The sequence below is a fragment of the Spermophilus citellus genome, assembly GCF_964194105.1.
Source record: "Spermophilus citellus genome assembly, chromosome: 1".
Lineage (NCBI taxonomy): Eukaryota > Metazoa > Chordata > Mammalia > Rodentia > Sciuridae > Spermophilus > Spermophilus citellus.
This window is the reverse complement of record NC_138182.1, coordinates 159,563,582-159,707,760: the sequence shown is the minus strand read 5'-3', so window position 1 is coordinate 159,707,760 and position 144,179 is coordinate 159,563,582. Positions and strand designations below refer to the sequence as shown.

Genomic DNA, 144,179 nt, shown 5'->3' with positions numbered 1-144,179 from the left:
AAAATTCAATTGTATTTTATGTAGTAGCGAAAAATGTTGCAAAATTAAAACTGATTATATTAAAATAATATAAAAGAAACCTAAAATATATACAAATATATTTAATAATAGATGTGCAAAAACTTTTCTGAAAACCATGAAACACTTCATTGAGAAATAAAGACCTAGATAATATGTTATGATGTGTTAATGGACTGATCAATTCAATCTTATTGATTTTTCTCAAATAGATCTTCAGTGCAATCCCAATAGCAGGCTCTTTTAAAAATAGAAATAATAGCTTATCCTAAAATGTACATGAAATGCAAAGAACCTAGAATAGCCAAAACAGTCTTGGAAAAAAATTTTTTTAAAGCTTAAGGGCTTGTATTACTTGACTTTAAGACTTAGTAAAAAGTTATAACTGAAATGGAGAAAATTAAATTCCATGGGCACAAAGTTTAATGTTGGTAAAAAGAGAGACAATAGAGCAATGGAACTGAACAGAAAGCCCCGGGATAGAATTACATTTACATGGTTGGTTCATTTTCCATAAAAGTACCAAATCAAGCCAAAGGGGAAAGAGAAGTCCTTTCATCAAATTGTGCTAGAACCACAGAATATCCATATAGGAGGACATGAAGACTGACTCTCCTGCCTCACTTTGCACACAAGATTTGATTTGTGATGAATCATAGATACAAATGTAAAAGTTATAAGTGTAGAGCAGGAAGAAAAGATTAACATTAAACAGAGACATGAGATGGGAGGGAAAGGGAGAGAAAAGAGAAATTGCATGGAAATGAAGGGAGACCCTCATTGCTATACAAAATTACATATAAGAGGTTGTGAGCGGAATGGGAAAATAAACAAGGAGAGAAATGAATTACAGTAGATGGAGTAGAGAGAGAAGATGGGAGGGGAGGGGAGGGGGGATAGTAGGGGATAGGAAAGGTAGCAGAATACAACAGTTACTAATAGGGCATTATGTAAAATTGTGGATGTGTAACCGACGTGATTCTGCAATCTGCATTTGGGGTAAAATTGGGGGTTCATAACCCACTTCAATCTAATGTATGAAATATGATATGTCAAGAGCTTTGTAATGTTGTGAACAACCAATAAAAAAAATAAATAATAAATAAAAAAAATTTTTAAAAAAGAGCAAGTTTGAAAAAAAAAGTTATAAGTGTAAATATATTGAAAAAACATAGAAAAATATTATTATGACCTGGCACTAGGCAAAGATTTCTTAAACAAGAAGGATATAGCAAGAAATCAAATAATTGATAAAATAAAATTTATCAAAATTAAAAATTTATGGTCAAAAAAAGACACTTAAAGAAGCAGGCAAGAAGAAATATTTGCAAGATACAAAACTAAGAAAGAACTAGTACACAGAATGCATAAAAAAATCCTACAACTACATAATAATTTGTCAGTTTTTTGTTTTATTTCAATTTAAACAGTAGAAATAGATTGTTAGTCCACAGATTTATTGAAGTACAAATTACAGTCAATAAGTTCCCTCTCATATCTCTTGATTGATTGATGATAGAGACAGAGACAGAGATAGAGAGATAGCTAAAGAATACACCCAAATACAAAAGACAAAGTTTAAATATATCTAAAATGAACAAATAAAAAATAACACGTGCATTTTGGGAAACAAGAACCCAAAAACTTTTAACACAAAGGGCTGACAAAATAAACAAAGCCTAAAAGAGAGCTGAAGTAAAAATACTAATATTGGACCAAGTAGATTTTGAGAGACATTGTCAAAAATAAAAAAGGAAAATTTTATAACTATATAGATCAATTCACCAGGATAATGTCACAGTCTTAATATTTATATGGTTAATAATGTATATATACACATATATCTCCAACATTTACAAAGCCAAAATTTACATAACTAAAAGAGAACTAGACAAGTTTATAGTCATAGTGGATTATAAATAGCATTCTTTTTTTTCCTCAAAATATATTCATTTTATTTTATTTTTTTAAAGAGAGAGAGAGAATTTTTAATATTTATTTTTTAGTTCTCGGCGGACATAACATCTTTGTTTGTATGTGGTGATGAGGATTGAACCCGGGCCACACGCATGCCAGGCGAGCGCGCTACCGCTTGAGCCACATCCCCAGCCCTATTTTTTGTATTTTTAACATTTATTTATTTATTCATGTATTTGAGACTGGGAAATGGATCCAGAGTCCCTTTACTACTGAGCTACATTCCCAGTCTTTTTTATTTTTATTTTTATTTTTTTCAACATTCTTAATACCTGATAGAATAATTAGATTAAGAAATCAGTAAGGCACTGAAAATCTGAAAAATACAATTGATAAACTCATCCTAATTGACATATATAATATACTGGGCCCAAGGATGATAGAATTCATATTATTTTCAAGTGCCTAACAAATTTTAAGCAAAAAAGGCCATAAGTTGAATCATAAAGAATTTTAACAAATTTAAAGTGTTTGCAATCATTTACACTATATTCTCTGAGTACAACAGAATTAGCTAGAAGTAAACAACAAAACTCCCAAGTACCTAACAATCAAACACATACTTCAAAAATTATGAGTTACAAATGAAACTACAACTGAAATGACAAAACATTATGAACTGAACAATAAGAAAAATGTCATGTGCCAAAATTTATATAACTAAGCCAGAGGAAAATTTATAGCTCTAAATGCTTATTAGAAAACAGGAAAAGTTTCAAACTGGTCATTGAAAAGCTTCCATTTTAATAAATTCTAAAAAGAACAGTAAGTTAAATCTGATGAAAGTTGAAAAAAGGAAAGAAAAACGATCAAATAGATAACAAAATAAAAAAGGGAAAATTATAAAAGCCCAAAATAGGGCCCATGAAAAACTGATAAACCCTAGAAATACCAATTGAGAAGAGAAAAACCCCAAAATATCAATATCGTGAATGAGAAAGGACATGTCACACGAATGCTGTGTCAAAGGACAAAGATATTTTGAACAACTTTGTATTGACAAATTTAACAATTTAGAAAAAATGGATAAATTATTGAAAAACATATGATTTATTCAACACTGACAGAAGACCAGAGATAATCAAGTCTGTCAAAGAATTTACTGTATCACTAAGAATCTTCCTGCAAAGAAAATGCAAAACCAACTGTCATCACAAGAAATACATTTAAAAAACATGGGAAAAAAATTAGCCATCTAATCTCTGACAGTGCACAGAACAGAGGAAAGACTTTCCAACTCTTCTTATGAGGTCAACATATAATCTTCATTGAATATCACACAGAAACATTATAAGAAAAACACAGACCAGTCTTTTTCATGAATACCCAAACAAAATACAATAAATTAAATCTACCAGATCATAATAAAGTGGAGTTTATTGCTTTTGGGTAACTCAATTTGTTTATAGTAGTAGGGATTGTATCCAGAGACACTTTACCACCAAGCTACATCCCCAGCCCTTTTTATTTTTTATTTTGAGACAGGTCTTACTAAGTTGCTTAGGGCCTCATACAATTGCTGAGGCTGGTTTTGAACTTGTGATCCTTCTGCCTCAGCCTCCCAAGTTGCTGGAATTACAGCCACAACATCTGGCACCTGGCTTTACAATAGTGGTTTAACATTAATAAATTAATCAATGAAATTTGCTACATTAAAGAGAAAATATGTGACCATCTCAATTCAATACATGCAGAAAAACCAATAAAATTCAACAGATAGTCTTCTGACTTTACTTTAATTATATATGTCATTTATTTATTTTTGTGGTGCTGGGGATCCAACACAGGGCTGTGTTTATGCTAGGCAAATGCTCTGCCATTGAGCCACACCCCAGCCCACATCACCTACTCTTGATTAAAAGGAAAAAAAAAAAAAACCCTGCACATTAAGAATAGAATAGACCTTCTTTAATAAGGAGTATTTGTAAAACACAGTGAACATCATAGTTAATAGTGAAATATTGAAAGTTTTCTTAAATGAGATTAAGAACAAGATAAAGATGTCCACTATCATCATTTAACACTGTATGGAAGATTTTAGCCAGAACAAGTAAGTCAATTAAAATTAAATATTTCTAAGCAAAATTAAAATGCACAAAGAGAAATGGGATGGGGGAAAGCTATAAAATGTCATGAGACATCCATGGGCGCTATGTATGAGCTATGCATGTCTCGTAACCATATAAGGGGGCATCTCTGGCATCACATGCTGGTTGGGCTGCGCAATGCAAGTGCGCCTCTCTCTGTGTGTGTGTGATCCCACACAGCACCTGAGATAGGTTTGACTTGCCAAGGTGTCAATCGATCTGCTACCACAAGACATCACTAAGCCAGACTCCACCTTTGAAACCTTATCCCCTGCCTTATTTGGTGAAGAACATTCTATTGAAACTCCTTTATTGGTCCCCCTATAAAAATAAAGAGATTCCGGATGCATGCTCTCTTGCCTTCCTTAAGCTGACCCTTAAGGTCACAAAGCCATCGTATTCTCCGATATGAAAATTACTTCTGTGTCCTGTGCTTCCTTACCATTTTCATAGTTTAATGTTGCAGCCAGCTCTTTTGAACCTAGTTCATCTCAACGGCGCGGGTTGCAGGCAAAAATAGAAATTTCATAGATCATAAAACTCAGTGTCCGAAAGATGTCCATCTATTTGGGAGATGAATAGATCTAATTCTAGCCAAGAGTAGCCAAGGCAATCATGAAGAAGACAATCAAAATGGAAAAACTTTCACTACCAAATATCAGGACCTATACATTATTAAGAACATGTATTACTAGCAAAAGAATAGAAAAATAAAACTATGGAATACAGTGATACTATGGAAAGAATTGTGTTCCTCCAAAATTCATATGTTGAAACTCTAAACTTCAGTGTGGTAGAATTTGAAGATGGAGCCTTTAGGAGGTAATTAGGTTTAGATGAGGTTATGAAGGAATGGCCCTCACCAGAGATCAGTGCCCTTATAAGAAGTGATGGCACAGCGCTTGTCCTCTCTCTCCATGTGAGGCTGCAGTGGGAAAGTGGCTGTCTATAAACTAGAAAGAGTCCTGCCCAGAGATCTGATTGGCTAATACCTTGACCTTGAGCTTCTGAGGGTCCAGGAGTGTGGAAAAAAAAAAATCCCTGTTGTAGTATTTTGTTATGACAGGCCAAGCAAACCAGGACAAGTAGAGTCTAGAAACAAACCCACAGGCACTTGACTGGGGCTAAGGTAACAGTGCAATAGGAAAAGAATAGTTTTTTAATTAACTGGTGCCAGAACAGTTAAGAAAAATTATTTCTTACTTAATGTTGTATCATATTTTTGTATTTCAGATGTGTTACAGATTTAAATGTAAAAAATAAATTTCTTTTATTACTTTGTTCAAAATTGGTTTCCTTTTTTAATTGAGGTCTAACTTACATACAAAACTGCACAAATCTTAGAAGATTGATGACATTTTCTACATATCCAGAAGGGTCCTTCATGATCCCTTCCAGTTACTCCAAAGTAATCAATGTTCTGGCTGTCAAACCACGTAAATTTGTCTGTTTTTTTCATTGCAGTCTAGAGACTCTCTGGCCCCTTGACCCTGAAAGACCATGAGAGATTCACTTCAGCTCTTTAAAGGTACTGAACTTAATTTGTTATTCTCCCACTTCATTCAGCTGCAAAATCTGGCAAACATCTTAAAACTTTTTGAGACTGGATGGGTTTTTTTGAGACAGAATGTCCTCCTTTAACAGTCCTGAGTATTTTGTTTTTCCTTTTAAAAACCCTCTGCCTAACACACAACCTCAGAAGTTAGCAAGCATTCCATGGGAAATCCAGACACAAAAGTCTCCAATCTATCCAAGGAGTCCTGTGCAGCCACCAGAACCCTTGCTGGATTCTTATTCCCCAGTAGAGTCCCTCTGCATGTGTTAGGTTCAAAGTTCAATCTGAGTTCCAATCAACAAAAACCTCTAGGAAAGAAAACTGCTAGTAATCATCAGCTCACACTCTCTACAACTGAAGTTTATATAGTACTTGTTGCTTAGAGAACTCTTTGATGTTGTTAGGTTGAGTATTGGGTTGCAACTCAGCAGCTTGGGAGGCTGAGGCAGGAGGATTTAAAATTCAAAGCCAGCCTCAGCAACTTAGCAAGACCCTAAGCGACTCAGTGAGACCCTATCTCTAAATTAAATACAAGAAAATGGCTGGGGATGTGGCTCAGTGGTTAAGCACCCCTGGTTTAATCCCCAGTACAAAAAAAAAAGAGTAAAAATAGTATTGGGTTGCCATAACCTTCTTACCCTATCCAAAGATTGATGACTGATCAAGCTTTTAGGAGAAAGAAAGCAAAGAACCTTAGGGTAGGCAAAATTTTAAAAAAATAGGACAAAGAACATGCTAATCATAGAGGAATTAGATGAATAAATTGGGTACATAAAATTAGGAATTTCCATTTACCAACAGACACAATCAACCGATAAAAGAAATAAAAATAAATTTTAATAAATTAAATAAATGGGTGACAAACTGTGTTAATCAGTTTTCTGTTACTATAACAAATACCTTCCACAATCAACATACAAAGACAGAAGGTTTATTTTGGCTCACTGTTTTATAGACATCAGTCCAGGGTGATTTGGCCCCATTGCTTTTAGGCCTGTGGTGAGGCAGTCTATCATGGTGGGAAGCACAAATCAGAGCAAATCCATTTACTTCATGGATGGGATGAGAAGGAGTAAGATTATCCCCTTCAAAGGCATACCCCCAATACCCAGGGGACCTCCTACTAGGCCCCACCTCTGAAAGTCTCTACCACCTCCCAATAGCACCACCTGGGAACTAAGCCTTCAGTGTGAGTGCCTTTGGGGGACAGTCCAGTTTCAAACTAGAGTACACACCTTGCTCATAGACTGAAACACTCAACATTGTAAAGATGTCCATTTCCCCCAAGCTGATTTATATGTTTAAAGCAAAAATTCCAGGAAAGAGTTTTGCACATTTTTGCACAAGTTTATTCTGACATTTATATGGAAAGTCATAGGACTAAAAATAGCTAACACAATCTTTACAAGAACCAAGCAGGAGAAACTACTCTGCTGATATTAAGGCTTAATATATAGCTCCAGCAATCAAGACGCTGATATTGGCAGAAAGATAGACACATGAATAAATAAAATGGGGTATAAAATGCAGAAATAGATTCACATCAATATGCCTGATTTCTAACAAAGGTGCCAAACCAATACAATGGAAGAAGGAGAGCCTTTTCAATAAATGGCACTCAGGTCACTGGATATACATTGGGAGAGAGAGAAAAGAAAAAGAAGAAGAAAAATTTTGAGCTAAACCTCACATTTCATAAAAAAAATCAACTTAATGGATCACAGATTTATAGGTATAACATTAAAATTAAAAACTTGTTTAAAAGTTTTTAATCTCTAGGCTATAAGACTAGGAAAAGAGCTCTTGCTGTATTCAAAAGCACAATCCATAAAAGGAAAAATTGATAAATCACACTTCTTCCATATGAACGAGATAAAAAGAGAAGCTACATACTCAGAGAAAATATTGGCAAACAACAAATCTGACAAAAACAACAACAACCTGGTATTTAGAATATGGAAAAAGTCCTCAGAATTCACCAATAAAAAACAATTTGATTAGAAAATGGACAAAACACATGAAAAGATATTTCACTGGAGAGGATACACAGATGGCAATATGCACATGACAGCTATTTAACATTATTGGCCATTAGGACAATGGTAATTAAAACCAGTGACATATTGCTACACCTGTCAAAATGACTAAAATGAAAAATAGGGACAACACTAAGTAATGATGAGGATGCAGAGAAACGATTGCTGTTGTATTGCTGGTTGGAACATAAAAAAGTATGGCCACTCCAGAAAACAGTTTGGCAGTTTCTTATAAAACGAAATATGTTGCTACCATACCACCCAGCACTTGCAGTCTTGGTCACTAATCCCAGAGAAATAAAAACGTGCACACAAAAACTTGGAGGAGAATGCTCATAGCAGCTTCATAATACACAAAAACTAGAATAACCTCAGATGTCCTTTACCAGGTGAATAGTTGTGCAACCCATAGTCCATACATACCTTGAAGTACTACTCCACAATTAAAAGGAACAAACTATCGATGTTGACATTGATTGGATGAGTCTTTATGTAATTATGCCAAGTGAAAAAAGCCAGTCCCAAGATGTTACATTCTGTATGTTTCTGTTTATGTGACACTTTAAATGTCAAAATTTTAGAAACAGAGGATAGATTAGGGATTTCCAGGGATTAGGGATGTGTTGAAAGGTGGGAGGAAAGTGGCTGTAGTTGCAAAGGGACATGAGACATTCTTTTTTTTTTTAATTTTTTTATTGATTATTTAAAGCATTACATAGCTCATGATATATCATCTTTCATACATTTGACTCAAATTGTGTTTTGAACTCCCATTTTCACCCTAAATACAGATTGCAGAATCACATCTGTTACATATTCACATTTTTACATAATGTCATATTAGTGACTGTTGTATTCTGCTACCTTTCCTATTCCCTACTATCCCCCCTCCCCTCCCCTCCCCTCCCATCTTCCCTCTCTACCTCCCCTGCTGTTGTTCAATTCTCTCCCTTTTTTTCCCTCCCCCTTGCCCCTCATGACCTCTTATAATTTTATGTATCATTGAAGGTCTCCTACCATTTCCGTATGCTTTCCCTTCTCTCTCCGTTTCTCTCCCCCAATTCGTCTTTGTTTACTGTAGTCTTTTCCTCATGCTCTTCCTTCCTGTTCTGTTCTTAGTTGCTCTCTTTATATCAAAGCAGACATTTGGCATTTGTTTTTTAGGGCTTGGCTAGCTTCGCTTAGCATAATCTGCTCTAATGCCATCCATTTCCCTGTAAATTCTATGATTTTGTCATTTCTTAGTGCTGCATAATACTCCATTGTGTATAGATGCCACACTTTTTTATCCATTCATCCATTGAAGGGCATCTAGGTTGGTTCCACAGTCTAGCTATTGTGAATTGTGCCGCTATAATCATTGATGGAGCCGTATCCCTGTAGTGCACTCTTTTAAGGTCCTCCGGGAATAGTCCGAGAAGTGTGATAGCTGGGTCAAATGGTGGATCCATTCCCAGCTTTCCCAGGAATCTCCATACTGCTTTCCAAATTGGCCTCACCGTTTTGCAGCCCCACCAGCAGTGTACAAGTGTACCCTTTTCCCCACATCCCTGCCAACACTTATTGTTGTTTGACTTCATAATGGCTGCCATTCTTACTGGAGTGAGATGGTATCTTACGGTGGTTTTGATTTGCATTTCTCTGGTTGCTAGAGATGGTGAGCATGTTTTCATGTACTTGTTGATTGATTGTATGTCCTCCTCTGAGAAGTGTCTGTTCAGGTCCTTGGCCCATTTGTTGATTGGGTTATTTGTTATCTTATTGTTTAATTTTTTGAGTTCCTTGTATACTCTGGATATTAGGGCTCTATCTGAAGTATGAGGAGTAAAAATTTGTTCCCAGGATGTAGGCTCCCTATTTACCTCTCTTATTGTTTCTCTTGCTGAGAAAAAACTTTTTAGTTTAAGTAAGTCCCATTTGTTGATTCTTGTTATTAACTCTTGTGCTATGGGTGTCCTATTAAGGAATTTGGAGCCCGACCCCACAATATGTAGATCATAGCCAACTTTTTCTTCTATCAGACGCAGAATCTCTGATTTGATATCAAGCTCCTTGATCCATTTTGAGTTAACTTTTGTGCATGGCGAGAGAAAGGGATTCAATTTCATTTTGTTGCATATGGATTTCCAGTTTTCCCAGCACCATTTGTTGAAGATGCTATCCTTCCTCCATTGCATGCTTTTAGCCCCTTTATCAAATATAAGATAGTTGTAACTTTGTGGATTAGTCTCTGTGTCCTCTATTCTGTACCATTGGTCCACCTGCCTGTTTTGGTACCATACCATGCTGTTTTTGTTACTATTGCTCTGTAGAATAGTTTGAAATCTGGTATCGCTATGCTGCCCGATTCACACTTCCTGCTTAGAGTTGCTTTTGCTATTCTGGGTCTTTTGTTTTTCCATATGAATTTCATGATTGCTTTATCTATTTCTACAAGAAATGCCATTGGGATTTTGATTGGCATTGCATTAAACCTATAGAGAACTTTTGGTAATATCGCCATTTTGATGATGTTAGTTCTGCCTATCCATGAACAGGGTACATTTTTCCATCTTCTGAGATCTTCTTCTATCTCTCTCTTTAGGGTTCTGTAGTTTTCATTGTATAAATCTTTCACCTCTTTTGTTAGGTTGATTCCCAAGTATCTTATTTTCTTTGAGGATATTGTGAATGGAGTGGTTTTCCTTATTTCCATTTCAGAGGTTTTGTTGCTGATATACAGGAATGCCTTTGATTTATGTGTGTTGATTTTATAACCTGCCACTTTGCTGAATTCATTTATTAACTCTAGCAGCTTCTTTGTAGACTCTTTTGGGTCTGTTAAGTACATTATCATGTCATCCGCAAATAGCGATAATTTAATTTCTTCATTTCCTATTTTTATGCCTTTAATTTCTTTTGTCTGTCTAATTGCTCTGGCTAGTAATTCGAGAACTAAATTGAATAGAAGTGGTGATAGAGGGCATCCCTGTCTTGTTCCAGATTTTAGAGGGAATGCCTTCAGTTTTTCTCCGTTTAGGATGATGCTAGCCTGAGGTTCAGCATATATAGCTTTTACAATGTTGAGGTAAGTTCCTGTTATCCCTAGTTTTTCTAGTGTTTTGAACATAAAGGGATACTGTACTTTGTCAAATGCTTTTTCTGCATCCATCGAGATGATCATATGGTTCTTGTCTTTAAGTCTATTGATGTGGTGAATAGCATTTATTGATTTCCATATATTGAACCAGCCTTGCATCCCAGGAATGAATCCTACTTGATCATGGTGCACAAGTTTTCTGATATGTTTTTGTATTCGATTCACCAGAATTTTATTGAGAATTTTTGCATCCAAGTTCATTAGAGATATTGGTCTGTAGTTTTCTTTCTTTGAAGTATCTTTTTCTGGTTTTGGGATCAAAGTGATGTTGGCCTCATAGAATGAATTTGGAAGAGCTCCTTCTTTTTCTATTTCTTGAAATAGCTTGAAAAGTATTGGTATTAATTCTTCTTTGAAGGTTTTGTAGAACTCCGCTGTATACCCATCCGGTCCAGGGCTTTTCTTGGTTGGTAGTCTATTGATGGCTTCTTCTATTTTTTCCTTTGTTATTGGTCTGTTTAAATTGTGTGTGTCTTCCTGTCTCAATCTGGGCAAATCATATGCTTTAAGAAATTTATCGATATCTTCACTATCTTCTATTTTATTGGAATATAGGGTTTCAAAATACTTTCTAATTATCTTCTCTATTTCTGTAGTGTCTGTTGTGATATTGCCTTTTTCATCCCGTATGTTAGTAATTTGAGTTCTCTCTCTTCTTCTTTTCGTTAGCATGGCTAAGGGCTTGTCTATCTTATTTATTTTTTCAAAGAACCAACTTTTAGTTTTATCAATTTTTTCAATGGTTTCTTTTGTTTCAATTTCGTTGATTTCTGCTCTAATTTTAATTATTTCTTGTCTTCTACTACATTTGCTGTTGTTTTGCTCTTCCTTTTCTAGGTTTTTAAGGTGTTGTGTGAGTTCATTTGTTTGTTGGTTTTTCCTTTTTTTGAGGTAAGAACTCCAAGAAATGAATTTCCCTCTTAAAACTGCTTTCATTGTGTCCCATAGATTCCGGTATGTTGTGTCTGTATTATCATTTGACTCTAAGAATTTTTTCATCTCCTCCTTTATGTCTTCTATAACCCATTGATCATTCAATAACATATTGTTCATTTTCCATGTGATGTAGGATTTTTCCTTCCTTCTTTTATCATTGATTTCCAATTTCATTCCATTATGATCAGATATGGTGCATGGTATTATCTCCACGCCTTTATATTTACTAAGAGTTGCCTTATGGCATAATATATGGTCTATCTTTGAGTAGGATCCATGTGCTGCTGAGAAGAACATGTATCCACTTGATGATGGTTGATATATTCTATATATGTCGGTTAAGTCTAGGTTATTGTTTGTGCTGTTGAGTTCTATAGTTTCTTTATTCAGTTTTTGTCTAGAGGCTCTGTCTAATGGTGAGATCGGTGTGTTGAAGTCACCCATAATTATTGTGTTGTGGTCTATTTGACTCTTGAACTTGAGGAGAGTTTGTTTTATGAACGTTGCAGCTCCATTGTTTGGTGCATACAAATTGATGATTGTTATGTCTTGGTGGATGGTTCCTTTTAACAGTATATAGTGTCCTTCTTTATCCTTCTTGATTAACTTAGGTTTGAAGTTGATTTTATTCGATATGAGTATGGCCACTCCTGCTTGCTTCTGAGGGCCATGTGAGTGGTATGATTTTTCCCAACCTTTTACCTTCAGCCTGTGTATGTCTTTTCCTATCATATGAGTCTCCTGAAGGCAGCATATTGTTGGATTTGTTTTTTTGATCCAGGTTACTAGCCTATGTCTCTTGATTGGTGAGTTTAGGCCATTAACATTTAAGGTTACAATTGAGATATGATTTGTACTTCCAGTCATGCTTCTTTATTTATTTATTTTAGTTTGGCTAGTTTTACTTTTTGGTTACTTTCCTCCCCCTTTACTGAGATACCTCCTGCTGTTAGTTTTGGGCACTATTTTTCAATTCCTCTTCTTGTAGTGTTTTGCTCAAAATGCTTTGCAGAGCTGGTTTTCTTGCTGCAAATTCTTTTAGCTTTTGTTTATCGTGAAAGATTTTAATTTCATTGTCAAATTTGAAGCTCAATTTTGCTGGATACAGTATTCTTGGTTGGAATCCATTATTTTTCAGCGTTTGAAATACATTGTTCCAGGATCTTCTCGCTTTCAAAGTCTATGATGAGAAATCGGTCGTTAACCTAATTGGTTTACCCCTGAATGTAATCTGCCTCTTTTCTCTCGTAGCTTTTAATATTCTCTCCTTGTTCTGTATGTTGGCTATCTTCATAATTATATGTCTTGGAGTTGGTCTATTATGGTTTTGAATGTTTGGGGTCCTGTAGGCTTCCAGGATTTGGCAATCCATTCCATCTTTCATCTCTGGGAAGTTTTCTAGAATTATTTCATTTAATATGCTGTCCATTCCTTTGGTTTGAATCTCTTTGCCTTCTTCTATCCCTATGACTCTCAAATTTGGTTTTTTTTATGACATCCCATATCTCTTGAATAGATTGCTCGTGGGATTTAAGCATCTTTTCTGTGTTGACTATATTCTTTTCAAGTTGATAAACCTTGTCTTCATTATCTGATGTTCTGACTTCTACTTGATCAAGTCTATTTGTAATATTCTCGTTTGAGTTTTTAATTTGGTTTATAGTTTCCTGCAATTCTAGGATTATTGTTTGATTTTTTTTTAAGATCTCTATCTCCTGGTAGAGCTCGTTCTTTGCCATTTGAATTTGTTTGTTTAATTCATTTTCAAAATATACTTTTATTTCTTGGACTTGCTGTCTCATGTCTTCTCTAATATTCCTTTCCATTCGAGTTAGGTATGCCTTGAGTTCTTTCCCTATCCCTGTTTCTGATGTTTCTATGTCCTCCTGTAGAATTGAGTTGTCTTGCATTGTTTGTAATCCTTTTTTCCCTTGTTTTCTCATGTTCTGGTGTGTCCACGTTACTTTCCAGCTCTATTTGATTGTCGTGTTTCTGCTCTCTTCTATAGATTTGTTTTGTTTCTGTATTACTCTGATGTCTCTCCTTTGTGTTGTTAAACTATGCCTGCTAACGTGGATTCCACTGGGAAGGAATTCCGACGTCCGAGCTCCAGTGACAACACTACTCTGCTATGATGGGCCTCCGTCTCCTTGCCGGGGTGTCCTATGGGGGGGTGTGACTGGACTGTCTCTGTTTGGTTTCAGCTCCCGGTCGCGGCAGGCGGGCGGTCTCCAGCCGCCCAGTATCACAGGCCGCGGGCAGGTGATCAGTCGCCAGCGGGCGGGCGTTCTCCTATCGCCCAGTTACGCAGGCAGTGGGTGAACTGTCGCTGGTGGGCCTGCAGTTTACAGCCGCCCAGTCACGAGGGCCTTGCCTCTAGTCCCCTGGTTTCTCCTGCTAGACCAGATTTCCCCTGAGTGGTGGTTCTTGGCAGTTCAAACTGTACTCTGGGCCTGCCATTTGTTGGGTGTGGAGGGTGGCTATTGGGAACCCCGGCACTCTATTGTTTTGTTTCCCTTGTGGGGGATAGAACTGTACCGCTTCCTTCTCCATCTTAAATCCTGAACTCAGCCCGGGGGTCAGTGCGGGCTTGGCTGGCGGGATTCTACCGTGTTGTCGCAGCCACTTATCTCCCTGCTTACTAGTTAATCCCTTCTCTGCGGCGCCACGCCTTCTGTAGCCGCAGGGCAGGCCGCGCGAATCAGACAGCCTGGATCTCCTGGGTCACACAGTTGGCTTTTGGGATCCCCGGCACTCTATGGTTTTGATTTTTTCTGCTTGCCCCTCCCCCAGCGCTGGCTAGACAGGTTTTGTTTTGGTTGCTGATGGGAGGGGGTGTTGAAGGTCAGGTGCCTCTAGTTTCCCCTTAGTCTTTATGCAGGCTCACTCTGAAACTCCCTCTCCAGGAAAGTCTAGGAGAGATTTTATGCGAAATCCCCCTATGTGTGGGGGCTGAGCTGCGTGACACACACCTGTTTTGTTATTGCAATCTGTCGGAGAGTGGTGGTGGATACTTCAGCTCTCCAAGATGGTGGCCGCTGATTGCCTTAGTGGAGTGTCCCTTGTGGGGGATGGGACTGTACCGCTTCCTTCCCCGTCTGAAATCCCGAACTCAGCCCAGGGGTCAGTGCGGGCTTGGCTGGCGGGATTCCACCGTGTTGTCGCAGCCACTTATCTCCCTGCTTACTAGTTAATCCCTTCTCTGGGGCACCACACCTTCTGTCCATGAGACATTCTTGCATTGATGGACCTGTTAGGTACCTCGACTATAGCGGTAGAAACAGGAACCCACACAGGTGACATCATTGGTATAAATTAACATACAAATAAACAGAATTAAATAGGGAAATCAGAATAACTGTTTTATACTGATATTGTACTATATTAATAGTCCCTATATAACATCAATGATACAATATTGACACATAAATATATAGGAATATATATATGGGAATCTAACCCAGGGGTGCTCTTCTACTGAGCTACATCCCCAGGCCTTTTTATATTTTTTTATTTTAGAGACAGGGTCTTGCCAAGTTACTGAGTGTCTCATTAAATTGCTGAGGCTGGCCTCAAACTTGTGATCCTCTAGTCTCAGTCTCCTGACTAGCTGGGATTACAGATGTCTGCTATCACAGCTGGCTTGACATTGATTATTATGTTATTATGCCATAGCTTTACAAAATGTTACCATTATAGGGAAATGGGGAAAGTTACAAGGGATATTTCTTCACTCATTCTTATAATTGCATATAAATCTATGATCATCTAAATAAAATTTTCAAATAAAAAATCAGACACATACACACACAAAGAAACAGAAGAGGCAAAGGCCAGTCAAAGGGTGGGAGAAGATACCAGCAATATCTACAAAAAAAAAAAACTGTATCTAGAATACATAACTTTTTCAAAACAATAAGCAGAAGAAAAACCACCCAACCAAAAATACAGCAACAGTCTTGAAAAAGAATTCATAAAAGAGAATGTTCAAATGGTCAAAAAATATGTGAAAAGGTACTCAACCTCAATTTTATTGCTTCAAGAAGATAGAAATTAAAGCCACAATATGACAGTCTATATGCTCCCCACCACAATGGCTAAGATGGAAAAGAGGCAGTATCAAATTTTGTGGATGATGCAAACTGTACTGCCAGTGGGAGCAGGAAATGGCAAGACCACTTTGCAACATTGGCAGAAACTCTTAAAGCTAAACAAGTACTGTTCTATGTATGCTGTGTGCTGTCCAGTTAGGTTCTGCAGCACACTGTGCAACCTCAGAGGTATATAACAATAAACTTTTTTTTTCCTGCAAATGTATGGGTCATCTGGCCTTTCTTCTGGTCTTGACTGGGTATACACGCCCTCTTCCTGCCTTAGTCAACTAAGACTCAGCCAAGCAATGTTACTTATCTTGTTTGGATGCTCAGATTTCTAGGGCCTCTGCTGAGATTGCACCTCATGGAATCCCATCCTCCAACAGGCCAGCCTAGGTTTTGTGTCAGGCTAGTGAGGCATGTTTTTATGGTAATAACAAAGAAATTGGAGCAAGAGAGAGTCTACCACGTGGCCTGCGCAGTGGTTTCATTAATGAGGTTCTAGGCATTAAGTTAGTTAGAAGAGATCAAAATAAAACACACAAACCAGTACCTTATTTTACATTGCTAGGTCCGAGATGGCTCGCCTCCCTGGTTCCCGCCTCCAGCCGCCCAGCAGGGCAGCTAGGATTACTCTGGGCTAGCAGGAGAGAGAGAGAGCAAACATGCCGGGGAGTAGCCTTTTATTTGGGGGAGAAGAGATTCAGGGGAGAATTCCATCCAATGAAGGTTGAGGGGGGGCTGCACTCCAAGGTCAGGGTCAGTGATTGGGTCTCCGGGGTCAGTGGTCAGGCACACCCCCACACGGATGGGCTCTCTCATCAGGAAAGGGTCGGGATAGCACCTACACAGCCAGAGCGCCTCAGGCCCTTAACGGGAGTCACCCAATCACATGTCAGAATGGCTCCCCACATATTCCCCCTTTCTTTTCTTAACAATGAGGCGGCGGTTCACTCTCTGGAGTCCCTGGATTCTTGATTGGAAGACTCGCCATCCTATAGTTACAATACAAAAGAGAATTAACAGCAAAGAGAATAATCCAATAATGTACCAAGCGGAGTGTTTAAGAATATTTCCAGGGTTGAATCCATTTAATTCCTTCAATATTTGGTTAGCCAAGGAAGAAGGATCTGAAAAATCAGCTCTATTATTTTGAATGTCTTGGATATGGTGATGAAGTTCTAGAATATCCAAGCTATTATTACTATTTTGCCAAATACCTAATAAATGGTTTTTAACCTTCTCCCAATCCCAGAGAGAAGCATTGTACTTGGCAGCTGTAACACATACATACTTATAATTAGCATGGCATTTAAGCCTTTCCTTAAATTTTAAGGCTGAAAGTTCATTACCAATGTTTATAACAGTCGCCTCTAAGGCGTTTAACTTAGTCTCAATCCTTTCATCAATATTTACTTGATTACGCAGAGCCTTGGAAGTATTTTGAGCTAAATTATTAAGAAATTTTGCATGTTGAATATTCTGAGACAATGTCAGAGATGCAGAGACAGTTGAGGCAATAAGTGAGACCAGTGCTAAAACTCCAACAATTATGACTCCAATAGCACGTTTAGGTCTTGTTAGCTGGGCATGAATTTGCTGCAAGACTTGTAAACCAGCATCAGCATACCATGGCTCTGAAATATTAGCAGGTAATAAAACAAAAGAGGGCTGATGAAGTATCAGCACTCCTTTTCCTCCATTATACCTAGAAATACAATTGGTTAGGTTGCACTTATTACAAGTAACAATATATCTGTCATCTATCCATTTAACTTTTACATTTCCAATAATTAAAATATAAGGAGATTGGACACAGGCTCTTAAGCCATAGCAAGATCCCTCTTTACAGTTCTTGCCGACAAATTTTGGTAAAGGTTTATCTGAAAAATGTAAATACTCTGAGGCAGCAATTAAACGCCAAATATCTTTTTGAATACCTCCTTCACTATAAGTCAAAATATTACTAACAAATCCTGCAGGTGTCATAGCAGAATTTTTTCGTAATTGTCTATTATCAATTTTTGGAGACCAGTCTAAAATATACCCACTAGCTTTAGACACCTTATGTTGTACAGGAAAGGTATTTACACAATCCATCCATTTAGGAAAGGTGCCAATTTCAATTGTAGAACTATTTGGACAGTGGGGTATTGGTGGAGGTTTTGCAGAAATGACTGGCTTGTTATGGGAAAGTCCCATCTTAATTACTGATCTAGTATTAGGTTTTAAGTCCCCATAAATAGAATTATTTGTCAGTCTAGGTTTACCGATCGCTGTCTTTTCTTCAAATGATACTTTCAGACAGCCAGCATGTTTATCATGTGTCCAACATAAAGGTAATTGGGCACTGTAGCCAGAATAATTAAATCTAGTCACATGATTGGGAGTAATATGAGTATCTGTAAATCCTCCCATCATGAATGAGTCATTAGTAAATACTGGAATAGATTCTCCAGTCCACACAGCTGGGTGTACCAGGGGTGGATCTGGGAAATATGTCCAATAAGTGTCTACTTGATTCCCTTTTACCTGACAGCCCAGTAGGGCAATTACTGTTGCTACCATCAAGACTGGGGTCCTGTTCTTTCCTAGGCGTCGAAGTATTTGGGAAGCCTGGGTTGTCAATTTCTTCACATCTTTCCACGAAATTAGCTTCTCGGCTGGTTCAATCTGGTCTTTCTTCATCTTTTTCCCATATCTCCTCCTTCTGGGTTGTGGCTCCTCCGGGTCGATCCTCAGTTGCTTGAGTCTGGGTTCTATCTCCTCCATGTCTGATAGCACGTTCAGGCACCCAAATAGGACGGAAAGCACCTTCTGGAAAAATACAGGCATGCCTTCGGCCCCATGTTATTACCGGGTCCGGCCCCTTCCACTGACCAGTCTGTAAATCTTTCCATAGAACTCTGCCTAAAGGGCCTGTTACTGAGGGAGACATTTGCCTCTCAGCAGCAGTGTGACCTTCTGTGTCACAGTTTAAAAAATTTAAAACAAACAAGGCATGATTAAGACTATTTTGGGGAGTCACTATCTTATTCCCCCTTTTCAATTTTTGTAATTGAAGCTTAATAGATAAATGAGCTCGTTCTACAATGGCTTGACCTTGGGGGTTATAAGGAATTCCTGTTTTATGATTAATTTGAAACTCTTGGCAAAATTGTTGAAAAGAAGAGCTTACATAAGCTGGAGCATTATCTGTTTTAATCTGCATAGGGCACCCTAAAACGGAAAAAGCTGCTAAGCAATGAGAAATTACATGTTGAGTATTTTCCTTAGTACGTGCTGTGGCAAAAATAAATCTAGAATAAGTGTCCACTATGACATGCACATAACATTGCTTACCAAATTGAGGAATATGAGTTACATCCATTTGCCATATCTGATTTGGTTTTAATCCACGGGGATTTACCCCTGATGGCAGAGATGGAGTGTGAATAACACATTTAGGGCATTGGCTTACAATCTGACGAGCTTGTTCTCTGGTAATATTAAATTTTTTACGTAAGCTAGAAGCATTTTGATGATGCAAGGAATGGGAAGCTAGTGCACAGTCATACGAAGACATCTGTTGACAAAAAGCTACTAATTTATCAATTTTATCATTACCTGCAACTAGGGGTCCGGGAAGGTTAGTATGGGCACGGATGTGTCCAATGAAACATGGGAACTTTCGCATTAGCACTGTCTTTTGTAAATTATGAAATAATTCAAATAACTCCTGTGATGAAGTAAACCCAATAACTGAGGTTTCAATATTTTTGGCAACTCCGACTGCATATAAGCTGTCAGAATAAATATTAATAGGCTCATTTGAAAAATAATCTAAGGCACATATCAGAGCTTGGAGCTCTGCTCTTTGGGCAGAAGTATAAGAAGTTTGTATTACCTCTGTGTGAACACGGCTGAAGAAACCTGCCTTACCAGAGTTGGAACCATCCGTGAACACCGATAAAGCTTCCTCTATTGGATGAGAATGTACAATCTTTGGAAAAATAAGTGACGTTAATGATGCAAATTGTACAATCTTATCACGAGGATAATGGCTATCTATCTGGCCAGGGAAATCTGCAAAAGCTATCTGCCATGAGCTAGGAGTTTGAAAAAGCCAATTAGTCTGTTGAACAGAAAATGGAATTATTATGATATCAGGCTCAGATCCAATTAATTGTAAAATCCTAGTTCTACCCTTAATTACTAATTGAGCTATAGAATCATGAAAAGGAATTAATGTTTTTTGAGGGGAGTGAGATAAATAAATCCATTCAATAACTCCTAATCTTTGCCATATGGCTCCTGTTGGGGTATGCTCGGTTGGAAATATTAATAAATACATTATTTCTTTAGGATCTATTCTAGTAAGCTGTGCATTTTTAATTGCAATTTCCACTTTCTTTAAGGCTGCCTTGGCCTCTAAAGTTAGTTGACGTGGAGAGGTTGGAGAAGGATTTCCTTGTAATATCTGAAATAAAGGACTTAACTCAGAAGTAGTTAACTTTAAGGATGGTCTTAGCCAGTTAATATCTCCTAATAGTTTTTGAAAATCATTAAGGGTACGTAACTCCTTAACTCTTATCTGAAGATTTTGAGGACGGATTGTACTCCCTTGAATTATCTGACCTAGATATTGAAAAGGAGATACCTTTTGAATTTTTTGAGGAGCTATACATAAACCCATTGCTGTAAGCGAAGTCTCTGAGTAAAAATTTCTGAAAGTACTTCTGGATTAGCATGAGCCAATAATATATCATCCATAAAATGAATAATATATGCATTAGGGAAGCTATTTCTTATGGGATCTATCGCTTGATCAACATATTTTTGGCACAGTGTAGGACTATTACGCATTCCCTGGGGAAGCACCCTCCAGCAGTATCTTTTAACAGGTTCCTTAAAATTAATTGCTGGGACAGTGAAAGCAAATCTTTCACAATCTTCAGGATGTAACCTTATAGAGAAAAAAACAGTCTTTTAAATCTATTACCATCAAGCTATAATCTAAAGGAATGGCTGTGGGGGAGGGAAGTCCTGGCTGTAATGATCCCATAGGCTGAATTGTCTGATTTATTGCCCTTAAATCCTGTAGCAATCTCCAATTTCCTGACTTTTTCTTAATAACAAAAATAGGTGTATTCCAAGGGCTAAGTGTTGGTTCAATATGACCAGCCTGAAGTTGTTCCTCAACTAATCTATGAATTATTTTAAGCTTTTCCCCTGAGATGGGCCACTGAGAAATCCATATAGGCTCTTCTGTGAGCCACGTGATTTTTTCAGCTGTCTTAGGGATCGGGGAAGTACTCAGGGCCCCTAGTAAAAATTTTGGTTTGGAGTATTTACTAATCTTTGTCGTGGAGACTGGCTTGTAAACAGATATTCTTCCTGAAAGGTCTCCTTATCATCTCCAGGAAAATACCTCTGATTAACTTCCTCAACTTATCTTATAGAATTTGGAGTAACTAATAACAGTCCCATTTTGGCTAAAATATCTCTCTTAAAAGCCTTGAAAATCATTAGGGGTTTGTACGGAAACTGTGGTTCCGCTCTGGTAAAATTAAAGATGGTGGCCCCCATGGTCGGCACGGAAACTGTTTGTTTTGCTCCGGTAAATCTAAAGATGGCAGCCCCCATGGCCGGCGCGATGACGTCACACTGTGCAACCTCCCTTGGAATTCCCGGGCTCCCGCTAGGAGGGAATGCCGGCGGCGGTGAGAAAGCGGGCTGATCCGCGCCATTTGAATTCTCCGCATGGGGCTGCGAGTCTAAGTTCACATTTCTAACTTTGGTCCCTAGTGCTTTTGTTCTTAAACGGCTCAAGGGAAAGGAAATTAACTTAGCCTCAGGCCGATTTTCCATTTGAATAGACTTAACAGCTCTTTGAATGGCTTTTAAAAGGTCTTCAGGGGGCTGCGAACTCTGGCCCATATTTTTAAAAAGACAAACTTTTTTCTTTTCTAATTTCTTCCAAGTAAGTAAATTTGGAGACTCTTGGTCACAAAACCAAGGACAATATTCACCTACAATCTTTAAGAATTGTAATAACTGAGTTTTCTTTATCTGTTTTCCTTTCTGATTAATTATACTGTCTAAAATAGTTAGATACATTTCCTTATCCAAAGAAGTAGAATTTCCCACTTTAAGTAATTTAACGTCTCTTTCCTTCAATATCTCCCGGTACTTTTGTGACCCAAATGTCACCTCTTCCTTATCTTTATCTTTATTCCTTATCTTCCTTTATCTTTATTTCTTATTTTCCTTATTTCCTCTTTATTTCTTTTTCCTTATCTTTTTAGCGCGCGCTCCCACTCAATCTAACTAATTCAGAATGCCCCCCTCGTGGGCGCCAATTCTACCACGCGGCCTGCGCAGTGGTTTCATTAATGAGGTTCTAGGCATTAAGTTAGTTAGAAGAGATCAAAATAAAACACACAAACCAGTACCTTATTTTACATTGCTAGGTCCGAGATGGCTCGCCTCCCTGGTTCCCGCCTCCAGCCGCCCAGCAGGGCAGCTAGGATTAGTCTGGGCTAGCAGGAGAGAGAGAGAGCGAACACGCCGGGGAGTAGCCTTTTATTTGGGGGACAAGAGATTCAGGGGAGAATTCCATCCAATGAAGGTTGAGGGGGGGCTGCACTCCAAGGTCAGGGTCAGTGATTGGGTCTCCGGGGTCAGTGGTCAGGCACACCCCCACACGGATGGGCTCTCTCATCAGGAAAGGGTCGGGATAGCTCCGACACAGCCAGAGCGCCTCAGGCCCTTAACGGGAATCACCCAATCACGTGTCAGAATGGCTCCCCACAAGAGAGAGAACAGAAATGCAAATTCTCTTGAGGCCTGTACTCAGAACTGGCACGCCACACCTTCTATCATATTCTAGCAGCCAAAGCAGATCACAACTCCCAGATCCCAGCTCAGATTTCAGGAGTTGGGAATAGACTCTCCCTCTTGATGAAATGAACAGCTAAATTATGTTGCAAGGGCATTGGATAAAGTGTTGAAGAACTAAAGCCATTTTTATGATCAACCAATAATATACTGTGACCCAGAAATTTCATTCCAACCAACATGTATATCCATACATTCTCAAAAGACATGTGCAAGAATATCCATAGCAGTGATCTTTATAACAACCTCAAACTGGAAACTATCCAATGCCCACTAACAGAAAAAAACTGGGTTAATAAATTATGATTATATAGATATTTACATATAACAAAAGAATACAATGGAATAAAGTTTTGAATAAACTAGCATCATATCATATGTCATACCATGAATGAATCTCAGATATCAGGTAAGCCAAAGAGGCCAGACACAAAGGAGCATATATTGTATGGTTCCATTTAAGGAAAGATCAAAACAGTTGAAATGAATCTATGGTGTTGGAAGTCAGAATAATGTCTACTCTTAGGGACTAGAAACTGAAATGGGGTACAGAAGGGGAGCTTAAGGGATGCTGATAATGTTTTGTCTCTTGATCTCAACTGCAGTTTACACAAGCATATTCAACTTATGAACAATTCACATAGCTACTCAATTATGTCTTGTGTACTATTGGGCAAGTGTGTGATACTTCAATAAAAGGTTGAAAGTTAGATCCCTCCCAGAAGAAGAAAGTGAATCATAAAGAAATGAACAGAAATTCGTGAATTAAGAAACAATAATGAAAGATGATCAACAAAGTTGGTTCTTGTTGGTAACACAGTCAAGAAAAAAAATAGAAAATACATAAACTAAAATATCAGAAATAAGCTAGGTGTGGTGCATACCTGCAATCCCAGCAACTCTGGAGGCTGAATCAGTGGAGTCGCAAGTTCATGTCCAGCCTCAGCAACTTAATGAAACTCTGTTTCAAAATAAAAAATAAAAAAGGCTAGGGATGTAGCTCAGTGGTAGAGCACCCCTGATTTCAATCCCCAGAACTGGAAAAAAATCAGGAATATAAGAATGAGGCATATTGAAACAACTTCTATGGACATTGAAGATGAAAATCATGTAGTATTAGTAATTAAATGTCAACAACTTTGAAAAATCAGTTGAAATAATAAATTCCTAGGAAAACACTAAGCAAACTTTACACATGAGAAGAAACATGAATAGCATTTTCCTAAGAAATAGAATCTGTAATTAAAATTTTCCCACCAAGCAAAACTCTAGATGGTTCTTCTAGCAATTTCTATCAAGTTTACAAGAAATTAATAACAATCCAACACAAATTCTTTGGGGAAATTTAAAATGGGGGGGGGCGAGTAAGAGTAATCCAAATTAAAATCACAGCAAGTTATTTCAATCAACAAACTTATTCTAAAGTTAATAAAGAGTAGCAAAAGTCCCAGAATGGCCAATACAATATGGAAGGAGAAAGGAGAACCAGCTGGTACAATCCAGCTTCAAATCTTATTAGAAAGCTTTGTAATACAGTTGGTATTAGTGAAAGAATAGACAAGCAGATGAATGGAAGGGAATAGAGATGTCAGAAACAGGTCCACATAAATATAGTCAAATGCTCTTAGACAAAGGGACTAAAGCAATAAATGGAGAAAAGAAGGTATTCAGCAAATGGAGCTGGAACAACTGGATGTTCAACCCCAAATAATAATACTCTAGACACAGACCTTGTACCCCTTGTACCCTTCATAACAATTAAACCAAAATGAGACACAGACCTAAACGTAAAACAAAACTAGAAAACTCCTAAAAGATAACAAGTAGAAAATCTAGATGACCTTGGGTTTAGTGATGACTTTTTAGAAACAGTACTAGAGACACTATCCGTGGGAGAAATAATTTATAAGCCAAACTTCATTATTATGCTAAGTGAAATAAGGCAGACCCAGACAGTCAAGGGTTGCATGCTTTCTCTGATATGCTGAAGCTAGTCTAAAATAAGGAAGAAAAAAAAGAAAAAGAAAAAGAACTCAAGGGAGGGGAGTTTCCATCAAGACAGAAGAAAGATCAGAGTAGAGGAAGGGGATTGATAGGGAGGGATGAGGAAAAGAATAAGTGAAGTGAATCTGACCTGAATTTCCTATGTACAATGAACTTCACCATTATATATATCCACAAGACACTACTAAAAAATGCTGTGGGTAAATAGCAGAAAGGTCAGTAGAGTAAAGGGAAGGGAACAGGGGGAGGGAGCAAGAGAGGGAAGGGGAAGTACTGGGAAGGGGAAGTGACTGAATTAGAGCACATTATATTTCATGCTTTTATGTCAAAATGAATCCTAATGTTATGTATAACTAAAAAGAACCAATAAAAAACAAAAATAAAATCACTTTATATTTTCCTAAGAAAAAACAATTTTTTAATTAAAAATTTCTTTTCTACAAAAGACATTATCAAGAGAATAAAATGAGCCATAGACCAGGAGAAAATATTTGCAAAAGAGGTTTCTAATAAAGGATTACAATCCAAAATAAACAAAAATTCTACAACTCAGCAATAAGAAACAAACAACTGGACTTAAAACATACACACACACAAATATATATATTTATATTATATATATGTAATATATATGTTTTTAAAAATATTTATTTTTTAGTTGTAGGTGGACACAATACCTTTATTTTATTTTATGCGGTGCTGATGATCGAACCCAGTGCCTCATGCATGATAAGTGAATGCTCTACCACTGAGCCACAACCCTAGCCCCCATATATGTTTTATACACACACACACACACAACCACAAAGACCTTAACAGACACCTACTAAATAAGATATTCAGGTCACAAATAAGCATATGAAAAGATGTTTCATTGTCATGTATGCAAACGCAAACTAAAACCAAAAGACATACTACAAACCTATTAAAATAACCAAAATCCAAAACACTGACATTTGCCAGTGTCAAGAATGTGCATCAACAGGAAGTCTCATTCTTTGCTAGTAAGAATGCAAAACAGTACAGCTGCTTTAGAAGACAATTTGACAGTTTATTACAAATTAGACTTACCCTTACCATATAATCCAGCAATTCTGCTCCTTGGTATTTCCCCCAAAGAACTGAAAACTTACATCCACACAAAAACTTGCAAACAAATGTTTGCTTGTTTGTTTATTTATTTGCAGTACTGGGGATTGAACCCAAGGACACTCTACCACTGAGCTACTTCCCCAGCCCCTTTCATATTTTATTTTTTAATTAAAAATTTTTGTAGTTATAGACGGACAGAGTGCCTTTATTTTATTTGTTTTTATATGATGCTAAGGATCCAACCCAGTGCCTCACACATGCTAGGCAAGCGTTCTGCCACTGAACTACAGTCCCAGCCCTTTTCATATTTTGAGATAGGATCACACTAAATTGCCCAGGCTGGTCTTGAAACTGCAATCTCTTGCCTCAGCTTCCTTAATTGCTGTGATTACAGGAGCCCTGATTTCTTTTAGTGGGTGATAATATTTAAAACCAAGATCAGGAGCTAGTTATATGTATTGCTACAAGTGTATTTCTCTTTTTGGCCCTTTCAGCAAACAGAGTTAAGAAACTCTACTGTGTATACACTCATGTGTGTACATTTATATGTGTGTATGTATATGCTTGCATGTATATATAAACACATATCCACATACACACGTAGATGTTTATATATATACCTATTATAGAAATCATGAGTCTACACCATTACCTTTAAAATTCATCTCTAGATAGTACTTGCTGGCCTTACTCCATTCTATATTTTCAGGTCCCTTCTTCCACAGTGATAAACCTGGTTCCCAATAACAGCAATGCCCTTACTCATTTGCTGAAATCTGTAATACATCTAAAATTATTCAAAATTGATTAATCCATACTGCTACAAAAAAACCCAAATCAATAAAAATCATTTAAGATTTGTTGGTAATTCTTCTCTGACCTTCATTCCTGTTACAGGTTGAAAGTACCAAATGCTGGATTGATAAATTGCTTGGATTTTTCTTCTCTCCTCTTCAATGGATTATGATATTTATTTGAAAGACAATTAGGTTCATTGGTTTTTAGTTCACTTTTCAATTTGGGAACTTTCTCCCCACCCTGTTATAGATGCAGTTTTAGTTACTGAATATGGGAAACACGAATGTACCTCCCAATGTGAAAAGTATGCAAAAACTATACTCAGGGGTATGTCACTTTCTCTTTTATTTTTCTGATTCTCATTCCTTCCCAGGAACTATCATTTTCAATGTTTTATGGTTTGTTCCTCTTGTATTTTAGGCAGGTGTGTGTATGTTTTCTTACCTTTCTTTCTTACACAAAACATGACACACAATATAAGCTCATTTGTTCTTTGTTCTTTTCACTTATCAATATCTCTGATGTGGGATTCACTCCACATCAATTTTTAGCAAACTCTATCATCCCCACAACACATAGTATTCATTTTGTCTATGCATCATAGTTTATCCAACCAATTTCCTATTTTGTGTATTTAAGTAGTTGCCAATATTTTGAAAATATTGAAAAAATTCAATATTTTACAATTATGAATAATGAGATATTGAATAATCTCATGCATATGTATCTTCAGGATAAATTCTAGAAGCTTATTTACTTGATTTAGGGTAAATGCAAAGATAGTTTTATTAAATGTTGTCAAGTTTCTCTCCACAGAGTTGAAGACATTCATATTCTTACCAATGATGTATGAAAGACAGAGAGTGCCTGTTTCTTACCCATTTGCCAATAGGTGTAGTTTCAAGCTTTTGAACTTTCACCATTCTGGTAACTGAGAAATGGTTTCTAGGTGTGGTTTTATTTGCAGTTCTCCTATGACTGAAGTTCAACAGCTTTTCATATTTTAAGTTCCATATTATGTCTCTTCCTGTTAATTGTTCTTGTGTTTTGTGAATATTTCAATAACATTTTAAAATCTTTTCCTCTCAGTTTTCAAAAACCTTTTTTTACCAAATGTTACAGACTTCTTTGAACTGAATTCTGTCTCCCCAAAATTAATTGTTGAAACTCTAACTCCCAATGTGATTATATTTGGAAATGGGGCCTTTATGAGGAAATTAGGTTTAAATGAAATAATGAGGGTGGGGTCCTAATAGGTAGGATTAGTGTCTTTGCAAGAATAGACAGCAGAGGGCACTCTTGCTCCCCTCACTTGCACACCAGTGGAGGACAAAGCAGCAGTTTACAAACCCAGAAGAGAGTCCAGGACAGAAACTGAATCCTGTGGGACCTGATCTTGGGCTGTCCAGCTTCCAAAACTGTTGAAAAAATTAATTTCTATTGTTTCTATGCACAGGTTATGATATTTTGTTATGGTAGCCAAGGCAGAATAAGACAGGGACATAATTTTTATCTGAGGTATATTTTGCCCATATTTTTTCCAGTTTATCATTTTGACTTTTGATTTTCCTTTTCCATGTAAAAATTTTGTTTTTGTTTTTAATGTAGTCAATGGAGGAATATTATAATAATCTTTTCAGATAATTGGAAATATCGTTCTGATTCCATACCAAAGCCTGACAAGTGCCCAGTTCTTAAGGGTTAGCAGTTATGTAGAATCTAAAAACAGGTCATTAAATTTTCATACTCTGTGACATTAAATCCATTGGTATAGCCGGGAGTGGTTGGCACACATCTGTAATCCTAGTTACTTTAGTGGCAGATACAGGAGAATCATAAATTCAAGGCCAGCCTGGCCAACTTAGTGATACCTTGATTGAAAATAAAATAAAAGGGGTGGGGATATGGCTCAGTGGCAGAATACTTGCCTAGTATTGCTCAAGACTATGGGTTCAGTCCACAGTACCAAAAGAAGGGGAAAAAATCCATTGGTCTATCTTGCACTTTGAGTGATCTTTTACCTTTGCGTGATTTTGTGAAAACACATTCATCATATGGAAGTTATGTAGAACTTCCAAATGTTGACAGACTTAAATAACTCCAAAAATCATCTTAGTTAATATCATCACCTGTCTCATCAGAAATGTTTTTAGGTATTGGGAACTGGTTAAGTTCATGGTGGAAGACACAAGCTTTAACATTTTAAAATGTTTCATTAAGAGCACTCTTAATTCTTAAGTGAAGCTAAGTGTATGTATATGGAGGGGAAGGGTGGAAAAATCTTGACTGCTAATACACAGTTTGGGGACACTTCCTTGATTCTGCTAAGGTGCCAGCAGTTTACCTTCTAGTGCTTTTGTATCATCAGTACAAACACCAACACAGTGAAAAAGGCAAATACTGCTTTCATATTATTATGAAAGTGGTTTCATAATAATAAGAAAGTGCTCTGTGGACCAGTGAGTAGCACTGCTCTAAGGGTAGCCAGAGTCCTTTAACCCGAGCTCTAACCTCAGGGGGAAAAACATTTCAGTCAATCGAGGTCTTTACACATGAATAGAGGTGAGGAGCCCCTCCCCCTCCTTCCCACCTGCACTCTGCAGGCCCCTTTGTTATTTCTCCTCAAGGCTAAGTAGTCACTTGCACTTCTTTTAAAGCAGGGCATTGAACTGCTTAACAAACATAGGAGGGGGTGGAGACTGCAGAAAATCAGTGACAGTGTCAGATGTTGCCGCCAGTTGCAGATCAAAGAAAAAGAAACTCTCTCTGGAGTCTTCTGGGAAAGAATAGAGGGACTTGCTGCCAGAGAAGCCAAACATATCTGTTCTGTGGAATGGGGCAGTTTGTTAAGGGGACAGAGCCTGGTGAGAGAGAAATCCTAGAGGTTTGCCCGCAGCTTTTCTCCAGTGACCCCGCATTCTCCCTACACACAGGCACGCACACATGCTCGCACCCGCCTGTGTTCTCCTCTTGGTTTGATAAGCACTCATCGAAAGTTTAGCAACTCACTGGGGACTCCCTGCCTTCCACACACAAGGTCAAGAGAAACCAAGGAAATGGGTGACATCTCCAAGGTTTAACTCTCAAATCATGGAAGGTCTGAATACTCAGGGTTGGGCAGGAGTTGGTGGGGAAACCAGGAAAGTTTAGCCCTGCCCATGAGTCCAAATCATCCTGACATCATGGAGGGCCATTTGGTCCCCTGTATCAGAGCCTTTTAATGGCAATCTCTGATCCAGTAATCTTCCTAAGAACTTATCCTTAAGAGCCAGCCAGATGTGCACAGAATGTGTCCCTGAGGATGTCTTTATAATGGATTTGGAAACAGTCTGGGAGGAGGAAAGGAGATAGGCAGGAGGAAGAGGCAATAAGAAGTTGTTTAAATAAATGGTGATCCAGCTCTGGGGATGTTGCTTGCAAACCAGGAATGGTTTCCAAAACATGGTCTGTAGACCCCCAGAGGTCACTGAAACCCCTTCCATGGGTTTGTGAAGTCAAATTATTCTCATAAGACTACCAAGACATTATTTGACTTTTCACCATTGGTCTTTATTTGCATGAATGATGCAAAAGCAACAGAGTAAAATGCTGGTGACTTGGCACAAGTCAGCATTATCATCAGACTGTATTAATAAATAGTACTTTATTTTCAAGCACTCAGAACCAGTTTCAAAATGTTCTTGATGAAGCAATAAAATGTATTAATTTAAAAAAATCTTTGATGCTTCAGGACCCATTTTAAAATATTTTATGTGACCAAGTGGGAAACACTTCTGCAATCCAACTAGGACAGGTGACCTGAGGAAAAGCACTGGTATCACTGAATTGTGAGCTGCCTTTCACAGAACACATTTTCTTTTCTTACTCTTCTTTTTTCTATCCAAGGGATTGAATCCAGGGGCACTTTACCACTGAGCTACATCCCCAGTCCTTTTTATTTTTAAATTTGAGACAAAGTCTAGCTAAATTGATGAGGCTGGCCTCAAACTTTTGATCCTCCTGCCTCAACCTCCAGAGTTGTTGGGATTACAGGTATAACAGAACACCATTACTACCTGATACAAAGACTGACAGTAGGGCAAAACACTGCTTTTGTGAGCCCATAAGTACTTTTGCCTTCATGGACTCCATCCTCTGTCAGAAGATGGAATATTATATTTTATGACTGTATTGGTTTAAAGACAAATATATTAATTATATATAAAATATTTTCTTCAGTTAAAAAGAAGTAACCTTCATTTTCTTCTAATTTTAAAAGAAATCAAGGCTTTTCCATGGTCTCATAAAATCCTGTGGACCTCTGCATTATTCCTAAGGGAAAAGTTGGGCCTGGTTGACAAACTATGGTTGTTCAGACTTGAGGTGTGTCTGAACTTCAGGGCTTCATTCTCCACAAGGCACATTTTTAATATGTGATATTAATATTAATGTATTTGTATTTATGCTAATGCAGGTTTGTTTTTTTTAATAAAGGAGCCTGTGGAGGCAATATTGCTTGCAGCCCACAAAAGTCTTCATGAAGTCCTGGGTACCTGTAAACATTTTCTTGAAAATGAATGAGTCTCTCACTTGAAGGAAAATCTCTGTGACATTGTTGCCAATAACAAATTTAAGCTTTTGAGCAAAAATTGTAATTTTGGGAAGCTTGTGTCTGCCACCGAATTTGAAAACTTCCCAAGACTTAAAAACCTTCAGATGAGAGCAGCAACGATATTAATGAATGTGGCTTTCCAATCTTGTACAATGAACTGTGTTCGTGTTTGGAAGGCTCACAAAACTCAATAAACCTATATTTTCCAAATGACCTATGCATGACATTTCTAAATCATGCATAGTTAAATGGTCCATTCACGACATAAGAAAGATCAATGGATTTGAATGTAACCAAGTTTAAGAAATTCACTGATTGGTTTCACTCTCTAAATTGTGATTAACCTTTAAGAAACTATTCTTGAATTTTGATGTAGAACCTTGCAGAACTGAGGGTGACTGCCCAAGGAGTCTTGCCTCTGTCCTTTCCCTGGCATCACTTTCTTGGGGGAATCCTCACATACCCTTGATGCTTGTTTTCAAGCATCATCATTTCTCCAGCTTCATCTGTTCTTTTCTCTTCCCTCCTTCCACTCCAACCTCACACCCTCTGTGCCTTAATGATTTTGGACAAGCTCCTGCCTCGGGTCTTTGCGCTTGCTGTTCTAGTGCTTGGAACACTTCTTTCCGAGATAACCACATGGCTTGCACCATGAAGGGATTGCGATTCTTTCAGGGTTTTTTTTTTTTTTTTTTTTTTTTTTTTTTTTTTTTTTTTTTTTTTTTTTTGCTAGAATGTTATCTTCTCAGGAAAGCTGTCTCTTAAACTTGAAATCTGGCTCCTATTCCACACTCCCTATCACCCTCCCCTGCCTTGTTTTTCTCCACAGTATTGACGCCATATGACACGTCATCTCCTTTTTCTATTGCCTTTCTTCTTCTGCTAGACTGCAACTTCAGGAGGGCAGGATTTTTTGCCTGTTCAGTCCACTCTTTCATTTCCAGCATCCAAACTCGTGCATGGCACAAAGTATGCCCTGAGTATTTAATTGAATGCAGGAATGGTACATATCGCACACTGGTTTGCAAACTAGTAAAGCTTCAGAATGAGAGAAAGAGTTTACAACCGCTGCTATTCCAGTAAAGCCTGAGGGCTGGGTCGAGCCTTCAATTACCTCCAAAATCCCCAGAAACAGCACATTAAACTTCACAGCAACTCTTAAGATTGCTATTCTTATTTATATTTAGTTCGCAGTCAGGTAGAGAGGTGGCTTCCCTCTCCATATTTTGGAGGGAGATAAATCTAAGGAAGGCCCCTATTGAAGCACCAGGCATGGGACACTAATGCATTGAGGGGCAAAATCTAATTTAGGTATAGGTGGAAGCTCTGCGCGATCCCTCCTCTTTCTGCTACTCTACAGTTTTTTTAAAAAATGCGTGTGATAAAGATTCACTGTTTATATTAATGAATCCCAACTTGGAACCAATAGCCAAATTTGGCTGAGTTGAAGTAGCTAACTCCTTCCACCCGAGTAAGTGAGCTTGACTTTGGAGGAGCCGGGAGGCAGGTGCAGTAGTTATTTTAGGGCAGACAGACTAGGGTTTGAGGATGGCTTATATCTTAAGGCAGTAGAGGTTTGAGATCCGGGAAATTTGAATTGATTGGGGAAGAAAAAGTGATCGCTGATAACAACTGCGCCCCTCGCCCCCGTCCTGGGTTGATGGGAAGGTTACTAGGTTGAGGCGGCTTAAGACTCGGGATGGGGGCCAGGCGCTTACTCCAGATGCAAAGGTTGAAATATGCTCCGGAGAAGCGTCTCTCTGGGGGCCTGACCCTTTCCAAGTCCTTACAAGGGCTTAGCTCCTCGAGCTCATCGTCCGAACCTTGCGTGGACAGGACGCCTGGGGGCCGAGTCAGCCGCCGGGACCTGGGTGCAGCAGGGGACAGACCCGCAGATGTCCAGGGAGCCGAGCGCTGGACTGGGGTCAAGGCCGGGGCTCCGGGTGGCGCCGGGAGGGGTGGCCGGACGCGCGGGGACAGGATGGGATGTGACGAGCGGCGCGCTGTGCATTGTGGGAATCCCGGGGCCGCGGCGACTGGTTCCAGTTCACTCGGCAGCGGAGCCGGGCGGAGGGGGCGAGCGCGGGGCGCGCGGGCGGGAAGCGAGGAGGCGAGCGAGCGGGCGGGCCAGCGAGGAGTGCGGAGAGAAAAGGCGCGAGCGGCCGAGAGGGCTCAGGCCGGACACCCAGCTGCTGCCGCCGCTGCCGCCGAGCCGCCCCGTAAGTGCCGCGCGGGCCCCTCGCCACGCGCCGGGTCCCCGCCGCTCGGGTCGGGAAGCCGCGCACCTTCCAGCCGGGGTGCCTAGGAGCGGCCCGGCCTGGCGCGCAGCGGGGCGGCGCTCGGCTGGGCTTGGCTGCTGGGCTCCGTGCGGCCCACGCCAGGCCTCGCGCCGCCAGTCGCCCGCCCAGGCCCTGCCCGGGCCGCGCGGGAGTCCAGTCCCTTTGGTTTTGTTAAGAAAGGAAACCCGGAAACCAACTTCTCTTCGAAAGGCGTCCTCTCTCTGTTCCTGGGCGCTTTTGTGGGAAGGCAAACAGTTGAGGCCCCTCCCCTGGCGACCCTGTCTGGGCTCCGCGCGGGCTGGGCCCGAGGACGCAGGAGGCCTGGTGGCGCTGGCTGGCTGGTCAGCCGGGGCCCGGGGTCCCAGGAGCTGTTGTGTGAGGAGTTGTACTTGGTCTGGCGCCCGCCGGCCCGCGAGTTGCCCGCCCAGGCACAATAAGTCGGGACCGAGCCCCAGGGGGGCCTGGTGTAGCGGGCTGGCTCTGTATCTTTCCGCTTGGAGGCTGCAGCGGGGGTTGGGGGATACTCGCGGGAATGAAGCCAAGCCTGGGGCGGGGGCAGGGGGCTGTCCAGGGATGTGTTGGAGAGGGGCCACGGGAACCCCCGCTGCTCGGAATGGACCTTTTGTTTGCTTTGTGGTCGGGAGGTTTTTTGTTTTTGTTTTAAAGGTAATTCGGGGAAGGCTGTAGACTGCCCGAGTGGAGAAGACCAGCAGGGAAGAGACTCTCTGGGGGTGGGGTGGAGAGTGAGTGCGCAAGATGCTGCTGGCTTGTTGGTGGCTGTATCACCTGACAACAGGTGTGAGAGATGGTGCGCCCCACCCCCGCTCCTACAGGGACCACGGATCACTCAAATTGCTGGTCAGGAGATGACTTGAAATGCTCTTTTAGACAAGATGTTAGGGAAGATGATGCCGAATTTGAAACCAAACGACTTCTGTACAAACAGCTGAGACAGACCTTGAATTCAACAATTACAATTACCACGGAGTCCTTGTAAGATTTTAATGATCCAATAAACAGCACAGAAGACTAGAAAATTAGAAGTGCCCTCTTGCTGACTTCCCTCTTTCCTAACACCTTTGTGGTTTGAGGGTTTTTTTTTTCCGTTGTGGGGAAGTGTTTTGTTCTGGGGCTCCTGGCTCCAGGGAGTAGGAGTTTTAAACAATTTTAGGTTTGAGTGGAAGACTCAAGTGGTAAATTAGGTAGAACCCACCTGTCACCTACTGTAGACCACCTTTAGGGTCCTGGTCTGCTGCCAGATTCATTATAACTTGAAATGGAAGTCTCATGCTCCCAACTGGAATTTATAAGCCTTGTATACAGTTGACCAAAGTTGGGCAGCAGCATCTCAGTTTTGTACAAGACACTCCGATAGGGATGACTATGTTTTAAACCTTTTTTTTTTTTCCTTAAAAATAGCAAGAAAATTCTTAAGACTTAAAATTATTGACCCTTTTAATTTTACAAGGGAAATTAGAGCCCTCCTGGTCTCTGTCCCTTTGGGTCACTTTGTTGTTCTTGTTAGTGCTCATCCCTAAATGAGGCATAAGGGGGATGTAAGTGGAAATCATTTGAGGCAGGGCTTAATTTAGGATGAATTCTTGAATTTTGAGAATTGTCTAGGACACTTCATATGTGACATTCTAATACACAACTTGGTCACTGATTTGAGTTTTAACAAATGGACCAGGCAGAGGGAGTGGTGTAGCTCAGTCTGCCATTTCTTCTGGTCCTGGAGACAGTATGACTTTTATCCCCATCAGTAGGCTTTGGAGTACATGTGTTTTGGGACTTGCCTCTAATATTTTCAGAGCTAATCATGCGCCAACTCACAGATTTATTAAAATAAATAAAAGCACAGAGTGAAAACCCCTCAATGAAAAACCCAGCAAGAGTCTATATGGTGTTCATGAGAATTGCAACAACTCCAAGGGTTTGAAACGGGCTTTTCAGAGCCCCATTCCTGGAACATGGACTGGGAAGGGGTAGGAGGACACAGGGCCCATACCTGACTTAGACTCCTCCTCCCATTCTATAGGTTTAGAAGGATGCTGGGTCCTGCTTTGGTCCCAAAGAGTTCTATGACTTGTTTGAATGGGTCAGGACTACCTGACAGGTATCTTGCAGTCTTTCAACAAACCCTTTTCCTGAGAATCAGTATTGATTCAGGGAATGGGGGCACAGCCATAAACAAGAAATGCCCAGGTAGGCCCTACCCTTGAGAATTGACCTTAGGAAAAGACAGGCAAGTGGCTCTTAGGAGGTCAGTGTGAGAGGCCAGTGTAGCCCTCCGGAGGAACAGTTACCTAGCTAGGAATGAGCCTTTATCTGGCATGGAAAAGTCAAGTAGGAATTGACTGGGTAAAGAAGGGTAGATAGGGTCAGGTGGTTGAGGCTTGGGGAACCACATGAACAGATCTCAGAAGAAAATAAGAGAAGGGTGTAGGTAACTGCCAGAAGCTTAGTACAACTGAAGCCTTGAGTCAGGTGAGCGTAGTCATACAGGATCCTGATCAGAACAAGACTTTATTCCAAGTATCAGTAAGGAACCACTGAAGGGTTCTGAGCAGGAGAGGGATGTGATCAGGTGTTCTTTTATTCTTGCTGGGAATACTTCCTCTGTTCAGCAAATGCTGAGTGGCTTGCAGATGCTAAGTTTGACCAAGGTCCCACCCTCTGAAGCTCACATTTTAACTTTTTTCTTGATGGCCTTCCCCTGGAATGGTTGTCATCTTAGAGTTTGGCACAACCTTCAAAAGGGGAAGAGACAAGTTGCGTTGTGAAGCAGCAGAGTATGACTTGCCATTGAGTAGTGCCAGTCTCTTTGGTGCAGCTCAGAAAGTCACCATAGAGTAGGCTTGCAGAGATGAAATTTTAGTCCCCAACTGCTTCCTGCAAATTGCTTCCTGCTTGTGGTGAATGACACTTATGTTTGGGTTTTGCTTTTTCCCGCTACTGAAACTTGACACACATGCTAGAACAAAATGCATGATTTAGGATTTATTTTCTATCTCAGTGTTCTGTCTCTTCTGTTTGCAATTCCTCCCATTCACTGAGTAGACTTTAGGTTCTTTAATTGTCTGGCTCATTTTATGAGTTAGTGTTTAATGAATGAAGAGAGATGTTTTTTCCTGATTGGCTGGTATTACAAGAAAGATCTCTGTTGCAAGCCAATCAGAGTGCAGCTTGTGAACCCAGGACTGTGAGTGATGGTTGTATAGTATGTACACATGCCTCTGGGGACATAGCAGCAGTGCCACTGTTAATCATTTGATGTAATGGGAGTAAACAAAATAGAATACTGTAAACAGGATTGGTGTCCTCCCCTTCAGAATCAAGTGACAGAGGTGTTCTTTCATGATTGGAGTTGATGGGAAATTGACAAGTGCACGTGTATACTGGAGCATTTATCCAGCTGCAGGGAATGGATGGGATAGTTCCCCCTTGAAAACAGTGATTTCAGTATGAATGGCTCAGAATCTCCATACTGGGGGCTAGAGCTAGGACTCTCTGCTGCAGCTACCCAGGAGTTGCAATCAATATTTCACTAAAGATCAATATACATGTGTTCATTGCTTAAATAATAAGAAACTTCAATAATAAGAAACTTCACAATTGATCATTCCAGTAGTTTCCTGAGTGCCCTGATTATTTAAGGGCTTTCTCTGCTGCACTTTTAGCAGGAGTCAGTGTCTTACAGGTGTGAGGAAGGTAAGTATTTTCCTCTAGTTTTTGTGACTGAGCCTGTCTAGTGGCAAGAGGAGTGGTTGCTGAAGCCTTAGAATTGTCAGAATTGTAAGCCTCTGTCTGATTCATGTCCCAGCTCTCAAGGCATTGGAGTGTTCCCTTCTTGGAAATCCCTGAGGTGGTTCCACAAACTCCCTGACTTTTAAGAGTGGGCTCCCACAGTGATTTGACCAAGTGTGTGGTCCCAGAGAAGGTTCCCAACTGCTGTCCCACTGGCCACAACTCTGAGTCCTTGGCCTTTGGAAATGCTGCCCTCTTTGTCAAGGGAACCTCATCTACTCTGTGCTGACTAATCAACTATAGTCCCGCCTGCATTGGAATGCTTACCAGGTAGCAGGCAGGGTGGCAGGTGCTGGATGATAGTTGTGAGCAGACTGTATTGGTTCATGTCACCAAGACTTCAATGATGATACAGTATACCTGTGCTAAGGATGGGGCCATTGGCTTGAGGATTTATATATAAAATTGGATGCAGAGTAGCAATCAGGTTGGAAGGAAGGACTAGAAAGTACCTTTACAGAATACATAAAATGGAGAAGAAAGAATATACTAAAGACGAGGGGTAAGCAGAGAGAGATTATAAGGCATTTTAAGCTGGGCTTGGGAGCATCAGCAGATATGTCCACTGGGAAAACTGGGAGTGTTTAACCTAGGGAGCTCTGGTTGCTAAGCTACTCCAGAGCAAGCTGAATAGACTGAAGGATAGAGGTGAGAGTGAAGGTGATTTGTATGGAATAAATAGTAGGAGCATATAGTAGGACTTACATGGCACCTTCATGCTTCTCTCATACCCCTCCCAGTAGTAGAGGGCTTCTTGTTCTAAAGTCCATCCTGTCCATGGAATCCTTAATTTGCCCTGTTCTATGAGGGCAGACCACATTTTCCCAGGCACATCTCAGTTGTTGAGGAGCTAGTGACTAGACTAGTTTTTTATTCAAGTCTGGCTCATCTCTCCATATATCCCCTTTAACAGTTTATTTTCAGGTAAGCATTGAATTTATACAAACAAGGTTTACTTTTATTGTGATTAATTCATAGTTGGAGAAATTTCAATGTATAGTAGTTTGGTTTTTGTTAGTATGACAAAATGTCTGAGGCAGGCCAATTTATAAAGAAACGAAGTTATTTTGGCTTATGTTTTTGGAGGTGTAAGGTTAAGGGCCCACATTTAGTGATGGCCTTCTTGCTGGCAGAGTCCTGGGGTAGTGTAGAGTATCACATTGCATGAGACAGGGAGTGCACCTATGTATGTGTATCTCTTCTAATCTCTTTCCTTCTAATAAAGCCAACAGGATTCAACCATGGGGATTCTATCCTAATGATCTTACTTAATACTAGTCATTTCCCCCAAGGCTCCGCCTCGAAACACTATAGTTGGATTAGGTTATCATCCTGTCACTCCTCAGAAGTGGGGGGGGGGGCGGTAAATATCAACACATGAAGCCTTTGGCAGGACTCAAACCATGTCTAAACCATAGCACTGAGATCCCTTCAGGATCAGCCTCAAGATCTTCATGTCCGAGGCTGATAACAGCAAAAGGTCAGTCAAGCTAATGTACAGCAATGACTGGCCGCAGGCTATCCCTGTCTTGAAAACATTCATGGCCCTCAACAGGTTGACTGAGTAAAGTGACATTTTTGTCAGTTTGACTAAATAGTATAATTGTATTGTGAGCAATTTCGGTGCTCTGCCAAGAGGCTGAGTGCTTAGCAAGCCACTTTGTCTATCATGTAGGACTGTCTGTTCTTCAGATCAGACTGTTGCAGACATGGGTCAAATAGGGATCGGCAAGCTTTGACTGATCACTTAGACCCTAGCTTCAGAGTCAGATTTCAAACTGGTTTATCATGTGACACAGAGATGAACCATCATCCCTGACCTTTTTTTTTTTTTTTTTTTTCCTGAGCAAATAGAATCTATTTCCCAATCTCTCTTGGAATTAGATGTAGCCACTGGGTGTGGTGGCACATACCTATAATTCCAGCAACTCGGAGGCTAAGACAGGAGGATCCCAAGTTAAAGGCCAGTTTCAGCAACTTAGGGAAACCCTATCTCAAAAATAAAAAGGGCTTGGGATGTATCTCAGTGGTAGTGCACCCCTAGGTTCAATCTCCGCCATGTAACCAACTTCTAGTTGATGAATGATTGTCAGTAGTGGTATGCTCCACTTTCCAACGTGGTCCTTAAAAACCTCCGTGTATTATCCTCCATGGTATTTTCCTTGGATTAGGCATTGAGATGTCAGAGTCAGAAGATGGAAGGGGTTTGGACTCACAAATCATTATGTGCAGGAGATGATGCACTAAGCAATCAAGGAAATCATTTTTTGAATTGTACTAGTTAGCATTCTGTTGCTATAATGAAAAATGTGAGCTAGTAACTTTACAAAGAAAAGAAGTTTGTTTAGCTTGGAGCTATAATTAAATAAACTTCTTTGTAAAGGTCATAGTCCTGGCATCATCATGGCAGATGGCATCACAGTGGTGGGAACACATGCAAGAGGGGGAAATCATGGTGATTAAGAAGCCAGAGAGTGGTTCAGGGAAGGTGCCAGCAGTAACCTCCCACCAGGCCCACCTCTTAAAGGTCCTACCACCTTATAACATCATCACACTAGAGACCCAGCTTTTCATCACATTAATCTTTAGGAACAAACCACATCCCAAGTGTACCAGGATTTTTCATGAGTAAGTAATAAATTGTAGGGACTTATTTGTTAAAGCAACCCTGCAATACATTTACCAGTACAAATGTCCAACACCTGTTCTTTGAGAGCGGCCTTTTTTCTTCTGATACACACTGTGTTGTTTTGTTAACTACTGAGTACCTGCTCAGTGAGGTAGTATTAGACCCCTTTCAAGCATGTTCTGGCTAATTCTCCCACTAAGGCTTTGAGGTCTTCACTATCATCATCTCTACTGGATAGATGAAAAAATTGATCTAGAGAGGTTAAGTTCCATTTTCAAGGCCCCATGGCCATTAAGTGGCAGAGCCATGACTAGAATTGGGTCAGTCTGGCTTTCACCTTCTAGTTATCAATCATGCTCAAGAGTCATTTCCCTCATAGCTATTCTGTCCTCACATTGGTATTGTGTCAGAGCAGTCCCTACCTCCAGAGACCTCTGAAGAGCAGAGTGGATCTGGCCCACTCATAAGTTGATCTGGAGACTGCACAGCTGTGGGGTGATTTTTCCAGAGGGTGTTTTACAAACCACCGCATGCTGCTGCATGTCATGAGGCTACAGAGCTTAGTCAGAATTCTTTCATAGCTTGGAGAACTATAGTTAGAAGTGCAGAAAGAACACGGGAAAGGGGAAGAACAGAATCTCTGTAAGAACCTCATGGGCCCAGATAAAGTTTTGATTTTGCTAATTGGACAGAAGCCTGACTCAAGATGAGATGTGAAGGTGTTCTGCTAGCAGTGTGGCACTGGAAAAACCATGATGACCTAAGAGAGTTCAGTAGAGTTAGGGAGGCAGGCACACATGTCAGGATATATGCTATGGGAACATAAATCAGGCAGTGACCATATCTAAGAAACCCCCATGGCAGATAGGGAATATGAGCAGTTTGACAAGAGGACAAAGGGTGTTCCAGGCAGGAGGAGCATGTTCAGAGACACCCTTTATGTAGCATGACAATCTCAGGAAATCAAGGGTAGCATAGGGTGGCTGAACATGTGCAGGAGTGCCAGGAAGCAGTGTTGTAGCAGTAGTTGAAGGGTGTTATTTATGGCAGGCTTGGAACTTAGGGTGATAGGGAGCCGTCAGAGTGGGCAGAGGTGCCTCTGTTGTCTGTGGTAAAAGTCTGGTGATAGGAGAATAATGAGTGGTAAGGAAGCTGAAGGAGGGCAGGGAGGGGAATGAGAAGTGAGGAGGCTGAGGTTCTGCACATGGCTTGGACAGAGCTTGGCATTGCACTTGGTGGTGGCCATTGGCACTTGGGTACAATGGGGCACGCAGGAAAGGATGACTTATGCTTGAGTGGCATGGTATATGATAATGCCACTGATGAGGCCAAAAGACACAGAGGAATTCAAGGGGTCTAGGGGACTGATAAATGGACCCTTGATAAAGGCTGTCACAATGCAATTCTGGTGCCCAGCAGCCAGGTGTGCACTGGCCTGGAGACTAGGAATCACTAGCATGTTGGCATAGAGCCCCTTGGCTACAGTCAGAGGAGGGAAACACAAAGAGCATCACTCTTAAGAAGTAAGTATGAGCAGTACCTGCCAGATGTGGGGCTAATGGCTTCTCTCTGGAGAACACTGTCAACTTCCTGCAGAGGCAGCCCTAGACACACCCTACAGGTCTGCTAGAGCATAGATGAGTCTGCTCCAGTCGGAAAGGGACTAAGCTGCCAGTAATCATCCCTGACCACAGGCCTCCTCTACTGAAGGAGTAGAGGCCTCCAGATTAGCTTTTAGTCCAAAGATGTTTGGTTTTTGGTCTGCGAATGTGCTTTTTGTAGTAAAGGCAGATAGTACCAGGAAACCAGTGACAACTCTTCCGCACATGCATACTATTCATGCTTAAGAGGGAGCACAGGACCTGTTTGCAAGAGATGTCTTAAAACAGTGCATTACTACAAGAAATGGGATCAGTTAATTGTTTCAGAAAAACTTTGATCCTCTGGGTCTCTGTCTAGTATTATGAGTCCTTAAGAATTGTGGTGCCCTGACAAGGCACAGTACAAGTCTCTCTCATCATAGGGGCCTAAGTCACCTAACCCCTGCAGAGGGGCCTGGTGATACAGCAGCCCAGAGGGTCCAGGAGTTCTTCTGTCAGCCAGATGACTTAAGATGCTCTCAGGGTCATAGAGATGTTAGGTGTGAACCTGGTGGTCCCCAGTGTAAGGAGGAGTGTGAGTAACAAGGACTCCTAGTCCCGTGGCATCTAGACTGTTGGAACTGGTGGGGTTCACACACCATAGAGCCTGACCTGTTTCTCAGTACTGGAAAGACCTGTCCATTTGGTTCAGTGGGTTGAACATGATGTTCCATAGGACAGGCATCAAGGAGATTCCAGAACAAGCTGAGATTCCTCACATCCCCCTTTCCCAGCACCCTGAATTGGCCCTTTGAACTACTTATGATAATCATATAAATGACTAGGGTTTCTTATTGTCTCTTTCCCCACCAGCTCAGGAGGGCAGGGATCACCTCTGCCTGGCATAGTTCCTGAAGTGCACACGAGTGAACAGAAGGCTTTGAGTTAGCATGTGCTACCCCGGAGATATAGTCAAGGAAGCCCTCCACCAGCTTGCAGCCTGATGGGAGATAGGGACATGCACACCGTTGTTGTGGCCTGAAGCCCGTGGAACCTTGAGGGTAGAGTAGCCAAACCCTAGCACTCACCCAAGAACTCAGAAGTGATAGATGGAGGGCCAAGAGCAAATACAAAGGATAAAGGCAATCATGGTAAAACAGTTTCTACAAATGCAGGGGAGATGAAGAAGAAGAAGGCGGGTGTCTGGGAGAATCCCCCTGTGGCTCACTGTGTCCAAGGTTGGAATACAAGTGGTGCAAGGTGAAGCTTGACAGATGTGTCAGGCCTGCATGGTGGACAGAGGTCTTGATTTTATCTTGGGACTTGTGGCATCCCTGGCACACTTTGGAACTGGGACCAGGACATATTCTTATGTGTGTGTGGATTGCCTTGGCCATGGAGTAGAAGGTAGATTGGAATGAGTGGGGTGGCTCTTTGAAGGAGATGTCTGCTACCACTTGATTAACATAGTGATAAGCTGGATCCAGTCATGTTGGAGGGTTGAAGAGGGCATCTTGTAGACTGCGGAGGGGGGGCATTGGGTTGAGATAGCCCCCTTTCCTCAGTGTACCCAAAGTGCTCCAAGGGCCTTTTATCCCAACCTGGCTGTATACAATACTAAATTCTATACACTGCTCTTGCCTGTCTTGGATCAGGATAGTAATATAAAGATACTGCTTTCATCACAAAAGCCAGATTTCTGGCTTTACATCTTCATTCTAGTTGCAAGTAACACTCTTCTTTTTACTACAAATTTATTAGCCCCATCTCAAGTGTTATGATGATGCAACTTTTAAACAAGTATGTAGAACATAAACAAGAAATCCCATTTTCTTTTACATCATGAGGCATAAAGCAAGGCACTTAAGAGCAGTCACTGTTAGGATAACTGTTAAATGGAGGTGACCAATAAAATTGATGTGCTAAGCTGAGCCTTTCTCTTCTTGGAGATCAAACTGCTCCAGCAGAGTGTGTAAACTGGGCTTAGAGAGTTTAGCAGCTGCAGGTGGTGTATGGCCAGGCCTGTGCCTGTCAGAGGACCAGAGTGTACCTGGAAGAAGGGCTGTGATGTGATCCTGATTGGGTGTGCTCTTGCCTTCACAGTGTGCTTGCTGATCCGCTTCCAGGGCCACTGCCATGTCGAGCCGTGGTGGGAAGAAGAAGTCCACCAAGACCTCCAGGTCCGCCAAGGCAGGCGTCATCTTTCCTGTGGGGCGGATGCTGCGGTACATCAAGAAAGGCCACCCCAAGTACAGGATTGGAGTGGGGGCACCCGTGTACATGGCTGCCGTCTTGGAATACCTGACAGGTGAGTGTGCCAAGTCAACCATGGACACCTGGGCTCAGATAAGGCAGTTCTTATAAGTCTTCCAAGGACTGATAGGACTTTTTTCTGTTTCTTTTATTTTGAAGCTTTTCAAACCTACAGAAAAGTTACAAAAATAGTATGACAACCATTATCATCTAGATTTTTCAGTTGTTAATAATTTTTCCCATTTGCTTTATGTCTCCTCAAGTATGTGTGTGTGCATGCATATGCTCACAGATGCCTCTGTTACTTATTTTTGGCTGTTACATAGTCCAATTTGAAAATACTTGGTTGCCACAATAACACCCTTTATGATTTTGTTTGTTTCCCTTTCCTGATCCAGCATCCATTTCAGGATTATCCATTGCATCTGGCATTCAGGTTTGGCCAGCCTATACTAATCTTGACCAATTCTCCAGGTTTTTCCATTCTTAAAATGGAAGGTTTAAAATCTTGACATTTTTGGAGATTCCAGGCCAATTGTTTTGCAGAATGTCCTTCCATCTGGGCTGGTCTCATGATTAGAGCAGGTGTCACTCTCGAAGGAGATGAGTCCTTTCTTGTGTATCATACCTGATATGGGTTTGTGCTGTCAGTGGTGATGTTCAGCTTGCTCATCCAGCTAAGTTGCACTTCTGCACATCTCATATCACAGTTTTCACCTAGTGGCTTTAGCATTCCTTGATGATCTTCCCTGAATCTGTTATTACTGCAGTAGTATGAAACAGCGATTTTTACATTTCTTTCATTTCCGTACTTCATTAGGGTAGCATTCTTCTGTAAGTAAGAGTTTTCCCTATGCCCCTCTCTTCTTTTTATTTTTTGTGCTACCAGTGTTAGATCATCATTTAATTTAGTGGGTTATACCCCATTCATGTTACTATTCCTTTTAACGCTCTAATTATCTCAAATTTGATCAACCTGATTCTTATGACCTTTTGCTGTATCTCCATTGGTTTCTGTACATTTCCTTGCTGTCCAACACAATAAGACGTTCAGTCTCACCCTGGATTTCCTTGCCCCAGTTCTGAAATCAGCCATCTCTCCAAGGGATCCTTGGTCTTTTTTCAGATATAATCTTATTTGTGTTTTCATAAAAATTGAGGGGTGCTACCCTAGTTTTAGGAAGGTGAAAATCAGGCCTCTAAAGCATGAAAGGACTTGCCTATAATACAACATTTAAGAAGTTGAGAAGGGCCCCAGATCCTGCTGCCCTTCTGTAATGTTTTTACCACTTATTTCTCAATACATGAGCAGGTAGGTTGCACCGTGCCAAGAAGCAGCAGGCTTGATTCTTTGCAGAGTCTTCTTCTTTTTTTTTTTAATATTTATTTTTTAGTTCTCGGCGGACACAACATCTTTGTTGGTATGTGGTGCTGAGGATTGAACCCGGGCCGCATGCACGCCAGGCGAGCGTGCTACCGCTTGAGCCACATCCCCAGCCCCTTTGCAGAGTCTTCTGAAAGAGGAGATTCAGTAAGACAGTTGGCTCTCCCAAAGTGGCACAGCCAGGCAGCAAATGAGCTGGATGGCTTTCTGCTTTCCCAGGTTTCAATATGGCAAGGCCAAGGGTTTCCCTGAAGCAAATTCAGTCATGAGGAGGGTAAAGTTCTTGTGTTCACCTAGGCATGAAAAGTAATGGTTGTGCTCTGTTTACAAGGTGTTTGCACATATTCTGGGACTTTTGCCTTTCTACTTGGCAGAGACTTATAGGTGGGGAACCTGATAGCGTGAGCTAGGCATGATTCTTTTCATTACATGGATGAGGAAACAGAGGCCGAGAATTTAGGTGACACACCCAGGAAAGTTTTGTATAGCATTGACAATCAGCCAGAGTCCGAGGAGGGGTCATTCTAGTTCTTGCATAGCAGTTTATATGCTATATGACAAAGGTTGAGTCACTTAACCTTTCTGGGCCCTATTTTCCTTACAACTCAGATGGAGACAACTGTCCCTACCCCCACCACTTCCAGGCTGCTGTGAGAGCCAAAGGAGCTTTGTTTGAGCACAATGGAAAAGCTTCTGTGCTATACAAACCCAGACTCTGGCTTTTGGCTTCTGAATGTCATAATGACCTTGCCTCTTGGATGTTCTCAGACACTATCTTCAGGTTAAGTACGATATCAGTTTCATTTCTTCCTCTAGCATTCTCTGTTTTCTTGGCAGAGTGTGATGGGGAAGTACTATCATTCCATCATATCTCAGACTACTTGTGCTCCTCAGAATATCTGTATGGTTCCCTTGGCTGTGCCTAGCTGGTTCTGAATCTGACCCTGCTGCTCATGAAGTCAAGGTCAGAGGATCTTTACTCCTGGGAGGCTGGAGACCTTGTCTTTTGTCCTGCTTTTGTCCCTGGCCCAGCTATCATGGTGTGTGATAGTGATCATAAAGGATAGTGGGAATAGTCAGGGCAGCCCATCATTGTGGCTGGGAAAGTAACTCAAAGTTGTTCCTTCTCTACCATCAGCCTCATCAACTCATGCATATTGAAGAGTGATATACATATTTTGCATTGTATAAAGTCCTAGCAGGGCTATAGTTGGCTGAATCTGAGCCATTTCTTCTGCCTGCACACAACATTGATTCATTGGCATGACCACTGCCCAGTGCCTGCTCCCCACATGGAGTCTGGCCCTAGTGACTTCAGAAGAATGTTCTGAGTAGTTAGTGCTGTGCTGTTACTCCTGTGGCCATTGTGTTATCTGTGCTGATGGTATAAGAGCTTACCTTTGGGGCTGTGTCTGGTGCACACACACCGAGAGCAGTGCTGTACACCATGCTAACTGCTCTTGGATGGTGACAACCCTCAGCCCATTGGGTTGGGATGTGGGAACAAAGGGGCACTTGGGAGTTCTTGGCATCTGCCTACTCTGAACTTTGGTTTGGGTGCCTGAGTGAGAAGAAGAGGTAGACCTAGGTCTCTTTCTACACTGCTCTTTGCTCTTGTTGCACTGAAGACCTTTTATCACTCATGTCCACATTTAATGAGCACCTGCTGTCTACCAGGCTCTGTGCAAAGTCCTGCATGAGAGCACAGGAATGATCAGGGCAGAGTGGGATCTGCTTCTTCCAGTCTAGTCTGGGAGAAACCAGCCAATTCAGACAATTACATTGTCACAAGCACTATGAGGGAGGGGGTGAACATAAACAGGCCAAAGGAGGACCCAGTGATCCAGGGACCTGGAGAGGAGCTGGCCAGGGAAAGCTTCTCTGAGGGGGAGAGATCAGCTGAGTCCTGGAGAGGGATGGTCCAACCAGCCCTACAAGGGCTTGAAGAGGAGCTCTGCCATTCATTTGACACACCTCCTTTGTGTCAACCCCTTCCCAGAGTGTGAGGAAGCTACAGAAAGGGAGAGGCTGGAGGACTATCCCCTCAGCAGCTTGGGGTCTAGTCAAAGATGTGGCCCAAACTTCATGGTCTAACACAAGGCAAAAATGGGGGAAGTCCCACCATTCAGCAGGTTCTCACCAAAGGCTGTGATATGTCTGACATAGACAAGCACCTGACCCATCCCTACCCTCAGCGAACTTCCTGTCTGAGTCAGATCCAAGTAAGAAAAAGGCTGTAATGAGACAGAACCACTTATGCTTTGAGGCAGGAAAAGGGACTGAGTGGGGTTTGTAAATCCTGGAGGACCCTTGTTACCAGCAATGCCCTGCTTGTTGTCACCTGAAGACCCTATGAAAGTATTGTTTTCTCATCCATATGGCCAAGCCTCTTATAGGTGGTGCAAATAATTGCAGGCATGATGATGGGGGTGGGCCACACGGATGCCCATTTGAAGTAGCTTGGCTGGCCTCCTGACTTCATAAGTCTCTAGTGCAGAGACCGGGAGGGGTCTAGGTGCTCAGGTGTTGCTAGTAAGACTGCTGAGTTGCAGGGCCCACCTTCTGAAGCACTGAGCTGACATTTCCTTGGTGACCTGCTGGGGATACTTGGGACTCTGCCAAATTCTAGAGCTGGGAAGTTAAGAAGGTAGATCTTGGTGTCAGACTTGCCATTTCTTACTTGTGGCCTTGGGCAAGCCACTTACAGCTGTGTGCTTTGGTTTGATCATCAGTAAAATGAGGATCCCTATCATTGCCTCTGAGAGTTGTTATGAGGCTGAAGAAGGAGCTGCATGTGTGGTTCTTTTTATTGCCCGTACCTGCGTGTGCTCACAAGTTGACCATTAGCATTATGGCTAAAGTGAAGGAGAGGAGGGGATCCCCAGTAATCCTGTCTGACTACTAGGGTGCCCCCTTTAAGGGATGGTGACAGGAACTGTCACTGCCCATCAGGGCCTGTTGTCCTTCCAGCTGCTCCAAACTTACCAGGCCTTCCCAGACACTGATAGATATCTTGGCAGCTTCAGGCCTGCTCCCTGAGTTATTTCAAGTAGCCACGGGACCTTCCTTCTAAAGCCTGTTATTACCCAACACCTCAAGATGCCCTATTTTGCCAGACTCTTCTGTCTGATGCAACAGGCTCCTTCTGTCCAGAGTTCCTGGCTCATTCGTGGAAACCACTAAGGATTTTCCAGGTTATCCAGGAGCTAAGCATGGTCCTATTACACAACAGCTGAGGCCAAACCAGCCAAGGAATAGGTGATTTGGTGGCACCCCTGCAGGCCAGAGCCATGAGAACCCTGTTATAAGGACCCCTGTGAAGAGCACATTCTTCATGGAAATATTCTTCCTTATCCTTCTCAAGTATGGAGGGATATGAAGTCTAGCAACTTGAAGCTGGCTTCTGTTTCTTCTCTTGGTTGCAGAGTCCATTAATCTGCCATACTTAAAGGAAGGCAGCATTTGGAACAAACTTGAGTCTAACAACCAGACAACTCCTTCCCCAGATCTCTGTGCATCTAGCTTCAAGCCCTGCCTGACCCTTTCCAGAGCTCTTCCTGAAGATTGTGATACTGTCTCTTGGGCTCCTCAGTGTCCTGGGACTGTCTATCCTTGCTCTGTTTTGCCCCTTGACCTAGATGACCATAGAATCACCACCTTTTGGGTGCTATGAGACCTGGCAATGCATCTGAAACATTTAACCAGCATTCATAGTGAACACTAAATAAAGGACAGATAAAAACAAGTGTGATTATGCAGGAAACTGGGGCAGTCAGGGACAGCCTCTGCCCAGCCACCATCTTTGCACACATTCTACCACTGATCTACAGCCTTTTAAATTTTATTTTGAGATAGTATCATACTAAATTGCCCAGGCTCTTCTTGACCTTGAAATTCTGCCTCAATCTCCCAAGTAGCTGGGGATTATAGGTGTGTGCCGTTCGCCACAGCTCTGTGGAACTTTTAGGTTAATGGTGTTTTAAGGGAACCTGACTCTACTTAAGTCCAAGAACACCTTGCAGCCTCTCCTCTGAACCTAGCACAGTACTGGGGTGTAGGAAACATGTCAAAAAAATATGTGATATGACTTTTCCCCTCCCCCTGAATTTTCATTGATGATGGGGTGTTTAATGACATATAAGTGGCATTTTACCAAAAACTATGGTCCTATGACTGAAATCAGGGCATGACCTAGACTCATTCTCCCTCTTTGGAGATGGATAAATGAAAAACTTTGTTGAGTTCCTTCATAAAGGAACTTGTTTTAATTTGGGACCACTGAGTAAAACAACCTTCTATACTGTAAGACTTTTCAGAGTCTCTTACATCCAGGTGTCATTGTGAATCTTCAGGAAAGGAAATGTGAGATGTAGTTGTTCCCAAGTTTTTACCACTAAAGTCTTTCAAGGAATAACAATAAAAATATTTTGCATAACAGAGCATACACTGCTTGTTGGCTAAGCCCATGAGATGGCACTATTAAGAGTGAAGAATCAAAATAGAAAGTCATCTTAAAGAAGGAGCTTAGGTCTGGTTTGTTGTGCCATTGAGGTACCAGGCTGGACTAATAGCTAGCACTATCTAGGCCTTCCGTCTCTATACTGAGCCCAGCATATAGCTAGTGCTGGAACATGTAAGTGAGGAAGTCACATTGGGAAGCCATTCACTTATTATTCTGAGTTGAATCACTCATGTGCTAGCTTGGGGACCTGTGCTAGACTCTGAGACGCAAGACAAGAGTCCCTACTCTCAGGGAGCTTGCCCTGGAAGGAAAAACCTTTCAACCAGACCCCAAGAAAATGGGCCTGGTTCCTTTATAATGACATTCTTTTTGTTGTTTGTCCAGAAACCCTTCTGCATAGACTGATCACACATCTTATTCTACCAACTTAACCTCCTAGTGATTTAAGCTTGTTTGTAAAAGTCAAATCCACCTGCAGAGGACTTCTGACATTTAGCAGGATGGAAAGCACTACTTCTAGCTCCCAAGACTAGTATCACTGGAATATGCATAGACCCTCCCTAGGTGACCACTGCTTAGATCAGAGCTAAGCTCTGGTCTGTTTAAAATCTAGTATATTTTTAATTAAAGAAAATGAGACTAGAATATATGTTCTTTTCTGTCTTGCTTGGATTTAGTCTATAAAATGATGATGACATCTAAATTTACATATTCCTAATCCTCCATGTTTTAAACCTTGGTCTTTTCTCTTGTATCTCTTCTCAATGACCAGAATCTCTACACTCCTCTGACAAGTACCCAGCATCCTCTAATAGTGGATGCTACAAATGTGAAGCTACCTTAGATTCATGGCTAACTATTGTGAAGTTTCAGGGCCAGCTCCTGACCTGGAGAAGAAGCAAGGTCACTGGGGTGATGTTATGGCCACTTTATAGACTGAATGAGGTTTAGTCCTCAGGCCTGGTTGCATCCTGCAATAGAATCCCAAGGAAAAGGGGTAGTTATTAGAAATACACCTGGCCATCAGGTTTTAGCTAACAAAATGATCATCCTCATTCCATGTTGCAACTTGTTTGATTTCTGATCTCTAACTCAGATCAGATTTGCCTGTCTTGGGTATTAGTCCTGGGAACCACACCTCTTTCCCACTCCCATCTCTCAGAAGTGAGGCAGAGAGAACCCTTTCCTGTCAGCTGCACATCCTGTTACACAGGTACTCATTTCAGCCAGGTCATCACACTTGGTACTTCTGATGTGGGAAAGAATAAACTTAGAAGATTGGGGTAGGCAGGGCCTGTAGTTGACTGAAAATCAGTCTCGAGCCTCTTTACTGCTTTGTATCTGGGATACCCAAAGTGTGTCCTGGACTTACCCAAGTAAACATAGAGCAGGAGGAAGAGGACAGTCAGGTTCAGATCTTAGTGCTCTATGGCCCCACATCCCTTGCTTATTTGCATGACTGTACCTACCTTAGACTGACACTTAAGGTAAAGACCCAGCTAGTGCTTGATGGAACCTTCTGGGGTATTGATGCTGCTCTAGGGCTCATGCTACTGTGTTAATTGTGTTCTACAGAGCCTTTTATGAGCCTCATTTTCTTTAATTAAAAATATACTTATACACAGAAAATGAAGAAGAACTTTAAGGAGCCAGGAGGTTGCAACTAGAATAAAGCTGGAGACCCTGAAATTCAAACTGCAGGGTGCTGGATACCTTGTGTGTACAGACTGCATTTGAATGCATGGTTCCTTTTCTGGTTATGTGAGTAATTTGTGTTTGAAATTTAAGAAGCTAAAACTCACTCAATCCTACTACCCAGAGATAGCAGCTGGCACTGCATGCCTTTTATGTGTGTATGTATAAAAGAGATAGATGTTAGTCTAATTATTTGTTTTTATTAACATATATTATTGATGATTTTATTTGATAACCAATCACAGAGACTCATATATAATCTTATAAAGCCACTTGTGAAATGATTAAGGAGGTGCTTCCACATCAACCCTCCTTCAGTCTCCTGAGGGAAAGATGACTCCAGGGTAGACATTCAGGGAGAACTTGAAGAAGACTCAGTTCCTCACTATGTGCCTTTGGTGCTTGTCACCATGTGTGCACATCATTATGTGCCTTAAGATGTGGTATCCTGTGGCCAGCACATTAACAGACCCAAGTGGGTCAGGCCTAGAGCCTGGGAGTCACCAAGTCAGGATGTCCCCCAGTTCTTCACTGCCTTACGCAAGATGTGGATGTACAGTGTGGCTTGAGGATGTGCTTCTTCCAGGGCACATGAATCTGCTGTAGAGCTCAAAAACTGAGTTTTCATGTAGTCCTTCATTTGGTCCTTCTAAAAAGTCCATGAAATTGTCCAGGAGAATACAAATGTGACCTGGGCCTACTCCATGAAATAATGGTCTCATTTTTCTCTTCTCTCCTAGGTCTAGGTGTTTGACTACAACACTTGGATTGGAGAGAGGAAAGGTCTCAGTGCTTCTTTTTGCAGATATTTCTTCCAGTCTGTGGCTTGTGTTCTCATTCCCTTTACAGTGTTTTCACAGGGTAGAAAATTTTAATTTCAATGAAGTCCAGCCTGAAAAGTATTTCTTTCAGGAATGAGCCTTTGGTAATGATCATCACCAAACCCAACCAAGGTCATCTAAGTTTTTCTCCTATATCATTTCCAGGAGATTTACAGTCTCACACACTATATTTAGGTCTATAATTCATTTGTTAATTAATTTTCACAAGGATATAAGGCGAAATTTATATAGATTATTTTTTTCCTTTTTTTTTAACATGTGGATGTTCAGATGTCTAGCACCATTCTTGAAAAAAATCTCATTGCTTTTTTCTTTCTTTCTTTTTTTTTTTTTTTGGTACTGGGGATTAAATCTAGGGGCACTCAAAAACTGAGCCACATCCCTAGCCCATTTTTATTGTTTTATTTTGAGATAGTCTTGCTAAGTTGCTCAGGGCCTTGCTAAGTTGCTGAGGCTGACTTTGAACTTGTGATCCTCTTGCCTTAGCCTCCTGAGCCATTGGGATTACAGATGTTGCCAATGTATCCTTCCCCTCATTCATATTAACTAGAAATCTTTTATGATCAAGGAGTCTCACTGTCCTCTCATGATATCCCTTTGAAGGGCAATATGCAGTTTTCATTTGTGCCATCAGGATCGACAGAGAGGTAGACAAGTTCCATGTTAAGTGTACTGTATTTGCTTGAGCCAACAGACAAGCTCACAACACCACTAAATCTGGTTCTGGTTTTAGATAATGAAAAGGTGCAACCAAAACTAAATGTGAGTTTTTTCATCTGGGATCACTGTACTTTTGATTGAGGTATATCTCTTAGAATTTCATTTAGTAAGCATCTTTGTGGTAAATATTCTCAAGTTGTTTTTGAACATGTCTTTATCTCATCTATGAAATTTTCAGCCATTATTTATTTAACAAAATCTATTCTAATTTCTTTTTGGAACACAAATTAAGCATATATTAGTTTTTTTATCTTCCATATCTATTAATCTCGTCCATATTGTTTATTCATGTCTTTCTGGATTACTTTCTGGATAATTGTTTCTGATCTGTCTTCTAGAACTATCTTCCAGTTTCCTAATTTTCTCTTCAACTATGTCTAATTTACTGTTAATTTGGTCACTAAATTTTAATTTTCAGTAATTATACTTTAATTTCTATAATTTTATTGGATTCTCTTCTGGATTTGCTTGTCTTTATATAATCTTTTCACTTTGAGTTATCTTTTTTTAAAATAAAATTTTAAAATAAATTTCACATAGTTATTTTACATGCTGTTAAGAATATAAGTCTTTATGAGTCTATTTCTGCTATATTTTGAGTCATTCTTAGGAAAGCCTGACCCTCCTCAAGGTTATAAAAAAATGTCTTTATGCTTTTGCCTAGTATTTTTAAAGGTTTCATTTGTCATATTTTTCCTTTGAACCTTTTGGAAGTTATTCTTAAATATGGTGTGAGATACAGATCAAGTTATTTTTATCCCATATGCTTACCTAGTTATCCCAGCACAATTAATTGAATATCCCATCATTTCCCTGGTGATCTGAGATGCTACCTTTATCAGACACAGAATTACTAGATATAATTAGGGCTATTTCAGGACATCCTTTTCTGCCTTGTTGATTTTTATGCCTTATTATAAAATACTTTGTTTCTCATACATACTAGGTCTTTCATGTTTTTTCTCATACATACTAGGTCTTTTGTTGATTTTATTTTCTTTAATAAGTAATAATACCCATGGCAAATTTCACATGATAATAAAGGGTCTGCAATAGACTTGCATCTTCCTCCTAGCTCCTTCATGTGCCCATTTCTCTTCCCAGGATTTTCTTGTATATGGTATACATCTTTTGAAGAATATTCTTTTTTTTCCTTTTTTTATTTCAAAATAAATCTTGAAAATGAAATGCCAAAAAATAGGAAGGTAATGGGTGCATGTAGTATGCAGAGGTTGATGACTTATTTACATTTGGACCAATGTAAATGTTGGGAGGATCTGAGAGTCTTTGATCTCACCCTAACCCCCCTCAACCTGCTCAGTTCCCCAGTCAAACTCAAGTCTCCACTTGGGTTTGGGAGACTGCACCTGCCTGCTTTCTGGGTCTGTCCAGGGCTTTCCTCTGGATGGTAGCTTTTTAGTTCATGCCACCTGTAGGGGATCCTGCTATTCTAATACATGAAAGCAGGCCAGTGCCTTGGAGAACACCCCTGCACCTCCATCCCTCATCACTGCCTGACCATTGCAATGCTCAGCTCAGCCTTCAGCAGTCTATCTGGAGTGACCTACTTAGGAAAGACCTACCATTCCCTGAGCAAGGGCAGAGTGCCAAGCTGGGTGCTAGGGGTTGAAAGGAACATTGTTGACTTCCATGGATGTGTATTGAGTGCCTATATGTGCCAGTCGTGTCAGAGGCCATGTCAGTGACTTGAGGGTGGAGACTGTGCTCCCTGCACCCCACCCTTGCCTTTGTTTAACTCCCAGCACAAGGCCTTGCATTTTACAGCTGCAGGAAAAATAGTTATTTTATTGAAGGATGAGAAAACCAGTTAGCAGGAGGAGGAAATAATTAATAATGTAAGATGCAGGAAGCTGATGAGAGCTAAACTACTCCCTTGGATGTTTAAATGAAGAATAAGTAGGATTAACAGGCGAGCACAGTAGACCACATCTGTCTAAGGAGGGTCATGGGGCAGTGTAGCTATTGTTGGCAAACAGGAGGGCTTTAGAAGCATTGCAGGGACTTCTCTGTCTCTCTGTACCCTAAAGTCACCACATATGTCTCAGTTCTACTTTGAAAAGCAGAAGTGGCCAGAAGCTGAAAAGCAGCCCACCTGGTTAAAGATTGCAATGTTCTGGCAAGGGTGCTACCCATACCCCAGGGTGCCTCTGTACGTGGCTTCAAAAAGAACTACTTACTGAGAGAAGGAAGTGGGTCAGAATTCTGCATCTATCTTCTCTCCCAAAGTCTCCCTGCTAAAATATCAGCAACTGATGGAACACATTTACAGTCCTCTTGTTTTCTTTCCCTGACTAGAGGGCTGTATGTCTAGTCAACCCAGAATAAAATAGCATGAAAGCAAAAAGCCACTCCTCAGAGCTATAAATAAGTTGTAACAAGAAGGTAAACCCAAAGGGTATTAATCACAGTCTGCCTCCTTCTGTCTGTCCGTCTGTCTCTTCCTGTCACCCCTTCCAGTTCTGTTTGCCAGAAGATGACATAAATCCTCCTTGGATTTGTCTGGCTTCCTGGTTCAGCCTACTGTTCTGACCCCTGCCCCACTCCTTTCTTCCTTCTTGTCCCACCCCAGCCCCCTTTCAGGCAAGTGTATCTTTTGTTTTATGGCTGGCAAGCATGGGTTCCCTGGTATCCAGAGCTGCTTTCTTTATAGGTGGTGCCTCACAATGATGTGTCCTCTGTGTTAGCATTGTGTTATGACCAAAATACCCAACAAGAACAACTTAGAGGACAAAAAGTTAATTGTAACTCATGGTTTTAGAGATTCAGTCCATAGTTAGCTCTGGGCTGGAGGTGAGACCATCATGGTGGAAGGGCATGATGAGGGAAAGCTGCTCAGCTCATGGCAGAGGCACTAGGGACAAAATATAATTCCCAGAGCCATGCCCCTAGTGACCTGCCTCCTCCTGCCATGCCCCACCTGTCTAGTTACTACCCATTAATCCATTTGATGGATTAATCCATTGATTAAGTTACAGCTCTCATAATCTGATCATTTCACCTCTGAACATTGCTATATTGTCTCACACATGAGCTTTTGGGGGATACCTCATATCCAAACCACAACATCCTCTCGTGGGTGTGCATGATACCATTCCCATTTATCTACAGAGGATTTCTCTGGGTCTTTAAAAATGTTGGTTCTCTTCATTTCAGGCCCACAGAGGTGGGGAAACGGTTTGGAAAGCTAGGGCTCTGGAAATGGCTAATTATTGACTTTTCTTGCTATCAATATCCTGACTAGTGCTCTTTATAGGAATTGATAGCTGAGGCAGTCTTTGGTTAACATTTATCTATCGCCTCTTTCAATCTTGATATTGACTGCTAAGAGTCAATATCTGCTGCTCATTCAGAAAACGAAGGCATTTACCTGGAGCAGCATCATTTTTCTTGTCCCCTTACCCCATCCCTCAGCAGTATCTATTCCAGAGGCAGAGACGGTGGCTTGTAATTGTTTTGGGGGTGAAGAGAAAGTGCTTTTGAGTTCTAGGTGATGACAGCAGTTTAAGTTCTAACATCTGCCATATGCCGAGCACATAACCACGTGCCAGACACTGCTTTATGTTGAGCAGCTCACTGAATCCTCAAACCACCATTTTGCTTATGAGGAAACAGGCTCAGAGAATTTAAGGAACTTCTCTAAACTCACTCACCACAGTGCCCCATCTCCAGAAGAACAGTTTCTACAGGCTGTCTGTGTGTTAACTGCCAAGGGACTAAGGACCACTTAGTCCACTATGCAGTTCATCTTAAAGCAGCCAGTGGATACCTCATGAGGACTAGTGTGTGCCTAGTCCCCCAGGCATGGCTCCTGTCCTCTATGAAGCTGCACCCTAAGGGAATAGACTTGGAGGCAGTCATAGGCAGCTTTCAGAGCATATGGTATGTGCCTTCAAAGGCTGGAAACATTCCTGTGGCCTGATGTGGGCAGGGAAGACAGGGTCTTGTGAGATGGGGCAGGGATAAGGAAAATGAGAACATGCAGGAGGAAATGGGTATGAGCAAGGATGGGGGTTCCTTGGAGTTTTGTGTGCTGGGCTACAGAGAAGGGACAGTGTGGAAAGTGACAGAGGTTCTGGCAGTAAGTAACAGCTACAGAACAAGTAAGGTACCAAGGGAAAGCACTAGCCTGACCAGGGCAACACAAGGAGCCCCACTAGGCCTCAGAGAGGACTCTGCCCAAGCAGGTATGCAGAGGTTGTACTGCTCTGGTGCTGGGGAGGGACTGGAGGGCAAGAAGCTTTTTGGTCAGTGTCCCTTCACTAGAGAAGGGGATGTGTGGAGTCCTGGTGACAGAGCTTAGGCAAGTGCTTAAACAGTGCTGGCCCTTAGCCTCTGGAATCTACAGGTAGGCAGGACAGAGAGCGATCTTGTAAAGATGTACCCCAGAACTGTAATTGCTCTTGGAGTTCTTATTTCTAGGACACACTCATTGCTCTAGAAACCACTATGAAAAGCAACCTGAAAAAATTTCCTGCACTCAGAACCCTTTTTGTGAGAAGCCAGATAAGCAGTCTGGACCTGAATGTTCAAGGCCTGTGACATCCTAGTAGCAAAGGCCAGTTGGGGCAGCACAGAGTAGAGCTGCCTGCTGCTTCCCATTTACTCTGTTTTTCAGTTTTAATTTGGAAATGAAAATGCAGATGATAAACCCTAATAGTTCAAAAAAGCATAGAGCACAGTTCTCCCTCTGGCCTAGTCCCTGCTTCCATTCCCTGTTGCCATGATGCCTGGGTGAGAGCATAGACCCCTACCTCAAATGACAGTCTATGGAATGTACCTCCCGGTCCACTCCTTGTTTTCCCCTCTTAAAAGTCCATCTGGGAAATAGTACCATGACAAGGTTCTTAAATGAATTTCCTCTTTACATTATACTCTTCCAATCATTTCATTTCAGCACCATCTCTGATTGTTCACCCCATCCTGAGATGAATTAAGAACAAATGGCTGTGGTTTTTCATATTAAAACAAACATACACATTAACCATTTCCTTGTACGTTAATTTAGAGTCCTTGAAAGCAAGTGTTTGGTGGTGCAGAAGGCCCTACCCAGCTGCCAGCCAGGCCAGGGGTTAGAACAGGTTTGGGGGCCCTTCTCAGGCAGCTCCCTCCACCCGCTTCCTGCCTCAGGCCTGAACTTCTGCTGCCTCAGCAGAAGGCTCTGGTCCTTTTTCTCCTATTGGGGTCAGACAAAAGACCCAGACCCTATCCCAAGGCAGAGACTGCCTGTGGGGCCGCTCTGGGTGCTGTGTTCCATCAAGGCAGGTCTGGCAGCACTGAGGTTAATCAAGTTCAAGTGCATTTTTCAAACATATGTAAACTGTTAAGTGTAACAGCAAAGAATAAACTATCGGGGGAGGAAACACCAGGTTTTTTGTTGCTTTTCTCCTCTTTTGCCTCTTACATCCCTCCATCCAGTTATTTAGGTAGAGGAAATAGGGCTAAGGGGGAAGTATTGTTTTCTTTCCCTAGTAATCAAGTCTGCTGCACTTTTTATTTTGTAATAGTGTAGTTGTAGCCTCAGTAAAAATAGTTTGTATTTATCAAGTTTTCAATTCAATGGTAACTCATTAAACCTCACAAGCCTGAGAGGTAACCTCAAGCCCTGCTTTATAGAATGGGAAACAGAGCCTTGTCTCACAGCAAAGTGCAGGAGCTGGGTCATCAACCCAGTGCTGACAGCTAACCGCAGCTCTAAGCAGTGTGCATGCTTGCTGCCTCCACTGCAGACAGGCAAGCCTGCCTGATGGGGAGCTCTTCAGGCATTGGGCTGGGTTGATGGATTAGAGCAAGGTAATATTTGCCAGCAATCACAATATGCCCATCTTGTTAATGTGTATGATATAAAATGACTTTTTTCTTTATTGTTAAACATGGAAGACAGCATCCTCTAGAACTTACTTTAGAAATTCCCAAGTTAAGCTGTATTTCTGGCTTATTGGAAAACTGTGGGATGGTGGGAGACTGGACCAGATGCTGCCTCTGAGATCCTTGACTCTTAGACTTGACAGCAAGGAACAAGCTTGTCAGACTCTGAACCATCTCTGGTGAAGTAGAAGAGTGGTTCATGAACAAAATACTTTGTATTTGATAAAGGAAATATTTTCTTTTATCACTGCCATAAGCTTTACTTTCTCTGTAGAATGCTTAGTTCTTTTGAGGCCCCTGGGATAGGCAGATTGGGGAACTTCACTGTGGCCTAGAGTTTGGTTGATAGTTCTGCAGTGTCAGTCCCTGTCACCCTGTGGAAAGGTGGGGGTGATTCTGGGATGCAGCTGCAAACACTTGGGGTCAACTAGGGAATTAAGGAGGCTGTGGTGTGGTCAGGATGCAGGAAGCTCTTAACAGACGCCCTCCCATTGGGGTTGATTGGGTTAAGGTCTTCAGAAATGGTGTAAAATAGCTCTGAACCCAGTGAACTGCTGATGGAAGGATGGGAGATTTGAAAGAAATACAATAAACAGATTCCTTATCGTGTTTCTGGCTTTGTAGCAAATATCTCTTTTCACCTTGGGATTACATGAACATTGGCTTTCTTTGACTTCTGGTTGTTCTTTTCAATCTTTCCTTTGTTAGATGAGATGCTTCAAACAGGTCTGTAAAATCCCAGAATCTTTCCTGTTGCAAGGTTTGTGTTTGGAATTTGGCGAAGCTTCTGCTCATCACCTGTTAGCTGTTAGGAGTCTAATGCTATAAACCATGACTTCATCTCCCTAAAGGAAGATAGGAGAAATGCTTCCATACAACAGATATGGTTTAGTTAAAGCCTGGGGGTGCGGGGGTGGTGTATGGGAGAGAAAGACCCTAAGCTTTAAGTCTTGGGGTGAACTTGGAAAGTAGACCTGTCAAAAGTATTCATGTTAGGCAGCTGGTATATAGTTGAAAGGGCTGCCAAATCCTGCCATTATCCAGGACAATGGGAATCTTGTCAAGTTGCCTTAAACCGATCATGTTCAATGAGGCTGGGGAGCTTTGGGCCTGGGGGTGCCTCTACAGTGCTTGCTGCTCTCAGGAGAGACAACGTTGCCCTGCTGGTCCCCACCACCACAGATGGTGAGCCAGCTGCTTACTCATTGTTAGACACCGGGTCTGGCCAGGAGTGGGAGCCAGTACACCCTGGGGTGTCCTGCAAATCAGATCCTACAACAAACAAAAAACACCTTAAAAGAATAACTAATGAGTTGGCCAGTATTGCTCATCATTCCACTTGTCCCTTTTGTGGCATTTATAATTGGGAAACTTCCCACACTCAGAATCCTCTCCAGAGCTGACCCAAGAATACTGGGCCCCAGAGCAGTCCACTTCTGATCACTGGCAACAAAATTAAACTGTTGCTGGCCTCACAGACTTGGCTCCAGGGGGTGGAAAGCCTGGTAAAGGCTTCTGCTTCTCCTTCTAATTGCTCTTTTCCAGTTCCCTGGATGTTTCTGACAGATTCCATTTGTTTTGGTTACAGCCTCCAGGGCTATGGCTCCTGAAAATCCCACCTAGGGAGGGTCCAAGGGTTGAGTTCTGGAAACTGTGGAGAAAAGGATTTTTACTTGTGGATCTGGTATTTTCCTGGTTCTCTTTCTCAGAATCATTTTTCTCTTAGATTAGCCAGAGACAAAAAAATTAGAGACTCACAAAACCTTCCAAAATGTGAAATGAACTAAATGCACAAAATGTAGGAAGGTGAGGGTTCCATTGAGGTTGGGGCAAAAAGAGCAGGTTCTGGTCTAGCCTAGAGGATGGCCCGCTTGCTAGTGGGGGCTGTGGGCCCATCCCAGGAGAATGGGGTACAGTGGCAGGAATCACCATGCAGCTCTGGGACCTTCATGACTTAGCTTTCCATGTCACATACAAAGCAGAGAATCACTAACTGGAAGGAAGACTTCATCAGGATCTCTCCTTTGGTGGCATGTGCCCTGCCCCAATTCCTTGGCAGTATATCACCCTTTCTGCCCCTCCATCCCATGAACATGTGCATACCCTGGATAGCAGATGGAAGCTATTTCATCTTGTTGAGTTGCTGGCACTTTGTACCTCTCCTTCTCCTCTGCATCAGGCAGCCCTCTCTTAGCCAGGAAAGACCTTTACGATTGCCATTTCTAAAACTGGGCTGAGGATGAAAGGGTGGGTATTACTGATACTCAGCAAGGGGTGAGTTTGTGCTGTGGGTTCCCACTTTTGTTAGCAATCAGGATGTGTCTTCCATCTTTCTTGGCCTTTGTAAAAATGCCCAGGCCCTTTGCCTGCTGTAGTGCAGGGGTAGGGTGGAGCATGGAACACGTTTCTCGTAAAAGGTGTGTCTTCATCTTGTATGTCCCTTGATGCTGGTGTTACTGTGGTTACTATCCATGTGGAAAAAATGCAAGAGTAAACAGAAGATTAAGTGCCTGCTCAGCTAGCTGGGTTGTGACTCTGTGCCCCTCTCTGTTACTCTTACTGGACAGAGCTCCTGTCTCTGCTTGCAGAGCTGAGGGCTCACTCTTTGGCAGTAGGGGGCTGGGGGCTGAAACAACCATCTTGGGGTTTTGCAGGAAGGAAGAAGTCCTGGACTTCCACGCTCCTTGTAAAGGAGGTGGTGGAATGTGACCCTTGCCCTGCACTTTCCAAGGAGCTGAGATGCTCCCTGTCCCTCACTCCATATGCCCCTTCATTGCTCATTGCGACTCCCAGATGGATTTAGTTTGGTATTCGTACTCCAAACTAAAGTAGCAACATGTGAGTACAGTTCTGGACATTTCCTCAGTGGAGAATCGAGAATATTGAACTTGTAGCCACAAAGTAAGATCCTAGGATAAAAGGCCTGTGGAGGCTGGGGAGTATGTCCTCTGGCTCCTGGGGAGTTCATCTGTGACTCCTTGGTCCTGGGGTTCCTTCTGGGTCACTCCATTGCTTGCTTTCTTTGTTTCACACACTGCCTACCCCACCCAAGTCCAGGGATCCCACACATACTCAGGCTCTTCCCCAGCCCCACACCATTTAGGTCTTTTGATCCATCATTTTCCTTGCACAAGAGAGTAAGGGCAGCTCTGCAGAAAATGAAAAGACCACATCCCTCCCCTCCCCAGCCACCAACGACCACTTGGTTCCCATCTTGCAGAGGGTCTTCCGCTAACATGCTGGGCAGGAAGTGGAAAAGGCTACTTCCACTTTCTTGAGAAGCTGCTTTCAAATGATTTTCTTGCCACAGAATTGGTCTTAGTAAAACAGGTCACTCTGGTGGTGATATTCACTCTTTCTCTCTTTTTAATGAGGGACAGGTAAGACTTTTTTTTTACACATGATGGTCATCAAATTAAACTCGTGCATATTCTGGCTCTGGAATCTCATGGCCTTGTGTTTCCCTGTGGCCTCAAAAAGTGGAGGTATGCTGGGGGAGGGGAGGATGCTGTAGACACCAGGAAGCCAACAAAGTGGTTACAGCTCCATGGTGTCAGATGCCCGTCCAAGACCTTGCTGCATTGGATTCCAGCACAGGGATCACTGTGACTGGCTGTCCTTCCTGCTCTCTTACTCCTGGAGGCTGTGCTCTTATGGTGTTCAGACATCACCTTTGGCTTCCTTTTGGGCTTTTTGCCCTTGATGGAGATGGACCTGTCTGCTGGGCATCAGGACACATTACCATGATCGCTTATAAGAAAGCTTCATTTAAACTGGCAAACTCAACTATACTAAGGCTGTAGGGGAACAGCCTTGTGAGACTGACAGGTAAAGGTGGCTCCCCACCCCACCAATTATTGCATTTAAGTACTGGCCAGCTTCCCTGCCTGGCACTCATGACTCTTGCAACATGACTGAAGCCCAGGGACGGGAGGGACCCTGTGGTACTTCTGTAGCAAGGTATATGCAAGTTATCTCCCTGTTGACCTGGGAACATTGAAAACACAGGGGCCTTGGTACCTCTGTGTCCCTCTCTTTAAGCACAAGGCTGTGTGTCTTAGTGTGGTATTTTTTAAACAAATGAATTCCTGGATTTAGCAGGGAAATGTGCTGTTCCAAGTGTGACTGGTTTTTTTTCCCCTGGCCTGCAGGAAAGTGCTCATGAGTAGCCAGGTAGCTTTTCGGCTTTACACACAAGTAGCTGTGTTTCATGTGGGGTTCAGCTGCCGCCGTTAGTACCTCTTAAAAATGTATATACCATGTAATACTGTAAATTTCAAACACACGATTTTTGTGCACCTAGCATTTTGTCCCTAATTATATCATAATGATTCCAAGTACTGACTTTGCTGCAGAGATCCAGTGTTTACAACACAACTAGAACATTAGAAATTCTTACCTACAGGCAAGAGGTCAGGCTTGAGGTTGGCCCAGAGAGTACTCTGGCAGGACATCAGAGACAAGGCCTTGGCAGGGGCAGAATCACAGAAGTAGGCACTGTAAGATACATTCTGGAACAGTCTGCATACCTCATTAAGAAAATAAGGAGGTGAGGATGAGATTGACAGGTTACCAAGAGAACCATATTGCAAAGGAGAAAAAGCATTTTGTCAGAGTGCACATCCTACTTCCACCATTCTTAGTGCCATGGAAGACATGTCCCATCCTGTCAGACTCCTCCAAGGGCACTAGCTGTGGGTCAGGCTCAGAGCCTTCTAATTTTATCTTTTCCCTCATGCTTTTTATTCTGAAAATTTCAAATATACAGAATGCTGAAAGAGTATTCTTTTTTATTTTTATTTATATTATTTTAAATTGACAAATAATCATATATATTTGTAAAGTTAAATGTGCTGTTTTGATACACATACATTGTGGAATGAGTAAATCAAGCTAATTAACATATCTATCACCTCATGTGCCTATTTCTTGGTGTTAAGAACATTCACAATCTATTCTTTTAGCAACTCTGAAATATACATTATTATTAAGTCTTGTCACCATTCTGTGCTAAAACTTAATAATTTCTAACTGAAACTTCGTACCCTTTTACCAACATTTCCCCTTTCGACTTTCTTCCTCCTCCAGCCTCTGATGACCACTTTCTACACTGAGTTCAGCTTTTTTAGATTACATACATTAGAGAGATCATGCAGTATGTATCTTTCTGTACTTGGCTTGTTTCACTTAAACATTTCTCTTAGTGTCCAGTTAAGTCCAGGGTCATCATAGCTGGACATTTGTTGTTTTAAATGACAGGATTTCCTTGAAAGAGGAGTGCTCTTATCAGATACTTTGATTTGACAACTGTTAACATTTTGCCACATTTGCTTTACTCTATAGACAGACATCAAGGTGCAGCAGGCCTAAATGCTTCAGCATGAATTTCTTAAGAACAAGGATATTCTCCACAGAATGGCAATACCAATCTTGCCCTTAGGAAAATCAGTTCCCAGGTATCTGATATCCAGTCCATATTCAAACCTCAAGGGTGTCCAGAATGACTTTTGGAGGATCCCATCAAGGAGTGACACATTATATTTGGTTGTTATATCTCTTTAGCCTTTTCAAAATCTACAACATCCCACCATTTTTGTTTCATATTGCTATGACATTGACTTTGTAAAGTCCAATTCATATCCTACTTTTGAATCCAAGTGTACAGGTGTTCAATTTTTAAAAATTTTTAAAAATTAATTTGTTTTAATTAGGTATATATGAGAGCAGAATACATTTTGATTCATTGTACACAGTTGTAGCACAACTTTTCATTTCTCTGGTTGTACAAAATGTAGTGTCAGTCTTACATGTACCTAGGGTAATGATGTCCATCTCTTTCCTGCCCCCATGCCCCCTCTCACAATCTCCTTTTCCTTTGTCCCATCAAAGTTCCTTCATTTTTCCCATGTTCCCCCCCATTATGGATCAGCCTTTGGTTTTTTGGGGATTGGCTTACTTTGCTTAGCATGATATTCTCAAACTCCATCCATTTACCTGCAAATGCCATAATTTTATTCTCTTTTAATGCGGAGTCATATTCCATTGTGTATATATACACATAGTTTCTTTATCCATTCATCTATTGAAGGGCATCTATGTTGCTTTCACAGTTTAGCTATTGTGAATTGAGCTGCTATAAACACATGGATGTGGCTATATTACTATAGTATGCTAATTTTAAGTCCTTTGGGTACAGACCAAGGAGTGGAATAGCTGGGTCAAGTGGTGGTTTCATTTCAAGTTTTCTAAGGAATCTCCATACTGCTTTCTAGAGTGGTTGTACCAATTTGCAGTCCAACCAGCAATGTGTGAGTGTGACTCCCCCCCCCCCCCATCCTCGCCAACATTTATTGTTGTCTGTATTCTTTATAACTGCCATTCTTACTGGTGTGAGGTGAAATCTTACAACAATTTCGATTTGCAATTCTCTAATTACTATAAATGGTGAACATTTTTTTTATACATTTGTGGATCGAATGTATATCTTCTGAGAAGTATCTGTTCAGCTCCTTAGCCCATTTATTGATTAGATTATTTATTTATTTATTTTTTGGTGTTAAGTTTTTTGAGTTCTTTATATATCCTAGAGATTAGTGCTCTATATGATGTGTGTGTGGCAAAAATTTTCTCCCCAAATGTAGGCTCTCTTCACCTCATTGATTTTTTCTTTTGCTGAGTCCATCCCATTTATTAATTCTTGATTTTATTTCTTGTGCTTTAGGAGTCTTGTTAAGGAAGTCAGGGCCTAATCTGATCTAGTGAAGATTTGGGCCTACCTTTTCCTCTATTAGGTGCAGGATCTTTGGTCTAATTCCTAGGTCGTTGATCCACTTTTGGGTTGAGTTTTGTGCATGGTGAGAGATTGGAGTTTATTTTCATTTGGCCGCATATGGATTTTCAGTTCTCTCAGCACCTTTTGTTGAAGAGGCTATCTTTTTTCCGATGTATGTTTTTGTTGCCTTTGTCTAGTATGAGATAACTGTATTTATGTGGGTTTGTCTATGTGACCTTAAACTATACTACAAAGCTATAGTAACCAAAACATCATTGGCACCAAAATAGACATGTAGACCAATGATACAGAATAGAAGATATGGGTATTCAATTTTTATTCAAGCAACAGAGATTTCACAAGTCCACACAGTATCAAGACTCCCCTTCCTCCTTGGTCCCTGTGTTACTAGAGACATGGGAGCTGTGAACTCTTAGGGGCTACTGTGCTGCCTCAATGGGGTTGGCTTTGCCTGTGACCTAAGTGCCCACTGCTTCTAGCCTTTTCTAGGAAATGGGAGCTAGAGCTAGGTTCAGATCCCAGACCTACCACTTGCTCAGTGATCTGCAGCTGGTCTTTTCTTTCCTCTCAGCCTCAGTTCCTTCATCCCAAAACAAACAGAGTGGTTCCACAGGGCCTCCTAGGTCTCAGCTTGCCACTAAACATTTCCTAGACTGTACCAAAAGCATTGTCAGGAAGATCTACCTGCAGTTTCTCACCTCAGGGCAACTATTTGCCCCTGTTTCCATGCTGTGGATGGGGATGAGGACACACACAGATCTCTGATGCTCTAATATGATCACATACTCTTTTCTGCTCCTCAGCGGAGATCTTGGAACTGGCTGGCAATGCAGCAAGAGACAACAAGAAGGGACGGGTCACACCCCGGCACATCCTGCTGGCTGTGGCCAACGACGAAGAGCTAAATCAGGTATGAGACTCCCCCTTCCACCCCAGACACTAAGCATATAGCCCAGGAGAGAGCAGTCCATCAGAGAGGCTGTAGTGGTTGGCTGGCTAGCAAAGCTGCGGATGGCATTTTAGACTGTGAGCAACTTGCCTGCTGCCTCTGGTAGTTTTTCCTCAAGGCCGTACTGGAAGTGTGGGTAAAATAAGGTGTTTGGCTCTCCCTGGAGAAAGAATATGATCTGAAGTCCATTTGATTAAGATACTCTGAGGACTTGATCCCTGTATAGTAGGCCTGAGTTCTGTCAGCGTCCTCATAGGGGCCATGGAGGCAAGAGCTATACCAGCCAAAAGCAAGAGGACACATGGGCAGGGCTGACTTCTTGAAGGTCAGAATCATGGCGGTCTGGCTCACCATCTGCTACTTTGGTTTTCCTGCAAGCTGCTAAAAGGAGTCACCATAGCCAGTGGCGGGGTGTTACCGAACATCCACCCTGAGTTGCTAGCAAAGAAGCGAGGATCCAAAGGAAAGTTGGAAGCCATCATCACCCCACCCCCAGCCAAAAAGGCCAAGTCTCCATCCCAGAAGAAGCCTGTGTCTAAGAAGGCAGGAGGCAAGAAAGGGGCCCGGAAATCCAAGGTACGTGATCTGACAGGTCATGTAGGATGGAGTAGGATGATGCACAGGTAAATGGGGCCCTAAGGAGGTCAACCCTTCAGGGGCTACTAAGGGAGGAACATGTAGGAGCTGTTTAGACAGGCCTAGCCAGCTCAGGTAGCCAGTCAGGAGGGTCTCCCAGAGCCTAGACACAGTTGCCCTGTGGGCAAGCCGGATGGGATGGGATTTCAGGGAGTAGTGGGGGGCAGTGACAACCCTAGGCTGGAAGTGCTCTATGCCTAGTGAAATGCACATACACATGGAAAGGGGCTTCCCTGTGCTAGGAGATGGCCTGCTGCCAGTCCTGCTCAGGGACCAGACTGCCCTTGTGCCCTGATGCTCATTTGCAAGACTTTCATTCTTTTGCCATAGCTATATGTCTGTCTTTGGGCATGCTCTGGCAGGGGTGGTCCAGAAGTTTTCCTTTCAGGATGGGTGCTTCTGTCAAGGAGGAAAAAAGATGTATTAGCCAGACACTTTGCCTGACCTAACTTGGGTGTGAGGTACTCATCTTTTTTGTGTTGAGGGAAACCCTGTCACTAGGATGACCAGTGCCATTTTGGATGGGCAAGGACCCTACATCCTAAACAGGACCCTCACATCATGGGGTGCAGTGCTCTGCTCTCCTATCTGAATGTCAGCTAGAACATGCATTCTTAAATGTTGTCACAACCTCTGGGGCCAACAAACAAGGGATGGTGCAACTCGGAGCTGACCTCCCTTGAGGTGCCTCTGAGGAATTTTCCTTCTCGCCTTCAGATGGACCAGAAGGAAGTTACCTCTGGCAGAAGGTGGCCCCTCTATCTTGTCAGACCCAAGTAAGAAGTCCTGGAAGGGCCTTGTGGTATCCAAAGATATGGCATTGAGCAGTTGTTCCTCCACAAGCCCAGACCCTCTCCCCAGGGTGGAATAGTGAGGATACCTTCCAAAGATAGGCTTCAGTGGTCACCTAGTAAGCCTGCCAGCTCCTAGCCTGCAGCTTGTCCTCTTCTTGGAGCCCAGCTTTCATCCCAAAGGGGAACACCTCTAATCTTCTCCTATCTGTTTACACTATTTTGAGGCTTCCATTATTTGAGGTGGAATAGGCTGCATTCCTTGTACACCCTCCAGGTGCAAAAAACATTCCTGAAAATGAAATCTACCTCTTGGCAAATCACCATTCACGCCAGGCCCAGAGTCTCTCCCTGTTCTTGCAGAGAGAAACTTAATATTGAAAACAGCCCATGCATTCCACCTGGTTCACAAGTCCTGGAGGAGGCTGGGGCGGCCAGGCAGGGACTTCACAGAATGTTCTATTACATTCCTGCTAACTATAAAATTAGCAGATCGAACTGTTCCTTTCCCCCTTACAACATTTGTAGTTGAGAGGGTGGCAGGGCAGGGAAGGTGGGGCACAGTGCTGTGCAACCCTTCTTAAATGTTCAGAAAGACACAGAGGCGTCAAATCCATCATCTCTTGAAAGCAGGACCCAGGTGCCTGGATGCCCACAGCACAGGGCCCTGGCACTGGGTCTTAGAGTAGAACAGGAAAAGCCATGTCTTGGGCCTGGTCCTTACTGTAGCTGTGTCTTGAGCCAGTGCTCTTCTTTGAATGTAACATGCTGCTGTGAGAGTTGAGCATGCCTGTGGGACACCAGCATCTGCCAGCAAACTAGGGCTGAACCTTGTTCCCTTGTGACTCTAGCCTTCTAGTATATTTGGCCCAGTGACTTTCTGAACTTTCCAATTTACCAGGAATTCTTTCTCTTTAAGGGTGTGTATGTGTGTGTGTATGTGTATGTGTGTGTGTGTGTGTGTGTGTGTGTGTGTGTGTGTGTCCTTAGCTGCTAGTAGCTATATTTGGAGTCAGCATTTCTAATAACCATATGCCAATAATCACTCAAACACTCAACTTTTCCCTTGATTACAAAAGCAGGAAGTCTGTGATGGTGGTCTGTTTTTCTTCCACACAATAAAACACATTGTCTGCTTACTGTACCAGTATTTGGCTAACATTAAACCCTGGGGGGAGCTGAAATTGGAACCGTGAACAGCTAATTTTCAAAACATTTGTTTAATGTAAATTGTGGTATCAGCTCCCAGAAACAGCAGAGAACCCTGCATTTCCAGGTTTAAGTGGATCATTCTGAAAATAACCTTTCCAGGGAAACACAGAGAAAGCCTTAGTAACATACTAAAGCACTTGTAGTGAAAGGAGTCGGTATTTTTCAAGTGTCAACACTCAAATTCCAAATCATAATTTTCCCCTCAATTCTATGTAATTTGAAGGTTTTGAAAATCTTCAATTGTGGCAACTGAGTCAGCTATAGTGGAACAGAGAAGGGAACAAACCCCATGGGAACTGTGAGTCCAAAACCCTGGCTGTGCCCCAGGGTCTCCCCCCTTGGGTGGCCTCAGGCAAGTCTGTTCCCCTCTTTGTGCCTCAGTTACATCTACCCTATAAAATGATAGGCTCTATTCTGTCCTTACACTTCAGTGGCTCTATGCATATTACCCAGTGTGTTTTTACATAGGTAATATATATGCGTGTTTGGATAGTACACGAGTTTGCGGTAAAAAAATTGCACTGCCATCATAGTCTCTGAAGTGAGCTTTTATTTATTCATTCAGGAAGGATAAATAAATATATGCATGTGAAAGAATATAGATTTTCAAATCCCTTCACATCCTACCTGTTCTTAATGGTTAAGAATTGACACGATGGAGTCAGCCACCTGGCTTTATATTTGAGTTCTGCTGAGTGATCTTGGCAAGTTACTAAACTTCCCTGTCATTCAATTTCCTCATCTAGAGCTATAACACAGGGTGATTGTGAGGCTTAACCCATTAAGTCCCAAGTTTTTAATTCTGTGAATATTTCAAATATGTATTAAAATAGGTTGGACATCATCAGCTGAAGCTTATTATAGAATTTATTATGGATAGTAATAAAGTCATTGATAATAGTAATGAATATTTCACCTGTTAATTTTCTTTAAAGAATAGAATTCTAAAAACAAATTTATCATAAATTTACCACAAATGGTAATGCTCAATTTAAGTTTTTATAGGTGTCCCATATATGGGACATGATGGATTAAGAGAGAATTTACAACCAGGCATGGTGGCACGTGCCAGTAAATCCCAGTGACTTGGGAGGCTAAAGCAGTAGGATCACAAGTTCAAGGCTACCCTTAGCAAATTAGCAAGGCCCTAAGCAACTTAGTGAGACTCTTGTCTCAAAATAAAACATAAAAAGGGATAGGGATATGGCTAAGTGGTACTGGATTCAATGTCCAGTACAAAAAATGAATTAAAAAAGAGAATTCACATAAAATACCAATAGCTGTGTCTAGCACACTGGTAGCTGCTGCCGCCCTTCCCTTGGCAGTTCCTCCACATCTCTGCACATAGAGCCTTTCATAGGATACCTGTAGTTACTTCCATAATATGTGAAACCCATGTAACCAGTCCTCCAAGAATGGACTTTGAGATGGTTTTTAGTATTTATTCTGACAGTGCCACAGTGACCATCACCAGAGGTGGGGTTCTGTGTTCACATGCAAGTATATCTATGAGATGAAGTGAACTTGTTAACACAGCGTGTGAGTATTTTTTTTAACCTTGATGGCTGTTATGCACTGCAGAGCATTTTAACTCCATTAAGAATTTTAAAAGCTGCCTTATTCTTTGACATTTGATATCAAGTTGCTCAAAGGAGAAAGAATTCTCGTTTGATTAGTATATTTTGCATTTATGCATGCTAGTTACTACCTCAATAGAGGAAGGGCAGCAGTGAACACAATGTTCTTGCCCTCCCCAGTGCTCAGTGATGGGAGAAGGTACAGTATAGAAGGTAGGAGAGAGTAAGTGCTGTGACAGAGAGACACGATGGCATAGGCAGTGTTATATTACATAAGTGGTCGGGGGAGGCTAATATTCTAAAGTAACACTTGAGCTGAGACCTGACAGTAAAGTATTGGATTATTCAGGTGCCTCAGAGTAGAGGGCTCCTCTGCACCCGGCATCCCATGAAGTGGGAGGGAACCTTGAAGGGAAAAGACAGGATTTCTCTGCCAAGCAGACAGGCTGCAGAAGGAATGGTTGGTTTGTTCTCTGTACCACTTTACTGCTTGCTATCTTGGCCACTTGTTTAATCAGCAGTTCTCCAGCCTTAGTTCACTTGGAAAACCTGATTATTCTATGAATAGTTAAGCTATAATTTTGAGCACAATTGAAAAGAATTTTTACAGATAACCAAATACTCAAATACACTCATACGTTCTTCCTTACACACACACACACACACACACACAGTACACTAATTAGTGTAACAATTTCGTGAAATTAGAAGAATTTAAAACAAACATGATGGAATGATGTTAAACACCCTTTTATAAACAGCACTAAATATATAGTTACTACTCTAAGATTAGATTAATAAAGAGGTATATAAAATAATTATTAAAGATACCTAAGATAATTCAGAAACAATCATCTAAAAGTACAAAGTATAATAGGAAAACAGGGGTTAACTCAGAATTGAGAAAATGTTTCTGAGTCTCTTAGTAAGAATCTCTCAGACTCAGTGTCCTTGAATTAGAATACTTAGTATTCTTAAGATGTCAGTTCTCCCCCAAATTATCTATGGATTCAATACAATCCCATTGAAAATCCAAGCATGATTTTTTTTTGAGAAATTAAGAAGCTGATTCTAAAATTTATATGGGAATACAAAAGACCTAGAATAACCAAATCAACTTATAAAAGGAAAACAAAGTTGGAGATTTAATAATATCTGAATTCAGGATTTATTAAAAACTATAGTGATCAAAATAATGTGGTATTAGCATGATGGTATTAACATCTCTGATGAAGAATCTCAGACTTAGGGAAGGTGGACAATTTCACAAGGTCATACAACTACCAGAGTCTGGATTCAAACGTAGAACTTGAGTTTGTCCCATGTCCGTGGGCCACTTCCTTAGCAGAAGACCCCATTCTGGTAATGGGGACTAGAAAGCCTTCCACAACAGGGCAAGTGGGGGCAACAATTTTAATCATTGCTGAAAACCACCAGGATCATGGCATTACCCTTAGAACCTGGCTTGTATCCAGGTAGGGAAAGCTTAAATGCCTCAGTTTCCACTGAGCCAGCTCCAACTGCCGTGGCCTAAAGTCCTATCTATTATGGCTTTCTCACCTCTTAAAATTCCCATATCATGTGGGATATGATAGCGTACCCCTGTGATCCCAGGCTAAGGCAGAGGATTGCAAGTTCGAGGCTAGCCTTAGCAACTTAACAAGACCTTGTCTAAAAAAAAAAAAAAAAAAAAAAAAAGGCTGGGGATGTGGCTCTGTGGTTAAATGCCCCTGAGTTCAATCCCTGGTACAAAAAAAAAAAAAAAAAAAAAAAAAAAAAAATTTAAGAGGGAAATTCATCGCCTGGAGGTCATTCCTCAAAAAAAGAAAAAACCAACAAATAAATGAGTTCACACTTCATCTCAAAGCCCTAGAAAAGGAAGAGCAAAACAACAGCAAATGTAGCAGAAGGCAAGAAATAATTAAAATCAGAGCGGAAATCAACAAAATGGAAACAAAAGAAACTATTGAAAAAATTGACAAAACTAAAAGTTGGTTCTTCGAAAAAATAAATAAGATCAACAGACCCTTAGCCATGCTAACGAAGAGAAGAAGAGAGAGAACTCAAAATTACTAACATACGGGATGAAAAAGGCAACATCACAACAGATACTACAGAAATACAGAAGATAATTAGGAATTATTTTGAAAACCTATATTCCAATAAAATAGAAGATAGTGAAGACATCAATAAATTTCTTAAGTCATATGATTTGCTCAGACTGAGTCAGGAGGATACACACAATTTGAACAGACCAATATCAATGGATGAAATAGAAGAAGCAATCAAAAGACTACCAACCAAGAAAAGCCCAGGTCCGGATGGGTATACAGTGGAGTTTATAAAACCTTTAAAGAAGAATTAATACCAATACTTTTCAAGTTATTTCAGGAAATAGAAAAAGAGGGAGCTCTTCCAAATTCATTCTATGAGGCCAACATCACCCTGATTCCGAAACCAGACAAAGACACCTCAAAGAAAGAAAACTACAGACCAGTATCTCTAATGAACCTAGATGCAAAAATCCTCAATAAAATTCTGGCGAATCAGATACAAAGACACATCAAAAAAATTGTGCACCATGATCAAGTAAGATTCATCCCTGGGATGCAAGGATGGTTCAATATACGGAAATCAATAAATGTTATTCACCACATCAATAGACTTAAAGATAAGAACCATATGATCATCTCGATAGACGCAGAAAAAGCATTCGACAAAGTACAGCATCCCTTTATGTGCAAAACATTAGAAAAACTAGGGATAACGGGAACTTACCTCAACATTGTAAAAGCTATCTATGCTAAGCCTCAGGCTAGCATCATTCTGAATGGAGAAAAATTGAAGGCATTCCCTCTAAAATCTGGAACAAGACAGGGATGCCCTCTCTCACCACTTCTGTTCAACATAGTTCTCGAAACACTGGCCAGAGCAATTAGACAGACGAAAGAAATTAAAGGCATAAAAATAGGAAAAGAAGAACTTAAATTATCACTATTTGCAGATGACATGATTCTATACCAAGAAGACCCAAAAGGGTCTACAAAAAAACTACTAGAACTAATAAATGAATTCAGCAAAGTGGCAGGATATAAAATCAACACGCATAAATCAAAGGCATTTCTGTATATCAGCAACAAAACTTCTGAAATGGAAATGAGGGAAAACACTCCATTCACAATATCCTCAAAAAAAAAAAATACTTGGGAATCAACCTAACAAAAGAGGTGAAAGATTTATACAATGAAAACTACAGAACCCTAAAGAGAGAAATAGAAGAAGATCTTAGAAGATGGAAAAATATACCCTGTTCATGGATAGGCAGAACTAACATCATCAAAATGGCGATATTACCAAAAGTTCTCTATAGGTTTAATGCAATGCCAATCAAAATCCCAATGGCATTTCTTGTAGAAATAGATAAAGCAATCATGAAATTCATATGGAAAAACAAAAGACCCAGAATAGCAAAAGCAACTCTAAGCAGGAAGTGTGAATCGGGCAGCATAGCGATACCAGATTTCAAACTATTCTACAGAGCAATAGTAACAAAAACAGCATGGTATGGTACCAAAACAGGCAGGTGGACCAATGGTACAGAATAGAGGACACAGAGACTAATCCACAAAGTTACAACTATCTTATATTTGATAAAGGGGCTAAAAGCATGCAATGGAGGAAGGATAGCATCTTCAACAAATGGTGCTGGGAAAACTGGAAATCCATATGCAACAAAATGAAATTGAATCCCTTTCTCTCGCCATGCACAAAAGTTAACTCAAAATGGATCAAGGAGCTTGATATCAAATCAGAGATTCTGCGTCTGATAGAAGAAAAAGTTGGCTATGATCTACATATTGTGGGGTCGGGCTCCAAATTCCTTAATAGGACACCCATAGCACAAGAGTTAATAACAAGAATCAACAAATGGGACTTACTTAAACTAAAAAGTTTTTTCTCAGCAAGAGAAACAATAAGAGAGGTAAATAGGGAGCCTACATCCTGGGAACAAATTTTTACTCCTCATACTTCAGATAGAGCCCTAATATCCAGAGTATACAAGGAACTCAAAAAATTAAACAATAAGATAACAAATAACCCAATCAACAAATGGGCCAAGGACCTGAACAGACACTTCTCAGAGGAGGACATACAATCAATCAACAAGTACATGAAAAAATGCTCACCATCTCTAGCAGTCAGAGAAATGCAAATCAAAACCACCCTAAGATACCATCTCACTCCAGTAAGATTGGCAGCCATTATGAAGTCAAACAACAAGTGCTGGCAAGGATGTGTACATTGCTGGTGGGACTGCAAATTGGTGCGGCCAATTTGGAAAGCAGTATGGAGATTCCTGGGAAAGCTGGGAATGGATCCACCATTTGACCCAGCTATTGTCCTTCTCGGACTATTCCCTAAAGACCTTAAAAGAGCGTACTATAGGGATACTGCCACATCGATGTTCATAGCAGCACAATTCACAATAGCTAGACTGTAGAACCAACCTTGATGCCCTTCAATAGATGAATGGATAAAAAAAATGTGGCATTTATACACAATGGAGTATTACTCTGCACTAAAAAATGACAAAATCATGGAATTTGCAGGGAAATGGATGGCACTAGAGCAGATTATGCTAAGTGAAGCTAGCCAATCCCTAAAAAACAAATGCCAAATGTCTTCTTTGATATAATGAAAGCAACTAAGAACAGAGCAGGGAGGAAGAGCAGGAGGAAAAGATTAACATTAAACAGAGACATGAGGTGGGAGGGAAAGGGAGAGAAAAGGGAAATTGCATGGAAATGGAAGGAGACCCTCATTGTTATACAAAATTACATATAAGAGGTTGTGAGGGGAATGGGAAAAAAAACAAGGAGAGAAATGAATTACAGTAGATGGGGTAGAGAGAGAAGGGAGGGGAGGGGAGGGGGATAGTAGAGGATAGGAAAGGTAGCAGAATACAACAGTTACTAATATGGCATTATGTAAAAATATGGATGTGTAACCAATGTGATTCTGCAATCTGTATTTGGGGTAAGAATGGGAGTTCATAACCCACTTGAATCTAATGTATGAAATATGATATGTCAAGAGCTTTGTAATGTTTTGAACAACCAATAAAAAAAATAAATAAATTTTTTAAAAAATATCCCTGTAGCCTTGGGTAGAAGCACTAATCCTTATACTATCTGTTTATCCTCCAGTGGGAACATCTTTGTTCTATTCCTGTATATTTACTCAGCACCTTCTGAATGCATAGTGTTGTGCTGGGTAGAAGAGAGCAGTGGTTTTCAAGCCTTACCTACCCTCTAAAAGAATTTGAAATATCTTTTTTTTAAATTTTATTTGTGTGGTTGTAGATGGACAGAATGCCTTTATCTTATTTGTTTATTTTTATGTGGTGCTAAGGATGGAACCCAGTGCCTCACACATGCTAGGCAAGCACTCTGCCACTGAGCCCCAGCCCCAGAATTTGAAATATCTTTGTATCATACAAATTTATAATTTGACAGCTTTACTTTTCATAACGAATTTAAGTAGCTGTAAAGGATATCATTTTTGGTTTTTAAAAAATATTAATGTTTTAAAAATTGTTTCATCTCTTTTTTAAATATCCAGTGGAGCTGGGCAGGAAAGCACAAGCTTGTAATTCTAGCAACATGGGAGGCTTAGGCAGGGGGATCACAAGTTGAGGTCAGCCTCAGCAATTTAGTGAGACACTGTCTCAGAAAAAGGAGGAGGCTTGCTGGACATGTAGCTTACCACTGGGTTCAATCCCAGTACTTAAAAAAATTTTAAAAATAAAAAAATGTGTATATATGCATGTGTGTACACACACACACACATACACACACACACACACACACACACACACACACACAGGAATCCAGATATTCTGATTTGAAACACCATCTGTTTTAAAAGTATGCAAAGAAGCTCTTTTATAATAGTTAGAAATTTTACATTATTTCTTTTTAAACTTATTTCCCTTTCACTTAACCCTCAGAATTTCATTTTAATTTAACATGCTTTGTACTTATAATATTCTGTTGATTTCTGCAACAAAATGATTTTTTAAATTTATTTTGAAAAATATTTTGGCCTTTTATAAAAGCACTAAATGGTACGAATTCTACAAGATTAGATAGCTGATGCCTTTATTAATAATGCACATTTGATCAAACCAACAGTGCATTACTAATGTCAATAACTATTAGGGAAAAAATAAAATTTTATTGGAAAAGCATTATGGGATGGATGGATATAGATTTTTCTCCCCAGTTTAGTTTAAGTATCCAAAGATGAATATTACCTTTTGCTAGAATGAGACAAAGTATGGGCATCCTATTTTTGTATATTTATAGATGTAAGTGCATGGAAAATCTTGTTCAGTAAGATAAGTCAATGGGAACAGAGTTTTGTGATAGTACAGAGGACCAAGTGATGTTGCTGTTTCTGATATATGCCAACAGCCACATAGTAATCTCTTATCCATTGGTTTTAATAAACATTTTATTTTAGAATAGTTTTAGATTTACAAAAGGGTTACAAAGATAGTACAGATTCCTTGCATGTCCCTCACTGTTAACAGCAGTTTCCCTATTGTAAATATCTTACACTACCGTGGTACACGTTGTCTTGACAAAGCAGCTGACTTTGGCACGGTACTATTGACTAAGCTGCATCAGTCTGTTTTTCCATGGTCTCTCAGCTGTTAACTCAATTAGGTATTTCTTCTGTTTTGTTGAAAATGTGGAATTAAAAAAACCTGACTTTGAAAGGGTTTGTTAGCCAGCCAGTTCCCATATTTCTGGATAAAATATTTTTTCTTCTTTATATCAAAGCCTTGGAACTTCAGATTGAGTTCATTTAATTTATGGAATATAAGTCAATAACCTAATTGCCAAAGTAGTCCTTATTGTTAAACACACCAGCAAAATTAGGTGTTATTTTTCAATGTAAGTGAAACTTAATATGCACATTAATGAATTTGAATCCTGAACATGCAAATGGCTAGGCCACAGTGCCTCCCTTAGGTTATTGCCCATGCTCATCCTATTTCTTAGCCTTGCTTTTCCTCCTTTGTTTCCACTGGGCCATACCTTGGGAGTAAAGTACCTTTTGATAGTGATTAGGGGAAGGTTAAAGGGAAAGTATCTAAACAAAACTTGCCATTATTCCCACTATCCTTATGCTACAATATATCTGAATGCTAAAATTCCCAAATGAACCAAATATCCATTTCTATCACAGGTTCATTCTTAACAGAAATATGAAAAAGCATGTGTCTTGACCTCCAGAATAGTGTGTTCTTTTGGTGGTTACTCTGGGAAGTGGGAAGAGGGTGGTTATGAAGGAACCCAGTGTGTCACCTCAGCCCCAGGTGTAGAACCTTCGTAGGGCATATTATGTGTAAGAGAAAACACCTTAGGAAGATGATCCTCTGGAGATTGGTTTATTTAAAATTATGGACAGCATATGCCCCTTGGAAGGCCCTCCAGAACTCCAGTGCACACATACTTCACTCTGAATGGTGCTGGGGAAGAGGCCCAGAGCATGCCAAGGCCCATGGCACTGTGGGCAGGATACCAACAGCCCCGTGTGCATCCTTCTTTACAGCTGCGCTTTATGAAAGAAAGTAGAAGAGTCCTACCTTCTTGGGTGGGAAGGTTCAAGCCTGTGGTCCTTGGGATGCTTGTTAAGGACTTTGAGGACTAGAGACCTAAAATAGTTTATTTTCTTCTTAAACTTAAATGGTGCAGATATCTAGAAAGGAAAGAAACTTGAGGAGATGTTGACTTGGTCTTAATTTTTGACAATGGTTCTTTTTCTAAACTATCACAATAGAGTGAAGTTTTGCCTTTAAGTTGCTTCTTAATGGAACTCTGGGCCCTCAAAATAAGTGTGCAGTCCTCCTGTGGGAAATGCTGAGAGTTGATTGTGGTTTAGTTTCCTGTATGTTATGGGCAAGGCCTCTGAGCTGCATTCCCATTAAAAAAAGCCCAGACTTAGGCTGGGATTGTAGCTCAATGGCAGAGCACTTACCCAGCATGCAAGAGAGGGAAAAAAAAGAACCTGAAAAAAAATTCAGACTTGTTGGTCCTGCTCCTTTGGCTCTCATTCTGACTCTTCATTTGTGCAAGAAGAAGCAGGGAGAAGTCAGCAAGGCAGCCAGTGCTGACAGCACGACAGAGGGCACGCCGGCCGACGGCTTCACCATCCTCTCTACCAAGAGCCTCTTCCTTGGCCAGAAGGTAGGTAGCTGCGCTTCAGCCTGCTCCAGGGCCCCGGGGCAAGGCTGGGGGGTCCCCAGGGCTGCTCCAGGACCCACGGGTGGACAGAGCTGCAGGGGACTTTGGGAGTGGCCCAGGGAGGGCTGAGGACTGAGAGAGGACCACAAACCTGGAGTGGGGGACTCTGGCGGGTAGGGATGGGGAGACTGTGGTAAAGACGGTGGGAATCTGCCAGTTGGTATCAGACCCTTGGGCTTAGCCTGGGGAAGGAGCTGCTTTTGTGGGATAACTGGTCACCAGACAGTTATGGGTGGTGCAAAGGGAAGGATCTGGCAGGCAGCCTCCTCATTCTCATGGATGCTGAAGGTAGATCTGATCCTGGGAGGGGACTTTTTTCAGAGGTACTAATTGGGCACTCGGGGCTTCTTCACTGAACCACCAGACGATTCTTCAAGCCAATTGTTTGTCTGTTTTAACCGTGGGCAATATATTTTCAGCTGCCCCAGTGATGCAACTTTGCAAGGACGCCATGGTTTTGTAAAAGATAATTCACTTTTATTGAAAATAAAAATGATGCAAAGGCTTTTAAGACCTGAAAACGAGAGTACATTAATATTTCTCTATTAGCACCAAAAAAGAGGGTGGGGAGAAAGAGAATTAAGCTTTGCTTAATTTTTTTTTCATTCTTCATTCAAAAATTAAAGGACTGAATTTGACCTTCTATGTAAATTTGTTTGGTTCTAAGGTGGTAACAACATGGTTCAGAAGCTGCATCATTTTTAGATCCTCACTGTCGATTTTCTTTAGCATCCCAGTGACACGGTTCTCTTGCTCACATCATTGCAAGTTCTTCCCCCAGCCCTTCCCTCTTCCTGTCACTAATTGCACTCAGTCTCTCATGATGCAATTCCTGTGGTGGACTCTGTGTTCTAGAATCTAACCATTGCTGTTTATATTTTATAACCATTATCTGTATTTCATATGCATTTTTCAAAAGAAAAAAAAGCAGTTTTAGTTGTCATCTTAAGGTCTGAGGCTTTAAAAGTTTTTGTTTAAAATACATGTACTTTTCATTTAAAAATTTTCAACTCAGCAGTGCAGGCAACCACCTGGGTTTACTTTCACACCCTTTAACATGTCCTTTGGGGAATGTATTGAAAGTTAATGTGACCTGTCATCCAAATTGCTTCAGTTGAAAATAACATGTGAAAACCTCCTGCTATTCAGAATTAGCTCCCATGTGTTCTATATCCCAAACATAGATGATTAGCCAGGGCTCCCAAATCTACTAAGCAGGTACCACATTATTGCCCCACCCTGTCCTTGGACTCCAGGTCCCTGGCCTCTTTCTTCCGTGTTCTTGCTTCCTCCTGCTGGCCAACCTCAGATCAGAGCTCAGACCCCCCTTGCTGGATGAGCTCACATAGTTCCAGAATAGTAGCACAGAACAATACAAATGCCCACGTACAAACAGAGATGCCCTTCTTGTTGTGTTGCTCTTCAGAAATGAATGGGATCAGATCTGTGTCCGCTGCCTGGAGCCCTGCCTGGTAAAGGCTGTAGACACCTTGCTGGCTCCCATCACAGAGTTGGGCACAAGTCTGCTCCCGGCAGCTCTCCTCCCTTTTGGGTACTCTTCCTAACAGGCCACAGGGCAAGCACCACAGCAATAAAAAAGTGCAGATCTGGCTGATACTGACTCTTAGGGCTAGGAAGAAGGACCAAAATATCATAGAAAAATCTCAATACTCCATAATTTAGACATATTGCCTAATGAGGAGAATGAAAGCACTGGGCTGGATAGTGAAACTAAAGGGCCTGTTAGATGTCTTGGCTTTTGGTGAGGTTTGGTTGAGCTGGAGCCCGCTGTAAAATGGTCACCAGTAAGAGAAGGGGCTGATGCTGACAGCTTTCTGTCACATCTCACATGCTTTGTTCTCTTAGCTACCATGAAACTATCCTTCCAGTTAAATGTGCTTACAACATAATGAGCTAAAATTCATGCACCCAGGAAGAAGTGCCCTGAATATCCAGCAGGGCAGGCACCTGTTAGCAGGGCAAGCTGCATCTTCCCAAGTGTTGCTTCTCAGAATAAAGCAGCTTATCAAGTCAGCCTGGGCACCAGTGTTAGAAACTAAGATGCCATTGTCCTTTCTGGAACCTTATACTCTTGCAGCATGAAAAGGAGTGAGCATTTATATTTCAGAACATTATCTTTTTTTTTTTTTATTTTGGCAGGGGTGGGTACTAGGAATTGAACCCCTATGCCCATGCTAGGCATACATCCCCAGCCCTCAGAGCATTATTCTGAAGCAGTACTCTCAGGCCCTTTATTGGCTATTACTGTCAGGTGAAAATCATTGCATGTGGTATAAAAGGGGCAAGAGTCATAAAACTGACTCATATAAAATTTTACACAAAGCACATTGCAAATGTTATTATTACAGACATGAGTTTTGATTTGGATTTTAGTAAATGTTTCAAAAGGATACTGTAGAATGATGACTGTATGGTACCCTGTGTTCTATGAATCTTATTTTTCCATCTGTGACAATGAAATCAGTGCTTGAATATTGCAAGCAAACTGAAGTGGAGAAAGGTGATATTGTGCTTGCTCCAGCCCTGTAAGGCAGAGTTGCTAAGCTACTCACAGGAGGAAATGGCCCAGGGCTTAGGAGCAGGGACCTAATTGTTGTTGTTAATGATGTATTTCACATACTGAAGACTCTGGAGTGATTGCCCTCATTAATCTATGATTTTACCCAATGTTCACACACGTTGTTGAATTGTTTTAAAAAAGAAAACAGTGCTATGAATCTGAATCCACTAAGTGTTTTTGCTTCGTGGTTCAACTGAGATTTGCAGCCTTTTTTCAGAGGTTTTAAAACCTGATGGTTTTATTGCTGAAAAACACTTCCAATGTGTCTATCTATAAATCTGTGTCAGTGGTAGTAAATGATTTAGGTTTCTTGGTAGAGTCAATATTATTTGAAGCAGTTGGGAAGGCAGTCTAAGGAGGGTGTGTGAGTCTCCCTAACTCTCAAATGATCAGGATCATGGCTTCAGCACTGGAAGCCATTAAAGGCCAGTGATATGGGGGCCCAGGGACTTCTTCTCCCTTATCATGCCCACTTCTTCTGGTGTTGAAAAGCTGTATGGAAAGAGGGAGCTCTGAGGCAGCAGTGAGTGAGAAGGAGCCCTTCACCCTTTTCCACCACTCTGGCAGATGACCAACTTGTGAGGCCGACTAGGGAACCATAGAGTGGCTCAGGAGCAGGCCTCCTAGAACCTGCTCAAGTTTTATGGTTCCTCACTCATTCCCCATCTCCGCCCCCCGCCCACCATGTGGACCCCAGGGAAAGCACAGTTCTCTTAAGAAATCTAGAAGTAATTCCATGGAAGATACCTACTTCCCATTCCCTTTAGTGGAAGTGGACATTGGGGACAGAAAAAGAATTGCATTTTGGGGGGGGGGGGCTAGCACAGATACATGAGAGCAGCCAGGCTTCTTTCCTTGCCCATTATGAGGGACACCAAAATTTGACGGTTGTAGCTAGATCCAGCATGTTATTCAGCTTATCATTAACAATCACTTTTATTTCCTAAAATTGAATTTGTGACCAGATTGTATTTAAAAAAAAAAAAGATTTTACTATTTCCTGTAACCAAATAGGTCAGGTCAATGAGGCTGTGTGTCCTTCTATAGCTGCAGCCCACCTGCTTCTTTCCTGTCATTAGTGATAGACTGCCTCCTGGCCTGCCCTATGTAGTAGGTGCCAGCCTCCCATCCAGGTGAACCAGGTTGGCTGGGAGCCACCAAGAGCCCCATTTCATCTCAGAATTATATCTGAGGATGTTTCATGTTCAGTGCTAATATGACTATAGCCATCCCAGGAAAAACTTGGGTACAGCAGGCATCACAGACTGGCTACAGCAGAGCCACTGAGGTTAGGATGATCAGACCTCCACCATGGGAGGGATCTTGAAGCTAGTTGGGCTCAGTTCCTTTCTCCCAACTCTACAGCCAAGGGGATGCCCTTCTGTTCTGTAGTTGGCAATACCCTGTGGTTGTTCTCTCCAGTGGCCAACAATCTTCACAGCTGTTTTAAATTCCCCATGCTGTGGTTTAAAACTTAGTTTCTCATTTTTTCCAACGATAGGACAAAGTAACCACCTTATTAAAATTCTGAAATTGTTCATGATCCTCCTCCTCCATGGCAAATGAAACTGTTCTTGGGAATTCCCACAGTTGCCCAGAAGTTTGATTTGTGACCCACAAGTACCCATCCTCTGCATGTACTTCATATGTCTACATGCTTTGACTGACAGGAGGCCTCCCATGGCTGGGGTGTCTTGGCTCCACTACGCGTATTTATGTGTAACCAGCTGGACTGTGGAGTCTTTTCCAGACTTGTGCATACATGGTCCATTTGCCCCCAGGCTTGGGGTTTTCCTCCTGTCTAGGGAAACTACTGTCTTTTTTTATGATCATCTCACTATTGGCCTCTTTCCACTGTCCAGCCTGCCCAAGCTGATTACCCATTTGTCTTTCCAAAGTGTCTGAACCAATTTGTCTTCTTCCCTTCCCATCCCAAGCACACAATTTCAAGTCCAGAGGATTTTTTAAAATTTCATATTCACATATATTTTACACCAGTAGAACTATTTTGTGGCTCAACCCTATAACCTGAAAACTTCTGCTGAGCCCTGACACAAAGTAGAGCACAGTTAGACAATCTCAACTCTAGCCTCATCCTCAGATGTCAGTGAGAGAGCAAAACAGCACTTGGTTGGCTGGGAGTTCCCAGTGCTGAGCAGTAGTGGACCTGAGCTACCGTGGTCCATGCTTCTAGGAGCAGGCTGCTCTGGTCAGAAGAGAATATGAGTCCAGAGAAAGCTGGGAGTTCTCCAAGGAACTGAGTTAGGCTTACAGCTGTTCCCTCACTTCAGCAAAGTCAGTCTGCACAGTTTCCCAGAAACTCCTTTATCCTGGACAGAGACTGATTTTTCCCTAGGACAATCAGAGGAAGGCTCCTGAGGTCCCTTGCTGGCTAGATGAATCAGAGACCATAAAAGTAGCTGCTTTTCCAATGAGGTATAGCTGAATATAAATCCAGAAGCATCTATACAAATTGAAAATGATCGTGTGAATTTTAAGGATGTGTGGTTGTTTTTTAACAAAAAGAAATCTTTCAGGTATATACTTAAAAATCTAACCATCCATGCCATGCCAAGTGTTTCTTTCCCCTTTTCTCCTTTGCTTCCCTCACTCACCATCCTGTATCTTCACACAGTGTAAGATGTTTTAATTTTTAATATTTTTGGTAGGGCAGGGATTAGTTTGAGTCTTTATAAACTACATTTTCTAGGACTTAAATTCAATACTAAATAACATAGTAAAGCCTACCACCTTATTCTAAATCCTGAGGGCTCACTTGCCTTACCCTGATGCTCCAACCCTGCCACTCATACCCCTTCTCCTTGAGGGCAATGGTCAGGCCTGGCCCTATGCTAATTATCTCTTTTCTGTGCTTCTGTCTGGCACCATAGCCTTGAGCTGCTGAGATCCCCCTTAGGCCTCCTCCAGATTCAGGGATATACGTGTCCCCTAAATCAGCCTGTGGTACTGAGCACAGGAGCAACAGCCCAGAAAGTCCAATGGAGAAAATTAGTCTCTCTTCTAAGTTTTTAACTTAAAATGAGGGCCACCACCCTGTGACAGGGCATACATGGGGTCCTTTCTTAACTGTGTAACCAAATTTATTTGTACAGCTGCTTTCTTCTAAAGAATAACTTTTAGTAAGCAGTTCCCTTTTTGAGAATCTGGCTCCTTCTAAGAATCAAACGTGGTTTTATATTTCTCATGCTTATAGCGTGTCAAGTTTTTTGTTTTGTTTTGTTTTCTTTTCTTTTTAACAAAATGCTTGACCCTGGAAATTCAGCAGCTCAGAGCTCAGTTACCAAGAGCCTCTTTGCCCAGAGTCTGTACAGCCTCTTATCTGAGTGAGCACCAGGACCAGAGCTCCTGCTCCACTGGGCCCCACAGGCCACAGTCCCTCTCCCAGCCTGGTCATGGTAGGTTTGAGTACCAGCTCCTCTGTGGGCTGCTTAGGTGTTGCACTTTTTTGTAGCTGTTAGGACTTTACATCATTGAAGAAACTTTATTAAAGGACAGAGGGCAGGCACGTGCAAACTTACTACAGATATTTGCATCTGAAGAAAAGGAAGGGAGAAGTAGGGCCAGGACAGCCAAATCCACAACTCACTCCTTTCTTATTCAGTGGCTCAGGGTTGCCTTGGCAACAGAACAGCAGTGTAGAAGACAGTCAGGGGGTCTTCAGAAAGAGCCAGATGACTGGTCAGCCTCAAGGAAACTGCTCATAAGCCATAAACTAGGGACTCTGACTTGACCAACAAGGTGAAACTATTAGGACATTGTGCTGCGGGAGCACTGCTGTTTTCTTCCTGGGTTCCACCAGAACTTCAGCATTACATGACTAATAAAATTAAGTCATTAAACAACAGACTTCTTGTTCCTTGTCACCCCTGAGCAGGGGAGGGGAACCCACCAGCCAGCAGTCACAGTGATGGGACAGCCTTAAAGACCCATAGCCACTTGGAAGACAATGGCAAAGCTACTAGGGGCATAACCAAGCCAGTTACTACTCCCTTTCACACTGCCCTAGTGCCCAGGGTCGAGGACAGTCACAGGTGCCACCTGGCACTAAGCACTCTGATTCTGGGTCCTGACAGCTGCTGTACTTTGGTCCCCAGGTCACAAGTTCCTCCAAAGAGAGCCAATCCCCCCAATACCTTGTGCTTCCCTTCTGACCTAGGCGTCACCCCACAGCTGTGAGCACTCTGCCTAGCTTGCTTCCTTTCAGCACCCCAAGCGACATTGGAGTCTTCTGATTGAAATGGATTATGTTAGCCAGCGCCTCCCTATTTCCCTCCATGCCCAGTGCACTGTGAGTGTTCACTGCTATCACCTGTGTCCAGGGCTCACTTCTCTGCGACTTGCAGGCTCTCCTGTTATTTTCCACCTCATGCTTTTCTTTTCAGCTGAACCTTATTCACAGTGAAATCAGTAATTTAGCCGGCTTTGAGGTGGAGGCCATAATCAATCCTACCAATGCTGACATTGACCTTAAAGATGACCTAGGTAATTGGGGATGGGGTTCGGCACCACCAGCTGTCAGATGAAAAGTTATGGAACCCAGAATTTAGACTTTCATCCACCCAGACTCCAGAATGGTCAAGGCAAATTTTCAAATCCTTGATTGACCTTCGAGTACAGACCTTAAATATTACTTCAAGCTGTCCCAAATGGAAATAGTCTGATGTATTTCCTTGAGTGTGATTGGCCACATTCCCCGCAATTGCAATGTTTATCATCTAAATTCTCTTCCATAATGATCAAACTGACTGCTGGTTACTTGGGGTGGATTTTTAAATACGTGGGTTTTTTTTGTTTGTTTGTTTCTTTTTTCCTTTTCTTTTTTAAACTGAACAGTCTCAGGTAACTACAAAATGATAGTTTCTCCATTTAAGCCTTGATGAGCAATGATACTCAAAGCTTGAAAAGGAAGACACGCTACATTAGTGTGCCACTGAGCTGTCTTTCATTTACAAGCAGATTGGCTTGTCCCAAATTTACCACCTACTGACACGTCTCCCACTTTTTCTATAGTGAAAATACTGAATAGCTAAATGCCCCTTAATGAATTATTTGGCCAAGACAATGATATGAAATAGAAGGGCAGCATCTCTTTGAATGTGTTCCTGTGAAGGAAACTGCCTCAGGGCCATGGTATCTCCTGCTCAGAAGGGCAGAGAGTTTAGGGCAAGCACAGAGGTACTCCTCAGGTGTCCTGTGTCTGTTTCATCTTTTCATATAAGGAATTGTCAACTTAGGGCACTAAAGCCGCTTGTCCCCTTAGGGGTAGAGAGCCTTCCCAGGCTATGCAGATACCCACAGAGACATTGTCATTCTAACACTGACTACAGTGTATTTTGTGTTCCTTTAGCTCCCAGCTGTGGCCACTTTTGTAAGATGGCAGATGCCTTGCTTATTACGCAGCCTGGGCCCACTCCACACAAACCAAACTGAAGTCATAGGCTTCAGTGGGCTGAAGATGTTGGGACTGAGACTTAAAATGTCCTTCTTGAACTGTTTTTCCAACTGCCTCACACAATACTTTAAAAAAGCCACAAGCTAAAAAGTAAAAAATGCAAAGATAATATTCAAAGTACATTTCATATTAAAATATATAAAAATAAGATTTACTAGAATAAGAGACAGGCCTGTAAAAGTATTTCTACCCATTGAGGGAATGAAGGCAATCCTGAACACACATCTGTACTGTTTTCAGGTTTTTGAGAGCTTCCCCTTGAAGGCAGACAAAATGGTGAACGCCACAAGAATGAACATCAAAGCCTGCAAGTTGACTACTGCAGACTAAATGGAGAAACTTGTTGTTTTGGTTGGCCTGATGGTCCACATTTTTTTTTTAAAGCAGATGCCATGTTTTAGTAGCCTTCTCAGTGGGGTGCCAGTGTTACAGGTTTTTGCGAAGTGAAATGGGGCATTTGTTGTTTTAATTTCTTTTAACCTTTGGAAATGATCTCATGTGTGTTTCTCTTTTTTTGGACTTGTCATTCAAATGTTTAATTTAAACATGTCACATTTGATATTCCTCCTCCTCCTCCTGTCCTTACCCCCATCCACATGTGCGCACACTGCGTGGACTGATTGCCCCCTGGGCTCATATGTTGGAATCGACCAGGTAGGACAGCCCTGCCATTGGGGCATTAGTAAATGTGCCTGTGCGTGGGTCTCGGTCCAACACAGTTGATCTACATTTGTTTACCTGTTATAGTTGCAAGTTGTACAGGCTGACATTGCCTCGATCGACAGTGATGCTGTCGTTCACCCGACAAACACTGACTTCTACATCGGTGGTGAAGTAGGTAATGCCTAGCCGGGTGCTGCCGAGTGTGTGTGTGCATGGTCAGTCGGCCGCCGCAGACAGCTTGATCCTTTGACAGCTATGCAGGGCTGCATTCATTTCACACTTCCAGCTGTCCTGACCTTCCCAAGGCCTCCCGTCCCTGGGTTGTGAACCAGAGAAATACAGCTAGCTGTCAGCCAGGGTGCATCATGCAGCTCACCAGTGGGCACTTCTGGTTTGTAAACTGGCTCAGCAGCATCATTTCTTCCCTTACTTCCTGAGGCACAGCTTTGTTGGAGACTGGGTTCATAGAGATCTTAGGGAGGATATGGTGAGATGGGCCACATGCTTCTAAGACCACTTCTGTGCCCTGTAAAGAGTGGACAAGGGGTATGAAAACCACCTCACTTATGATGAGAAGTCCCTAGACAGCTATTCTAGATCCAGAAGGCACCTTCCTCTCCTCTGGAAGCTGGCAACCCAATGTAGGTTTCCTCCCTGCATGCTCACTAGCTAGTGTGGCCAAGGCAGAGAGCACTGAGGAGGCACATCCTGTGGCAGTGGATTCACAGTGTGGGCATCAAGGCCCCTCTCCAATAATGCTGAAAGGCTTATGTAATGAAGCATCCGATGGTAATCCCAAAATTAATTTCTAGCTAGGAGTAACTTGAATCCTAGCCTTAACATCTTCTGGTTATTATGGGGCCCAGGAAAGCCACTTAACTCCTGGATACCTCAGTTTCCATAACTGGTAATAATAAGAATTACATGAACTGTAGGCAGAGTGCCTTGTCTGGTGTCTGTCTTGTGGCTGGTGCTTGCTTTATGGTCTCCCTCTGATTGCAGATGTGATTTATATATACATTTGCTGGGTCTGAGAACAGCATTCTCAGTATTCAAATACAGCTTCCAAAGAGAACAGTGACATTCCTGACAAGTGCCAAGTACAGTCATTATGACAGATGAGGAACTTAGGACTTTGCTGAGTCCTGGACACTAGATATACAAAGCACAGCACCCTGTGGCTGCCCAGTTCTATTCAGTGTCACTAGCAGAGGAGCCATTCAGTCTTACCAGGACCACAGGATTTAGGCTCTTTGCTGTCCTGAGCATTTTGGACTTCAGACATGGATGGAAAGACAAACTGGATAAGAAAGTCCGGATTTGCCATCTGTGTCAAGGCCAAAGTGAAATCAGACTGTAGGCAATTAAAATAAACTCTGTTTTCATAAGATTTTAGAGGAGTTTAATAGCTCTTAAGACTGGGAGCTTAAGAGAAAGATGCTTCTTTTCTTAACCAAATGAAAACTTGATCAGAGGGAAGTACTTATATGGAGGAAAATAAATAAATGAACAGCAAAGGGCTAGTCCTTTTTTTAACTGGGGGGAACGAAGGTCAGGGTTCATCCTGCCATCCAGAGCATTTGATAATGGAAATTATGAAGCTCCCTGGGCAAGAGGATCTCACCCAGGACCAAGGAGAGGAGAAAATTGGTCAACTTGCTGTGGCCCACCAAAGGCTATGTTCAGCAGGATTATCCAGGCCTGGGGGAGAGCTGGAGGCTTTGAGACAGGGTGGCACCCAGCTAGGACACAGGCCCCTAAAAAAGCCCAGTCCTTTCTGAGCTGTCAGTGGGGCTGGATTAACAATGTTGCTAATGCTTTATATACCTCTGTCATGCTTGCCCAGCCACCAGTATCATAGGGTCAGGAAGTAACCTGGGCCCAAGGTCAAGCCCCATACCCCTCACTGACACTGTCCCAGCTAGGACAAACCTCAGAAGGAATAAACCTTGCCAGGGCTGGAACCCAGTCTTCCAAAGCCCACCTCTGTGCTTGTTGTGCCTGGCAACCCAGTCCAAACTAGAACTGACCCCAGATGTCTCGTATAATCCCAAAACAACCATCAACCAGATTCATACATGGCCTCAATTGGTTCCAGCTCCCACCTTGATGTGTGAGAGGGGAAAAGAGGAAGCTAGGGAAGCAACCACTCCACTTCTCATTTTCGGTGTGAATTCCTGAGTCCCGAGACTGCTGGAAGAAGGAATTCGAGTGCAGGAATGCTTAGCCCCAGTGATTAACTTTTACCCATCAAAAGTTCTTTCTAACAGTGAAATAGACCACAGGCTTAGCCTGACATTTGCCCAAGCCTAAATTTTCGCTTAGGCTGTTTTGAACACTGATACTTATGCCTGCTTTCTAAGCATGAAATAATGTTCTTGTTCTCATGGGAGTAACACATGTTTATGCTTGGGGGCAAATAAGCCAATTGCTTTATGATTAACCCTGAAGTTAAGCCTAAAAAGCAAGAGTCTTACATTAAGAGTGTTGACAATATGGTTGAAAATGGGCCTGTTTCTTGTTAAAAAGTACACGTGTGTCTACATGAACATGTGCATACATATGTGTGTGTAGGAGTCAAGTCCTGACTGGGTTGATTGCCTGCAATCTAGGGTTCAGTTTTTTTAAGTTTGGGAAATGCATTAAGTGTATTTTAACTTGCAATTTCACTTCTAATTAAAGCAATATTTAATTATAAGTAAAAATTTTAAAGTAAACACTCTTCCTAAGATAAAACACCTTTAATTAAAAATCAGCCCATTTTCTTAGGAAATATTTTGTACTTTAGAAAGTCTTCATGAATACAGTGCTGATCTTGTTTTATTTTCCAAATTTCCCAGTTCTTACAAAAGGGTAGATATGATAGAGAATGAGAACCTTAAATAATCCAGCCTGTGGCATATTTGTCACCCCATCTCCCCAAGCTTGAGAATGGGCTAAAGGGGAAAACTAGTATTGGGATCCAGCTGATTTGCACTCCTGTATTGGGGTCTCACAAGTAACCTGGGCCCAAGGTCAAGTCCCACATCCCTCACTGACCCTGTCCCAGCTAGGACAAACCTCAGAAGGAATAAAGCCTGCCCAGGCTAGAACCCAGGCTTCCAAAGTATCTGCTTCCTGATGGGTGGAGTTTGGGTCAGGAGGCCCAGAACCTACTCCCTCAGGCACATGGCTCATTCAGCTGCCACCCCTGACATTTAACTTTATTACAGACATGCAGCAGCAGGTGACAGTCTCTGGATGTGACATTGTGACACCTGCCATGTAAAGCTTCTGCCATGTAAAGCTTCTGCTGCTTTTCAGGACAAAGGGATAAGAGCAGTCTGAGTTAATGATAAGTGACACAGGATCCAAAGTTTATTCCTTTGGAAACCTAGCCCTCAGATCGCCAAGAGTCTCCCACAGGCAGGGGGCTGCTAGTCATGCTCATTCTCACACCCCTGACTTCCTGCAGCAGGGTGGCAACAGGTTCAGTTCCCGCCATCATCCCTGGTTCTGTCTTATTTGTGACAGTGCCCTGGCTGTTTGCTTTTCTTTCCAGACATTTCCTGGGGTTGATTCACCTCTGCAGAACAAGCCTGTGAATGAGGCAGGTTTTACTAAGATAAATAGACATAATCCATCATTACCCAGTGAATCCAAAGAGAGCTGGGGCTGGTGCATTCTGATATACTTTGACCCTCCTTACCAGAATCACACCAGATACACCTTGAATTTTGCAAGACATATGGTGAATCTTAAGGGGAGTATATTATCCTCATGTGAGGAAAAGTACTTTAAAATGTGCAAAACTAAGGAAACAGAGCTTAAGGAAGAATCAGACCCCATTCTGGCCAAACTTTAAAGGGTGATATTGTCACTAATTTTGCTGCTTTTTAGCCCACGTGAGATGTTAACCCAAAGTTCTTATAGGTGTTAGTGACCTGGTTTGAGAACTTGACTTTCATAGATGTAAATGATCACTTAGCAAGCACCCCGATTCTTAAAAGCACCATATTTTGTTTCAAATTTGATCTTGAGCAGTTAGCCTTCTTTTCAAACTTTTATACAACCCAGTTCATCTTTAAGCTCTGTTTCTGATGTTACCCTCCTTTCCCTAAAATGATTCTGAATCGTTAGTGTAATTAAGAAAATACTGTCTGAGGCCTTTTTTTTTTATTCACATATTACACCAAAGCTGCAAAATAGAAACTAAGCATGCAGTGTTAGTCCAAAGGGGGCCAAATATGAACACTTTTTCTGGGCCTCCTGCCAAGAGGAGAGGTGGCTGCTCGATAGGGGCATGGTCTCCTCCTTCACAGACCTCCTTATTTGGGGCTTCTCCCCAGAGACATAGAAGAAAACCTAGGGCAGGCAGCTGCCTTGGAAGTCAGTGCCAACTGGGCTCTGTGCCCATGTAAAACATGCAGAACAGGCATCTTCACACCTCTGGCAGCATCACTGAGGCAGATCCAAATAAGGGGCAGGAGAGATGTGAGTAGAGGCTGCAGTGCCAGGGTGGTAACTGGCCCATGATAAATCCCTTCTAAATTTCACTTTCCTGACTGAGCCAACGCGTAGTTCCTGTTTTGCAGCCTTATGGAAATTTAGCTGGTCAGATCATTTAAAGTACGTAATCACCTGACATGCTAAGTGTCTATGTGTGCTGCAGGCACAGGATGGCACTCTGATCCCACCCTGTCCTTGTCTAGGAAACACGCTGGAGAAGAAGGGTGGCAAGGAGTTTGTGGAAGCTGTTCTGGAACTTCGGAAAAAGAACGGGCCCTTGGAAGTAGCTGGAGGTGAGGTGGGGAAGCTGTTGTGCTTATTTGGGTGTGTCACATGCTATGTTGGGGAGATGACTTAGAGTTCAGAGGTGAGTGGCAGTGCAAATATATCTCCCGGGGCGAGGGCCCTATAAGGTTTACCACTTAGAGATTTATCACATGCAAATTGTCAGGGAGCTTAAGGTTTGTGAAACTCACCTTTGCAATTAAAAAAAAAAAAGTTAATAGCTCTTATAAGCTTGGCATCAAATTTTAAGAAATTACAGAAACTGAGTTTGGCAAATCTACAAACTGGGAATTCTAGACAGTGATAATGAACCATCTGCAACAATTGCTGGTAGCAGATGCAAATTAATAATTTTCACCCAACCACCTGTGTTTTTAGTGGGAAACATAGAAATGCATATTTCTAATTTGCCTTTCCTGATGGGAGAGGAAATAAAATGACTTCGAGCCTGACATGGGCAGAAACATTGCTTAAATCTAGAGGCAGAGTGCTTCTCACAGCTGCACGCCTGAATTTTAGAATTTTAGGTGATCAGTCGGGCATGCAGGACAGTGGCCTCCTGAGTCCATGCACTTTGGACTCCAATTTTCTTTTCTTATTCCATGGACCCATTCTATCAGTAAATCCTGCTTCTATTTTTAAAGTGAATCTTAACTCAATATGGACATCAGTAATTACTACATGATGTCCACACAGGCTCTCTGTCAGCTGGCCAACCAGGCCTTGGCCCTCTCTCCCCAGTGACTGCACATGACCCCCATCCTGGGCTAGTCTTGAGGCCTGATCTGAGTGAAGGAGCAGCATTCCCTTTGCTCACCTGAGTCTCACCTTTGCTCTGCCATTTCTGATCTGCATATAAGGGGCATGACAGGCAGAGCAGTAACTTTAAGTTACTGTTGCACCAAAGTTCCATGTTGCACAAGGAAGTGCACACACAGCATTAGCTACCCAGCTACAAGCTGCTGGTCTTTCCCCTTCCCAGGCCCTGCCAGTATCAGCCCATAGACTTCCCCCCCTAGTGCTCCTGTTTGAGCCCCACTTGTGGCCCTCCACATTTGCCCCCACACACAGAGAGCCACAGCTGAGGCAAACACATTAGATTTAGCATGGTTCAAGATAATTTTACTTAATAATAATACATTTTGTTCTTGTATATAAGAGCTGTTTTAGAAAATATTATAAAAATTATAAAGAAGAAAACAAAATATACTCCTGCTCCACTGCCTGGAGATAATCTGTTAGCATGTTTCTTTCCAGCCATCCATGCATAATTTAGCAGTGACTTCAAATATGGACAAACCAGTGAGTTAAGCCTCCTAATCATAAGTTTCTGTAGGTCAGCAATGCTGCCCCGTTTGTGAACCCAGTCAGCAAGCTGAACCAAGACTCACACCCAGACCCCACTTTTGTTAGTTTAGAGCTATTTCTACAGTACAGTGCAGTGCCATCCACAGATCACTTCTCCTGTGTCTCCTAGTGCTACAGTCTTAACCCATATCCCTTGGACAATGCTGACAGGTATTCCTCAAAGTGGGTTTTGGACATACCAAACATACATACATATCAAACCAAGAGGTCTGAGTATTTACTGTAGCAGTGGGTTAGAGACATTAGCACACAGAACCTGTCAGACATGCTGGCCCTGGAGCCACCTTCTTTATGGAGCATGTTGTGGATGGGAGAAAGGAACAGGCTCATCGCTGCTCCTGTATATGGCAGATGTGAGTCCCTAGATCTAACAAGGGAAAGGTGGATCTCTGAGGAGATGAGTACTTGGAGATGGGCTCCTCCTCCAGGCACAGAAAAAGTTGCATCTTAGCGCCCTTATTATGGTCTGCCACAAGTAGGCAGGATCAGTCATGCATGAAGGATGGCCACAGAGAGGGGATCATGTTGCTTAACACTCTCTCCTAGCAGGCTTGTCTTGAATGGTGTCTGGAAGACGTAGAGATAAATCATAGTCATTGCAAAATTCTGACACATTGGGTCGCATTAGATGGATAGGGCCCAGACATCCTGCATACTTCTTAGGCAGTGCTCACTACCGTCTGGGCTAAAACTTTGGAGGGCACACATCCAGTGCCAGCTTTCTAGGGGTGGGTTTTGCTTGACCACCCCCAAATGAGGAGACCAAGGGATAAGTAGTTTCCAGCTTGTGCTGATGCTAGAATTGCCACCCCACAGACAGCTGCCTTCCTCTGTGGACACAGGCCAGCAGAGGCCCGGGTAGTGCATGCTTTAAGTGAGAGAGCGGACCTGTGTTTGGCATCTTGTGATGTGCACTCTGCCTTGTCCCCTCCAGCTGCTGTCAGTGCAGGCCATGGCCTGCCTGCCAAGTTTGTGATCCACTGTAATAGTCCAGTCTGGGGTGCAGACAAGTGTGAAGAACTTCTGGAAAAAACCGTGAAAAACTGCTTGGCCCTGGCTGATGATAAGAAGCTGAAATCTATTGCATTTCCATCTATTGGCAGCGGCAGGTATGGGCACTCTTGTCATCATGTCAGTCATGGCTGTATTTCTCTGTGTCCCCTAACTGTGACCCTGTCATTGTGGACAAGGCCTCCTGAGGCTGCTTCAGACCTTGCCTTGGTCAAGGAGACCAGAGCATGAGCAAGGGAAGAATGCCAGTGTTAATCAATAGCAAGGGCAACTGAGCAGTCACAGAGAGACAGGCCCCAGGACACTATGAAACTTGAATTATGATAGCAAATGTCATCACAGAGGTGATTAAGGTGGAGAGGATGGGAGGTGTGGACATAGGAGTACTAAGATTGTGATCTTCTTATAATAAGTAGGTTAAAAGCAATAATTCTGCCCCCAAGCCACCACAGCCTTGGGCAAAGCCCTTTATCTCTGTTCTTTTATTCCCAAAGCCCCTTCCTCTCCTGTTCTGCTGCTCTAGGTGATCCGATGACCCGCTCTGCTCCACCTCCCAGCCTTCAGGTTATCCCCAGGTAGACTCGCCAAGGCCTATAGGAGCAGCATGATTGCTCCTGAGACAACCCAGAGGGCCACCACTGGAGGAGTTTAGTCTTTAGCATCTAAGATGCAGATAGGCCTCAGCTGCACCCCCACAGCCTCCCTGGCCACACACCCCCAAACTAACAAGTAGCCTCTCGGTTTTCTGACAGGGCAGTGCTGCACTGTGACTTGGGGGCCAGGCCTGGAATTGGCCACTCACCAGCTGATTCACAGCATATAAATGAACCCCCACTCTGAAAACAGGTGTAATTAGTAATCACCCCCTTCCCCAACCCCACTCCATGTAACGTCTCAGGGTGTTCGGAAAGCTGAAGGAGTTTTTAGAGGGAGAGTGCTTCAAGAAACCTGCTGTGACACAGGGTCCGTGGTCAGTCAGGAGAATGCCGCCTCTGAGATTGGGGCCCATGGCCCCTCACAGCTCCAGCATCTTCCCTGCCAGGGTTCTGAGACACTGGATCTGGAAGGCTCAGGATCTGAATTGGACCCTGAAACCCAAGGAAAGTTCTTAAAGAGGCTGCAGCTGTTAGACTCTGGGTCCAGCAGGGGCCAGGCCTAGACTTCACGTCAGCAGTCGTATAGTTCAAGTGGACTACCTACCTGCCGCTGTGCCCAGGGCATCCCACCCAGGCTCCCAAGCCTTCTTGAGTTTCTGCCTTTCTATCCCTCCCAGAACCCAAGGAAGGCAGAGCCATGGGGCAGCAGCACTGACATCCCTGAACCCCGGGCTGCACTGTCCTTCCAGGCAGGCCCAGACCCAGGGCCTTTGTGTCGAAAGCTACCCTTTTCTCCGCACACACAAGGGCAAAGTGGAGTTTTCTCCTTTCCATTTGGAAAGGCCCCATAATTTTGCCAGCACTGAGGTCCAGTGCTTCAAGTGACAGAGACAACACTCACTGAATGGACTTTCTGTCACATTACTTAGACATTATACCTCAGACAGGCACTGCCACCACCACCCCAGGACTTTCTGTAGCCCAGGTGGTCACACCAGATGTCAAGACCTACCAGATGACACCACCAAGGAGAGGACACTAGGTTATACCTGACCCTGTTCCTCGGGAGCCTTGCACTGCACGCTCCAGCAAGGGCAGCACAGCAGGATGTGGCCTCCCAGCCACCCTCAGGCTCACCTCTCCTGCTCTGGTGCCGCAGCTCTGGGCACCGTGGGCCTGGCGCACCAGGGCTTCTTTGAGTTAAGTCCCTATGACCTCCGCTCTGCTCAAGTGCACGTCTCCTCAGGCCTCTTGGCTGAAGGAGGCTGGAGACAACAGCTCCATGGTGTGTGGATGGGGCGCCAGGAGGGTTCCTGAGCAGAAGACAAGCAAACGCACCTGCGTCCATGCATGCACACACTCCACACCCAACTACACCTCCAGAAGTGCACGGTGGAGAGCTGCCGACTCCACTCGCTTTCCTATTGTTTGGACGGCCATCTTTATTTTCAGTGACTGTACTTCATTCTAGTCCCTTTTTTTTTTTTTTTTTACAAAAAGCATACATGAAACATCTTTTAAAAAGTCAATACCATGTAAATACACATTGAAATCAAAGGCTAGCAGAGTTAAAATATCTAAAAGCCCTTTTGATTGGCTCTAAGAGCACCTGGCAAAGACAAGTATCCTTCATAATTTGGTCAGCAAGCACTCAGCAGCTCAACTTTCCCTTGAGTGATGGAGCTGTATTATAGGTGCTAAGGCCAGTCCCAAAGTGGATTCAAAATCATTTTTCTTTTAAATGTTTCTGGGTCAGAGCTTGAGTAACCATACTCCTTGCTTATCCCACCTTCTCATTCCCCCATTTCTTACAGAAGGCTTTTTTTTTTTTTTTTTTTTGACAGGCAGGGTAGGGGTTGCCAGCATGGTACTGTGTAACCTTTGGTAAATGAATCAACCTCTCTGTTTCTGACCTGCCTTAACCTCAAGTCAGGCCATAGGGATTACCTTTCCTCACAGATGGTTCTGTGGCTCAGTTAATTAGTGCTTCGGATGCACTTTGATCTACCCTGATGAAAGGTGCTTCCGAAGAGCAAGGCAATAGGAGCCTTTATTGGCGGTAATAATTTCACGCTCTTTCATATGGCTATTGGGAAATTTTTAATTGAAGCATAAAAGTAATTCCCATAAAAGAGCATCTGTTATTACAAACTTATTTACATTTTTCATGGAGTAAAAAGTTTTTAAAAATAATCAATCTAAAGCTTTTAAGAGGGCGGAATGCCAAAGGCAGCACACGTGTGGGGCTCCCTGAGCCACATCTGTCAGGCAGACCTTGCTGCAGCCTGGGAGACAGCTGCCCTCCTTTTCATGAGGAAAGAATGGGATTACACCAGAGCCAGCAGTAAATCAGGGGGGTTCCAAGGGAAATAAGACGGCTCGGCTCGTCTGTGGCATCCAGTGTCTCTGGAACAAAAGTCACGTTGGAACTAAAACAATAGAAATACAAACATGGTCAAGAGCCAGGGTCACTTTCTCTCATGGAGCCATCAGCCTCCAGCTCCTCAGCCTCAATGGAGGCAAATGTGCAACCCTGGCCTAAGCCATTTTAATCACAATACCAGTGGACAGCCCTGCATCTCAGCTGTTTGACCTTAGGAGGTAACCCTTGCTGAGCGCACGTAGGGAAGGGCCAGTTTGGGGGCTCTGATTAAACTTTCCTTAGATTTATAGCTTAAAAGGAAAGCTCCCTTTGTGTTTTTCAACCTACAATTTATGAGGTAAAGCCTTTAGCTATAGTGTCACACAGCAGCCCCAAGAGGCGACATGTCACTATGTCCATTTAAAGGCAAAGTACCTGTTTTTTAGGGATTGGCTAGTAAGAAATATGCTATGTCAAGAGCTTTGTAATGTTTTGAACAACCAATAAAAAAATAAATAAATAAATAAAGGCAAAGTACCTGAAGCTTAGCTAAATAACTGAGGTCACCCAGCTTGAGGACCATGCAGAGCCAGGTTCTGCGGGAGGCCACTGGCTTCAAGGCCTACGCCCTAGGCAACCCTGGGTGCCCTGCCTGCAGGCTCTGCCTGATTCCACCTCTACATGACCTGGCCTTCAGCCTCCTTGCCCCTCATCTTTGACTTTAATGAGAAAGGACAGAAACCAATGCCAAGCCTCTGAGCTGGCAGAAATTCCCCATCAGCTGATTTGTGAGCCCAGGTGAGAAATGGTAGAGGCCATCCTTGGGCTGCCTGAATACAGAGGACCCATTAGCCCTTCTGGACACCACTGCTGTCAGTTGATGACTCACCTGGTCTTCACCTCAGGGTGGGGGATATTCATACATTCAGGCCATCACTGAGTTCAGAGCTGGGAGGACAGTAAAGACCAGAAGCAGCAGCAGCGCAGAACAGAACCTGTTCTAGCAGCAGTGATCCACACGTAGGGTGACAGCGAGGCTTCCAAGACCTCCAGCCCTTCCCATCTCCCAGATAGCCAAGATGATCAGACTGGGTTGGCCCAGCAGGAAGACAGTCTGCCTTTGCCCTACCCAGCATCAAGGGCCAACTCCCATCTGTCCCTCCAGGACATCTGCTTGGAGCCTTTTTCCCTGGAGGTGAGATCTCAACAGGGTGCTAGCGATGCTCCACACTGGGAGAGAACTTAACAGAGCAAGCGGAGCTTGAATCCTCCTGGGGTGCAGCCCTTGTGAACCCAGCATCCCTGCACATCCAAGTAGGACAGGGGTCCTGTGTGTGCCCCAACCACTGCTGAGCAGGCTGAGCCAGGACTACACCAGACCCCGACAGCCTGGGATCCCCTGGCACCAGCCTAGGGAAACAGGGGCTAGGACTCTCAGCAAAGGCTGTTCCAGAAACAACTGGAATGATGCCAGGGGACACTCAGACATGGCTCTAGGAGCTGGGGGAGGGGTAGTCAAGGCCCAGCCCTGCGTGCTGGAAGTGCATGCCATGAGCACAGGGCAGGGCTATAGAGAGGGGCATACATACGGGTGGGACTGGTGGTGGCCCCAGCATGCTCTTCCCCATGGTGTATAACCAGTTGAGGAAACTGATGCTTAGAGAAGATCACTCCCAGCCTGAGGGCAGCTGGGTCAAACCCAGTCTGACTCTGGAGCAGAAGCCCTTCACGTTCACCTGCTCTGTAGCATCCCATCTCTTCTGAAGGGCAAACAGTCCACAGGGCAGGTGACTGTCACAGAGGCAGTCGGCCTGAGCCGAGGAGGTAGACCTGGCCAAGCAGGAATAGCCCTGTTTAAAAGGATATGTGACCTGCAAGGGAACCCAGCTAGCCAAGGAGCCAAAGATGAGAGAAGCCAGGAGGCAGGCTGCTCCCAGAAGGGGCTCAGTGGGGCGGCATTGCACCAGGAAGCCTGTGATGTACTGTGCTGTGACAGGCCACCAACCAGGCCCGCAGCCCTCCAAGAAGACAGGGCATTGCAGGTTGAAGGGCTTCTCTCTGGGGGCCTGAGGTCAACGTTGTTAGCACAGGGTGATTACAACGGCAAAAAGATACCCTGTCAAAGGCCTGGGGTGGAGGGCAGTTTTCCACTGGGTGAGCCTTAGAGAGGATCCCCAGAGACCACTAGCTTCTAGATGAGGACTGCACCTCCCTGGTAAGTGAACATATCAGCTTCTTCCATACTCCATGTTCTCCATTTCATGGGACAGAGACCAGGCCCCAGCACACACGGGCACTCAGATCCATGGTGGCACCAGGAACTCCTGAGCTCTTAGCTGCTTTGCTTCTCTGGCCTGGGAGGGTGGGGCTGTCAGGGCATCTGTGCATCTGAGCCATGCCCCAGCTGCCCCTGTTTTGAGGGTGCAGGGCTGGGTATATAAAGCACTGAGAGCATCTGACAACTTCCAATTTGTTATAAATGCTTCTAATTGTAGAAATAGGAAATATTTGGGGTTCCTGCCTGAAAACTTCAGGAAGGCCATCTTCTTTTCCATTCCTTCCTGGCAGCCTGCATGGTTCAGAGCAGCCACAGTCTCATGGAGGGGCTCCTGCTTTAGGTTATGGTTTCGTCAGCAAGAGTTTTCCTACAAATAAATCCTGATTCATGTTCACCCAAAATTAACCTTTAAGGACAAGGCCTGGCACATCCTGACAGAACAGCCTGCTCTCCATTAGCAGAAAGGTACTGTGAGGGCCCTGCAGGTCCAAACCTCTATTCCATACCTTTTTCCCCAGTTGTGCATCCTTAACCTTTGGGCCTACTTTGTAAGCTCAGATTAAAAATCCATGCTGGCCATGTGTAGAACAGGGGTTCTCAAAGTGTGGTCCCCAGATGTGCAAGATCAGAAACTCAGCAAGCTGTTTCAACAGGCTCTTCATGATTCTGGTGCCGGCTATAGTTTGAGAACTTTGATGTAGAAGAATAGGAAAGAACATCCCTCACTAAAAGTCACAAACCCATTTTCAGGGGTCTAACACAGAGAATTGCAGAGCCATAGAGGCTCTGTGTGAGAAATTGCTAGACCAACATGAGTGACTGGAACACTTTTTGTGCTCCATGGAGAACCATGGGCCTCCCGGTCACAGGGGCCCAGGGCCACATTTTCTGTGTGTGCTATATCAACCACATCTTACCCAGCTTGGGAGAGCCAAGGCTATAGCTGCAGTGGCCCAGGCAGACCAGTTGCTGGGAGGCCTTAGGGCTGCAGCCTTGTCCCAGGGCCACACAAGCCAGGCTGAGCAGACAGAAGGAGACGGGCCATAACTCTTGGGCCATACCACAGACTGCCACTCCAGATAGTTATACATGCCTTCCCTCAGCCCAGTTCACCTGTGGAGGTATGAGGGGAGATAGGCAGGAAGGCACTGTCATTGGGAGAGTGCAGAGCTTGCAGAGTACATGCAGAGAACAGCTCCTCACAGTGCTGTCAGTCCCCACACACCCAAGCTCAGTCCACTTCAAAAGCCCATATCCTTCCCTTGGCTCCATTATAGTCTGCAGCAGGACACAGGAGCCCAGCCACAGCTGGAAGCAGCCTGCACAGCTGGGAAGATGCTCCTCGAATGAAAGGTCACATTCACCTCCCCCAGCAATTCCCAGACAGTCTAGCCTTTGTGTCTTGTTCCAAATAACCTAGCCCGTGTGCTCCTTGCTGCCTGTGAAAATGGTCATGGCAGCTGTGCCTGGCTGAGCTTTCAGATCTGAGAGTGGGCATGGGTGACAGACAAGTGACCTGCCCACTCTCATCAAGGCCCTTTTCCCTCACTTCCCTAGCATGTGTAAACCCTGGGTTCAATCCCTGGTACCCCCCAAAATAAAAGAAAACCCTCTCCCTACATGTCCCTGCCACCATTCAAGCTGTGGATAAAGCCACGTTTTATCAAAAGCAAGTCACAGAACAGTTTTGTGAGTGTGCAAGGCTCTGAGCACTGACAGTAGGATGTTTGTGGCTCTCCAAGGGATCACTAGATGGTTCAAAACTCACTGGCATGCAGCAAGTGAGGCTAAAAGTGCTGTAACAAATTCTTGTCTCGTGTTTGAAAACTTGCCTACCTGCTAGCAGGCACCCTACCTGAAGGAGGTGACCGGCAGAGATAGGCTGGCCCATCGTTTCAGATGCTTGTGTGTCCATGGGCTTAGTTGTCAATCTTCCAGTGAGCAAAGAAATCCCCCTAAAGCTGGCCCCAGACTCTTGCCCTCAGTATCCTTAACCATAAAACATAGTCAGCAGAGGATTTGAATCCAGGGCCTGCCTCCACGTCCTGATTATTTCCACCAGACCAGGCCAGCTATCTGGTAACTGTCACCTTCCTCGGGGTGCCCTAGATCATGTGTACACAGTGTTAACTAGGAACAGCCTTAGACACACACAGAACAGTGAGTATCAATCTTCCCCATCCTGAGTTCATCTTAAATTCTGAGCCCCTGCCTCCCCATGTGACATTTACTTTAAATGGAAATGCATGGAGACTCTGGGATGAGAAGCTCATTCAGCCTAGAGCTCTTCTGTGCTCTTAGCTCCTGATGCCTGGCCTCTGGGGTGACACTGGCTGATGTGTTTTGGAGGCTGGATTCTGGGACAGTGGCTCTTGCAGCCTCGAATCTAAAGGCTAGTGTAAAGAGATCATCCTGCATGTGTGGATGAGGTCAGCACCTTCCCAGAGAACCTTCAGCCTTCTTCAGGGATGGCATCCACTTTAGCTGTGTGGCTTAGGGACAGCACTAGAGGCAGGCACCGTGGGAAAAAGAAGAGGGTTTGTGCCACCCCTGGAAAGCTTAATGCACTTCACAAAACACTGTCCTGCCACTTGCTGGTTGTCTTTCAGAAGACCTGGGTGCCTGCTTCTTGGGAGGCACACAGTGCACTCTCCTGTGCCACACAGCGCTCTGCCTGCCCCCAGTCTTTAGGGTACGGGGGTTTCTCATGCCCATGTACAAGCAGCCACAGGGCTCAGTGAACACTGGCACAACATGGGGCAAGATGCTCAGATGGTCTCGAGGACCTTCTGCAGGAGAAGACCTAAGGGAGGACCACTGTGGCCACCTGGTTGCTGATTGCCTGCTTTCTATCCTGTAGGAACGGGTTCCCAAAGCAGACGGCAGCCCAGCTGATTCTGAAGGCCATCTCCAATTACTTCGTGTCCACCATGTCCTCCTCCATCAAAACGGTGTACTTCGTGCTTTTTGACAGTGAGAGTATAGGCATCTACGTGCAGGAAATGGCCAAGCTGGACGCCAACTAGGCTGAAGAACTCCAGGACCAGCCCACAGCCTGTCCCCTGCCTCCAATTTGAAAGAAAATAAAGAAAAAAATTCCCCTTCACGCTTACTGGGAGGCAGGAACCCTTTCATTTTCAGTTTTGCTCATCTAGGGAAAATAAGGTTTTGGTTTCCAGTTTAATTGTTTTTGACCTTCTAAAATGTTTTATGTTAGCACTGATAGTTGGCATTACTGTTGTTAAGCACTGTGTTGCAGACCGTGTCTGACTTAGTGTAACCTAGGAGATTTTATAGTTTTATTTTAATGAAATTCTGATTGACGCAGAGCAGTGGGGAGAACAGTCCCTTTTATATGTCGCAGAAGCCAGGAAGCCCCATTTGTAACCGTGTGTCGTGGTGCTCTATTGTACACCCAGTGGCGTTCTTTTTACTATATTGTTCTTTTTTTTTTTTCCTCAGAAGAAAAAAAATAATGAATTTGCAACAGACCTAATTTTTGTTTACTTTTTGTCTTAATGATGGATTTGAAAATGAAAGATTTAAAAGGCAGAACAGAATCTTTGTCCTTAATTATATTTGCAATTTGGAATTTGTGTGAATTGATTTAGTAAAATGTTAAACTGTTGTTGCGACTGGCATGTTTCAAGTTATTATACCTATGAGCTGTAAGGGTGGCGGGCAGGGACCATCTGCTGGCCCCTGGTAATTTGCAGAGGATTCATGTAAAGTCTCTTCTTGGGAATGTATCTATAGCCACGTTAGGGGCAAATGGCAGGCTAGAGCTCAGGGTACCATTTGCCACTTATAATGACACGGTAAGGCAGGTCCTGTTATTTGATATATTTTATAGCTGAGAACACTGAGACCTACCTAGTAACTTGCCTGTGACCACACTGTTAATAAGTGACAAGCAGATTCAAGCGCAGATGCCAACCTGTGAGATAGGGCCCCTAATGGCACACTCTAATCAGTGCCAGGAGTCCATTTGGCCTTGGTGCTGTTTCTGACTCAGAGACAGAAACATCTCTGTCCACCATCAAATGATCTAGATGGATCTGAGGTTTACATAGCTTCTCAGTGAATTGGATTTCCTTAACTTAAGAGAAACATCATAGGAGTAAATGCTGTATTTTTTCAAAGATCTTCCACTAGATGTCGCTCAAAGGTTTAGGAAGTACCTAGAGAAAAGGGCCTCAGGTTTCTGCTCTGATTGCACAAAAGAATAAATTGCATTTGTCAGGCTTTGCATGAATTATTTACCATAATCACCTAAATATTTCTAAACTTTGAATAATCCAAAGTACATTGTGCCCCTGAGATGTGGGCACATAGAAGAAATTCTTTTTAATGAAACTCAGGGAAAGAAAGCCAACAAACCACCCAGTTAACTTTTAAAACTGGGACTAAAAACTGTTCTCTGATGTCAGCCTCATGTTTAAAGCAAGAAAAAGAAAGGGATCACTACTTTTAAAAAATTGATGGAACTACAAGGAATCTAATTTTATTTATTTTTTGGTTCTGGGGCTCTAACCCAGGGGTGCTTTACCACTGAGCTATATCCCCACCCCCGCTCCCTTTTTAATTTTGAGACAGGCTCTCACTAAGTTGCTGAAGGTCTACACTAAATTGCTGAGGCTGTCCTTGAACTTGCAGACTTCCTATCTCAGCCTCCCAGGTGGCTGGGATTAGAGGCATGCACCACTGCATCTAGCTAGGAATTTCTTGAAATGCACATATGCCTCTATTCACAAGACAAGTTTGCAATTAGTATAATTTGCCAAAAATGAAATTATTTGAGGGGAGAAACCCTGCGGGATCTCGAGCCTGATGTTGTTCCCCAGCCCAGCTCTACCCTTGGCTATGAGCATCAGCTGCAAGGCAGACTTTTGGAGAGTGCTGTGGGCTGAGCACCCACCTCTACCCTGCAGCCCTGAGCCCAGGGTGGCCTCAGGCAGACCACATCCACTCCCACTTGCTTCTGAGCTTGTCAAAACTCAGCAGCTGGGTTTTGCCCTGAATAATCCAGATTTTCCCTTTAAATGTCATCTGAAAACCAACAAGGCTCCAACTGGGACTCAGCTGACAATGGTAACTAGTGTAGGTGTCCTCTCCATACAGTATTCATTACTTCTCATATTCATTACTTCTATGAGGAAGGCACAACAGATAGGTAAAGCATATATTCCCTAGGTCACACAGTGGTAAATGGTGGAGCTGGAATTTGAACCCAGCTCTGATTATACAACCAGACCTCTCGCCACCCTCCCTGGAGCTAGATTCTCCTTTGGTATCTGCCCAAATATTTTGTTCTCCCTTAGGCAGGGTTTCTTGCCTACTCATTGATAATGCCTATGTGGTCAGCCTTGGGGGCATAAACAACCTGTAGAAGGAAAGATGAATAGGGTTGTGTATTTCAAGCAATCCAGAGGTCTAGTGGATGATGAGTGCTTACTGTGAATGAGGTCTCAGACTGGGGCCTCTTCCAAAGGCAGGTCAGATAGTGCCTCTGTCCAGCAACAGGCTCAGATCAGGGAGTTCTGTTTGCTGGTTCGGAAAGTTCTGCAGTGGTTCTTGGAGCAGACAGACTAGGGCTTTACTTTGTATAAAAAGTTGGAATCTCCTAGACCAAAAGAGAAAGTAGTGAGTGGCAAGCCGGCACATAGCTACTCCTTCATGTCCCCTCTGCCAAGAACCCCAGGTCTGCATCCCTTTCCCACCCATGTCAGCCAATTCAGTCTGGTTCCGCTCTGCAGCCCTGGCCCCAGCCCCAGCCCCAGCCCCAGCCCCATCATGTGCAGCTGTCCACGATGGCTTTGTTTGATAGAATCCCTCCCTCCCATTTGGGGTCAGGTGGCTGCTGTATTTGGTCACAGCTACAGCAAAGCCCTGTCAGACAAACTGGCATATGTTAAAGCAAAATTTTTTAAAAGACGAAAAATAAAAAGCAAGCAATGGGCAATCATTTCCACAATCCTGCCCTTCCTAAGCCCCAGGATTCAAGTCTGTCCACAGTCAGTCTTCCTTGGGTGGTGGAGGCCCTCACGAGGCCAGGCCAGCCTGGGTGCGGGGGAGTGTCTCGTTTCCTAATTTGTCAGTCAGGCCGCATCGTCGGTGGCCCTGAGTGGTCCCGGGGGATGGCCTGGCCCATTTATTCATTAGCAACGGTGATGTTTAATTTTTGCTGCTGGCGCCACCAGCCAATGTTATCTTGGGAGCTGGCCTTGGTGCCGCCTAAGAGTGATCGGCCTCAAGGCACTGGGGTGGGGAGGGGTCCTGGGGCCCACTCCCCACTGAGAAGAAAGGGAAACGTTCAATGGCAAGGGGTGAGGCCACCTTTTCTTTCGCTTTTCTTCTATTTATAACCTGGCCTGTTGTATTTGCTTGTGGGCCCCCCCCCCATATCAAAATAATATCACATGACCCTGGTGACAGGCGAGGCAATCACACTGCTCATTAATCCAGCCCCTCACCACCCTCCATGCTCCTGGCAAAGGTGTGTAAATAGACTGGCCTTTCCCTGACCCCTGGAAACCAATCCAGTCTGGGCTGCTTTGTCAAGCTTGGGGGAACGAGAAACAGCGACACCACCATCTCTGTAAGAGGCACTTTTCTGTTCCTTCCTCTCTTCACCCCACATGCACGGGCACGTGCACACACACACCCACACGCACTCACACACACACATATACATGAGGAGACTCCAGAGGCCTCTGTGCTGGCAGAGAGCAGAATTGAAGGACATGCAAACAGCCTTTTAACTTGAACAGAAAGTAGCCGGGATTCTGTCTCCCACAAAACATATCTGAAATTTTTCTTTGAGAGGTCTCCTAAGTTAGGCCTATTTTGCTCTGTGAAATGACTAGAACTTTCTATAGATCTGCCCACAGTCCGCCTCGGAGTACTTAGAGCAGGGCACCCAGGACTCCCTCCAGAGTCTGGGGGATCCAGCACACAGCAGTCACGCACACCAACAGCTGGCACACACACTCTGGTGTCAGCAGGGGATGTGCCCCATGCACTCCCAGAAGATTCCCTGCCCAGAAGCCCTTTGATGGCCCTGTTGAGCAGGGAATCTGGGAAAAATGCCCCAATGACACAGGTTAATGGTCAGCACCTTGGCTTCAGGTTTATGACTACTCTTTGAGGAAGGTGAAAAGCTTAGAGACCCAGAATGACACCATGCACATCCCGTGTCCAAAGCTCAGAAACCACAGTGATGATTCCGGTACAGAAGAAAGCATCCCGAGAACACAGAGAAACGAGGTCAAAGGCACCTTACTGGGGGAATCCCTTCTGACTTTGAGTCCTCAAGCAGGTGACTTTGATTCTTGATGTCACACTGTTCCCACATCCCCACACACAACCTCCCCATCCATGACCCTGACCTGTGGGGACTGAGCCCTGTTCCCTCTAACACGGGCTGATAGCATGTCCCCTGCCGACCACCACAGTTCACTCAGGTCAGGCCCCAGACCCGGCCCTCTTTGCACATCTGCCTATGCAGTCCCTGCCCGAGCTGCCTGGGAAACCTGATATTTCTGTACCTTGAAACGACAAGGCTTCCTAAGCTTAAGAGAATAAATTAGAGTTGAGTTCAAGTAGGCTCAGCTGCAGTGGATGGGCAAATTGATTTGCTTCCCATCTGGGAGATTAAATTCCACTGCCCTAAAATGGCAGCAGGGTAATGAGCTGTCAGTCAAACAGGGCAAGCCAGGGCTGGCGCATAATTGAAATCTAGCAGCTCCTCGTTAGGTCCCACGGAGGTCCTGGCTACGGAGTCCCACCTTGAGAAGGCTACAGCACACCAAGAGAGCATATCTGGCCTGGTGGAGCTTCCTCTAAAGGGAAATGCCACCTCAGGCAGGCATGTGGCTAATTGTAAGACTTTCGCTGAGTTCCAAGTGCTTGTGATGTCTTTGTCCACAGTCACCGACAGCTCTCCAGGATTTAATTATGGGTGAATCCAAACAACTGGGAGGATGTTGACAACTTCCATTAGGATTATGCTTAAAAGACATTGCTTCCTAGAGGGCCCTTCTCTGAACTCTTCTGTGCATTCTTATGTATGTACCCAGCCCCAGGGCTCCTCAAAACCACACCACACCCGACTCAGGCCTCTGCTGCCTACAGAACCATGTTGCTGGGCTCATTCTCTTCCTAGATAGTTGGGCCAGTGGCTCCAAGTTACAGATAAGGAAACCGAGGCTCTGTACGCCATGGGGCTGCTGCCTTCTAACTCCTCCAGAGGCCCTCCCTAGTCCCACCCACACTCCCCTGGCACTCCTTCCACCTCTCCTCCCTCGGGAGAGGCCACTCTGGTCCTGCAGTCAGCCCTCGATCCTCACCAGCATGTGCTTCTGTCTGCTTCTTTGTAGCCCTTTCACCCCTGCAGGTCTCAGCTCAGCCCTCCCTCCCACTTCCTCCAGGAAGCTTTCCGGTCTGGTCCAGGTGCCCTCTCTTGTGCACCCTGCATGCCCACTGTCCACACTACCTGCCTCGCTGTCTAGCATTTGCATGCCAGTCTCCCCAGCAGATGCTGAGTGGCATCCATGCACACATTCCCCAAAGCCCCTGATCACCTCTTAGGGTCTGGAAAAGAGATGCTCCCCTCCATGAAGGTGGGGACCAGGGCCTGCCGCACCCTTGGTGCCACCCCAGAAGGCTTGGGGCAGGAATGGGGGCTCTTTTTTGATGGCTGCATGAATTACTGCCAGAAAGGACTCAAAGGCCAGTCAGCTGACATTGGACTTGACTCAGAGAAGGCAGAGGGCAGGTTAGGGGACTGTGGTCTTCCTTCTTGTCCTTCCCCTAGGACATTCATGGCACTCCAACCCTGTAGAAATCAGCCTGGGGGTGGGGACAACCAGGAGTAACCCATTATGCTAGACCTCTTCTTTGTTGTGGGCACAGGGTGGCTTCAGAGTCTGATATTGGCACTAGGCCCTGACTTGGTCCCCTTCTGCCATACTGCCAGCAGAACCCTGGATCTCATGGCATCTGATGCTTCTGCTTTGCCTTGCTCTGGAGTTGCAAGGGAAATGGATGTGGGACTTTTCTAGTTAGATGCTAAATCCATGCTGTGAATAAATAGGGGAAATAATGGAAAATGTCTGCAGAAGGGACTTGCAAGTTATGGTACCAGAAAGCCCTTGCCCATGTGCCAGTGACTTGAGAATACATATTTTACAGGCCACAGGGATGTGTTCTTGTGGGCCATCAACAGCCTCTTCTGGTGACACCACACACACATTTGTGTCAGGAAGCTGCTTCTCACAGCCAGTCCTGCAACAGGAGGACTAGGTCCCAACACCAGCTCCATCCAAGACCCGACTCCTGGGACTGTGAGGCTCCTCCACCAGAAAAGAGAGTCCTGTGGTCACCATCATAGGTGATCCACAGGGCAGCCCTGGTGGATCTCCACATCCCTTAGCAGGAGGTGTGTCCCACTCTCTGCTGCCCAAATCGTTAAGACACCCAGTAAAATCACCATGGCAGGAGGGCCATTGAGAGCCCACGATAAGACTCAGAGGAATCTGCCACCTCCATGCTTGGGTGGGAAAATAACAGCACAAGAGACGTTGCCATTGCACAGAAGCCACAATGGTTGGTGTGAATACTGTGAGGACTGAGGGGCCTGCATGTGGTATTTCAGCAAATCCTCCTAACTATCCTATAAAGAGAAACTTAGATCCCTGCTTTTTAAGTAAGAGTTTTGATCAGGGAGGTGAAGTGACTTGCCCAGGCCACACTGCAAGAACATGGCCAAACCACATTCAAAGCAAGATAATGACTGACTCTGAAATCAGTTCTTGTTCATTCTGATACGCTGCCTCCCACTGGCCTCAATAACTGTAGGTTCCCATTTTACAGATCAGGAAAAGTGAGAAGATTGAACCAGCACCTGTCCACGGCAGTCACCGAGCCAGCTCCCTCCTGGACAGAGCTCAGACTGACGGGGAACTGGTCCTGAGCGCTCCTCCTCCTCACACTGAGGTCCCGGCCGGGTCCTTCCAGTAATTAGCGGGCTCCTGTTAAGACCCCGTCGCGCCGTCCTCGGGCCAGGCCTTGTTTTTGTTCCCATGCGGAGGCCCTCGCAGGAAGGCCAGGCGCACGTGCACAGCCCCATAAATCCAGCCGGCGTCGCTCATTACAACGTTCCGCTTCAGGACTCGCCGCCCCAGCCCGCGCGGGCCTCGCCAGCCGCCGGCCTCCCTGCAGCCGGGCCGGGCGCTCGAGCCGCCCGCCGCTCAGACATGAGCTCATCCAGCGCGCGGCGTGTGAGGAAGTGGCCGGGCGGCGCTCTCGGCGGCAGCGAGGGGACAATGTGCCTATTAAGGGCTGTCAAGCCCCCGCCCCACGGGGCAGGACCACCCCACTCTGGGCCCTGCCCAGCCTCCCAGGGCCGCACTTCTTGAAGCCAGCTCCTGGGGATGTGCCACGGGCGGGCGTAGCCAGCGCGCTCAGCAAGGGGCCACAGGAAGTGGTCGCAAGGCAGGAAGCGGTGAGGTGGGAGAAGTAGGCCCAGGGACAGAAAGCCTGCGGTCTCCAGGGGGACTGGCCTGCTCCCTGTGGGATCTCTGGTTAAAGCCTCCTCCGTTCCCAGGGCTGTAAAATGCCAAGCTACCTGCTGCCCTGGCCACCCCCAGTCAGAGCACTGCATCAAATGACAGGGTGGAGGACAGAGGTGTCATTACTGGGGAGCCCTATAGAGGTGAGCACATGGAGAGGCTCTCCAGGTAAGGAAAGCCCTGCTCTGCGGCCCATGACCCTGAGCCTCTGGCTGTCCTTCAGTAGGAAGCCTGGCTGGGCCTTTATTTGTGGTCTGAGAAACAGGGAGGAGCTTCCATGTGGTGAGTCACTTGACCTCCTCAGGGCACCTTCTCCTCCTCTGCAGAGTTGACAGCACAGTGCCACCCATATACGCCTAATTAATGGGAATGACTTCTATGGCTTCCATTCCAGTTGGAAGCCATCTACTTGCCATGGCTAAAATCCAAATGCTGTTTATGGCCTGTGTTGACAGCACCCAGCTCAACTTCCTCGCCCCATGGTTATCAGTGCCATTGGCCTCTAGGACCCACCTTTACTCTATGCAGCCAAGGGTGCTAGAGGCAGCTGAAGCCCCTCTCCACATGGTGCTGCGGCTCAGAAAGGAACCAGGCAATGTCCAGTTTGCAAGGAACATTCTAGAACATTTCAATACAATAGACGCTAGCCTATTTAGGTGATTAAGTTTAAGCTAATTAAAATTAAATGAAGTATTCCGTTCCTCCTTCACACTAGTCACATTTCTAGAACAAGGTGGCCACATGTGGCTAGTGGCTGCCATGGTGGACAGTGCTGATGACAGAGCTCCAGGATGGAAGAAAGCTGTATTACACAGTTCTGTCCTAGAACACCACGGAGGCTTTCAGAGCAACCACCTGAGCGTCTATGCCATTTGCCTGAGTCAGTACAATTCCATGAGCAAATGGTTCCATGCTATTAATAGTGATAATGACTGATAATTATGACAATGAAATAATAATACCCACGTACCAAACATCTCTATGTTCCAGGCATGGAGCTGGGTGCCTGACATTGATTATGATTTAACTCCCCACATATTGTGACATGGCTCCATCTTCTAGACTTAGAGAGGCGAGGACAGGTGGCATGGAATAGCTCTGACTGCAAAGCTGGCCTGCTCTGAGGGCAGAACCATCTAACCTCCTGTGCTGACTAGATCTGCATGCAAAGGGATGACTGTCTTTTCCAAAAGATGTCTCTGTTCCCCTGCCTGCCTGCCATTCAGCTTGAGCACTCTTTCTCTCAAAACAGCTCAGATTTATTGGAACCTGGTTGAGGGTCCCCAAGCCCTTGATGTGGTCTTTCCTTAGAGTGGCCTGGGAGAGTTCACTCCAGGCCAGTGGGGCTGCTGTGTTCCCACGAAGCGCTCCCAGATCTGAGAGGGACCTCCTCACTGCCTTGCTCCACCCCACCCCAGGGGCCATGGGGTGGGGGAGATGAGCTAAGGTCCCAGCTGTGCTGCAAACCCCTTCAGGGCTGTGGCGTCCTGCAAGGGTCAGATCAGCAGAGCTAGAAGGGACAGATGTCAGGGGGACACCCAATTTATGACAGAAGCAACCTGTATTTTCCTGCTCAAAGTCACAGCCAGAACATATACCAAGGCAGAGAAAAGGGCAGGGTGACTGTGGCCAGACTCTCAGAGTGAGCCTCAGCACCTCTATTAACTTAGCAATTCGCTGTTTGTTGGGCAAATAGGTGTTAGGCACTAGACTCAACACCAGGTCATTTGGTAGCCCAGACCAGGTCCACTGGACAGAATGCACCATCCCACCAGCCCCAAACCCCTCTCTCATTGCATCCCTGTGGAGTCCTCGTGAGGTTGGCTGGCAGAGCAGGGAGCGCCCTCCAAGCTGACAGATGAGGGAATGGAGGTATAAGGAGCACAGGCATATTCCTAAAGATCCCATGGCCCCCACTCCACTTGCTCAGGTCCCTCATCACCTGGCTGCTCCATGTCCTTGAAGGGAATGTTTTTCAGGGACAAGGCATTTTAATGCTTCTCAGCCTTTGGTTAAGATCAAGTTCAGGGACAAGGCATCTGGTGGGCTCTATGGCTCCAAAGGACACCAGAGATCCAACTTGAGACGGCCTGTCTCAGGCCTCGCACCCTCTCCCTCACCCCTGCAAGCTGTCTCAGGCCTCGCACCCTCTCCCTCACCCCTGCAAGCTGCCCCAGAACCCACGTCACCAGGCAGGATTATTGTTGCACTCACTTGTCAATGAGGATGTTTCCTGTGCCGCAGAAACCTGTTTGTTCAGAAATGCAGAAAGACAGACCTTCAGCAGGTCTTCCTGAGCCAGGGAAGCCTCTCCCCCCCACATCCCAGAAGACCACCAGGGACTCACCAGAAACAGCTTGCCAGCCTCAGGGCCGACCCGCAGCTGGACTCTTCTGCCCACTGGTGTGAGCCTGCTGCAGTGGACATGGCCAGGCCACGGTGCCAGGGCTCCAAGCTGAAGCAAGATGTTGAATCGACGCACAGCTCCGTGCTGAAGGTGGAGAGGAGCACTGTGCCCTCCGCAAGGCCTGATCCTACATTTGTCTCGCTCAAGCCCTAGGACTCTGGTTTAAGAGCCTTTTTATAGACTCCTATAAAGGAGAAAGTGAACTTTTAACGTGTTTGCACTCCACTAAGTCAATACGCATAAAAGGGACAACAGCTGAGCTTCCTCTGCCCATGTGCAGTCCAGCAGGACTGGAGGACAGTCGGTGCCATCTGGTCCTAGAGAGTATCCCATGGCTGCTCCTCCCCACCCATGGGCCTGGAGCATCACCCCCCATTTTGCAGGCTCTCTGTCCACCAGCACTCCAGGCAGGCACTAATGAAGCCGGAAGCCCCCACCCACCCCAGCTGGGCTCAGGGTGGCTCCTGCCCTCACTCAGCCGAGACGGCCCCCCAGATGCACGACTTTCATGGGAAGATGGAGAGGAAGGGAAATGCGGAAGCTATAAAGTTTTACTAGAAATTCTCCACCATCCTCCTTTGGCCCCAACACTCACGCTGCCCTTCAATTTAAAGAGAGCTTCCTTTTTGCTTTGAACTTACCCCTTAAATCTAAGCAACCCCTTGCCCGCCTCCAGGATCTAGGATCCGGACTCCAACTCAGGGATGTCTGCCTGGCTGCCCAGAAGAAAGCGGAAGAGGCAGCTCAGGGAATGTCACAGGGTCATTCTCTGCCCAGTCTTGCCCTGGAATCATCCCCAAGAATGCCACCTGCCTGCCACCCCATTAAGGTCAAGGGAATCAGGGTTTTATGCCTGAGACCCAACACATTCCTTGGGGCTGGGTTTGCACACACAGATGCCTCGCTCTCTGCTCATTCAGTTATACTGAGCAAGGCACAGGTAAGGGACAGGCCTTCGGGCCCTATGGTGGGCATCATCTCAGATGGTTAAAAACACAGACCTTTTTCTGGTTCTTGGTTTGGGTCCCAGCTCTGCCACTTACTAAATGATCTTAGGTGAGTCACATAGGTTCTCTGAGTCTATAACTTACCTACAAAATAAGAACAATAGTCACCCCCACACTCAGACACATACAACTATGGTGAACTTGTTGTGAAGATTAAATACACAGCATATGTGCCCATCCTATAATAAGTCCTCAATAAATGGTAGCTTGGCGCTCTAACAACTTTGTAAGGAATTGCTATGGCTTGGGTCTTGAGAGTCCCCCGAGGGCCCATGTGTTAAGGGCTTGGTCCCCAGCTTAGTGCTGTTTGGAGATGGTGGAAACTTTAAAAGGTAGGGTCTGGTGGATCATTGTGGGGTGTGCCCTTAAAGGGGACTGTGGGACTCTAGTCTCTTCTCTCTCTTGCTTCCTGGCCACAAAGTAAGTGGTTTTGTTCCACCATGATGTGCAGCCTTGCCACAGGCCCAAGAGCAGTGAGCCCAACCATCTGTGGACTGAAACTTGCAAAATTCTGAGCCAAAATAACCTTTTTCTCTTTACAAATTGGTTATCTCAAGTATTTGTTACAGTAACAGAAAGCTGACTAGCACAGGAAGATACCATTATCTCCTTTTTGAGAATGAGGGAATTGAAGCTCAGGAGGTGAATTGGCTTACCCAAGGTGACATAGGGAGAAAGAGACAAACTCCAAAGCCCACAGCTTTAAGGGCTAAGGTGCAAAACACTCCAGGCTTAAAGGCAAACCAGGTTTCTACATAAGTGATAAAAGTTTATGGAGAAAAGTTATGTTTTAGTTAGAGGAGAAAAAGGTTGCTTGGTTCACAATTTCAGAGGTCTCAGTCCATAGATGGCCAACTCCATAGCTCTGGACCCCAGTGAGGCAGAACATCATGGCAGAGGGTATGGAGGAGAAAAGCTACTCAGGATATTGCCATCAGGTAGCAGGGAAAGTGTTCTGCTCACCAGGGACTAAATATATACCCCAAATGCATGACCTATTCCCTCCAGCCACACCATGCTTGTCTAAGTTCCTGCCCAGTTAATCTCTATTGGTGAATTAATGCACAGATTAGGCTCTCAAAACCCAATCACTTCACCTCTGAACTTTCTTGCATTGTCTCATACATGAGATTTTGGGGGACACTTCACATCCAAACCATAACAAGGAATGGCTTTAATTTTGGCATCACGGCTTTGAATCATTTCTTATATTGAGTTGGCGATGGGGGTGGGGGAGCAGGGATGGTATTGTTTTTAGTGCTTAGGAGGGTCTGCCTAGTGATTGGACCATTTTTACAGCTGCTACAGATTAAACCCTCCCTCCATGGCTGGTTAGCCACAGGAGGGTCCCGAGAAGCCAGGGCTCCCGCAGTCCTATGACTGGATGAGGTGGAGAGGCCTCACAGATAGGAGCCAAGGCCGCCCAGCATCTCCCTTATAAAGCTGCCATCTCTCTGCCCCATTCTGGCCTAGAATTCTCTGGAAAATTGATATCTCTTTGAAAATCCTAAGGATCATCTGCTAACCATCTTTGTGAAATTCTTACATTGTAGGACAAATGGGGGAGGGGGAATCACTTGTGAAATGGTTTCTTCTTGTTTTAAATGGATCGAGAATTCCTCAGAAGAAAGTTATATAAAAATAAGCTGGGATGGTATGCCAGCCAGGAATCCACGAGCTGCGCCAGTCGAGAGGATGAACCTCGCAGGTCATCTGGAGGCAGCAGGTAGGAAAATGAGGCATAAGGGCAGAGGGACCCACTCGGCAGCCAGTTACCAGACTTTTGTCACTGCTAGGGAGGCAGGTGTGATTGTCTCAATCTGTCTGCTTTACTGTGTTGCCTAACCCTCCTTTAGAACGCCTTGAAATGTCCAAATCCCACAGCAATTGTCTACTAAACTCCCCTTTGGACAAAGAGTTGGTTTGTTTTTCTAAGTTGTTAAAAGGTCTGGGAATGTGACCATCAATCTGGTTCTGGGAGCAAAGGCTGGCCTGTGTAGGGAAGATCTGTCCCCACCATCCCACCCCTTGTGTGTCCCCAGAGTCTGACAGTTCCTGAAAAGGCCAGAAATTGGTTAAGAAATTTAGTGGGATAGAGTAAAATCATTGTCACAATTGGGATTGCTAAGAAATGAAGTCTCACTGTCCTATGTCAGTGAGACAAAGGTTGCCCCTCACCCTGATCCGACATCCCTCTGTTCGCCCCTATTCTGCTATCAGGTGCATCTCTGAAAGGAAAACATAGGAGGGTGGAGGACAGATGTGGCCACGGATCTGTCACTGTGTTTGAGAACAGTGGCCTGGCGCCCTTCCCAGGGTGATGATCAGAATGGAGGCAAAGCTCTGTTCAGTAGCTCAGGTCTAACTTCAGGTCTGAGTGTGTGTGTTAGTTTCCTGTGGCTGCTGTGACAAATTATTGGCTTAAAATAACACACAATGTCTCATGGTTCTGGAGGTTTGAAGCCCAAAATGGGTCTCACTCTAAACAGCAAAGTGTCTCCTGAACTGTGTTCCTTATGTTGCTTTGTCTTTTTCAGCTTCTAGAAGTTGTAAGCATTCCTTGGCTCATGGCCCTTCCTCCATCTGCAAAGCCAGCTACACAGCATCTTCCTCTTCCTTCTCCTCCTTCCTTCTTCTCCTTCCTTCTCCTTTCATTTTCTCTTTCTCCTCTGCTCCTCTCCTCTGCTCCTGGCCTTCTCTGAGTAATAGTCCTGCCTCCCACTTTATAAGAACATTGGGCCTAGCTGGCTAGTCCAAAATAATCCCTTCATTTCAAAATCCTTAATTAATCACATCTGCAAAATCTCTTTTGCCATGTAAGGAAGCATATACATAAGTTCCAGAGTTTTAGGATATGGACATCTTTGGGCACTATTCTACCTATTATAGTGACCTCACAGACCCTGGGGGCACACGTGCTCCTTACACCACCAGAAAGAGAAATAACCAATTACTAAGAAAGGGTTATTGAGCTCTATGTGCTCTGTTCACCAAGGGCAGGAAGTCCAGTAGATGACTGGACTTTCCTCACAAGGCACCCATTCCCCCAGTGTCACTCACCCTCTGATACAGCCCAGGATGAATGAGGCTGTGGGGGCACCTGCTGGCCCAAGAAGCACAGAGCCCCTGTCCTGTGCCTGGGCAGACTCGGGACCAGGGCAGCCCCTCCCCATTGAAGGGATCAGGACCCAGGCCTTCCTCAGCTCCCCAATCAAACCTGTCACAGCACCCACCTGAAGAACACAAATGTGGCCTCCTGTCCTGTTCTCAATACTACAAACTCATGCTGGGGTGGAAGACAGGAGATGAAGAGTCACAGGTGACACAGGGAATAGACTCTGGGCTCTCACCTGCAGCAGAGAGGACAGGCTCCTACATGGATGTTGGACACTGCAGTGCCCCATGGGAGACACAAGGGCACTTGACCACCAGCTGGTTAACAACAGGTCTCTGGGGCCCATGAGTCTGGGTGTGACTCCTACTTCTGTTGCTGTTGGGCACCCAGACTTGAATTCTCTGAGTTTCAGTTTCACCATGTGGGAAATAGGTTTGTTCATGGTCCCCACCTAAAGGGCTGCATGGGGCTCAGTGGGCAGAGGAGATGGTAAAGCCAAGCAGTGGACATGCTGTCAGCCCTCCATTAGGTGCGTGGTGGCCCTTCTTGGCTCTTTGGAATCATGGCACTTAGCCCAAGGCCTGCTCCGTGGTGCCTTCTCATCTTATGTTACCTGTTATATTTGAATTGTTTTTGTTTTTACTTTGAGGTCTCTTGTCTCAGAAGAGCATTTCCCTGAGAGGCTCTCCTTCTAGGGTGGGGTGGGCAGGGGATGTGCAGGCACCTGAAAGTGTTCCTCATGGAGAGACAAATGGGGCCTCCCTCTACCCCTCACTTCTAGGTCCCTGCAGCTGCTCTGCTGCCTGCAATAAAGGGACAGGGAAAACACGCTTGGACAGGCTGCCTAGGGACTGTAAGGAGCAGGTATTCCCTGTCACCACCTGTCCCAGATAGTCTCCCTGCTATTCTCCAAGTGCTCTTTGTGTTCCCAGTCAAGGGTGACCATTCCTGGCAGCAGGTCGATCAGCCATTCAAGAAGGCAAAAGCTGCCTGGGATGGGCCAGTGTGCCCTTCCAAGCCCCCTTGCGGAGACACCCCCTTTCCCTCCCCAAGTGTGCACCAGGAGCACCCACACTTCTGCCAGACTGAGCCCGTGGGCCTAGCCCAATTGCAGGTACATTGCAGCCCAGAAGATGAAGACCTGTCCATTGCCAAATGTCAGGCTTGCACATTGCTTCTAATTCTTCCTGGGACCCTAGAATGCCTACCCCCTCTCCACATGCCCATTCCCAGTAACACAGACTCCACCACAGCTTTCATTTAGGAAAGACCTTGCAAACCCCAGTCAAGTTCTGGTGCTGGTACAAAACCCCAGCCACTGGCCTCCCAGGAGCACCTGGACGTGGGATGCCCAACCTCAGCTGAGTAGGGAGCAAGGTTCTTAAGGGAGCCATGGGAGGAGCCCTTCCCTCCTCCCCTTTCAGGCCCCTGCTCCCAGAGCTGAAGGGCATCACCTGGGCAATGTGGTAATGCATGTTCTGCACTGAGTCTGAATTATCGGGATCTTTTCCTAGGCTTCCCTCTCTACTTCAGACCAGAACCAACAGAGCCAGCCTCATGGTGTCCAGGGGCCAGCAACAATAAGCAGAATTTATTTACTGCCTACCATGTGCCGGGCACCAAGCTAAAAGGCCTCCAACAACTCTGAGGTAGCAACAATTATTATCCTCATCCTCCCAGGTAGGAAGGCTGAGGCTTTGAAAAATCAAGGAACTTGCCCAAGGTCACATAGGCAAGGGACAGAGCCAGGGCTGAAACCCAAGTCTGTCTGACTCTGACTCTCTTCATCACTAGGCTCCCTTCCTGCCCTGGCATTTCCCCTCCTGAGTCAGAATTCCACCTGTGGCCCCAGCTCCAAAGCTGCTGCGCTCAGAGAGTGATTCTAAAGCTAAGCCAGCTCATCACCTGCCACACAGCAGCAGAGCCCCCTGGGACTGTCCCACTGCCCTGGCAGAGCACCCTGCCCCTCTAGTGGAAATCTGAGGGCCAGGGAGGCACGAGGAGCCTTCTATTCCCTGAGGACATGTCAGCTGTCATGCCATGGTCTAAGCAGTGTCCTTTCTCCCTCTGCCACTAACATCTGCTAGTGCCTGCCTCGCCAGTGACGGGCACGTCATCATTAACAAAGGTGACCCATAGAGGAACAGACTCCCTGGGGGCAGGGTTAGTGCCAGGGGAGAGATGAAATGCAACTTTTTCAATGAAAGAGGGGTAGAAAAATGTCACTGGTAAGCTGCTGTGATTCTTAAGAATGAATTCTGATTCAAAACCAAACCCCCTACTAAACCTGAAGAACTGGGGGTCACTGGGCGTTGTTGACAAGAGTTTTGGGAACAACTCAACAAGATGGCAGTTAGAACGTCTGCAGAAGTTCTGAGAACAGCCTCACAGTTGAGCCCTACCACACACACCTGTCTTGCAACAGGCTTCAACCACCTACAGCTGCAGATTCCAACCCTAAAGACAGTAAAGCCCTAACCCTGCACACGGCCTTCTGCCCACATGTACGAATCCTGGCGCCATCATAAAAGATTGACTTAATGTATCATTTGAAGGTCTATAACCATCACGAAAAGGAAAGAGGGCAAAATTCCCTTAAAATCTGCCCTGCATGGATGCCACCACCAGCCTGCACACACCCATGCTCAGAAATGAAGCACGTCAGAGCTGTGTGTTCATGGGTCCATGCTGCCTCCCACTCAGCCTCCCCAGCCACTCACATCCATCAGTACTGATGGACTTCAGAGCCAGGCAGCCAGGGCTTCTCAACTGAGGTGCACCTTTGGCTACGTTACTTGCCACTCCTGAGACTCAGTTTTCTCCTTTGTAAACACATGTCAAAAGTTGTTGTGAGGATTAAATAAGATTATGTGGAAATATATATATATATATATATATATATATATATATATATATATATGCCTTTATGTATACATAAAGAGTCGAAGGGACACCATTGCAGCATCTTTCACATGTAGGTTCTCAAAGTGTGTTCTCAATTGTAGATTCTCTCCTTGTGTCTGCACATCCTGCCCTCTCTGGGACAAGCTCCTCTTCTTCCTCCAGATGGCCCTGAGCTCACTCTGGGGCTGGGACCCTGAGGCTTGCTGAGACCCCTGCTGAGTGCCAGGGATGAATGGGATTTGGGGACTAGGGAGAAGTGATGTGCTCCTGGTAGCACCAGAGGCCACCCTCCCATCGACATCCAGAAACATTGTATAAGACACGATTATCCACCCCGTGAAGTTAAGGGTCAGCTAAAATGAGAAACAAAACCGGAACAGGTTGGAAAACCACAGGGCCAAAAGCTCTAGCTGAGGCTGAGCCGTGGGACCACCATGGACTGCCAAGTCCATCACCTGCCAAGGCCAACTCCACTGCCAAAAGCCACACCCACAATTCTTTGGAGATAGCCATCTCTTTCTCTCTCTTCTGACTTAATTATAGGCATGTTGAGTTCATTAAGCTTCCATGGGAGTCATTTTGTCCTGTTAAAACGATCTACCAGTTATGACCTTCATCTAATCAGAGGTTCTGAGGTTTGGGGAAATGATGGCGTGATGGCCTCATTTGTTGTTTGATGTTTGTTTTAAAACAGTGTCTCAATGGCTATGCATTAATCTGTTTTTTGGGGTGGAAGTTTAAGTCCAAATGTGTGTGTGACAAAAACCACTGTGGTCCTCAGGAAGGAGTCCTGATTTCAAACCAAACCAAACCTGAGGAGCCAAGGAGCCACACCCTTAATGTGGCCAGGAAACATTCCATCTGGCAGCTCTGAAAGTCCAAGGACCTCAGAACTCTGAATTCTGTTTGCAAATGGGCCAGTTCTTTCCTGAGCTTCCTTGCAGGTCCTTATGGAGTATGGTTCATGACAACCAGCTCACACAAGGAAGCCCTGGACCTCTGCTTTCTACCTGCAGGCAGGAGGCAGAGAAAGTTACTCATCACTCAAAGGAGGGAATATTTCCTGATATTTTCTTAGGAAGAAGGAAAGGAAGAAGGTGGAAAGGAAGGAACTCACTGAGAGGGAAACCAAGAGCCACGGAGAACAATGGATCTCAGAGCTGCTTCCAAAGAACAGAGCTGGGACCTAATCAAGGAAGAGTCCCTGACCCTAGGGTAGGCAGTTCTCACAGTGTTTTACCAGAAGGAAGGCCCTGCTATGGAACTGTGCTTTGTGCCTCCCATTTCAAATAGGAAAGGTAGTATGGTTAATTTGTCTCAGTTCTGGATTGTACATTGTGGTTTTGGGAGGTTGGGGTGGGGACAGTCTTGATTCTTTATAGTAAAATAGTAAGTATATTTTGCTTATATTCATTTCCCTCCCTCAAGGTATATTGTGTTTACGTTCAGCAAAAAAAAAAAAAAAAAAAAAAAAAAAACTCACCTTTCCCAACCCCCTCTGTGGTCAGGTAGACTTCCTACTCCACTGATTTTGGGCTTTGCCACGTGACTTCTTTTGGCCATGAAGTGTGCAGAGGCTAATGTACCTAATGATTGTCTCGGCCTCCAGTGCAAGACAGTTCATCCCCAGCTCCTGCTGTCTCAGACCTGAACCACATGGCCCGCCCCCCAATCTGTGAGCAAAAAGTAATTGTTTTTGTTGTGAGTACCTCTTTCAAACATTTAATAGAAGATAGGCTGAGAAAGTTGATTTGGTAATCTCATGAGTTTTTCTGGACATCACAGAATGGGGGAGAGATTTTTAAAGAGATAATGGGAGAAGTTTTTCCAGGACAGGTGGAAGATATTAACCCTCGGATTTAGAAAGCCCAACAAATCCCAGATAGGATAAATAAAAAGTTCACACCTGGACATGTTGCAGGGAAACGGTCCAACTGTGAAGACAAAAAGAAGATCTTAAAAGTTTCCAGGGAGATTGGAGTCTGCATGAGCTCCCCGCCTAGGGGCTGCGTAGGGGGACAGCTATGACCTTTCTTGAGTACAGTTGCCAGGCAAGTGGCTTTGTGGGTATTCTGCTGCCTAGAGGACATCTTGGAGGTCTTCTATTCTGGCCCCCTAAATGATGGTGAAGACCCAGAGTTCCAAAGGGAGAGGGGAAACATCTGCGGGCATTGTCTTATGCCCTGGCAGACATGAGGCTTGAGGCCAGATCACCCCCCTCCCAATTCTGTCATCTGTGGCTTTTACCACAGATGACAGAATTATCCCGGGGCCTGCTGCAGTTGGGCACACAGAAAACAGGTGCTGCTCAAGGAAAGAAGAATGTAAGGAGAGTCCCCAAAGGTCCTGACACCTGGGTCACACAAGCAGCCACTTCCTTGGCTCCTGATGGCTGTGCTTTGGAAGAAACCACCTTCTACCTGACACAAGCTGTCTTCTGGGCCTCTCCTGGCACTGCACACCGTGCTACCATTCCCAAGAGAATGCCCAGCCCAAACCCAGACCAGGCCCTGCCAAGAACGGGCATGACTGACTATCAAAACCCCTCCTGCCACTCGTCCTCTTGGAATGACCTTTTCAAAGTGGGCATAGCGTGATCTCTCTCTTCTTCCCTGACTAGCCAAGGTTGTTCTGAGGAGAGTGGCCAACGTAAATAGTACATGAAAATGAATCCAGAAACCAAATTTCCCATTCCTGGATGATGAACATCTATTTGCGGGTGGCAGACCAAACTTCCTGGAACAGTTTCCCAGAGCCCAGGGCCGTCTGTCCTATCTCAGTGCCCCTGAGCCCAGAGGTACCACTGGCAATGTGGTCTCCGTAGACAACCGTTGTCTCAGGGCTCTGTCCCCCCCCTTCCCCGACACACACACACCTTCCTCCCAGGTCCTGGGAGGCAAGGACAGGCACAGCGGCAGGTCTTACAATGACCCAGCCAACATGCAAATGAAGAGTCTCTTGGAGTGTGTGGACTGGCAAGTGAAGAAATAGCATTTGTCTCTGCGCTGAGCAGCTGGGCCTGGAAGTACTGCTGCGGCCATTACTCAGCTCATTAACAGCCATGGGTTTGCTTATTTTCATTTAAAGAATCATCTGTCTGGCATTTCCCTGGGTGGCACCCCTGGAATCCCCTCACAAGTGACTGCCTACAAATTGTCCTGCAGATGGCCTTGGCCAACCCATTAGCACTTGGCAACTTCTGGGCTCCCCTGAGGGCTGGAGGGTGCACATTCTTACACAACCTGTTGACTACAGTGCAGAAGAAACTGCTCTAGGAAAAGAAACTGGATGTTCGTGGTCACCACCTGTAGCGTGGGATCCAGGCTTCTCTGTGCAGAATGTTTTCAAAGCCAAGAAACAGGCCACAAGGTCTCAACAGCCAAGAGTTGTCATGACGTCCATGCACAGAAAGCTCATTCCACCTCCTGAGAGCCAGGGATGCTGCCCTGACAAGCTTCTCCTGTGGTGTCCGAGTCGGTCCACACAGGAGCAATGGAGTGGACAATGAGACAGGACTGCCCGACCGCATGACAGTGGCAACAGCAAAAAAGGACAGCTACAAACTAGAGAAAGACACACAACCAAACAAGAACACAGACAGAAACTTTAAAAATGTACCCTGCAATCATTAAGGGTAGGGACAACCTAGTGAATATTTGAGTAGGTTCTGAATTATAGCAGAGAATGGAGCCATAGCATGCCTAATATATTATATATAATATCTAACATGTCATATGCGTTGTAGTATGTACATACAACACACATATATGTAAAATATATATACTTTTAAATGTGAAAAAAATTTAATTAATTTTGCCTAACTTATTATTATACTGGTATTGATCAGTTGGAATTCTACCATGAGAAGAAGTTTTTTCTTCTTCCACACCTATTTATTTGTACCAATGTGGGCTTAGGAGAGCTGTATAATGGCTTTTTTTTTTTTTTTTTTTTTTTTTTTTGAGGCTGAGTTTTACTAAGTTGCTTAGGGCCTTGCTAAGTTTCTGAGGCTGGCTTCGAATTGGTGATCCTCCTGCCTCAGCCTCTCCAGCCTCTCCCAGGTGTGCGCCACTGCACCCAGCTGATGATTTTGAATCCATTACATTCATTCTATATTTTGATACTCAAGGGTCCCACGTTGGGCCAGTGGGAGCCGTTTCCCTGTCCTATTGACATCTCCCCAGCTTTCTTTACGCCCTTCCTTACTTTCTGGCATAATGAGATGCTCCTGGCTCATCTTGTACTTTTCTTGCCCCGACCCAGGAATCAGTCATTTCTCCAAGGAATAGGCTAAATTTTGTCTGCTTTGCTCTATTGAAGACGCTAGAAAGATGCATAATTAATTGTAAAACCCAGAGTGTGTGTTCTTAGAAATGCAAGCAGTTGTCTTATTTGACATATTTTCCATGTCACTCTTAACTGTCAGAAACTGAAATGTAACTAACAGAGTTTTCCGAATCATCTCGTCAGTGATTATCCACCCAGAGACACACGATTCTGTACAAGATGTTATATTTCTTAACATACAGTTTCATGCAGTCTTCAAATCAGCCCAGTGGATAGACAGAATAAGAATTATCCCATTTGGTATAGAAAGAAAACTGAGTCCCAGCGCTGTCAAGGGGTCCATTCGGCTCTGCAGAGAGGACGTGATGGAGCAGCTGCTATCTCTTCTTTTCCAATGACCGTCTCTGCTTCCCACCCATGGTCCCCACCTTGGTTTTCCTGACATTGTTCACTCACTGACGGCTGAAAAGATTAGGGTTCATCAAATCCAGAGATGCTAATAACACCGTCAACATCCATGAGCACATGCTGATTTCATTATTATTCTGCTCATCTTGCTGGGAGCAGCCATGCATGGCTCGGTGGAGATTCAAGGCTCTCCATTACAGAGGGGAAGCCAGACTCTGGCTAAACTGGCATTTTCTCTGAGCCCAGTGGCATTTTTAATGCATTTGAAAATCTAGACATGAGTGGAGGCACCCAAGGCCTAGTATACAGGTTAAGTCACCCCACCGAGCCTGCAACAGAGGCCCTGCCAACAACTCCCACACTCAGCCTTGCCAGGAAAACCCTTCTGGAAGCTTGCCCTCCTCACCCAGCCCTATCAGGCCCACAGAACACAGTGGCCTCACAACCTAAGTCCTGTCACTTTTCCTGTTTCCCAGATGAGAAAGCAGAGAGACTCAGAGAGGTTGACTGACTTGCCTAAGCCACACAGCTAGCAGAGTTTGGATCATCCGGGCCTCTAACTCAAATAACTGAGAGTCAAAACTATGTACCTTGCCATAGCAATTCCTCCTCCCTGCTAGTTTCTACTGTGTCCTCTGTGACTTGAATGGCACAATGCACAGGCTGGACACCTGTTTCCTATAGGAGAAAGTGTGCAGAACCACGCACTCTCTCTGCCCTCACATACAAGGTCAAGTTCTGATTCTAGACCCTCCAGACAAAGCTGACTTGAAGGTAGAAGCCATTTTTACAGAAAAGCAATAGCTTAGGGACTTGCCCAACTTGTAGTAGCAGTAGAAGTAGCAGTTGTTACTGTTTTGGGTTCTGTTAACAGGATTTGGTTTTGCTACTCTGGGGAATGCTAATTCATTAAAGGAGCAATATTTTATGGGGCCAAACCTCTAACTTGGTCAGAGAGCATAGGGGAAAAATGTAGAGAAGGAGAAATGTGAAATTGTACCAGACCCTGTTTCAAACTCAAGATAGATGAGTCAACAAAATGAAGAGCTGTGTCTATCTCTGTGTTCCTAGAGCTCTCGGACATGCACACATGTGCATGGCCAAGGTTTCATCCCAGTCCCCCCCACCCCCATCAATGTCTATTCAAAGTCCCTCCCTGGACTGTCACAAAAGCCTGGGGAAGGCAGGCCCTACATACAGGCCCCTCCCACCCTCACGGTCTCCCTGACCCAGCAGTATCTGAGGGGAAAGTCATACCTACATGTCTCCAGGACACCAGCGAGGGCCAGTTCTCTAGCTCTTCTCCCAGGAACACTGGATGGAGGGACAGCTCCTGCAGCTCCATCTCCTTGAGACCCCTGCAGGCACCTGGTCTCCAGGGTGGCTCCCCTACTCCTCAGGTTTAGGGGAGTTAGGGAGGTTGAGAGGATATCAGACAAGACTCACCAACCCCGTTTTAGAAGGAGGGTTGTTCTCATTCATTCATTCCCGGCCAACTCTGTGGCAGACGGCATTCTAGGAACTGGTCACTAGGTTTGGCACAGCACTTCACAGTTTCCAAAACCATTTCAATCATGTTCTCTCCAGCAACTCTCCCCACACCCCTCCGCCAGACAGAGTGGACACCATGCCTGTCTTACAGAGAATGCTGATGACCAGGAGCGACTTGCCCAGGTCATAGAGCAAGGGAGTAGCCAAGCCAGGCTAGAACCCAGAACGGAGGCACCTAGGCAGGCCACTCGGCCCATCTTCTTGGCTTTCTGGGTCCTCTTATGACAGGTAAGCTGTGCCAAAGAGCAGTGTGTCAGGAACATTTCACACACACACACACACACACACACACAGGCCAGAGATGGGAGCTGGCAAATGTCCCCTCAGCACTAGGACAACTCTCCCCACCATGTTCCCAGGTTAGCCCCAATGACAGGCCTCCATTCAAGTCTCATTTTCACCATTTCATGTCTGTGGGGCTGCACCTTCCTATCCTCATCTGTAAAATGGGCGCAGCAAGTTTGGCTGCCTCCTGAGAGCCTTCCAGGGACATAACAGGATATCTTCCCCGCACCCTGCACAGAATTCACATTCTGCAGATACTTGAACTCTGTAGTCACTTGAATTCTGATGGTTCCTTGGTCCCCAACCTGGGCAGGCTATGGGGGCTCAGAACCTGGGGGGTCAGGACCCTCTCCCAGATGGACCATGGCCCCCAGATTGACAGGCTGGTTTCTTCCCTGCCCTGGCCCCCCAGGAAGAGAGAAGGAAGATGGAAGGGAGGGAATGGATGGGGGAGGAGGCTTCCGAGGGCTAGGCATTCCCATTTGTCGCCTTTGTCTGCACCCCTGTAACTGAGAGGCCTGTCTAGACTGAGCGGCTACTAGAAGTAATCCCAGGAAAATCTCCCTGAAACCCGATCTCTCCCCTTATCGAGGGGCAGGCAGATTAGCCTGATTGATTGAACAATGGACGCAGCAGCCTCTCCAGATCTCCATGTGTCTCCTGTGCAGAGAAGGTCCTGGGCAGGCAGTCACAGCGCCCACCTAGTGGAAGAACCTGTGCTTTGGGGTCAGCGCCTATTGGCCTCCCAGGCTGCCTCAGAAAGAGGGCTGGAAGGACCCACTTCCACCAGGGCATTAATAATACTGCAACAACTACTGTCACCACACAGAGTGGCTTTCCACGGCCCAGGGTCCCTGCTGAGGCTCCCGTGGACCACACTGTGCGTGCCTATCATGGACATCATCACTGTCCCTATTATACACGGACAGGCACTGGGCCTCAGCAACATGCTCAAGGTCACACAAGGTAGTGGAGCCTGGAGCCAGCTCTGGTCTGTTGGACCTTGAGGCCTGCGAGCTCACCCCTGATCCCTTCTTGCCCTTGGCATTCATACCCTGTGATCAGCCAGTCACAGTCCCTGCTCCACGATCCAGATGACTTTATAATGTCCACCAGCAAGGCCATCTTCAGTGCCACCTGAGACGGGGAAGGGCTCCAGGAGCCACCCACATCTGCCCACCAGTGTGACTAAAGGGTATCGTTCTCCGTTTTTATTTTAACCACCAAATGTGGGGACTCCCATGTAGACAAGGCAAGGCTGCCCCTCACTGCCTCCACCAAGAGCCCTCCTGACAGAGGGTGAGCCCAAAGAGGGCAGAGCCACTTGTGGGGACCTCTATTCAGGGATAGAAGGGCCATCCTGGCCACAGTCTGTCAGTCCCCATAAGGGCTAGGCATGGGGAGACACAGCAATGCATTCCATATTCCACAGGCTCTGGGAAGACCAGGGGAAGGGTGGTGAGCTCGCCCATGCCACGTGGCTGCAGTCAGGAAGAAGATGCTGGTAGATAGCATCGGGGCAGGACAGTCGGGTTCTGGTCCTTGGAGTGCATTGGTGAGATGATCCAACAACGGTCATGTCCAAGGAGCCCCTTCATCACTGCCTACGCCACAGGGCTGGGGGAGTGTCTCTACCCTGGATACCACCAGCTGCGTGGCACTCTGATGCCACCTGAAAGCAGGTTGCTGCCACAGGGCCTCAAGCCACAGATGAGGAAACTGAGGCTCTGGAAGAGCCCATCAAGGAAATGAGAAAGCTATCCACTTAGGACTCAGCCAAAGGGTTCCCATGGAAGCAGTGTCAGCTCATTAACTAGAGTGGGTAACCATGATCCCCCTGTAATACTGCTTTGAGATTTTTTTTGCAACCTGAATACCCAACTGGGGTCCTAATTCATTTCAGCAAGTGGCACCCAATCCACTTGTGTCTCTCTGATGTCAAATTGGATAATCTCTGGCCTGCTGGTTTCCTGATGGCCAGGTAACACCTGTGCTGCCCAGCAGCCCTCCCCTGCTCTTACGGGGCCCCAGGTGTGTGTAAAGTCCCTCGGTAGACTCCCCATATGTCAACCCAGCATCTCCTGTGTCATTCCAGGACCGACCAGAACCTCAGTCCAGGACCTGGCTCCTGCTACCTTCTGGGCTGTGGCTCTTGGGTTCTTTCCTGCCACCTGCCCCAGCCCACCAGCCTACCCAGCTTAGAAGAGGCCTGCCCACTTGGCTAGAGGGCAAGGCCTTCAAATTAGACCACTGGCCAATTTCTCCCCATGACTTTATTATCAGACAGGGAACAGTCATTAGCCCAGGCCCTCCCTTGGGGGAGAGGGTCTAGCATAGTCCCCAACACTGCAGGGCATGATACTGTCAGAGAATGGCCATGAGATACCTTGGGCACCATGGATGAAGGGTCAAAAAGGTTGGTGTTACCATGAAAGTCAGTAGACACCCAGCTCCCGTGTGGGCAGTGAGGGTGGAGAGACACACAACCATGCTATCCGAGACCCAGCCACTAGGCTGGGCATGCTGGGGCCGGAAGGCATTGGCAGGCAAGTTGTGATTTGATTCTCTTTCTCCCCCAGATCAGAGAACTGAATCTGAGGAGAGTTCTCTGAGTTCTGCTTTGAGAGACAGGCAGGAGAGCTGGGGCACAGGTATTCCAAGGCAGGTTGAAAGTGAGGGAGGGACACCCGGGTGGCAAGGACAGGGCTCAGTGGGACTACCAAGGGAAGGAGATGCCAGATTCAGATGGCCGTCACCACATGAGCTTTGCACCTTGGGAAGGTGAGGAGCTACTGAAGATGCAGAGAAGAGCTGAGTTCTTGGGAGACCATTCTGGTATAGGGGGAGCAGGTGAATAGGGGAATGCAGGGCAGAAAGAAGAGAGCAGCAATAGGGCTGTTGCAATGGTCCAGGTGAAAAAGGGCTCCTGCGCCCACTCTCTTTGCCATTTGTAAGCTGTGTGGCCTTATATGGATTACTTAGCCTTTCTGAGCTTTAGTCTCCTCCTGGGTTGAAAAGAGACTAACAGCAGGGCTGTCATGAGGATTAAATCTAATAATGCATGAGAAGCATTTGGCACCGTGCCTGGCACACAGTAAATGCTCAATAAATGTTTGCTTAGAAAAACAAAAAGGCAAAGGTTGACTTCTAGAGCCCCTTCCTCCCCCAGTCCCCCCAATCAATAAAAGCAACCCTTTTATCTAAATCCCCGGGACCAAAGGGAAGCCAAACACAGCAGCTGCAGCTCTGCCGCCCAAGACCCGCGCCCCGCCTGCCCAGGCTTTTCGGGTTGGGGGCCCACCACTGCTGCTGTGGCCAAGGAAAGAATGCTGGTGCACTGACCTGGCCGTGAACCTTCCCCCAGCCTCCAAGCACACACAAAAGCATTTCTTCTGCCTCAGCCTGCAGGCACCACCCAGCCCAGCACACCCTGTTCCTTTGGGGCACCCATGGAACCGGGCTGATCCGTGCAGAATCACACACCTGCCTGGGTTTGGCTGTCTGTGTCCTACACTGGGGCACAGGAGAAAGAGGAAGAAAAAAATGTGTTCTTCATATTCATAACTCTGGTGGTATTTTTGTGCTCAGTGCTGAGTTCCTGCATAAAGCAGGGAAATTCAATCCAGTGTAAAATGTGCTTGGTAGAAGAGTGGGTAACACAAGCTCTTGAAACCCTGAGAACTTTTTGTTGGTCTTTTCACAGGAAAATTGCTGGATCTTTCAGGTGGGCTGAGAAGTTGGGAGGCACAGAGCTGCAAAACTGGGCAGTGGGCTAGGGACAGACAAGACCAGCCCCCCAGGAACTTCAGAGAAAAATCCCTCTGACTGCTTATTGGATGGAGATGTATTGGCCTGTCCCCTGGTATGGTCCTCAGCTGTTCATATGCCAGGGGAACATGTGGGCAAGATGCCATGTCAGATCTGATAAAAGTGGGACTGTTTTCTTGGTCATCTTTGAAGTATAATTTATTTCCTGTAGTGAGATGGAGCAGAAGCGCCATGATGTGGGGGGTCAGACAGATCACAGGCTTGAATCCTCTTTCACAATTTAAAAGCTACATGGCTTAAAGTCTGACCCAGAACTACAGGAGAAACATGGAGATGATGGAGTTGCTCAGGAGGACTTGTGAGAGTAAACTGAAATATGATGATGCTCATAAAGTCCTGAGCCCTGTGCCTGGTACATCACCGGTCCTCCTCAACATCTGTCCCCTTCCTTTAACAAGTGTCCATTTCAGAATACGGCACATCTATCCCACCCCTGCCCTCAAACTGGGCCAGTGGATCGATTATCCAGATAAAGCAAAATAATTTTTTTAAAATGGCTATCACTAGATAATTGAAATAACAGGGATTTTTCCCCATAGAAATTATCTAAATAAGCTTCAAGTTTCTTGAGGGTGCAACACACAGGCTGTTAAACAAGGGACCTACTGGCCCTGAATGAAAAACTAAGCCCCTGGTCATATTTCCAGAAGATTGAAGGACGCATTATCTTTGCAGAAAGGGGAATCAAAATGCAATTCCCTGTCTCCCAATAATTGTTCGGTACAGAGAACCAAGTTGAAGAGAATTCCCTAAAATGTATCTTAAAATGGTGGAAATTAAAAGTTCTCATGAATGTGACATTATCTTTTGACTTTAAAAAATTCTTTTGTAGTTGTAGATGGACAGTGTGCCTTTATTTTATTTATTTAGGTATTTATGTATTTATTTATGTATCTGTTTATTTATTTGTTTTTATGCAGTGCTAAGGATCGAACCCAGTGCCTCACATACACTAGGCAAGCACTCTGCCACTGAATTACAGTCTAAGCCCCTCAAAAATACTTTTAAGATTGATTTATGTTTCAGTTTTTCAACTCAAAGCATCTAAAATCAGATGGGAGACACAAAATAGGACACTAAATTATGCTCTGATTCTAATAAACTAGTGAAGCTTTCTGTTGATAGAAGGTCTTGATTGGCATCTTTTTTTTTCTTTGAAATGTAAAGTAAAATGCATCCTTTTTGAGTATATAGGTTGTTGAATTTGGACAAATATATACATGCAGGAAACCCATCGTGGTCAGGAGCTAGAATATTTCTAACTCCCCGTAAAGCTATCTGGTGCCCCCGTATAGTCAAATCCCCACCCAGAACTGCAGCCTAGCTTTTTGTCATGGTTCCATGGGGTCACACAGGATGCACTCTTTTTCATTCAGCATGTTTTTGAGATTCCCCAAGATGCTGTGTACATCAGTAGTTCGTTGTTTTTTGGTTTGGAGGGGTTTTTTATTGCCAAATAGTATTGCATAGTATAAATGTACCACAATTTTTCCATTCACTTACTGAAGAACATTTGGGTTGTTTCTAGTTTGGAACCTTATGAATGAAGCTGCTATTAATATTCATATAAAAGTCTTTTGGAGGACATATGTTTCCATTTCTCTTGAATAAATACCTAGGAATGGAATAAGTGTGTGTTTAACTTTGAAAGAAACTGCCAACTCATTTCCCAGAGGGGCTGCCCAATTGCACACTTGAGCCAACAATAGACAACAGTTCCAGTTACTCTAGATCCATACCACTACTTGGAATTGTCAGTTTTTTATTCTGTTTGATTTTTTTTTTTTACATTTGGAATATATTCTTATTTCACCGATTTATTGAGGTAGAAATTTCAGGCAATAACATTTACCTATTTTAAGGACATGATTTGATTAACTTTGGTAATTGTATATAGTTTTGTAGCCATAACCATCATGGAGATATAATGCCCGGCTTGGTGGCGCACACCTGTAATCCCACGGGCTTGGGAGGCTGAGGCAGGAGGATCATGAGTTCAAAGCCAGCTTCAGCAACAGCGAGACACTAAGCAACTCAGTGCAACCCTGTCTCTAAATAAAATACAAAATAGGGCTGGGGATGTGGCTCAGTGGTTGAGTTCCCCTGAGTTCAATCCCTGGTAACCCCCCCAAAAAAAGATATAAATATATATAATTAACATTTATGTCACCTAAAATATTTCCCTTGTGCCCTCCCCGTATCCTGACCCTTGGCCAGCACTGATGTGCATTTTGCAGCTGTAGTTCTGTCTTCTCTAGAATTTCATGTGAATGGAATCATGCAGCATGTAGTCTCTTTCAGTTAATGTTTTCTGAGATTCACTGTATTATCTACAAATACTTTGATCCTTTTTATTGTCAGTGTTTTTTATATTACATAGTATAGATATACTACAATTTGTTTATCTATTCATCAGTTGATGGTCATTGGATTGTTTCCAGATTGGGGCTGTTATGAATAATGCTCCTACGATTGTTTATGCACACGTTTTTTTTTTATAGCCACATTTTTCATTATTCTTGGGTAAATAACAAGGAGCTTAATGGCTGGATAAATTGGAAGCATATTTTAACTTTATAAAAACACCACCGACAAAAATAAAATTTAAAAAGCAACACACACTCTTTTGCAAAGTGGTTCTGTGATTTTGTATTTTGACAGGACGTACATGCACGCTGGTGTGGAGTGGGCATTAACAGCTGCCCCATGACTTTCTCAATCTTGGCATTTTCAATTATAAAACTTTTAGCTATATATGTTACCTCATTGCATTTCCTTGCTATCTAAAGACGTTAAACACAGAGTGGCTTGCTTACCATTCATTCTTATAAGTTCTTATATTACGTGTCTATCCAAATATCTTGCCTACTTCAATACTGGAATCCCCCCTTTTTGTGTCTTATAGAGTTGTATGAGTTCTTTTCATATTTGGGCTAAAAATTCATCAGATATATGTCACATGATTTTTTTCTAATATTCCATTTTTATTTCCTATTTCCTTTTTATTAGTTGTATCTTCTGATGAGCAATACATTTGTTTCAATTTTTATTAAACCCACTTCATATATTTTTAAGATTAGTGATTTAAGTCCAAAGAAATCTTTGTCTATCCTGATGTTGCAAAGATTTTTTTCCTACATATTCTTCTAGAATGTTTCAATTTTACTCTATGCTCCTTTTTTTTTAAGACTTAGGTTTTATTTTCTTTCTTTCTTTATTTGGAATCTGATTGCTGTTTTTTCCCATGATCCTTTTTCAAAAAATTGTTTTAGTTGTATGTGGACATATACATATTTATTTTTATGTAGTGCTGAGACTCAAACCCAGCATCTCACATGTGCTAGGCAAGCGCTCTACCACTGAGCTACAACTCCAGCCCCCCACCCCCGCCATGATCCTTTTTGAGTTAATTTTTGTGGATGGTTTAAAGTAGTAGGTCCAGGTGCTGTTCCTCTTCCACATAGACAGTCAGTTGCTCCAGTAACAATTGTTGGAGAAAATATTCATTCTCTTGTAATCTTTGTTGATAATCCATCAACAGGACTCTGTCCTGTTCTTTTAATTTATGTGTCTGTTAGTACATCAACATCACATGAGAGATTGCTGCACATTATGGTAAGTTTTGAAATCAGAAAGTTCTCCAACTTTGTTCTTCTATTTTAAGATGGCTTTGGATTTGTGGTTTTCAGTGTTTAGACCTTACACATATTCTGTTAAACTTATCCCTTATGAAGTTTGTCATTTTTTATGCTATTAAAAGTAGAATGGTCTATTTAATTTTATTTTCTAAATCTTTGCTACTAGAAGTATAGACAAGAATTGATTTTTGTACATTAACCACATATTCTCTGAATATGCAAAACTCACTTATTAATTTTATGCTTTTCCATAGATTCCTTAGGGTATATTTTTTGCATACATGATCATAGTCCATGAAAGAAGACAGTTTTGATTTTTCCATTCCTGTCTGTGAACACCTCACTTTTTACTTGATTTACTGCACTGGCTGGGATCTCTACTTCAATAATGAATAGAAGTGATGACAACCTTATCTTACTCTAATTTAGGGAAAGTGTTTAATATTTCACCATTAGGTATGAAGTAAACCATAAGTTTCCTGTAGATTCCCTTTATCAGGTTGAGGAAGTCCCTCTGTTCCTAATTTGCTGATGATGGGTGTCAAATTTTGGCAAATGTTTTTCTGTCTTTGAAATAATCATATTTTTCTCTTATTATTCTGCTAATGTGAATTACGTTGATTTTCAAATATTAAACCAATTTTGCATTCCTTGAATCAACACAATCAGGATATATTTTCTTTTTTATCTATTACTAGATTTGATTTGGTAAAGTTATATTAAAGATTTTTGTGTCTATGTTTATAAGATATATATATATATATATATATATATATATATATATATATATAGTTTTCTTATATCTTTGACAGGTTTTTGGCATCAAGATAATACTGTCTTCATAAATAACTTGAGAAGTATTGTTTCTATATTTTCTGAATGAGTTAAAGAGTCCTATTACTTACTCATTAAATGCTTGACAGAATTTACCAGCAAAAGCCCCTCTGGGCCTGGATTTTTCTTTGTGTAGAGGTTTGGGATAACATATTCAATTGCAGAGGGTGTTCACCTTACAATGGTTTGAATTACCAATTTTCAACTTCACAATTATGTTAGTTAATTTCTTATTATTATAACAAATACCCGAGATAAATCAGCTTAAAAAGGTTTAGTTTGAGTTGGCAAGGCTGTAGTGGAAAAGGTACACTCATACATTGCTGGTGGGACTGCAAATTGGTGCAACCACTCTGGATAGCAGTATGGAGATTCCTCAGAAAATTTAAATGGAACCACCATTTAACCCAGCTATCCCTCTCCTCAGTTTATACCCAAAGGACTTAACACCAGCATACTACAGTGACACAGCCACATCAATGTTTATAGCAGCTCAATTCACAATAGCTAAGCTATGGAACCAACCTAGGTGCCCTTCAACAGATGAGTAGATAAAGAAAATGTGGTACATACACACAATGGAATATTATTTAGTTATACAGAAGAATGAAATTATGGCATTTGCTGGTAAATGGATGGAACTGGAGACTATTGTGCTAAGAAAAATAAGCAAATCCCAAAAAAACAAAGTCCAAATCTTCTCTCTGATATGCAAATGCTAACACACAATAAGGGGTCAAGGGAAGAATAGAAATTCATTGGATTAGACAAAGGGGAATGAAGGGAAGGGAGGGATGGGAATGGGAAAGACAGTGGAATGAATTGGACATAACTTTCCCGTGTTCTTATATGAACACACAACCAGTGTAACTCCACGTCATGTACAACCACAAGAATGGGAAGTTATACTCCATGTATGGATGATATGTCAAAATACATTCTACTGTCACATATATCTAAAAGGAACAAATAAAAACCATATAAATAGCTTCATAATAATAATAAAGATTTATTTTGGCTCACAGTTTCAGAGGTTTCAGTCTATGGTTGCTCAGTACCACTACCTCTGGGCTTGTGAGAGGGAGTACGTGTGAAGGAAACTGCTCACCTCATGGCAATCAAGAAGCAAAGAGAGAAAGACAGAGGAAGGCACCACTATCCCCAAACTCCCTTTAAGGACACACCTCCAATGACCTAACACCTCCAACTAGGCTCACCACTTAAAGGTTCCACCACCCACTAGTGCCACAGGCTGGGGACGGAAACCTCAACACATGGGCTTCTGTAGGACATACAGCAATAATGGTACAAAAGCAATAGGCACTCAATAGAAATGGTACTTACAATTTTGATGTTTTCCAGTCTAAAAATAATCAGTACCATGTTCTCATGATTCTGAGAAGTGGCAGAGAGCTGCAGCTCCCAGGCAGTCACATAATAATGAGGATAAACAATCCACACTCTGCATTGTACTGTGTTACAGGCATTTTTCAGATACAGGTATTCAATAAGTTACATGAGATATCCAACATTTTATTATAAAATAGGCTTTGTGTTAGGTGATTTTGCCCACCTGTAGACTAATGTGTTTCGAGCACATTTAAGGTAAATTAGTGTAAGCTATGACAATAGGTAGATTAGATGCATTAAATAAATCTCCAGCTTATGATATTTTTCACATACAATGTATTTATCAGGACACAATCCCATTGTAATTCAAAGAGCATCTATATTTTGATAGGTATGAGACTATTCTGTTCAGGTCTGGCAACTAGTTCTTAGATGTTAATACTGAAAGCATAATCCATGAAAGGAAAATTCAATAAGTTGAACTTCATAAAAAAACCTATGCAAAAAAATGATACTGCTAACAGAATGAAAAAAACAAGCCACAGACTTGGAGAAAGTATAATATTCACCTCTAAACCATAGGGGATATGTTCTAAGACCCTCAATGGATGCTGAAACCATGGGTAACACCAAAACCATGTAACTATGGTTTTTTTTCCTATACATACCTATCTATGATAAAGTTTAATCAATTAGCCACCCAAGAGATTAACAACAATAATTGCTTAGAATAATAAAATATATTGTTATTAAATTAAGTGAATATGATCTCCCTCTCAAAATATCTTATACTATAGATCTTAGCATACTCACCATATTTTTTTCTTTCTTTTTTTTAGAACTTTCACATTTTTAACTAAAGAAAGTATTTTATATTTTCTCTTTGACATATCTACATTACCAGCAACTACTCTTACACTTTGGGGCCACCATAAAGTAAAATAAGGGTTATTATGCATTGTATACTACAACAGTAGATCTTATAATAATATGGCTTCTAAGTAACAAACAGTTGGGTAGCATATACATCATGGATACATTGGACAAGGGATGATTCACAACCTGGAAGAGACAGAATGAAATAGCAGAATATTTCATTAAACTCTTCAGAATAATATGCAATTCAAAATTATGAAATTTTTTCTGGAACTCTCTAATGTTTTTGGATCACAGTGGACCAAGGGCAACTGAAACTGTAAAAAGTAAAACCATAGATAAAAGGACAAATATATGATGAAGGATTCATACCAAAAACATACAAAGAACACTTGAAATTCAACAAGAAAACAATCCAATTTTAAAAATGAGTAAGAGATCTGGATAAACACCTCACCAAAGAAGATATAAAGGGGGCAAATAAGCATTTGAAAAAGTTCTCAATATCATATGTCATTACAAATATAGTTTAACACACATTTCAATACATTCATATGTACAAGCACAATACAAATACAAGAGACAAAACTTTTTAAAATGCATCTTACTAATGTTACACATTGGAGTATTATTTTTTTGGTAATATTCATAAAAACAGAAAAGCATATGGTGTTATTTGTTCTAGAAATGTCTTCTGTTTTATATTTGATTGCCCAAGAAAGTAAACTTGGGTTATTTTGATAATTCACGTCAGTGAAACATCCCATTCCCTGACATGAAATTGCTGTTGTTTATCATCATGGTGATAATCCTAATGATATTAATAAAAATAAATGCCTAATATATGCATAATTCTCATTACTTTTTTATGATTCATTTGATTTGGGGTGGGTACTGGGGATTGAACCCAGAGGCAATTTACCACTGAGCCAAATTTTTACTGGTGCATTATAGTTGTACATAATGGTGGGATTGATTGTTATGTATCCACATATGCACACAATAGGACGATATAATTTGGCCAATATCATGCCCCCGTATTTCCCTGTTCCCTTTTCTCCTCCTTGTACTAGTCCCTTTCCCCTATCTACTCCACTTATCTCCCTTTGATTTTCATGAGACCCCTTTCATCTTTCTTTTCCTTTTTCCTTTCTAACTTCTATATATGAGGAAAAAATGTGACCTTTGACCTTCTGAGTCTGGTTTATCTTACCTAACTTAAAGGTTTCAAGTTCCATTCATTTTCCTGCACATGACATAATTTCAGTCTTCTTTATGACTGATTGAAACTCTACTATGTATACACACAACATTTTTTTTCAACCATTCACTTGTTGATGGACACCTAGGCTGGTGTATACATTTTCTTCTAGGAGTTGCATAGTTTCTGGTCTAATTCCTAAGTCTGATCCATTTTGAGTTGATTTTTATGCAGGGTGAGAGATATGGGTCTAGCTTCATTTCTCCACATTTAGTCTCATTCCCAGCATCATTAGTCAAAAAGCCCGTCTTTATTCCAGAGTTTGTTTTTGGCATGTTAGTCAAGAATCAGATGACTGTATTTGTGTGAGTTTTTCTCTGGGTCTTCTATTCTGGACCATTGGATTATGTATCTATTTTTGTACTAGTACTGTACAGTTTTTGTTACTATATCTCTACAGCATGATTTGTAGTCAGGTATTGTGAGGCCTCTAACATTGCTTTTTGGCTTAGAATTGCTTTGGCAATTCTGGGTCATTTATTCCTCCAAATGAATTTCAGGACTGAAAACCCTACTTTAAATATACAGACTCATAAGATAAAGGTAAAAGAATGATAAAAATAAATTATGCAAACACCAATCAAAAGAAATCTACACAGTCTGGAGAGTCCTCAGAAAACTTGAAATGGAACCACCATGTGATCCACTCCTCTGTTTATATGCAAAGAACTTAAAATTGGCATAGTATAGTGACAGCCACATCAATGTTCATAGCAGCACAATTCATAATAGCTGAAAAATGGAACCAACCTAGATGCCCTTCAACAGATGAATGAATAAAGAAGATGTGGTTTATATACACCATGGGATATTACTCAGCCATAAAGATGAATGAAATTACGGCATTTCCTGGTAAATACATGGAGCTAGAGAATATTAGGTTAAGCCATATAAGCCAATCCAAAAGAACTAAAAGCCAAATGTTTTCTCTAATATGCGGACGCTAATTCACAATAAGGGGGCTGGGATAGGGAAGAATAGAGGTGCTTTGGATTAAACAGAGGGGAGTGAAGGGAGAAGAAGGAGTACATGGGTAAGAAGGACAGTAGAATGAATTGGACATTATTACCTTTTGTGCATATGACTACATAACTGGTGTAACTCTACATCATGTGCAACCAGAAGAATGAGAAGTTACGCTCTTTTTATGCATGATGTATCAAAATGCATTCTACTGTCATGAATAACTAATTAGAACAAATTAAAAATATATAAGAAAGAGAATTGTACTAATGATGTTCAATAACATTAGAGGATGTGACATGTATAGGGAAATTCTCTGTACAAATTTTACAACTTTCTTGGAAGTCTAAGTTATCTCAAGTTTTGTAACTTTCTTGAAAAGAGATTCGACAATTGAGACATGTATGATAATGACATACATAGAAATAAAATGCAATTTAAAAATAGCAAGAAAGGCTGGGGGTATGACTCAGTGGTAGAGAGCACATAGAACTGAAATTTGTCTAATAAAATTGTGCTTACAGAAATTTATAACTTTAAATGTTTATATTAGAGAAGAAAAATTATATAAAACATTGAGGGCTTTTCCTTAGGAAGTAAGAAAAATAAGAGCAAAGTAAATCCAAATAATTGAAAGGAAGAAATTAATAAAGAGAAGGCATGAAATAGAAAATGAATCAATAAGAGGAAAGTGAATGAAACTAAAAGTGAATAATCATAAAATATCAATTTAGACTTGTTTGATCTTCTATTTCTTCAAAATAAAAAAGATACCCCAAAAGGAAAAAAAAAATAAGAAATGAAGAAGTTCCTTAAAGACACTACTTACCAGAAGAGATTAAAAAGAGAAATAGAACATCCAAAACACCTTATCTTTTCTAATTTTGTTTCAAGTTGACATACAATAAAATTGGCTTTTTTGGTGTATAGTTCCTTTTATCCTTTAAGAACATTTAAATCATAATTTAAAATATTCCCAGCATTTTAGGTCAAATGGCTTTACTGATGAATTCCAATGAATACTAAAGTAAAACAATAAAATCCATCCTACTCTAGCATCTCATAAAACCAGGGAGGAGGAAATAATTTTTAATTAATTTTTTAAAGTCATTTCTCTGGTACAAAAAAAATAAGAAGAATATAATATAAGAAACCTAGAAATTAAAAAACATTGCTGAAAGTAATTAAAACTAAATAGAAAGACATTACATGTCCATGAATGGGAAGACTTAATATTGCTAAGGTGGCAATACTCCCCAAAGGGATATACAGATTCAACGCAGTCCCTGCCAAACTTCCAGCTTTCTTTTTGCAGACATTGATAACTAATCCTAAAATTCATCTGAACATGAGGAACTGAGAATAGACAAACAGTCTTGAAAAAGAATAATAAAGCTGTAATGCATATATAATTTCAAGACCTTAAATGTAAGGTGTCTCCTAAAACTCATGTGTCAGACAATTCGAGAAAGTTTAGAGATGAAACAACTGGATTATGAGCCCTTTAATCTAATTAGTGCATTAATCCCCTTATAGGGATTAACTGGGTGGGAACTGTAAGTAGTAGGATGTGGCTGGAGGAGGTGGTCCCTGGGCTCATGTCTTGGGGTATATATTCTGTCCTTGCTGAACCAAGCACTCTCTCTGCTTCCTGGAGTCATGTTTCCAGCTGCTTTCCTCCACCACATTCTTCCGCCATGATGTTCTGCTTCACTTAGAGCCCTGAAGAATGAGCCAGCTGTCTATAGACTGAGACCTCTGAAACAATGAGTCCAAAATAAACTTTTCCCCCTCTAAAATTGTTCTTGTCAGGGCATTTGGTCAAAGCAGTGAAAAAGCTATCTAAAACATGCAATTGATCAATTGTTGAGTTAACCCTAAGATGAATATTTTCTACAATAATCAAGAAACCGTGATACAGACAAGGACAGACATATAGACCAAAGGAATAGAATTGATAGTCTATAAAAACAACAACAAAAAAAAACATTTATGACTGCCATGATTAAGACACTACTTTGTGGACCAAACTTTTAACACATTTAGCTTCATGTGTTAAAAGTTTGGTCCACAAAATAGTAATGTGGGAGGTGATGGACCTGTATGAGGTGGAGCCTAGTGGGAGATCCTTAGGTTAATTGGAGGAGTGCCCTCAGAAGGGATTGTGGGACCTCAGTTTCCCTCTGGCTTCCTATTTCAATATGTGATCTATTCCTCAGACGTGTTTCCACCATGATGTGATGCAGGCAAGAGGGCTCCTATTGAGGCTAAGCCAAAGCCAGTGCCATGCCCTTGAACCTCCAGAACTGTGAGTTAGCCTCTTATATTTATGAAATTAGCTTTCTTCCAGTATTTCATTATAGTAATGAAAAGGGGACTAAATAATATCCAGTTGATAACAATGGTGTCAAGATAATTGAATGGAAGAGAGCATGCTATTTTCAGCAAATGGTACTGATACAAAAATTAACTCAAAAAAAAAAAAACTCAAAGACCTATGTGCAAGAGTAAAAACTGGAAAGCCCTTAGAAGAAACTTTAGGCATAGATCTCCATGATCTTTGATTAGGTGATGATTACTTGGATATAAATCCAGCATATGCAAAAGAAAAATAAACACATTATACAATTTTAAAAATGTATGCTTCAAAAGACATCATGGAGAAAGTAAAAAAAAATAACAAACACACAGATTAGGAGGAAATTTTTGCAAGTCATATATCTTATAAAGGACCTAATCTAGAATATACAAAATAACAGTTACAACTCAATAATAAAATAATAAATAACCCATTTTTTAAAAAAAAAATGAGTAAAGGATCTAAATAGATAGTTTTCCAGAGAATTTTTAATATTTCATTTCAAACGGTCAACATGTACATGAAAAGACGTTCAACATAAGTAGCTATCAGAGAAATGTGACTCAAAGCCACAAAAGACCACCTCTTAATATCTATTGGGATAGCTATAATAAAAGAGACAAATAATAACAAGTACTGGAGATGATGTAAAGAAATTGCAAACCTAGCGTATCTGTGGTAGAATGAAAATGGTGCAGGTACTATGAAAGCAATTTACCAGTCCCTCCAAGATTTAAACATAGACTTATCATATGACCTAATAGTTCTACTCATAGTATTGTCCCCAGGAGAAGTGAAAATATATGTCCACATAAAAATTTGTTTATAGGAGTATTATTCATAAAACCCAAATAAGGAAACAATCCAAAGACCCACAGTCAATTAACAGATAGGCAAAATGTGCTATATTCATATCATGGGATATTATTGAGCTATAAAAATAAATTAAATATTATTACATATTTAATATTTTCATTCCATGCTTTCATCATGGACGAATCTTAAGAGTGGTATGTTAAATGAAAGAAACCAAATACAAAAGACCACAATATGATTCTACGTATATGAAATGTTCAGAATAAGAAAACTCATACACATAGTGTAGACTAGCAGTTGCCAATGTCTTGAAGAAGGAAAGAATGGGAAATGACTGCAAATGGGTATGGGGTTTCTTTTTGAAGTACTGAAAATTTCTGGAATTAGTAATGATGGGTTGATTTTGCATATTACTTTAAGAATGGCAAATTTTATGATATGTGGATTTTATCTCAATAACAAAATGAAAACCACAAACCAATACATCATAAAACACATGCAAAAATTCTTTTTAAATATTAGCAAGTTTAATCCAACAAAATATAAAAAAAGATAATATGGCATGTGGGGCTTTTTTAAAAATCAATGCAATTCACCACATTAATAGAAAAAAGGATAAAAATATAACACAGACACAAATTGACAAAATTCAATGCCAATCATGATGAAAATTCTCAGCACACTGATCATAAAAAGGAACAACAAATATTTATTATCTCACTTTCCCAGGTCAGGAATCTGGGTATGGCTCAAATGGGTGTCTGATGCAAGGTCTCCCTGACCCTGCAGTAGTTCTGTTAGTTGGAGCTGCAGTCAATCTCCTTTGATGATTCAACTGGCAAAGGATATACATCCAACTCATCCAAATGACTGTTGGCAGGATTTGGTTCCATACAAGTTACTGTACTGAGGACTTCCGTTGTACCCCATCTATTGGCAGAAGACCTTCCTCAATTCTTTGCTATGTGGACAGCTCACAACCAAGCTTTCCTCAGAGCAAGCTAGCAAGAAAGGTTGAGCCTCTAGATGAAGCCATGGTCTTTAATTAATCTAAACTTTAATATAATGTCCTATCATTTCTGCTGTATTCTGTTCGCTGAAGAAAGTCAGCAAATCCAACCAACACTCAAGGAAAGAGCTTACATAAAATGTAAACAACAGGAAGCTAAGACAGCCATCAATGAAAGGACATGCACTCTCACTAACTCTATTCAACACTATACTAAAGGACCTTTTCAGTGCAATAAAACTATAGAAACAAACAAATAGGACACACAGAGCAGTAGGAAAAGAAAAGAAAGAAAGAACCGCTTCTATCCTGATGATGATTGTAAGTTGTGAAGAATATTGCCCCTTCTTCCTAAAATGTCACACTACTAGAACAAAGAAGGGGATTTTTCGAGGTCACAAATTGAAAATCAAAATGTAAAAATTAGTTGTATTGCTACATGCTAGAATCAAACAATTAAGAATAATACTTAAAACACAATGATATATGTTATATGTATTTTACCACTGGAAAAACAGATAATATCATTTACAAACACACTGGAAAACACTAAATACTAGGCATAAACTGAATAAAAGATGTGCAAAAC

General features: G+C 43.2%; 1 protein-coding gene across 4 annotated transcripts; it reads left to right on the top strand.

Moving 5' to 3' along the window:
* The first annotated feature begins 33,217 nt into the window (after positions 1 to 33,217).
* MACROH2A1 (macroH2A.1 histone) lies at positions 33,218 to 103,749 on the top strand. Of its 4 annotated transcripts, none has more exons than XM_081291184.1 (9): positions 33,218 to 33,425; positions 43,605 to 43,809; positions 66,340 to 66,446; positions 66,864 to 67,061; positions 78,852 to 78,959; positions 86,001 to 86,100; positions 92,425 to 92,514; positions 94,809 to 94,983; positions 102,982 to 103,749. In XM_081291184.1, the coding sequence occupies exons 2-9, from the start codon at positions 43,638 to 43,640 to the stop codon at positions 103,145 to 103,147; spliced, it is 1,116 nt and encodes a 371-aa protein (XP_081147310.1). In that variant the 5' UTR covers positions 33,218 to 33,425; positions 43,605 to 43,637; the 3' UTR covers positions 103,148 to 103,749. The 4 variants fall into 4 exon arrangements, with proteins under 4 accessions (XP_081147310.1, XP_081147309.1, XP_081147312.1 ...); XM_081291183.1 differs by having other exon boundaries at positions 78,849 to 78,959; XM_081291186.1 differs by lacking the exon at positions 86,001 to 86,100 and adding an exon at positions 87,818 to 87,908 and having other exon boundaries at positions 33,219 to 33,425.
* Positions 103,750 to 144,179: the final 40,430 nt, after the last annotated feature.

Excerpts from the sequence above, each read along its gene's own strand:
- MACROH2A1 (XM_081291183.1), top strand. The coding sequence starts at position 43,638 with ATGTCGAGCCGTGGTGGGAAGAAGAAGTCCACCAAGACCTCCAGGTCC. Across the intron at positions 66,447-66,863 it reads ACGACGAAGAGCTAAATCAG|CTGCTAAAAGGAGTCACCAT; the intron begins GTATGAGACTCC and ends TTTTCCTGCAAG. Across the intron at positions 94,984-102,981 it reads CCATCTATTGGCAGCGGCAG|GAACGGGTTCCCAAAGCAGA; the intron begins GTATGGGCACTC and ends TCTATCCTGTAG.